At 43.0% G+C, this 144,179-nt stretch overlaps 1 protein-coding gene across 1 annotated transcript; it reads right to left on the bottom strand.

Annotated features, from left to right (window-relative positions):
• Nucleotides 1–29,397: 29,397 nt before the first annotated feature.
• On the bottom strand, nt 29,398–115,164 carry LOC124720322 (poly [ADP-ribose] polymerase tankyrase-1-like). Its single transcript, XM_047245633.1, has 6 exons — nt 115,048–115,164; nt 96,825–96,988; nt 96,660–96,707; nt 70,459–70,534; nt 54,442–54,591; nt 29,398–29,969 (listed from the first exon to the last, which is right to left on the bottom strand). The coding sequence occupies exons 2-6, from the start codon at nt 96,913–96,915 to the stop codon at nt 29,459–29,461; spliced, it is 876 nt and encodes a 291-aa protein (XP_047101589.1). The 5' UTR covers nt 96,916–96,988; nt 115,048–115,164; the 3' UTR covers nt 29,398–29,458.
• Nucleotides 115,165–144,179: the final 29,015 nt, after the last annotated feature.

The following is a 144,179-nucleotide window of genomic DNA, read 5'->3' as shown; positions in this document are numbered from 1 at the left end:
GTGACATTCAGCCGCAATAAACTACTTTACACTGATATCTGTATCCTACACCAATAAAATAACCCCTTTTACATCAGAAGAACCTCAGTGAATCGAATTCATTCTCAGAATTGATGCGAAAAGGCAGGCTTGCACAAACGCGCTACTGTTTCTCGTCCGAACCTGCCTGCTTGCTCGTGTTTCTACATCCATCTCCTGACTCTGGGATTACACGAATACAAGTATTTCCGCATCGTCTGCCATAATATTAAATCATTTTCGCGGTACTTCTCGATACCAAGCACACAGCAGTAGCCTCCCGATCGCTCACGCAACATAATTCCGAAGATGTAGACTGGAAATTATTTCTCTACACAGCCGAGAGTTTAGCTAGGTGGAGCATGCTCTAGACCACTGAGTAACTAGAATCGAACAGAAGAAAAATGATATTTCCACCCGTGAATACCGATCTCACTAATTTAACACATTTCAAATCATCCCTATAATCTACAAGCCAACTAAGGTCTTTCTCATGTCTAGAGAACAGGAAAACGTGTCTTCCACATGCCAGATGCACACACCACAATCCATCTTCCCTCATCTAAATTAAGGCTCGAAATGTGCAGAAGTCACTCGAACAATTTACATGGGAGGTAGTAACGGTCCAGCGCAAGCGCACCATCTTCTCAAATTTTCACTTGATCACGAAAGCCGTCCAACACATACTAAGTATTAGTTCGCCATTCGGTCGTCTAGACGAGGGTAACATTAACTAACATACATTCCTACACTCCAAAAGACATCTGCATTCGGACATCTGCTACTGTTAACAGCAAACGTGAATCTATACCACCACAGGCCATGCATACACGGAATCATTCTGAAAAACCGGTCACATATATTCTTTATCACTATACTTACAAATGAATCTTACGACCGCAAGCTGAATTGAATGGCATTCGACAATGAGCGAATTATACGGAGTACACACTGCTGAACGCTGTTCCTATGGAAATGGAAATATCTCTACCTTCCTTACGACTGGACATTCTAGATTTGCTATCACAGTACTACAAGTCAGATCCATAGCCCCCTTACTAGTGGACATAGTCATTTCCTTTCAACAAACCCATACTTTATAAACCTGATGCTCAAATGCGAACATATCACGCACACATCACCACTACTAAGTATAATTCTTCGTCAGTAACTGATTGGCTGTATTACGAAATAATACTGACCGAAAATTAGCTGTGGGTGCACATGCCTTATAAGTTTTACTCTTGCCAATCCTACCACCGTGTCCTTGAAAGAGAGATGTAATCGACCAGGTGTTAAAAAAACTCGATCGCAACAACTGCTGCATGTTACTGTCACAAACGGTCTTGGCCCTACGGGTGCACACAAGTATCCATGTTAAAAGTTAGGCCCGCTTTACAAATCGATGTACGACATTACCTCTGAATGATGTAATTTTTTTTCCCCGGACAAATACCGTGACGGTGATCGTAGGAATGTGTATTATCAGCCCCCATGCATCCTCGCTATAAAATCACTGAACTTTGAAAGTGATTCCTCTAAGGATGTCGTATGTAAGCGGTATTTGCGACTCCATCACTCCGCCCCAGCTAGATAATTCCTTAGTATTTGTAGTGCGTTATGTCTCGAGACCATACCAGAAGTTCTGCGATACATCCGCTGAGTTATAGGCGACGCCTGAGAAGGAGCACAAAAAGTAATAGTAGATGATGTGCTGATTGAGGTCGTAAGAAAATGTACACTAGTTTCTCAGAGCAGTGTTACGCTATCTGCTAGAAATGATGTCCATGATTTGGAATGAGCTCTTTCCATTCAAGCACATACATGTGATGGACCCTACTGACAGTTCGTTTAACGATTACAACCACTACTCAATAATATTTCTGGCACTCCCATATCTCTAAACGAGTCACCTTTCCCGAGCCTAGCTGCTAGAGTAAAATTTCAATGTGGTATTAGTCACTCCCTACGCATCTTGCAACTGCTCCCATTTCTACAGCTTTCCGCATGTGATTGTTCCAATATAAGTCGGAACTGAGCAGAAGTCCGAGAAAGACATATCCACCACCTTCTGCAACCAGAGTTAGTGCAACAGGGCTGTGTTTTGACCATTCGGCGGAAATGCACTCTATGTCGTACGTCCCCAAATTAGATACAAGTACTACAGACCCGAGTCCATTCAAATCAATCAGCTCAACATGCTATCATCGTTATTCTCTACCACAACATAGAAAAATTACGAACTATAAAAGCTCATCCGATTTAGAAGTCAGATAGGCACCGATGCGGGCGCAATGACACATAGCTGCTGCACAGTCCAGGGTGGAGGAAGAGATCTCACAATACTTCCCTGAATACCGCAGTGTGCAGCCACCCGAGCATTCCTAACGGAATACCAAGTCCCTCAGCCAATTTACACCTCAAACTGCTACTGCTATTGCCGCCTATTAAATATAAAGGAGCTGCAGAGACCACTTTAAAGTTTGACCAGCTGTACTCTAGGCAAATCATCTTTTGTCGCGTACTGAATACTTCTTGTCCTGCTTAGTTGTTCAGACACTGTTTTCTAACGCGCCTTTGTACAAAGCCAAAGATGTCGTTTTTCTGCAACGACTTCGAAGCCTGTTCCGGGTTCTAAACTGGCATTTAGAAGTTCTGATCCACACCCTTCCACAGGAAACTAGACGTCGCACTGTGTAAATCATATTCTTACGGCAGATAGCGTAACACTGGATGATTTTAAATAAAAGCAAAGTGAAACACTTTTATGGCGTTAGCATCGGTCTCAAATGTACAGTCCAAAGGTAATTCATGAGCTCTACATCTAGACTCGTCTCTCACAATGAAGGAATAGCTGATTACTCTGCGTTCCCTTTCGACTGATTCCTTATATTGTAGCAACCCCCATAAGTTGCTGTCCATCCACCAAACCTTTTTCTCCAACTCACACAAGCGATATCAGTCAATGATTATGTGGTAATCGATGCACAGATGCGATGGAAAGGACAGCATCCATATACTCTAACAATAAACATCACACTTGATAGCGCAAAGAATTTTACACTAGTTTCTACACCGGCCAAAGATGTAACAGCATATTTCCCCAATTTGAGTATCATAGCTACACTATCCCCTCTCCACTCTGCGAGTATCATTGCGAACATGGATACATGACTGTGCAGTACATAATTTAGTGTTAATTCTCGAACACATAGATCATCAATATATTCCAGACAGCGCTCCACACATTTCTATCACCTCGAGCATAGTGTATAATTTAAGATCTATCTCTCTGCGTATGGGAGTCACAGAGCATTCTCGCTGTCTTAGGATGAAATTAGAGAGTGAAAGACCCTCCTCACACTGTCATTGACCAGTCAGCCCTGCAGCACTGTTAGCGAGTTAATCTGCAACCGAGCTGAAGAAGACCACTACAGTCCACGTCTCGTGAATGAATTGAGCTATCCGATTCCTAACCTGTCCAAGTGCCCGAGATTGCTCGAGATGAGACCGTGCTGAGGTGCTTAGCACTCCTTATCGATGTATAGTAACAGATTTCAAGGTGCAGTTATGTAATAGCAGACAGTTAAGAAGAACGAGAAACGAATGATTTTTATAGGCGATGGAGCTCCATACGGACGGCGTTCCACGCATTTTTACGTAAAACAACAAGGCTGTCAACTCTAAAGTACTGTTCCACAATCTAGGGGCGGTACATGGAAGATATCGGTAAGAGAGAACATAAACACACGCACTCCTAAGGTTACGACGCTCTGCACTCAAAACGGGCCTATATTGTTAGATCAGCTGCGTTTCCAACCTATCAGACTTTTGCGAATGTAGCCTTGTTAATATTCCTTTGTCGGTAATATATTTCAAGTACATGACATACATCCTCCTTCGCACCTTCTCAACGAAAAACTATGTTAGACGTCCAAATAGCGAACTAATACTTTGTATGTGTTCGGCGGCTTTCATGATAAAGTGGAAATTTAAGAAGATGGTTCGATTGGGCTGGACCGTTATCGTTCCTATGTAAATTGTTCGGTTGACTGCTTCTGCACATTTCGAGCCATTACTCAGTTGAGGGAAGATGGATTGTGGCGTGTGCATCTGGCATGTGGAAGACACCTTAGCCTGTTCTCTAGACATGGGAAAGACCTTAGTTGGCTAATAAATTATAGGGATAATTTGGAATGTGTTAAATTAGCGAGATCGATATTCACGGGTAGAAATATTATTTTTCTTCTGTTTGTTTCTAGTTGCTCAGTGGTCTAGAGCACGCTCCAACTAGCTAAATTCTCGGCTGTGTAGAGAAATAATTTCCAGTCTATATCTTCGGAATTATGTTGCGTGAGCGATCGGGAGGCTACTACTGTGTGCTTGGTATCTAGAATTAGCGCGGAGGTGATATAATATTATGGCAGACGTTGCGGAAATACTTGTGTTCGTGTAATCCCACAGTCTGGAGATGGATGTAGAATCGCAAGCAAGCAGGCGGGTCCAGACCAGAAACAGTAGCAAGTTTGTACCGAGGGCGGAAAGTAGCCTGTCTCTCCACATCAGTTCTGAGAGTGACTTCGATTCAGTGAAGTTCTTCTGATGTAAAATGGGTGATTTCGTTGGCGTAGGATACAAATTGTATGTTTACCACATCGACACGGTACGCATTGTTATATTTCTAAGTTGGAGATGGGTTTCGTGCACTAATATTCAAGCTCGTGGCACCAGTAGGACGACAGTGTAAATTAGTAGGTGTCTTTACGTATTTGACAATACGTACGACACTTTGCAAGGTTTAGTTATCGGTGCAATGTGGCGATCAGTGTAAAATAGTTTACTGCGGCTCAATGTCTCGTCTGTAGAAAGAAAGAAAAGGTGGGCGGTGCTTTCCTAGGACTGGGGAGCATGGTGACTTATAGTCTGTGTGAGTGTAGGCATACGATAATTTTCTTGGGTGATGTACAGATATAAAAGATAACTGCACCGTTTGTATAAACTGTGTATATATTGCACTGTAAACTTGCTGTGGCTTACGTTGTGTAAAATGTTTATATATTGTATTGTGAAGTTCATGTGGTTTATGTTGTGGCATGAGCAGAGGGGATGATCGTGTGTCCTATCGTGAGTGTCGTATAGACGCAGCACATAGATAAAAGGGAGACATTTTTGATGTGGAAAATTACATGCATTACAAATAATGGGGTTGGATCAAGAAGGACAGCCGTCAAGAGGACATGGATCGCTGTCAGACTGTAGCAGCAATGGTAATATTTAATTGTAGCTAGACTGGTAGGTATGTTCCTGGCATCAATATTCTTGTGAGTCTGGAATGTATTTGATGATGTATGGACACGTTTACGGGTTTAACTGTCAATGCGCTTCAGCGATCTGTGCTAAATAATCTTACCGCTGAAAGTCCCTGAAAGAAGAGGTGGATGTGGCTCGGATACCGGCGGCATCAGTAACTCGGCGAGTAAATTGGATAAGAGCCAATCATAATGCTCGATTCATTCACATCCTTTGTGTTGGGGTATGGAAGCCTCTACATAGCTGTGAGAACATTCGTGTATATTGAAAGCAGGAAGGGTAGCACGTGATGGAGTGGGTATCACGTTAGGTCCGCAAGGAAGACTGCATTCGATGTTATTCTGCGCTATTTTCGTAAAGAGGTTCTGTTTAGAGCAACAATTTCCCTGCATACAAGCTGAGACAACAAGGAAACTGCTACAAAAGCGAACGTTAAGTATTTGTTGGGTACTATACAATCGACTTGGTTATTATTTGAGATAGCAATGTGACTTGAGTATAACATTGAGAACGGTTCTAGGTGCGCTTGCAATGGTAAGTAGCAATGTGCGGTGAAGCGCGAGTGAAACGTCACGCATGATCCGCTAGAATCGATAAGGTGAAAGCAGCATGTGCTATTCTGGAATGGATTTCTGCAATGTGTTCATCGGACGGCAGGTGTTAGCGACGAACCCACGCGCGCGGCCCTGCTTGGGGCGATCGCTATGTAAATAAGTCTTCGTTCCTGTCCGTTCCCATCATCAATGGCGTCTAGATGAAACTTCCACCTGCGTTCGGCGGCGGCTTGCTTGTGCGCTCCCACCCTATTACGTCAGCACGTGTGTCTACGTGAACACGTATTTAGATAGGAATTTCTCAGAAATCAAGTACGAATGAGATGTTGCCGCCTCATGCTTGCGGGACCCAGGCGGGGGTCTGTGCGTGATTTGACAGCTGACGGCTGCGCCACTTCGTTGGAGTTGCCTGTGTGCTCTATTGGACAGAGGGTGGCGGAGGGTGCTTGCACCTGTTGATTTCATTATATTTGCGAGCAGGTCTGTAGGCTGTGCTATGAGTTATTTGGACCGTTTATGAGTACTGAGCGTGTCTACATTTCCCTGTGCTGCATTACTTAGGAGTCTGCAAGTGTATAATAAATAATTTCGGTAAATAAGGAAATGTTTGCGTGTCTGGAGAGCGCTATTTAGAAGTAGTTTACAGGTCTGTGAGCTGTGTGAGTTGGCCCCAAGCATGTCAGAGCGTGTGTTTTGTGTCAGTGTGATAAACATACTCCATCCCTACATGAATTGTTTCAAAATAAATAAAGTGGAGTCCTTCCTTGCTCTACACAGCAACCCAGAGCAGGCTGATACATTTAGCTCCATTTTCCCCCTCCAAACCACCATCTTGTGTTATGTCACATGACGGAAGACAGCACCATCTGGTGGCAGTGTTGTGCACTATGTCAGATCGACTCTAGACCTAGTGGCGGAGAGGCTGCTTGCAAATTAAAAACTTGTGTCCAGAGTCGTTTTTCCGCCATTTCCCCCCCACCATCTTGGATTACGTCACGAAACGGACGACAGCGCCCTCTGCTGGTGGTACTGAGTACTAGGACTCGTGGTGAACACACTGTATGTAGCGATCTTGGATTACGGTACTTGCATCATCGCCTGACATCAGAGTAACGCCCCCTGGCGGTGACGATATGTACTATGAGAGTATAAGTCAGGAATTAAGGGTGAACACATTGGATGCAGCCGTGGTCTAGGGGTTGCGTCTTTGATTCGTAATCAAAAGGTTTTCGGTCCCGAGTTCGATCTCCGCCACTGCCTAAATTTTGATAAATAACACTGTTCGACATGGGTTCTATTTCTGATATTAAAGTATGTGCTTCTAGACCATTTTACCGTGGGAAATTCAAATATGTAAACAAAATACCGTTGTCAGGGATACTTTTTATGTAATATGTATATTCACAATTTATGGCAAACACAGAGACGTTATAGAGAAATACGGATATGTTGCCGCATCTAGTAGTGATACAACGTGATAATTTCTTGTGCAACAGCAGGTGGGAAGAATCAGACATCATTAGGCTATCCCCCGCCACACCTATGTCATTAAGACCACCTGAAACATCTCATTAACTCGAACGGCGACAGCCGGTCGCTGCCTCGGCAGTAAAACTTCGCGCCTCCTAGGGGCAGGTGAATCGAGTTTACAACAGAGGTGTTAGCCGCAATTTGTGTCAGTCTTAACGAGTGGGTGTTTTGGCTGACAAGTAACTGTCTGTCATATTTCCGGGTATGGTTGAAATTTTTAGTTCCTGTGTGTAAACTGATTGAGCCTGGTGCTAAAGGTAAATCGACTGCTTGTTTTTACACATCAGCGTTCCTCTAGTTCTCTACTATTAATTTAATACAGGTGTATTACCAAAGTGGTATTTTTAAATTTGCAGAAATACCACGTCGTCGTGGATGTCGATATAAGCCGGACAACTTCTGCTACATATGTGTGAAGTTCACTTTTGCCAGAAATAGGAAGAAAATTTCTTCAGTCATAAAGAAAGCATACAAACATTACTTTGGAGTAGAGGTAGGAGACCAAGATAAAGAATGGGCATCACATTTCTGTTGTGCTACATGTTACTGCAAACTAATTCGGTGGTGGAAAGGTAAAGAGAATGTGGCGTTGTTTGCTGTTCCCATGCTGTGGAGGGAGCCTACGGACCATGTTACTGATTGATATTTCTGTCTGACAAAAATTCTGGGTTTTACAAACAAAAAGTCAAAGAGGCACATTGTTTACCCAGATCTGCCTTCACCGAGAATACCAGTGCAGCATTCCGACAGCCTTCCAGTACCTTCAAGAGCTCGAGGTCAAATTCCGAGTGACAGTGGAATAAGTAGTACTGAAGAAATCACAGATGATGATTCTTTATATCACTGCACAAGTGAGTCATCGCCACATTTGTTAACACAGGCAGTTTTAAATGATTTAGTGCGTAATCTAGGACTTCTTGGTTCAAGATTACAAGAGTATAATCTGCTGCACCAAAGTACTAAAATCAGCGTGTTCAGGCACAGAGAACATGCCTTTATTTCTTATTTTTCAACTGACGAAGCACTGACATTTTGCAATGACGTTCTGAGAGTGAAAGTGCTGAACTTCAGTTATATTTCACAGGAGTGGAGACTTTTCATAGATGCATCGAAAACAAGTCTGAAGGGTGTTTTGACCCATAACGGAAATAAAATACCCTCTGTTCCAGTAGCTTACGCTAGTTTGACAAAAGAGAATTACGAATTCGTACAAAGGATGCTAAATTCATTAAAATACAATGAACACAAAGGGAAAATATGTGCAGATTTCAAGGTAATTGCTATGACACTGGGAATGCAACAAGGCTACACAAAGTATGCCTGTTTTCTCTGCGAGTGGGATAGTCGAGACCGAAATTCTCACTACGTGAAAATGAAATGGCCTAGGCGAAGATGGAAAGTTGGCGAAAAGAATGTACAACGTGAAAGTCTGGTAGCTCCTGAATATATACTACTTCCACCGCTTCACATCAAACTTGGCCTGATGAAACAATTCGTGAAGGCCATGGATCCAACAGGCTGTGGGTTTGCATATCTAGCTACCAAATTCCCCCGTCTTTCAGCTGCAAAAATAAAGGAAGGTGTATTTGTAGACCCACAAATCAGGGAGCTGCAGAAAGATGCAAATTTTGAAGCATGTTTAACTGATAAAGAAAAAACCGCATAGAACTGTTTCACGATGGTGTCGGAAAACTTCCTCGGACGAAGAAGAGCTACTAACCACAAAAAAATGGTGGAGGATATGATCAAAGCATATCAGGATTTGGGGTGCAATATGTCTTTGAGGGTACATATGATGGACTCTCATCTGGACTACTTCACAGAGAGTTGTAGTGACGTATCGGATGAACATGGGGAAAGATTCCATAAAGACATTTCTACCACAGAACGGCGCTATGAAGGGAAGTGGGTACCTTCTATGTTAGCAGATTATCGCTGGAATATCATTCGAGAGAAGAAAGATTCACAATACAACAGAAAAAAGTGATGTGCATTACAAGGCAGTGGCTCATTGTTTGTCAATTTTCTGTAATTTCTCATGTCAAATAAATGCTTCAAAGTGTATACTCAAAGGTTACTGTGTTATATGTTAGATCCCACCCTCCATTAATGTGATGAACTTATAACATCATAAAGATGTGCATTTGTTTGTCAAATTTCACCTCACCATTGCTGCACTATATCAGAAACTGAAAAGAGATATAAAATTGCGATTACTGATAAACTACCCCTGGCAGAAAAAAACAAAAAACAGTTTTCAATTCGGCGCTCAAAATACAACTAGGATCACAATATTTTTTATCAGAAATAGAAAAAAAGGTTTTTTTTTTTTTTGTAGAACAGTGTAATCAGCATTGGCGCCCGAAGACTTCCGGCATAAGAAGTCAGCCTCATTCTGCCAACGGCCTTGTCAAAGAGGACGAAGGAGCGGATAGAGGTTCAGGGCACTCTCTTGTCCTAGGGGTGGGAAATTGCCCCTAAAAGCGGAAGAATCAGCAATGATCAACGACATGAGGATGCAGAAGGCAATGGAAACCACTGTATTAAAGACATGTAACGTGTATCCACAGGACATGTAGCCTGTAATTGAAGAAGTGTCATGATGATCTCTCCATTGGCAAAAGATTCCGGAATAGTCCCCCATTCGGATCTCCGGGAGGGGACTGCCAAGGGGGAGGTTACCATGAGAAAAAGATTGAATAATCAACGAAAGGATAACATTCTACGAGTCGGGACGTGGAATGTCAGAAGCTTGAACGTGGTAGGGAAACTAGAAAATTTGAAAAGGGAAATGCAAAGGCTCCATCTAGATATCGTAGGGGTCAGTGAAGTGAAGTGGAAGGAAGACAAGGATTTCTGGTCAGATGAGTATCGGGTAATATCAACAGCAGCAGAAAATGGTATAACAGGTGTAGGATTCGTTATGAATACGAAGGTAGGGCAGAGGGTGTGTTACTGTGAACAGTTCAGTGACCGGGTTGTTCTAATCAGAATCGACAGCAGACCAACACCGACAACGATAGTTCAGGTATACATGCCGACGTCACAAGCTGAAGATGAACAGATAGAGAAAGTGTACGAGGATATTGAAAGGGTAATGCAGTATGTAAAGGGTGACGAAAATCTAATAGTCATGGGCGACTGGAATGTAGTTTTAGGGGAAGGAGTAGAAGAAAAGGTTACAGAAGAATATGGGCTTGGGACGAGGAATGAAAGAGGAGAAAGACTAATCGAGTTCTGTAACAGGTTTCAGTTAGTAATAGCGAATACCCTGTTCAAGAATCACAAGAGGAGGAGGTATACTTGGAAAAGGCCGGGAGATACGGGAACATTTCAATTAGATCACATCATGGTCAGACAGAGATTCCGAAATCAGAAACTGGATTGTAAGGCGTACCCAGGAGCAGATATAGACTCAGATAACAATATAGTAGTGATGAAGAGTAGGCTGAAGTTGAAGACATTAGTCAGGAACAATCAATATGCAAAGAAGAGGGATATGGAAGTACTAAGGAATGACGACATACGTTTGAAGTTCTCTAGCGCTATAGATACAGCAATAAGGAATAGCGCAATAGGCAGTACAGTTGAAGAAGTTGGGAAGGAAAACGTAGGTACAAAGAAGGTAGCTGCGAAGAAACCATGGGTAACAGAAGAAATACTTCAGTTGATTGATGAAAGGAGGAAGTACAAACATGTTCCAGGAAAATCAGGAATGCAGAAATACAAGTCGCTGAGGACTGAAATAAATAGGAAGTGCAGGGAAGCTAAGACGAAATGGCTGCAGGAAAAATGTGAAGACATCGAGAAACATATGATTGTCGGAAGGAAAGTCTCAGCATACAGGAAAGTCAAAACAACGGGAATTCCACTGTTAAATGCAGAGGAGAGAGCAGATAGGTGGAAAGAATACATTGAAAGCCTCTATGAGGGTGAAGATTTGTCTGATGTGATAGAAGAAGAAACAGGAGTCGATTTAGAAGAGATAGGGGATCCAGTATTAGAATCGGAATTTAAAAGAGCTTTGGAGGACTTACGGTCAAATAAGGCAGAAGGGATAGATAACATTCCATCAGAATTTCTAAAATCATTGGGGGAAGTGGCAACAAAACGACTATTCACGTTGGTGTGTAGAATATATGAGTCTGGCGGTATACCATCTGACTTTCGGAAAAGCATCATCCACACAATACCGAAGACGGGAAGAGCTGACAAGTGCGAGAATTATCGCACAATCAGCTTAACAGCTCATGCATCGAAGCTGCTTACAAGAATAATATACAGAAGAATGGAAAAGAAAATTGAGAATGCGCTAGGTGACGATCAGTTTGGCTTTAGGAAAAGTAAATGGACGAGAGAGGCAATTCCGACGTTACGGCTAATAATGGAAGCAAGGCTAAAGAAAAATCAAGACACTTTCAGAGGATTTGTCGACCTGGAAAAAGCGTTCGACAATATAAAATGGTGCAAACCGATCGAGATGCTTGAATTACAGGCTGACCCTCGAATATCTGAGCGCCCTTGGCTGTATTGCCCTATTTTTTTTTTAAATTTGTTCTTGTTGTTTGTACTTGTATGGCTTCTAGCCGATTTTTTTAAAAATTGGAATTGTTTCGCTATTAAGGCCTTCTGCCTAGTTGAAAGTACTGTTTCACGTAAATTTTAATGTTGAATTTTACGTTTTGTGCCTTCAGCCGATTTTGAGTTTGAGTTCTTTTGCTCTTAAGGCCTTTAGTCTAAATAAGGGCCTGTTTCACGTAAGACCTGTGGTATTTTAAAAAAAATTAATGTTATGGAGTTTTAAGTGTTGGATCTTCAGCCGATTTGAATTTAATTTGTTTACTTTAGCCTAACTAAAGAATTATTTTAAGATAAGGCTTGCCTGTAAAATTTCTGATTATGCTTGCATTTTAACTTATAGCTTTCAGCTGTTCCTAAATAAAGTGGCTTTCAGGCGGTAATTAAGTCCCAAGGATTAAAGCTGTGTGTTTTTTCAAAAAAAAAAAAAAAAAAAAAAAAAAAAAAAAGAAGGAAAGAAAATTGCGGTCTTGTAATGTTTGATCAAATTATAAAGTTGTATGTTCGAGTGTAACAGACAGTCCTTATTTTGTCTTCTTTCCACAATTTATATTATCTGTCACGTCCTGCGGTATTAGTAGGGCGTCTCACTGGTAGCAGAGTGTAGTTTGTGCATGTGCTTGCCATTCTAGTTGCTGTCAGTTTCTCTCTTGTTTTGTTTGTGTTACTTGTTCAGGTGCTTACCGTAATGGCAGTCAGACAGTGTCTGGAGATCGGCCTGCTCAGAAAAGACCATCTTGCATATGAGTTGGCATTAAGGGACCAAGCAATTGAGGGCAGTGGTCCGGAATTGGTAACCTGTTTGCGGACTGCCGTTCTTCAGCCGGTTGACGTTTCGCCAGCGGTGGTGGATGAGATAGGAGCGGCAACTGAGTTCTTGTTTGAGGCTATTAGAGGCCTTGAGGCCACCATTTGTCTTTTGGAAGGAACTCAACCTTGTGTTGGGCAGCTGGATAGGATGCAGGCACAGTTAATGCATTTAACTAATCGGGTAGTGGATTTATTTTGCAAAATCATCACAAAAAATTAACTGTTGAGTTGGTATCTTTGGTGGGCGCATTGCAGTTTATGTGTTAGGAGTTGGATGGGAGGAAGGTTGAAGATAGACACTTGCACTGTCAGGGAGAGAGTGAGAGCCAGCATGGGACTGGTACTGTGACAGCCTCTGTCAAGTTAGATACTGTGTTTGCTAATTTGCCGAATCCTCTGGCATGTTTCTTTCGAGATATTACTGAATCGGTTGTGGAGCAACTTGACCAGGTAGGGGAATTATTGTGGTTATTGGTTCGCTTAGGACAACACACGGCAGCTTTTCGAGTTCCGTACCAAGTATTTTTGTCTTTGTTGTACCTGTTAGCTAGAGGGGAGTTACAGAACCTTATCTCATGAGCCGTGGAGGTAGAGTTTTCCTTGCAGCAATTAAGAGAACTCGTAATTAGCCAAAGGTTGATCACCGAGGTTTGGAAACAGCTTGAGTGGCGTTACATTTGGAATGTGCAGTGAGTTGAGGAGCAGTTACATCAGTATGTCGATAGAGTTCAGACAGCCTCGTTAGACTTGCTGATTGATTTACCTGAACAAGAACTGGTCTCTATCATTCTCAGGGGAATGTGTGTGGCGGATAAGTAGCACTTTGTGTTACGTAAGCTGCCATCAACCCGGAAAGAGCTCCATGACGTGGTTGTAGCAGTAACTGCATTACCACTTGAGAACCGTGTACGTCACGAGGTTAAGAAGTGGGATGTCAGTGTTGATGCCAGGTTGACTACATCTGATGAAGTTATGAAAAAGGAACCCCGGTGGTGTTTCAGGTGCGGCAGTATGGCTCATTTGGTGCACTCATGTGTTCAGCCTCGTACACCCAGAGCCAATAGATGACGTTGGGTTGGGCCACGAAGTCGGGTTCGAGCTTCCAGACATTGGTGTACTCAGGTGGTCGCTCTGTCATCACCCTCCTTGGCTTACATATTTTCTCGGGTAGGTGGCGAGCCGGTTTGTGCTATTTTGGATTCTGGTAGTTCCTTTTCATTATTTTGGTTCAAGTGGTCTTCGGAATTTGGGCATGTCATGAAACTTTGGTTGGTCCCTTTGGCGGTGCAGAGATGTCGAGTGGCCAGTAGCCAGGTGTTGCCTCTGTATGGTTGGGTCTGAGAGAGTATATCGGCTGCTGGCCTATGTCTGCAGCCTTGCGTAAGGAACTGTCTGTTAATCTAATTTTGGGGTGTGATTTCATCAATAAAACTGGCTTTGTCTTGGATTATTCTGGACACGCCTTTTTCTTTAAATTCTCTCCTCGAGAGAAGTTTGGCCTTTGCGATTGTGCTAAGCCTGTTGTCCATCAAACTGTAGGGTATTGGTCATTGAGGCCATAGCTAACGAGTTTGATCTGGCCGACCTCTTGCCCCATCAGACTTCCCAGTTACGCAATTTGTTGCACAGTTTCCCCAGCCACTTATTGATAACCTGGGTGTTACTAATGGTCTTCATTGTCATATATGTCTGTCTGACAGTATTCCAGTTAGGCAGTCCCCATACCGCCTCTCACCCGCTAAGGTGAAGATACTTAAGGTAAGATATCTCAGATGCTTCAACAAGGAGTAATTGGGCCTCCTACATCTGCTTATGCCTCCCCAATATTTCTTTTACCTAAAGATCAGGGGAGTGATTTTAGACCTGTGGTTGACTACCGCTGTTTAAACGCTAAGGTTGTCCTTCAATCGGTACCCCTACCTGATCTGCATAATTCTTTTACTGGGTTTGCTGGAGCTAATTGGTTTACACTTCTTGACTTGAATCAGGCGTATTATCAGACTCCATTGGCTGAAGAGTGTAAACATGTTACTGCCTTTTGTACTGATTGGAACTTGTCCGAGTTCAACATAGTCCCTTTTGGTCTAGCAACAGGAGCGGCTGTGCTTACTCGTTTGTTGGATAATATCCTTGGCGACTTGAAGTTAGTCTGCGATAATAATTAAGCGGACGACTTGGTTATCTATAGTCGTTCGTTTGAGGATCATTCGGAGCATTTTCAGCAAGTTCTTTTGAGATTACAGGGAGCCGCACTGACCGTTAAGCCTAGTAAGATCACGCTTGCCAAACAACAGGTATCTCTCTTAGGTCATATAGTGTCGGGACAGAGTATTTGCATTGACCAAGAGTGAACTAAAGCCTTACAGGCCTTGCCTCCACCTAGTGATAAGCGGGGGATTGCTAAATTCATAGGTATTGCAAATTATTTCAGGCGGTTCGTTCCCAAATTCGCTCAGTTGGCTGCACCCTTAAACCAGTTACGCCGGAAAGGGGACTCGTTATGAATGAGGACCCGCACAGGAGGCTGCCTTTGAGGATATTGTAGCAGCGATAGCCAATCCTCTGGTCCTTAGGGTGATATTAATAAAAGGTTTATTGTTCAAACTTATGCTTCTAATGCTATGGTTTCAGCTGTTCTCCTCCAGGAGTTTGAGGGGCAGAGACAGCCATTAGACTATGCGTCTTATCAGTTAACTAATGCCGAACTCAAGTACTCCGTCTGCGAGTGGGAGGCTTTAGCCATTTTATTAGAATTAGAGAAGTACCATTTCTACCTTGAACATCGGGTTTTTCAATTAGAAGCGGACAATCAGGCTTTGAGCTGAGTGTTGGCTAGGCTGCGTAAAACTGGCTGTATTACCAGGTGGGCAGTATGCATTTCGGCATTTCAGTTTGAAGTTAAACATGTGAGGGGCTCTGAGTATCCTTGTGCATGTACTCAGCTGGATGTTCACCGGAACTACACCTAGTGAGAAAAACCAGCAGGTAAAATGAGACGATCTTAATTTATGGCGTTGGGTGAAATTATAGTCTTGTTAGAAGATATGGCTCAGCATCAGGACCCTGTTGGGGCCCCCATTAAGCCCAGGACGGCTCAAGGATGAGTATGTTGTTGTATTCTCTGTAAGAGAGTGGGCGAGGGTAAGCAGTGCAGGATATTTTTTTCTGTAACTTTAGTGCGCCCAGTTTTTTGTTATTTTCATGATTCGTTGGTCGGTGGCCATTTGGGTACTTACAAGACTCTCCAAAAATCAAGGAGCATTTAACTTGGCCCTCCATGGACCGGGATGTGAGAGAGGATATCCGAATGCCGCTTGTGTAATGTAGCCAAACCCAAGAATGCTCTTCAACAGGGTTTGTTGAGTCCTGAACGAGAGTCGTGTCCTATGCACAAAGTCATTATTGATTACTTACCTCGTACTAAGGAGGGTCATCGATATGTACAAGTTACTATCGACGCATTCTCCAGATTTACTTGGCTCCTCCCGACTTGTAACGTTACCATTGCCACCACTATTTTTCATTTTACTAATATTTTCAATATTTTTGGCCCACCCAAGCAGCGTGTTAGTAATAATGCTGCTTTTCTGTCAGCTCCTTTCAAGGCTTTTTCTTTTCATAATCAGGCATATCACTAACACCCCGTATTATCCCCAGGGGTCTTTTGTGGAGAAAGATAACTGAAATCATGTCCACATTGATTATCATCTGAAGACCCCTAGTAGATGGAGCTCCACTCTTCCCTGGCTTAGTTTTGCCTGTAAAACCGCCAATCATGAAGCCCTGGTAGCTACACCCACCTCCTTGTTCTTTTCCTATATGGTTAATTCTCCTCTTTGTAACTCATGGAGAATTCAAGATTTATTCAGCCGATATTAGTGCTCGTGTTATCAAGGAAAATTGGAACTGGGCCAGGTGCCATACACTCAGAGCCCACAATAAATTGCGGCTATGCTGTTACCTTCTCCTTCTGCGGGTGGTAGCAACATTGTGTATCAATATTCACACCTTGGACTATCTTTGAAGTGGCGCTTATAGTTTCCAGCTGGGCGGTGTGCGACCAGTCGGTCGGTTGGCGTGGAGCTGCGAGGAATTCTCGGCAGGGCGTATTTTGGCCGGGGCTGCTGGCGGTCTCTATGTAGTGTCGGAGTGTGTGGCGCTGTTCCCATTGCTACAAGGTCCATGGCTCACCGACCCTGGACAGGAAAGTTGAGTTTTGATTTGACCTACCAGCAAGTGAAGACTGTTCATGTTGTGTCATTTGGAGTTCGATGTCGGCTGTTGGGGTATTCCCGTAAGCAACAACATTGTTTTCAAGTCAGAAAATTCTAGCCACCCTCTGGTGGAGTTTGACTGTATTTGGTTATTTGAATTGAACTCTACCAGCGGAATCTTCTGCCATGTGGCCGTCACCGTTCCAGTTACCTGCCCTGGCAGTTGGCGTAAATTTCAAGCAGTACAGTTTCCTCATGGTGTCGTTGCAGTCCAGCACAGTGTGTAGATTGATTTGTCCATGTATGATAGGTTGTGGGCGCAAACATCTCCTACATTGCTCCGATGAACTCCCTGTTGTGCCCTGGTCGGGTGAAGTGGAAGTTATCTTGTTAGTTGGTTCAAATGGCTCAAATGGCTCTGAGCACTATGGGACTCAACTGCTGAGGTCATTAGTCCCCTAGAACTTAGAACTAACCTAACTAACCTAAGGACATCACAAACATCCATGCCCAAGGCAGGATTCGAACCTGCGACCGTAGCGGTCTTGCGGTTCCAGACTGCAGCGCCTTTAACCGCACAGCCACTTCGGCCGGCTGTCAGTTGGTCAGTTGACTGTCAGTCAGTTGGGTTGTCGTCGGATCGTGAATGGTTGGCCTGACTGCATGTCTAAGCGAGCGTTACTGCTTGAATTACAGGCTGACCCTCGAACATCTGAGCGCCTTTGGGTGTACTGCCCTATTTTATTTTAATTTGTTCTTGTTGTTTGTACTTGTATGGCTTCTAGCCGATTTTTTTAAAAAATTAGAGTCGTTTTGCTCTTAAAGCTTTCAGCTGAGTTTAGAGTACTGCTTCACATTAACTCTTTGGCATTTTAAAACTTTTAGTGTTGTTGAATTTTAAGTCTTGGGCCTTCAGCCGATTTTGAGGTTGAGTTCTTTTGCTCTTAAGGCCTTCAGTCTAGTTTAAGGTACTGTTTCATGTAAGCCCTTTTGCACATTAAAACTTTTAATGTTGTTGAATTTTAAGTCTTGGGCCTTTATCTGATTTTGAGTTTGTGTTCTTTCGCTGTTAAGGCTTTAATCCTAAATTAAAGAACTGTTTCACGTAAAGCCTTTGGTATTTTTTAAAAAAATTAATGTTATGGAGTTTTAAGTGTTAGGCCTTCAGCCAACTTTAATTTAATTTGTTTACTTCAGCCCAAATAAAGAACTGTTTTAAGATAAGGCTTGCCTGTTAAATTTCTGATTATACTTGCGTTTTAAGTTATAAGCCTTCAGTTTTTTTAAGTTAAAGTGGCTTTCAGCCAGTAATTAAGTTCCAAGGCTTAAGGCTGTGTGTTTTTTTTTATTGTTTTGGGATCTTGTAATGTTTGATCAAATAATAATGTTGTATGTTCGAGTGTAACTGACAGCCCTTATTTGGCCCCTTTCCACAATTCATACTGTTTGTCCTGTCCTGAGGAATTAGCAGGGCGTCTCACTATTGTATTTGGCCCTTTGTAAACGTGCCAGACGAAATGGACACCACGCCGTTCTAAATTGCCATGTAGCTCTTCATTGGACTGTAACAGGACGTTGCAATGAAAATTATTTCCCTGGACCATATTGAGGCTTGTGTGGGGAGTGACTGAAACAAGAATATCATCCAGTTTGTCACAGGTGAGTAACGTCTGGGACTGGGTTGTGGATGCTGTCTGAACAAAATCGACCCATTGTGCATTTTGGACACTGCTGGCACTTTCACAAACTTATCCTCTAGGTGCTCAATAAAAACAGAGGTTTCGTTTCCAGAAAGGAGTACCCATCAGTTTTGCTGTCTAAGTAACATGGTGAATAGGGATCCAGTCACTCTCAAGCCCTTTGTTCCTCCCAAGGTGTTGCTAGGGAGGGGAACGACTTAGGGTTATATTTGTCGGTGTTGTAATCAACCTTTCCTTGTTTAAAGACTGATGGAGTCATTCGGTCCCCAGCAAAAGATGACTTAGTCTGCCTCATTGCAGGTCATCCATCGTGATGACCACCACGCCAATCAGGGGCTCTCTCCACGGGCGCCACCCTGCCACAGCAAAGGCTGCCTGGCATGACGGCTGTTGGTGGGAGTCCTGATGCCCCAGAAAGACGGGCTTATACTCCGTGGGGAGTTTACAGCTCAGGCATCAGCAGTGCAATCCCTGTGTTGTTATGGGGCTACCACCAAATGGGTATATGATGGCCCCAACCCAATGGACTGGCTACTGTGCTTAATATTAGGCGCAGAGGAATCCATTAGTGTCATGGGAGCGAAAGAGGACTGGAGACGACGGAAATAGAATACGTACCCCACGAAATGCCTTCACCCAATTGCAGATAGAGATGCAATGCCATGATGACAAGAGATTCAAGAGATAGAATCCAAGGGCACTATAGATAACTCGTGCACCATGTAAGACGCCCTGCCCCATATGGTATGCACTTCTGTGGAATTTGGAAAGTGGCAGGTCAAACCATTCAATGGGACCTGAACATATGGCCGAAATGTGTGAGACTCCTTTTAGTCATCTCTTATGACAATCAGGAATATCTCGAGCCTATTCTAACACCTGCACCTGCTGGTTGAGGTGATTTGGTGTGTATCTCGAAACACAAGACAGGAAATGGGAAGTCTTACCTCCCAAACTGGTCGAGTGAGATATTCCAAAACGTGCAAAGAACAGATACCAGGACTTACATCTTAAAGGACAGCAGTAGCATTGAAATTGCAGGATGCTTTTACACAGAGGAACTGAGCTCAGAGCCACAAGTATTCCTCATAGTGCACATCACAAATAGTTGAGGAAATGAGCACTAGTTAAATACCTTAGGTTTACTGCAACAGAAAACAAATTGACTGACGATGACGATTTGCTGTATAATGGGGTGCACAGAGGACTACCAGCACAGCAGCTTAACATGCACAAAAGGATATTTATTATAGGAGGTGGTGGTGTTCTCGACAAATTACCTGCCTAATTACACATTCTGTGGTATAACTACAGCAGAGCTGATACAAAATCTCAAAAACGTTTTCCTCATGGTGATAAGGGGATTACCCACATTTCTGAGGCATGTTTAAAACATGACGCTGCATAAGCAGCAAATAAAGGTCTTCCAAGACGTCATGCTGCAGACCTTATTTTAGCTGATCAAGCCAAGGTAATATGTGTGAGAAAAGATATTGTTCTAGGACACCATAGTACAGAATTTTTAGTGGCTAAAACGATGCACACTAAAAGTAAGTTGGGCATCGATGTGAATTTCAAGCAAGTTATGAACGCTGCACATCATGCTCTGGACAATAAGAAGAAGAAGACTATGATGAAGAAGAAGAGGCTAGGACAAATGTGTTCAAGAACTGTATCCTGCCAGCAATGTGTGCAGTGAAAAGTACCCTGAATCATAAAGGGCTGGTTAGAGCACCAAGGGTTCTACTGTTACCTAAGACATTAGTAGGTGTTAGCCCCTTCCTCATTCCTGCATTTCTGTCCTCACAGGTCTCCCAGCGCTACGTTCACTGGCTGGTGGTGCTGCAGATATTGCCAGAGCGCACAGAACCCCCATGAGACGTAACTGCGTGATGGTAGTGGCAGCCATCAGAAATGGACTAGACCGGGAACCATATAAGGAAGCATTAGGTCTTTTCATAAATTGAGATAAGGCTCATTAGCTATCCAACCAGAAAGGGTGCTCACAAATTCAAATCTTCTGCCGTTTGTTAAGAGAAACTTCAGGATTCCTACATTCTGTGGTGAGTTTATGCGGTGTACTTTACCAAAGACTATGTGGAATTTAAGACAATGTGGAAATGTGAATGTAGATATTACCAGGGACCAGGAAGCAACTGGGTGGCGTATGCTAAGAAATTAGAAATAATGTCTACTTATACTACTTTGGAGAGGTGCAGCCCTCAGAAGAATTGCAACGATACTTCACAGGCAGAAGACGTTTGCTTTACAATATCCATCGATATCAAGACAATACTCACCTGTGTGGACATCTGTGAATCATGCCCCGCTACCGTTCACCTAGATGGATACATAAGGATCTGTGTTAAACATCCATTCGTCAGTTGAGGTTCAGTGAAAATATCATATAGTCTGACTTTAAAATAACGATCGCCTGTGTTACAGGAAGTGGAGTATTGCACTGACTGGACTGGAGACCCACTTGGAAATTAATGATAGAAAAGAAATTGCGGATATACGACACGCTGCAGTGGATGACCGCTACCTACGGATTATGGCTCGGAGAAACCCTGACAGCAACATTACCATGTTGAACAATGCTTTTCATGTAGCCACATGATGTGCGCAATAGGCTGCATGATGCGCAACTTCACTCCCGACATCGATGACAGGGTCCATCTCTGCAATCACAACACCATACAGCTCGGTAAAGATGGGCCCAACAACATGCCAAATGGACCACTCTGGATTGGCGTCAGGTATCGAAGGAAATTGACGGAGATCCGAAATGTGAAATAATTTGGGTGAAGGTCACGATTAAAGCATGCTCAAACATGGTAATTGGATTTCTTTATAGGTCCCCTGGCTCAGCAGCTGTTGTGGTAGAGCAGCTGAAGGAAAATTTGGAAAATATTTCGAGTAGATTTCCCGAACATGTTATAGTTCTGGGTGGAGATTTTAATTTACCAGATATAGACTGGGAGACTCAAACGTTTATAATGGGTGGTAGGACAAAGAATCCAGTGAAATTTTTTTAAGTGCGTTATCTGAAAACTACCTTGAACTGTTAAACAGAGAACCGACTCGTGGCGATAACGTATTACACCTTCTGGTGTCAAACAGATGAGAACTATTTGAAACAGTTAATGCAGAACAGGGAATCAGCGATCATAAAGCGGTTGCTGCATCGATTATTTCAGCGGTAAATAGAAATATTAGAAAAGCAAACTGGCGCTTTTCATTTATTAATATTGAAAAAGGTAGGAAAATTTTTGTGTTCAACAAAAGTGACAAAAAGTAGATTTATCTCAAGTACAGATAGTGTTGAGGGTCAGTGGAGAAAGTTCAAAACCATCGTACAATCTACATCTACATTTACACTCCGCAAGCCACCCAACGGTGTGTGGCGGAGGGCACTTTACGTGCCATTGTCATTACCTCCCTTTCCTGTTCCAGTCGCGTATGGTTCGCGGGAAGAACGACTGTCTGAAAGCCTCCGTGCGCGCTCGAATCTCTCTAATTTTACATTCGTGATCTCCTCGGGCGGTATAAGTAGGGAGAAGCAATATCGTCCAGAAACGCACCCTCTCGAAACCTGGCGAGCAAGCTACACTGCGATGCAGAGCGCCTCTCTTGCAGAGTCTGCCACTTGAGTTTATTAAACATCTCCGTAACGCTATCACGGTTACCTAATAACCCTGTGACGAAACGCGCCGCTCTTCTTTGGATCTTCTCTATCTCCTCTGTCAAACCGATCTGGTACGGATCCCACACTGATGAGCAATACTCAAGTATAGGTCGAACGAGTGTTTTGTAAGCCACCTCCTTTGTTGATGGACTACATTTTCTAAGCACTCTCCCAATCAATCTCAACCTGGTACCCGCCTTACCAACAATTAATTTTATATGATCATTCCACTTCAAATCGTTCCGCACGCATACTCCCAGATATTTTACAGAAGTAACTGCTACCAGTGTTTGTTCCGCTATCATATAATCATACAATAAAGGATCCTTCTTTCTATGTATTCGCAATACATTACATTTGTCTATGTTAAGGGACAGTTGCCACTCCCTGCACCAAGTGCCTATCCGCTGCAGATCTTCCTGCATTTCGCTACAATTTTCTAATGCTGCAACTTCTCTGTATACTACAGCATCATCCGCGAAAAGCCGCATGGAACTTCCGACACTATCTACTAGGTCATTTATATATATTGTGACAAGCAATGGTCCCATAACAATCCCCTGTGGCACGCCAGAGGTTACTTTAACGTCTGTAGACGTCTCTCCATTGATAACAACATGCTGTGTTCTGTTTAAAAACTCTTCAATCCAGCCACACAGCTGGTCTGATATTCCGTAGGCTCTTACTTTGTTTATCAGGCGACAGTGCGGAACTGTATCGAAAGCCCTCCGGAAGTCAGGAAAAATAGTATCTACCTGGGAGCCTGTATCTAATATTTTCTGGCTCTCATGAACAAATTAAGCGAGTTGGGTCTCACACGATCACTGTTTCCGGAATCCATGTTGATTCCTACATAGTAGATTCTGGGTTTCCAAAAACGACATGATACTCGAGCAAAAAACATGTTCTAACATTCTACAACAGATCGACGTCAGAGATATAGGTCTATAGTTTTGCGCATCTGCTCGACGACCCTTCTTGAAGACTGGGACTACCTGTGCTCTTTTCCAATCATTTGGAACCCTCCGTTCCTCTAGAGACTTGCGGTACACGGCTGTTAGAAGGGGGGCAAGTTCTTTCGCGTACTCTGTGTAGAATCGAATTGGTATCCCGTCAGGTTCAGTGGACTTTCCTCTGTTGAGTGATTCCAGTTGCTTTTCTATTCCTTGGACACTTATTTCGATGTCAGCTATTTTTTCGTTTGTGCGAGGATTTAGAGAAGGAACTGCAGTGCGGTCTTCCTCTGTGAAACAGCTTTGGAAAAAGGTGTTTAGTATTTCAGCTTTACGCGTGTCATCCTCTGTTTCAATGCCATCATCATCCCGGAGTGTCTGGATATGCTTTTCCGAGCCACTTGCTGATTTAACGTAAGACCAGAACTTCCTAGGATTTTCTGTCAAGTCGGTACATAGAATTTTACTTTCGAATTCACTGAACGCTTCACGCATAGCCCTCCTTACGCTAACTTTGACATCGTTTAGCTTCTGTTTGTCTGAGAGGTTTTGGCTGCGTTTAAACTTGGAGTGAAGCTCTCTTTGCTTTCGCAGTAGTTTCCTAACTTTGTTGTTGTACCACGGTGGGTTTTTCCCGTCCCTCACAGTTTTACTCGGCACGTACCTGTGTAAAACGCATTTTATGATTGCCTTGAACTTTTTCCATAACACTCAACATTGTCAGTGTCGGAACAGAAATTTTCGTTTTGATCTGTTAGGTAGTCCGAAATCTGCCTTCTATTACTCTTGCTAAACTGATAAACCTTCCTCCCTTTTTTTATATTCCTATTAACTTCCATATTCAGGGATGCTGCAACGGCCTTATGATCACTGATTCCCTGTTCTGCACTTAAAGAGTCGAAAAGTTCGGGTCTGTTTGTTATCAGTAGGTCCAAGATGTTATCTCCACGAGTCGGTTCTCTGTTTAATTGCTCGAGGTAATTTTCGGATAGTGCACTCAGTATAATGTCACTCGATTCTCTGTCCCTACCACCCGTCCTAAACATCTGAATGTCCCAGTCTATATCTGGTAAATTGAAATCTCCAACTAAGACTATAACATGCTGAGAAAATTTATGTGAAATGTATTCCAAATTTTCTCTTAGTTGTTCTGCCACTAATGCTGCTGAGTCGGGAGGTCGGTAAAAGGAGCCAATTATTAACCTAGCTCGGTTGTTGAGTGTAACCTCCACCCATAATAATTCACAGGAACTATCCACTTCTACTTCACTACAGGATAAACTACTACTAACAGCGACGAACACTCCACCACCGGTTGCATGCAATTTATCCTTTCTAAACACCGTTTGTACCTTTCGGCAGAATTTATTTCTGGCTTAAGCCAGCTTTCTGTACCTATAACGATTTCAGCTTCGGTGCTTTCTATCAGCGCTTGAAGTTCTGGTACTTTACCAACGCAGCTTCGACGGTTGACAATTACAATACCGATTGCTGCTTGGTCCCAGCATGTCCTGACTTTGCCCCACACCCGTTGAGGCTGTTGCCCTTTCTGTACTTGCGAAGGCCATCTATCCTAAAAAACCGCCCAGACCACGCCACACAACCCCTGCTACCCGTGTAGACGCTTGTTGCGTGTAGTGGACTCCTGACCTATGCAGCGGAACCCGAAACCCCACCACCCTATGGCGCAAGTCGTGGAATCTGCAGCCCACACGGTCGCAGAACCGTCTCAGCCTCTGATTCAGACCCTCCACTCGGCTCTGTACCAAAGGTCCACAGTCAGTCCTGACGACGATGCTGCAGATGGTGAGCTCTGCTTTCATCCCACTAGCGAGACTGGCAGTCTTCACCAAATCAGATAGCCGCCGGAAGCCAGAGAGGGTTTCTTCCGATCCATAGCGACACACATATTGGTGCCGACATGAGGGACCACCTGCAGATGGGTGCACCCTGTACCCTTCATGGCATCTGGAAGGACCCTTTCCACATCTGGAATGACTCCCCCCGGTATGCACACGGAGTGCACATTGGTTTTCTTCCCCTCTCTTGCTGCCATTTCCGTAAGGGGCCCCATTACGCGCCTGACGTTGGACCTCCCAACTACCAGTAAGACCACCCTCTGCGACCGTCTGGATCTTGCAGACTGAGGGGCAACCTCTGGAACAGGCCAAGCAGCCATGTCAGGCCGAAGATCAGTATCAGCCTGAGACAGAGCCTGAAACCGGTTCGTCAGACAAACTGGAGAGGCCTTCCGTTCAGCCCTCTGGAATGTCTTTCGTCCCCTGCCACACCTTGAGACGACCTCCCACTCTACCACAGGTGAGGGATCAGTCTCAATGCGGGCAGTATCCCGGGCAACCACCGTCGTAGTCCGATCGGGGGATGCGTGGGACGAGCTGGCCGTCCCCGACAAACCCCCATCCGGACCCCCACAGTGATGCCCATTGGCAACAGCCTCAAGCTGTGTGACTGAAGCCAACACTGCCTGAAGCTGGGAGCGAAGGGATGCCAACTCAGCCTGCATCCGAACACAGCAGTTGCAGTCCCTATCCACGCTAAAAACTGCTTTGCAAAGAACGTCTGAACTAATCTACAGAGAGCGCAAACAAATCGACAAAATTTAAACGGTTATTAAAATACAAGATTGCCTAGTAAATGCAGTAATGCTGCTACTTGCGCACTGCTGACACTGCTCGGCGGCGGAAGGAGACTACGCGAATTTACACTATTCAGGTATTAAAACGCGATGCTACAACTCTCAAATACTATAATACGCCCGAAATTTATGAATTAAACAATGCAAGTACCAAAAACACGCAAAGAAATTAAGAATTAAACTATGTAACAAATGAGTGAGCTAGGAGTATACGACTTGCTGCTGCAGCTGCTTATCCAACGGCGGCAGGGAGCATTAGATGAGTATGTGCCAAGAAAGATCGTAAGAGATGGAAAAAAGCCACTGTAGTACAACAACCAAGTTAGAAAACTGCTACGGAAGCAACGGGAACTTCACAGCAAACATAAACATTGCCAAAGCCATGCAGGTAAACAAAAATTACGCAAATCGAAATGTAGTGTGAGGAGGGCTGTGCGAGAGGCGTTCAATGAATTCGAAAGTAAAGTTCTATGTACTGACTTGGCAGAAAATCCTAAGAAATTTTGGCCTTATGTCAAAGCGGTAGGTGGATCAAAACAAAATGTACAAACACTCTGTGACCAAAATGGTACTGAAACGGAGGATGACAGACTAAATGCCAAGTATTAAATGTCTTTTTCCAAAGCTGCTTCACAGAGGAAGACTGCACTGTAGTTCCTTCTCTAGATTGTTGCACAGATGACAAAATGGTATATATCGAAATAGATGACAGAGGGATAGAAAAACAATTAAAACCGCTCAAAAGAGGAAAGGCCGCTGGGCGTGATGGAATACCAGTTCGATTTTACACAGAGTACGCGATGGAACTTGCCCCCCTTCTTACAGTGGTGTACCGGTGGCCTCTAGAAGAGCGTAGCATTCCAAAAGATTGGAAAAGGGCACAGGTCATCCCCATTTTCAAGAAGGGACGTCGAACAGATGTGCAGAACTATAGACATATATCTCTAACGTCGATAAGTTGTAGGATTTTGAAACACGTATTATGCTCGAGTATAATGACTTTTCTGGGGAATAGAAATCTACTCTGTAGGAATCAGCAAGGGTTTCGAAAAAGACGATCGTGTGAAACCCAGCTCGCGCTATTCGTCCACGAGACTCAGAGGGCCATAGAAACGGGTTCCCAGGTAGATGCCGTGTTTCTTGACTTCCGCAAGGCGTTTGATACAGTTCCCCACAGTCGTTTAATGAACGAAGTAAGAGCATATGGACTATCAGACCAATTGTGTGATTGTATCGAAGAGTTCCTAGATAACAGAATGTGTCATGTGATTCTCAATGGAGAGAAGTCTTCTGAAGTAAGAGTGATTTCAGGTGTGCCACGGGGGAGTGTCGTAGCACCATTGCTATTCACAATGTATATAAATGAACGTGAGGATAACATCGGAAGTTCACTGAGGCTTTTTGCGGATGGTGCTGTAGTATATCAAGAGGTTGTAACAATGGAAAATTGTACTGAAATGCAGGATGATCTGCAACGAATTGAGGCATGGTGCAGGGAATGGCAATTGAATCTCAATGTAGACAAGTGTAATGTGCTGTGAATACATAGAAAGGAAGATCCTTTATCATTTAGCTACAATATAGCAAGTCAGCAACTGGAAGCAATACCATAAATTATCTGGGAGTAGGCATTATGAGTGATTTAAAATGGAATAGCCATATAAAATTAGTCTTCGGTAAAGCAGATGCCACACTGAGATTCATTGGAAGAACCCTAAAGAAATGTAGTCCGAAAACAAAGGACGTAGGTAGCAGTACACTTGTTCGCCCACTGCTTGAATACTGCTTGATAGAAGAGATAGAGAAGATCCAACAGAGAGCAGTGTGCTTCGTTACAGGATCATCTTTCTTTCCACCAACAATACGAGAATGGAACAGAAGGGAGAACCGATAGAGGTACTCAAGGTACCCTCCGCCACACATCGTCAGGTGGCCTGCGGAGTATGGATGCAGATGTAGATGTAGATGTAGGATCTTTTCACTGAAGAGTGTCGCATATGCCATCAACCAGACAATCGTCAGAGACGTGTTTGGAAGCAACCTGGCCACGCTGAACGCTTTAGGCATTCTCTCCAGTAAAGTGTAGCAAGGTGGATGTTCCCTGCCGTTTTGGGGTGGCATTATGCGGGGCCGCAGTACAAGCCACAGGTGGCCATGGAAGGCGCTGTAACAGCTGTATGATATGTGAATGCCATCCCCAATCCGTAGTGCATTCATATTCCCAGGATGTTGGCGAGTCATTCGTCTTCATGGACGAAAATTTGCGCCCCCATCGTGCACATCTTGTGAACAACTTCCTTCAGAATAACGACATCGCTCTACTAGAGTGGCCAGCAATGGTCTTCAGTCATGAATCTTAGCGAACATGCCTGGGACAGGTTGGAAAGGGCTGTTTATGGACGACCAACCACTCTAAGGGATCTACAATGAATCGCCTTTGAGGAGTGGGACATCATGACCAACAGTGCCTTGATGAACTTGTAGATAGTTTGACACGACAAATACATCAATGGAAGAGGGGACTTGTGACTGGGTATTAGAGGTACTGAGAATTACAGCAGGGTGGACCACCGCTTCTGAAGGTCTCGCTCTATGGTGGTACAACATGCAATGTGTCGTTTTCATGAGCAATAAAATGGGCGGAAATGATGTTTATTTTGATCTCTATTCCAATTGTTTTACAAGTTCCAGAACTCTTGGAAATGAGGTGATGCATAAATTTTTTGATGTGTTTATTTGTACTGCAGACACACGAATAAATTCTGTCTGGCATCTGAAATAATGTAGTGTGAGTACTTCTAATAACATGACATTGTAACTATGGACACAAATTATTGGACTATCTGCCCAGTAGAGAAACAGGAAAATTCCTTTCTGAGCATACTGCTTAGATGGCAGTATTACGTATATTGTGAAATTTACAGCAGTTTCACATAGCACGTATGCTGCTCCTACCAAGTACTTTTCAGTAATTATGTATTGTAGAGACCTGGTGTATTTTTCGGATTCTCTTGTTTTTTCGAGAATGGACTCTTTCTTCTGACGACTTGCATTACTTTGTAAATATCTTACATTGTTAGTCTTGTCTGAGTTGGGTTGGGTTCATTTGGGGGAAGAGACCAACCAGCGAGGTCATTGGTCTTGTCAGATCTATGAGGAAGGCCATGCCCTGTCAAAGGAACCATCCCAGAATTTGCCTGAAGTGGTTTAGGGAAATCGCAGAAAATCTAAATCAGGATGGCCAGATGTGGGATTGAACCATCGTCCTCCTGAATGCGAGGCAAGTGTGCTAACCACTGCACCACCTCCCTCAGTCTCTTGTTCTGATGTTAGTGGAGTAGTTAGGTGTAGATCGAAAATACAGTTACAAAGAATGACTGCTGATGTAACATTTTGTATGGTTTATTTTAAAGAGAAGGAGAAATCGTGTATTAACGCTTGCTTTATTTAGTATACATCACAATCGTTTGTTGGAATGCTAGATAGGATTTCTACCATCCATTGTCGGTTGTTCACTCTTGCCAAGTCCAGCGCGGTATTCCCTGCGTCCTCTGTGGCGTCCCTATCGGCCCCTGCCTCCAGCAGTGCCTTCGCCGCCTCTGTGTGGCCGTAGGGTGCCGCCCAGTGCAGCGGCGTCCTACCCCACTGGTCCTTGGCATCGACGTCGGCGAAGGCCGCCGCCAGCAGCCGCACCACTGCTGCATGGCCTTTCCAGGCAGCCAAATGTAGAGGCGTGTGCCCCGCGTCGCTCCTGGCATCCACTTCTGCCCCATTCCCGATCAGACACCTCACCATACCCGTGTGCCCCTGCATCGCTGCATAGTGCAGAGCGGTCCACGTGGACCATGGTCTCTGCCCCACATTAGCACAAGCCCAAAGCGGCACCTGCACTTCCTCCACTGACCCCCGTGTAGCTGCCTGGAGCAGCACCTTGCTGTTCATCTCTGCAGAAAGGGTCCTGCAAGAAACGGAGAAGTTCTCGTATTTTTCTGCACATATACACTGTTTATGAAGTAAACTATAACGACCAGCTCTAAAAACATGTCAGAAAACTGAAAACTAATTAATCTTCAAATTTTCCCCCTCTATCATATATTACAGAATAGTGGAAAAGTGTCTCTCCATTGAAGTACAGATAGACAATTGCATCATCCTCATAAAGCTTCCTCACTCACCATAAGTAAGCCTTACATTCCATCACTCCACAAATTCAGACAATACATTTTGCCACATTGATTCCTGATTGTGAATTCCTATGAGCTCAGGATGCTATTGTTAATCAGTGATTGCACTTCACTGAAAGAGATGATTCATGCAGACTCTACTTTTCCTCTATACTGAGCATATCACCTTAATACTAGCAAATGCAATGAAAAAAATAACTTATTTCTGTATTTAAATAAAATTTTGAGTCTTTTTACTAGAAAATTTACTGGCACAGCCACTTCAGAGAAAGCTAAAATTTATCAGTAAACGTTTTAGACGATATTCCCCTGCCCCTACACACAAACACATTTGGTGGCACATGCACATGAGGGGGTGCACATACACAGATAAAGATGACTGCAGAGTTAACAAGCAAGCACACATGCAATCAGCACACACACAGTACACATGCACAAATGCAGTCACTCATACACACACACACACACACACACACACACACACACACACACACATACACACACACACACACACACACACACACACACACACACACACACGCACGCACACAGACACACACACACACACATTCTTAACTCATGTTCTTGTGGGTGCAATGCAAAGCAGCTGAGAAGCCTGCTGTTTATGAGACAAAATGAATGCTTCATCTACAGACCTGAAGTTATTCGAGAAGAAGGTATTACTGACCATAATGTCATTGTGGCTTGTGGAAGTTGCAAAAATACCAAAGATACAGAGTAGAGTTTTATTGTTTGGGAAAGCAAATAAAAGTGACATTAATGAATATCTTCATAGTCAGCTCCAAGCATTCACTGCAGGACACAAATATATTGATCATCTTTGGTCAGAATTTAAAGGTATTGTCCACCACGTGCCAGAGAAGTATGTTCCTAGCAAAAATATATGGGAAGGAAAGGATGCACCTTGGTACAACAAACAAATTAGGAAGCTGCTGAAAAAGCAGAGAATTTTGCATAGTCGTTTTTAACTTAGTCACTGCCCTGCTGACAAACAGAAATTATGTGAAATTAAAGTAGTTGTCAAAAGGTCAATGAGAGATTCTTTTAATGAATTTGAAAGCAATGTTTTATCTGCAGATTCTAGAAATAACACCAAAACATTTTGGTCGTACGTAAAATCTACGAACGCTACAAATAATTCAATATCTTCTCTTGCTGACAGTACAGGTTATGTAACGCATGATGGTTAACAGAAGGCCGAAATTCTAAACCTAGCTTCCAAATACTCGTTTATGGTAGACGACTGCAGCACCATTCCCCCTTTCAATTATCGAACAAACGCAAGGATGGCTGACATAGTGTTTAATGTAGATGGGACTGTAAAACAGTTAAGATCCTTAGACGCCAGGAAGGCACTGGACCAGAAGGTATCCCCTCAAGATTATATGTTGACTATGCTCCAAATATAGCACCATTCTTATCCATAATCTATCAGAGATAATCGAAATAGAGGAACATTCCACAAGTCTGGAAGAAGGCCCTGGTCATAGCGATCTATAAAAAGGGTAGAAAATTTGATGCACATAATTACCGGCCAATTTCACTGACGTCTATTTGTTGTAGAATCAAGGAACCTATTTTATGTTCAGACATAATGAACTTTCTAGACTCTGAGAAGCTCGTCTGCAGAAACCAGCACGGTTTTAGGAAACATCAGTCATGTGAGAAACAGCTGGACCTCTTTGTTCATTATATACAGCAGGCTCCCAGGTTGATGCCATATTTCTCGACTTTCGAAAGGTGTATGACTCACTTCCGCACTGTTGCTTGCTACAAAAAGTGTGCACTTACAGTCTATCCAGTGACATATGCGGTTGGATAGAAAGTTTTCTAACAGACAGGGAGCAGTATGACATCCTGAATGGGGTAACTTCAACAGAAACAAGAGTAATTTCAGGTGTGCCCAAAGGCAGCGTAATAGGTCCTCTGCTTTTTACGAGTTGCATAAACAATCTGTTTGATGGTATTGACAGTGGCCTTAGACTGTTTGCGGATGATGCTGTAGTCTATAGCAATGTAGTATCACACGAAACTTGTGAACAAATCAATGAGGATTTGCAGAAAATAAATGCTTGGTGTAATGACTGGCAGTTATCTCTCAATATTAGTAAGTGTAACCTACTGCGTATAACAAGGAGAAAATCCCCATTAATGTATGAGCACAAAATAAATGCCCAGTCTTTGGAAGTGGTAATATCCATCAAGTATCTCGGTGTGACTGTTCGAAATGATCTCAAATGGAATTATCAAATTACACAAGGTACGGTCAAGGCGGTCTCTAGATTGCAGTTTATTGGTAGAATCCTGCAACGGTGCAGCCCTTAAACAGGGGAAGTGGCTTACAATACGTTAGTTCGTCCAGTATTGTTCTTCTGTATGGGACCCTTACCAGTTGGGTCTGATTCAAGAGATTGAGAAGGTCCAAATAAGAGCGGCAAGATTCGTGACTGGTAGATTTAGCCACCGCTAGAGCGTTACTAATCTCATAGAATGTTTGGAGGGGAACACACGACGAGCTAAACGGAAGGGGCTGCTCACTAAATTCCGAAAACCGATCTCCGCCGAGGATGCAGAGGTTATATTATTACCACCCACTTTGAAATCTCTCAATGATCACCATTCAAAGATAAGGGAAATTAGGGGTCGTACAGAGGCGTTCAGACAATCGTTTTTCCCTCGCGCGATTGGCCTGTGGAATAGAGGGGGGAAATATGACTTTCCCGCGAATTGTGCACTCCGCACACACCGCTTGGTGGTTGGCGGAGTATGTATATAAATGTATATGTAGATGTACGTCACAGTCCGAAATATTGATCTAAATAAACCCGATTTTCTTGGACACACTGTCCACCTCACAACGCTGATGTATGCTTGCACACCATTTCATTTGCATGTGACAGCATCACTATAATGTGGCTAAGAGACAACGCCCATATTCTAATGTTGAAGACAGTGTGTTGCATGCACGCAGGAGTAAAATGCAACAAAATTCTTTATATGTTAAAGAAAATTAATAACAAGTAGATTCTCTCATTCTGTCAAGTAAGACGTTACGGCGGATAAAAACAGTTTCCAACAGTCGATCCAGCACTAACCCTCTTTTTCTACAAACGTAATCCAGTTAATACACTCAAAATAAACCTTAATACTGTGAAAAATGTGTGAGACCTTCGTTGATCTCTCCTATGGAATGAAGAAACATCAAATGAGAATTCTGAATTACCATAAAATCGCTAACAGCCAGCATATGATTTTGACCCACACAGTGCTACACTAGGCTTGCTCGAGGTGCTTCCCTTTGCCAGCTTTTGGTTTCTGCATCGGTTCACACATACCCACAGTTTAATGTGGAATTCTCGGAAGATGCCACTTAGTTTTAAAGCACATGGAGCTCTGACAGAGGTCAAAGTCATGTCTAGAGATTCAAACAATCCAACAAAAGGGAAGGGAGTGCACTTGTACACTTTACTACACAGCAACCAAGGTTATCCACATTCAATATTTGGCTGTCACTACTCCTATTGTAAGGAACCTGATGCAAGCTGATTAGGATTACTGACATTGTAAGAGCCACCTCATTCCCTATTCTTTCTATTAGTGCACATTTTATGGAACTATTGCTTTATTATCAGCTGGCTGCCTCCGGTGCAAGAACTTCCCTGCTGCAGCATAACGTATGTTGTGGATGGCAGAGCTACTGGAAGCCTGTATTCTCCTAGGGCAGTTATATATGCACATCTGTGCCTCAGTGGTTTCGGCCATATAAACGTGGAAAACACACGTCGTCTTCAGTGGGAGGAGATTCTGCGTTGTCTATGTGTGGTTGCTGGTTCCAACAGTGACGTCAACCTGTAAAGGTGTCCCTGAGGTACAAACTGAGGACAACATCCTTCTACATCCAAGTGATCTGCGACAGGACACGGTGTGCCAGTCAGTCTGGTGAATGGCGTTCCTGGCACTGACGTCAGTAGGTATAATGAACGACTTGTGGTCCTCACGAAATATTACGCTTTCCACATGGAAATCTATCAGTTTCTCAGAAACTACTCTTCAATTTTCCTCTAACATATACAGGTTGGTCCACTGATCGTGACCGGGCCAAATATCTCACGAAATAAGCGTCAAACGAAAAAACTACAAAGAACGAAACTTGTCTAGTTTGAAGGGGGAAACCAGATGGCGCCATTGCTGGCTCGCTAGATGGCGCTGCCATAGGTCGAACGGATATCAACTGCGTTTTTTGAGTAGGAACCCCCATTTTTATTACATATTCGTGTAGTGTGTAAATAAATATGAATGTTTTAGTTGGACTACTTTTATCGCTTTGTGACAGATGGCGCTGTAATAGTCACAAATTTATAAGTACGAGGTATCACGTAACATTCCGCCAGTGTGGACGGTATTTGCTTCGTGATACATCACCCGTATTCAAATGGACCGATTACCAATTGCGGAAAAGGTCGACAGCGTGTTGATGGATGGCTTTTGTGATCAAAATGCCCAACAGGTGTCTGCTATGTATGCTGCTCGGTATCCTGGACGACATGATCCAAGTGTCCGGACCGTTCGCCTGATAGTTAACGTTATTTAAGGAAACAGGATGCGTTCAGCCACATGTGAAACGTCAACCACGACCTGCAACAAATGATGATGCCCAAGTAGGTGTCTTAGTTGCTGTCGCGGTTAATCCGCACATCAGTTGCAGACAAATTGCGCGAGAATCGGGAATCTCAAAAACGTCGGTGTTGAGAATGCTACATCAACATAGGTTGCATCCGTACCATATTTCTATGCACCAGGAATTGCATAGCGACGACTCTGAACGTCGTGTACAGTGCTGCCACTGGGCTCAAGAGAAATTACGGGACGATGACAGATTTTTTGCACGCGTTCTATTTAGCGACGAAGCGTCACTCACCAACAGCGGTAACGTAAACCGGCAAAATATGCATTATTGGGCAACGGAAAATCCACTATGGCTGCGACAAGTGGAATGGCTCTGAGCACTATGGGACTCAACTGCTGAGGTCATTAGTCCCCTAGAACTTAGAACTAGTTAAACCTAACTAACCTAAGGACATCACAAACATCCATGCCCGAGGCAGGATTCGAACCTGCGACCGTAGCGGTCATGCGGTTCCAGACTGCAGCGCCTTTAACCGAACGGCCACTTCGGCCGGCGACAAGTGGAACATCAGCGACCTTGGCGGGTTAATGTATGATGCGGTATTATGGGAGGAAGGATAATTGGCCCCCATTTTATCGATGGCAATCTAAATGGTGCAATATACGCTGATTTCCTACGTATCGTCCTACCGATGTTACTACAAGATGTTTCACTGCATGACAGAATGGCGACGTACTTCCAACATAGCATGATGGCTGTCCAGCACATAGCTCACGTGTGGTTAAAGCGGTATTGAATAGCATATTTCATGACAGGTGGATTGGTCGTCGAAGCACCATACCGTGGCCCGCACGTTCACCGGATCTGACGTTCCCGGATCTCTTTCTGTGGTGAAGGATATTTGCTATCGCAATCCACTGACAACGCCTGACAACATGCGTCAGCGCATTGTCAATGCATATGCGAACATTATGGAAGGCGAACTACTCGCTGTTGAGAGGAATGTCGTTACACGTATTTCCAAATGTATTGAGGTTCACGGACATCATTTCGAGCATTTATTGCATTAATGTGATATTTACAGGTAATCATGCTGTAACAGCATGGGTTCTCAGAAATGATAAGTTCACAAAGGTACATGTATCACATTTGAACAACCGACATAAAGTGTTCAAACGTACCTACGTACTGTATTTTAATTTTAAAAAACCTACCTATTATCAACTGTACGTCTGAAATTGTGAGACATATGTTTGTGACTATTACAGAGTCATCTATCACAAAGTGAAAAAGTGGTCCAACTAAAATATTCATATTTCTTTACGTAGTACACGAATATGTAATAAAAATGGGGGTTCCTATTTAAAAAAACGCAGTTGATATCCGTTTGACCTATGGCAGCGCCATCTAGTGGGCCAACCCCTTCAAGCTAGAAAAGTTTCGTTCTTTGTAGTTTTTTCGTTTGACACTTATTTCGTGAGATATTTGGCTCAGTCACGATCAATGGACCACCCTGTATATGAACTTCATTAATGGCAGTGATACCCTCCAGAATACTATCTGCCTCTACATATTACTTGCTACTGTGCCACATATTGGATTGCTGTATGTACAATTATTAATAGGACACTGGTTAAACTTATGATTTAGTTAGAAAAATACCACCCACATCAGGTAAGGAAAGAAATTTGTTATACACGTTTTCTTTATGACATGTGGTGTGTGTGTAAAAAACACACCACATGTCATAAAGAAAGCGTGTAAACCGTGTGAGGATGAATCACTACGATTCGAAACCGGTAATGGTATCCTTTGAATAAAAGTACTGAAAGTAAATTTGTGGCTAGTTGCTGCCCTGAGAATGTTTTTTGACAAAGGAACGTCTACTAAATATCTAGGCATAATGTAGCAAACTGATACGATATGAAACGAGAACGTGAGGACAGTATTATAGGAAACTGTTCCTCACCTGTAAAGGTGACAGTGTTTAGAACACTAGCTCAACCAATTCTTGAATACTGCTCGAGTGTTTTGGATGCCCACCAGGTTATATTAAAGGAAGTCATCCAAGCAAGTAATGGGCGTGGTGCTAGATTTGTTAATAGTAGTTTCGATCAACACACAAGTATTGTGGAGATGCTCAAATGGCAATCCCTGAAGCGAAGAGGACACATTTTCCGCGAAACACTAAAGAGGAAATGTAGAGAACAATTTTTTTTCACCTAACTACAGTTCGGTTCTACTACTGCCAACGTACATATTCCGAAAGGATCACGAAGGAAAGCTAATAGAAAATATGGCTCTTGTGGATGGATGTGCACAATCGTTTATACCTCGCTCCATTTGTGAGCAGACCGGAAAGGAAATGACTAGTACAACTGGAACATGGTATCTTGCGCTTTGCGCCATATGGTTACCAGTGGAGTATGTGTATAGATGTAGACGGATGTAAATGTACACTATGTGATGAAAAGCATGCAGACACTCCCAAAAGCATACGTTTTTCATACTAGGAGCATTGTGCTGTCACCTGTTTCCAGGTACTCCATATCAGCGACCTCAGTAGTCGTTTGACATCATGAGAGAGCAGAGCGGGGCGCTCCGCAGAACTCACGGACTTCGAACGTGGTCAGGTGATTGTGTGTCATTTGAGTCATACGTCTGTATGCGAGATTTACACACTCCTAAACATCCCTAGGTCCACTGTTTCCGATGTGATAGTGAAGTGGAAACGTGAAGGTGACACGTACAGCATAAACGCATACAGGCCGACCTTGTCCAAGCTGTATCAGGATCCACAGCAAGTACTATGACAGTTAGGTGGGAGGTGAAAAAACTTGAATTTCCCTATCGAGCGGCTGCTCATAAGTCACACATCATGCCACTAAATGGCAAACGACACCTCGCTTGGTGTAAGGAGCGTAAACAAGGACAATTGAACAGTGTGAAAACATTGTATGGAGTGAAGAATCACGGTACAGAATGTGGCGATCCGACGGCAGGGTGTTGGTATGGCGAATGCAACGTGAAAGTCATGTGCCAGGGTGTGTAGTGCCAATAGAAAAATTCGGAGACAGTCGTGTTATGGTGTGGTCGTGTTTTTCATGGAGGGGGCTTGCACTTGTTGTCTGGCGTCGCACTATCACAGCACAAGGCAACATATTTTATGCAGCTTCTTGCTTCCCACTGTTGAAGAGCATTTCGGCGATGGCGATTGCACCTTTCAAGACGATCGAGCACCTGTTAATAGCGCTCGGCCTGTGGCGGAATGATTACACGATAGTAACATATCTGTAATGGGCTGGTGTGCACAGAATCCTGACCTGAATCCCTTAGAACACCTTTCGGACGTTTTGGAACGCCGACCTCGTGCCAGGCCTCGAAGACCGACATCGATATATCTCCTCAGTGTAGTACTCCGTGGAGAATGGGCTGCTATTCTGCAAGAAACCTTCCAGCACCTGACTGAACCTGTCTCTTTCGAGAATGGAAGCTGTCATCAAGGCTAAAGGTTGGCCAACACTATATTGAATTCCAACATTGTCAGTGGAGGGTGCCACGAACTTGTAAGTCGTTTTCAGCCAGGTACCCGGCTACTTTTGATCACATTTCTAGATATCACCTCATTAGAACTACAGTGGCTAATATGTCTGACATGATGGTGAAATATGGAGATGTATTTTGTATCTCGCGCCACTCTATGAAGTTGTTGAAAAGAAAAGTTTACTGAACAACATTATGAGTATAATGGAAGTCGTTATTCAAAAGTAATCACCAGAGACCAGAGCACAATTATCCCGCTGTCCCACTGTTTCACGAGCCGAATGATTTCCTGGTTCTGGACTTCCTGTGGCTGCGACAGGAGCCAGTCATACGCTTTGCCCTTCAACTCATCGTCAGAGTTGAAACGTTTTCTGATTTAGTTTTTCTTTTTTTAGTGGACCAAAGACTTGGAAGTCGCAGGGCGACAGTGACCGAGGTGTAGGGTAGGTGATCAAGCTGCTGCCACATGAACTTGGCCATTACATTTCGTGTGATCTTGTTGACGTGTGACTTGCGTTACCGTGGAGCAGAATCGCTCCCTCCTACAGTAGGCTGTCTGTTCTGGATGGACTTACGTAGGATACGTAGTGTCTCACAGTGCACGTCACTATTAATGGTTTGTCCGTATTCGACGGATTCGGTGAGTACCGGACCTCGAACATCCAAAACACTGTGAACTTCACCTTGCCTGTTGACGGCACAGTTTTGAATTTTTTAAGGGGAAGAGATGAGGTTACATTCGCACCCCTACAGGTATCATCACGTTTTCCCAAAGTGGCTGATGCATATTTCATCTGGTTTGGTTCTTACGACCCTTTGCATCTTTTCATTTGAATACTGCTTACACAAATGACAACTGGCCGTCATTTATGTGAATTTGTGTGATTGAGTTAAAGACAACTATCTACTAGAAAGAGACGACATGGTAGTGAATGTGTAGCTCAGAAGAATATCGTTGGCTGAAAAGTTTATGGAAGGGTCTTTCTCCACCTGCTGTACAGAGCATGATGAAGAAGTCTGTATCAGCTGGAGAACTGGGCGTCGCTCTGGGAAGAGGCCGACATCACCACAGGTGGTTGATGAAATCACTGTGGCTGTGGCAGACAACGCTGCACACAATTCTCAATCGTTAGGCAGTCTTTGTCTTGTGTCATGAAAGTTGAACATCCAGTGGTCCACTACATGGAACGTGCTTCGAACCATTCTTTGAGCATGAAGTTCCTCTGTACGGTGAACGCGCCACTGTTTGGTGTAGCTTCATCGCCATGTTCATCATTGGCCCGTTTCTTTTTTGAACAGGCTGGCGCTCAAGGACCCAAGACATGCCAGCATTCCTGCGATATGTCTCGCCAACACGTCATACCCGCCCTACAGGAGAGAGATGCTTTGAACTCAACAGTTTTCACCCAAGATGGGACCCTAGCGCACATCTCTCGTGAAGTTCACCTGCTTCTCCGAAACACCTTTGGAAACGGTCAAATTATCATGCGATCGTTTCCGAGTGCTTGGCTGCCACGATCACTTGATCTCACTCCCTATGATTTCTGGTTGCGGGGCTACCTGAAGGACAGAGTTTACCAGGGGAACGTTCAGACTTGTGCTGATCTGAAGCGAAGCCTTTCAAAGGTGATAGCCACCATATCTATGAACATACTTCGTTTTGCTGTGCTTTCAGACTCTTCTGGACACTGATGGGCACCTTATTGAGCACCTTTTGCGGATGTAATGGTATTGGTATGTAATGGTATGCTGTACCGTAGCAGCACATTAGAAGTGTTTGAATGATAGGTGATTTTGCGTTATTTCTCTGCTCCATGTCCAACCAAGTTTGGTCCTCATTCGTCAATTAGTTTCTGTATTATAACATGTTGAATAGGGAAAGTCTAATTATAACCACCCAGTACATAACGGGTGAGGGAGTGCAGGCTGTTGACACATGGTTGATGACAGGTGGACCTTTGGGTCATGCTTAGGTAGCATAATGGCAACCACTCGCGATAAGTGGGAAATCCGGGTTTGAGTCGCGGTCTGGTACGTATTTTCGTTGTCGTCATTCCATCATACAACTAATGGTTGTCCATATTCGCAACTGCAAATACATTTCATGCGTATCAGTTACTTGCTGACTGCCCCTAGTAGCTGAGTGGCAGTCAGCCTTCAGCGGCGCAGCGGTTCGGTCGGTGTTTACGTCCCTGCCGCTCGTTTGCGCGAGAGGTGTTTACGTTATGTGTGTAGCGGTGTGCCGCGGTATACATAGAACGAATCATGGCCTTGTCGTTCCGCAAATCGACACTGAAATTTAGTTTTGCTAACGAATATGCTCGACCGAAGGCTTACGAGATCGAACGTTATTTACGGGACGAGGTGAAAATCGAACCTGACGTTCTAGTTGGAATACACTTATCTATAGTCAGCAGCGTGGTCTATGTCAAGCTCATAAATGAAGGGGGATGTGACGAACTACTACTTCGACACCGACAAGGACTTCGTTTCCGTCATTCGGACGGGAATGTTGGAGCGGTCACAGTTGAACACGCCGGCATGGGACTCCGAACGATCCGCGTTTTTGAGCTTCCATTCGAAGTGCCAGAAGAATTAGTGACAGACGCCCTGCGTCCTTACGGAACGGTCCTATCCCACGTGGCTGTAAAATGGGCGAGTTCCAAGACGTATCCTGTCCTCAATGGCGTCAGACAAATACGGATCGAACTCCGAAAATACGTTCCGTCATACTTGTACATCGCCAGTTGTAGGGCGATTGTCATCTACGACGGACAACCAAGGACGTGCTCTGGGTGTGGGAAGGAGGGCCACGTACGTTCTGAGTGTGCTCAACGATGGTTATTACAGCTGCCACGGGATGATCCACCCCTGACGCCGCATCCGACTGTGCTCCCCATGACTTATGTCGCCGCATTACGCGATGACGCGGGCCGCGAGACAGACGCGTACCAGAACACACAGACAGAGGCAGATCGTGGCGAGCCACGGAAGGACGACGTTGCGCTGGACCGCCTGCAGCAGTCACAGGACGCCCTCTCTTCAGTGCCGCTTGCGGCCCCTTCAGATAGGGCACTTAGAGACGTGGATAATACGACGGCGCACGATTCCGACGTCCCCCACGAACAACTGGAGACCATGCTGACCTCTGATTCCGAGGCCCGGAAACGTAAACAGCGATCACCAAAACGCCGGAATAAGCTCCGCCTCACGGTGGAGAACGACGACTCTGTTCTAGCAGACAATTCTGAGACGTTTACGGGTACAGAGCAGACGACCATGGATATAGAAGAACTGCCTAGCGTGGATGCAATGGTGGCCAGCGGGACGGCGACACGACCTACCGCTGACGAAGCTCCAGACACAGCGAAGGAGTTCGACCGACGGCAACAGGCTACAGAGGAGGCTACGGCACCTGCACCGCACGATAACGATGGGACACTAGGGGACTGGTCAGAAGAGCCACCCCCGTGGGGAACACATGATGCCAGAGGAACTGCTTCCACGCACTCTCCCGGTGTAAGACCGGAAGACTGCACGGAATAACGGCAGACCATATGAGGGGACGGTTGGGGACGTAAGTACGACAGCAGCCTATGTATGGAAGAATTAGCGACTGTACGGTACCCTATCTACGTTGAAAGCCATGCAACAAGCTTATCGCATAGGGTCTGTTAACATCAATAGCATTGGGTCGCCGGTAAAAATCAAGATGCTCAGTGACATGATAAAGGCTGCGGATTTAGACATAGCACTATCACAGGAAGTTCGGGTACTTCCCCCCTCGGACTTTCACGGTTACGACATTTACTGTTCCCCGTGTGACGAGAAAGGCGTTGGCACAGCTATACTATTAAAGGAAGTGATACGTGCAGACGAAGTAGAGTATTTGCCTTTTGCCCATGGTACGGCCGTGACCATAGGTGGAATACGTTTGATCAACATATACGTACTTCTTGCTCGGATAAAAGAGACAGATTTTTACGCCCGTTGTTCCAGGGACGATACGATGGTTGCATACTCGGCGGAGATTTTAATTGTGTGCTCGACAGAAAGGACCAACAACCTAACTATACTACTAGCCAAGAACTTAGGGAGCTGGTCAACGGGATGGAATTAGTCGATACATGGGACCTAAAGTATCGCAACCAACCAGGATATACATTTTTTTACTAGCCACTCCGCGGGCCGTTTGGATCGGATCTACGTTTCAAAGGCGTTAGCAATGTCGACGATGTATGTAGGAATACGACCGACAGCGTTTACAGACCACGAGGCATTTATTTGTACGGTTCACCTTGATAGACAGCAGGTATGGAGACGGAGGGGTAATTGGAAGATGAACGTCTCCCACCTGCGAGATGCAGAATGCCGACGCATGGTGGAGGACGCGTGGCATGGCTGCCTCCGTCGACGAAATTCTTTCTGTTCTGTCCTGCAGTGGTGGATCGAGTGCACGAAGCCAGCTTACGAAGGACGTTAATAGGTTACGGGAAGGAGGTTTCTCAATGGCAGCGCACGACCACTGAGTTTTACTTTACGGCTCTCCGGGAAGTGTTAACTCAACAACCTACACCAGAACGCCAGACTGCCGTCCACCGAGTTAAGGCGAAGCTGGTACAACTTACGACGCTGAGGATGACAGGTACAATGATACGTGCGAGGTCGCAGGGTTTCCTGCTCAACGAGGTTCCCTCGATGCATTATGTGATAAAGGAAGGGCGAAGAAGACGAAGGAATTTAATAAATGAGATCGATCTCGGCGATGGCCGTCGTTTTACAACTCAAAGGGGCATAACTCAGGCGTTCACGTATCATTTTAGCAGATTCTGTGAGAGCAACGGGGAGGGCCAGAGGGAGCTGGAAGAGATCCCAGACGCGACGAGTGTGAACGGGAAAGCGGACGGGTTATCTGATATTACGTGTGAAGAGGTGGAGGAAGCGATTACAAGAGGTGGCGGCAACAAGTCCCCAGGTCCAGACGGATTCCCGTTGGAATTTTACCGTGCCTTTGTGACCATTGTGACGCCTATGTGGCTATGCGTGTTTAATGATCTTCTACGGCAAGAAGTACCGGTTTACATTCAATTCACGGAAGGGCTCATGATACCGATACCAAAGCCCCGTGGTGGTAAACTGCCTTGTGATTATCGTCCCTTGACCCTCCTTAATAGTGACTACAAGATCTTCATGCGCATCCTGGTTCAAATGGCTCTGAGTACTATGGGACTTAACATCTATGGTAATCACTCCCCTAGAACTTAGAACTACTTAAACCTAACTAACCTAAGGACATCACACAACACCAAGTCATCACGAGGCAGAGAAAATCCCTGACCCCGCCGGGAATTGAACCCGGGAACCCGGGCGCGGGAAGCGAGAACGCTACCACATGACCACGGGCAGTAGATTTCGAACATGCTTTTGATCGCGTGGATCATGTGTACCTCGCGGCGCTGATGAACAGGATGCGTGTCCCGCCATTATTGACCACTGCTGTGATGCGGCTGTTGCATGTTGCCAGATCAGCGATGGTGGTCAACAGAGGGAGAAGTGAGTATTTTAAGATCTTCAGATCAGTGAGACAGGGTTGCTCCTTGTCGATCCTCCTTTATGCGATCGCCTTACAACCGTACCTGCAGGTCTTCGCCGCCGTCTTACCGGGATCTCCCTACGGCATTTATCATTCAAATGCAGAGCATACGCGGATGACATTGTGTTCCTCGTACGGAATGAGGGGGAGACTCAAGCAGCACTGGATTGCCTACAGACGTATGGGATGGCAGCTGGAAGTGTGGTCAACTACCGAAAATCACAATTCATGCATGTGGGGCGTGGACTAGAACCAGGAACGGAAGGACCCTTACCTGCGGTGCAAACCCTCCGCTGTTTGGGTATCATCTTTCATAAAGAGACAGCGGGAACGGCTGCGGACAACTACCGAAGGCTATTACTCAGAGTCCGTACGGCAGTACGACTAAACGCCCTACGGTCGATGGATATGCTGCAGCGAGTGTTCCTCGTCAGCCTTTAACTCGCGCCCATGATGTGCCACCTGACACACCTTCTCCCCTTGACGCGCACGATGGCTATGCGAATTCAGGCGGCTTTTGGGTACTATGTATGCCTGGGACAACTTTTTAAGGTACAGGCTTACCTTCCCAGAGTGAGAGGGGGGCGTTGGTTTAGTGAACGTGCATCGCATCTTCCTCCAGTCAGTGTCGGCCATATATCGCCACCGTTAACGTATGTGCGCACGTTCATCGTGGAACACAGTTACGTTCGAGAGCGTTTACCGACGTCCCGGCACTCGACATCGAAGGACGTTTACCATCTGCTTCTTCGACAGATCGCCCGGAATAGGGTGGAACGAAAACATACAGCTGTTAACTGCCACGTGGTGTGGCGCACGGTCCACCACCCCCACCTACCTACAACAGCCAGATCAACATGGTACATTGTCGTGAACCGAAAATACCCTACGAATGATAGAAAGTACGCAATACATTTGGCGGATTCGCCCATGTGTCAGCAATGAAGCGTGCTGGATACGGACGACCATCGGCTGGTCTGCGGCGAGGCATTGGCTGTCTGGACTCTCGCAAGAAAGATAATAGCGTTCATGCGACGCACTATCTATACAGCAGTCCCTTCTGACATAGTATTTTTTCCAGAGTAAACGTATTTTCCGCGTCATAAGACGAACGCAGTGGCGTGTATCACAGGTACGACGGTCCATTACATCTATAGAGACGCACGTACGAACGTACTGAACGTCCTGGATTACTGGCAATACTGGCAAGAAGAACACACAAAACTATTAGGGCTACAAAGGTACAAGGATTGGTATGCCAATTTCCTAGTAACGGTTTTCACGGACCCGCCATATACTTGGGGTGTGCCGGGTGCGCAAAGATGAGCGGCAGTGCTGTCGTTGTGAAACCGACCAAGTAACGTGATCGGCTAAGAACACTAAGCGAGTATGCGACCTAGGAAAAGCTAACGCTTGCACGGTTAGCAAATGGATGTACTTCAAATTTTGTTTTCATATCTATAAATACTTTTCTTTAGGGTGCCGGAAGCGGCCCCACTTTGATTTTGTTGTTACTTCACGCTGCGTGGTAGAACGGCAGCGAGGTTCCTTCCAGGACAGTTATCATGTGTCAGGACGTACTTTGTTTATTTTGTGAATAATAAAGGTTTCTGTTCCTCCTACCTTCCTTAATAAAAAAATAATAATAAAACATCCTCACTCCTGACAAGAAAAGTGGTTCCCTAGGTTAAAAAAGAAAGATGGATGAAAAAAAGATGGATAGACTGTGAACCCTAAGGGCCCGGGTTCGATTCGCGGCTAGGTAGGAGATTTTTTTCTCCGTTCGGGGACTGGGTGTTGTGTTGTCCTAATCATCATCATTTCATCCCCATCGACTCGCAAGTCGCCGAAGTGGCGACAAATCGACAGACTTGCACCAGGCGAGCGGTCTACCCGACGGGGGGGCCCTCGCCACACGACGTCTAATTACCAGCTAGGTCTATGACCAAAATGGCATTTAACTAATGCACCACTAACATTACCAACATCGTTATAGCTTATGAGTCGTCCGGAGTCAGTGTTCACGGCAGAATTATCACCAAGAGTGTCACATCGACAGAGATGACTCCTCCCAGCAACGTTACACGCAACTGACGCGGAAGCACGTATTGCAACATTAAAAAGGACACCAGGTGTCTGCGTGAAAAGCGTTCATCACGAGAAATCTCACGAAATCAGCTTGCACGGTTAGCAAAGGATACGTCTAAGCACCAGAAACTAAAATTAACTACGGAATAATCCCATATCATGGAACTGGTCTAAACATTCTCCATCCCTACTAACGTCCGTATTTTCTCATTACAGTTCACACCACTTTGCCACATTTTCCCTTGATATTTAATCGATGTCCCTTTCTCAGCCAGCACCCCCATTGATACTGTGCTCTTGCATTAACACATACTTTTCTAGCTGCTATTCGTCAAATCAAATAAAATTCATTCTAAGCCATCTTGTATATTTCTGCAGGCATTATGCGATGACACTTTCCCATACACTACAGTCTCATCAACACACAGTCGCAGATTGCTGCTGTCAGATCACTTACGTATAAGGAATACAAAAGCGGTCCTATCACACTTCCCTGAGGCTCTCCTAACTGTAGCCTCGTCTCTGCTGAAAACTAGCAGTCGAGGTCAACACAACTGGTGGCTCTTTTTACCCTTCTTCTACACAAGACTCACCGGTGCTTTATTCCAGTCCCTCGTGACTTCGATGTGGAAGAGCGATTGGTGATAAATGCGAGTTAATTAAAGGGACAATAAAATGAAGTATCCGCTGTAAAATTCCATCCAGACCTGGCGAATTACTTGATTTCAACTCCTTCAGCTGATTCAGTACAGCGGAGGTGGCTACTACTACGTCCTCCATACGGGCATCTGAGTGCCTTCAAACGACAATATGTCAATGTAATCTTCCACTGTGGTTGATATCCTGTACGTGAAATTTAAAACTTCGGCTTTCATTTTCCTCTCATTTATTGGCACATCGTATCTGTCAATGAGTGACTCGATTGAAACTCTCGACCCATTTAACGATTAGTTCCAACATAAATCATGTACTGTGTTAGATTTTTCGCTAAGACTTGGCTGTCTAGTTTGTTGTGTGCATCGTACGTCAGTGATCTGATAGACGCATGAATTGCTACTAAATTTGGGTTGTGGACATTTCTGCGCTCTTTTTCGATCACTCTACCCTCCCTCGGCATTTTCCGAGTTGTATTATTCAACCATGGTTGGTGTTTTACATGCTTAATGCATTTATAGGCACTTTTACGATTTGTACAGAAACCAAATGGTAGTTATAAGAGTCGAGGGGCATGGAAGGGAAACAGTCGTTGGTAAGGGAGTGAGACAGGGTAGTAGCCTATCCCCGACGGTAATCAATCTGTGTATCGAGCAAGCAGTAAAGGAAACAAAAGAGCAATTTGAAACAGGAATTAAAATCCATGGAGAAAAAATAAAAACTTGGAACGTTCCCGATGACATTGTAATTCCGTCAGACACAGCAAAGGACCGTGTCTTGAAAGGAGGATATAAGAGGAACATGAACAAAAGCAAAACGAGAATAACGGAAAGTAGACGAATTAAATCAGGGGGTGGTGAGGAAATTAGACTAGGAAATGAGACACTTAAAGTAGTAGATGAGTTTTGCTATTTGGGGCGCAAAATTAATGATGGTCGAAGTAGAGAAGATATAAAATGTAGACCTGGCAATGGCAAGGAAAGGGATTCTGAAGAATAAAAATTCGTCGAGTAGAGATTTAAGTCTCAGGAAGTCTTTCGTGTGGAGTGTATGGAAGTGGAACATAGACGATAAATAGTTTGTACAAGAAGATAGTAGTAGCTTTTAAAATGAGGTGGTACAGAAGAATGCTGAAGATTAGATGTGTACATCATGTGACTAATGCTGAGAAGAGTAATTTGTGGCACAAACTGAGTAGAAGAAGGTTTCATTCTTAGGACATGTTCTGAGGCATCAAGGGATCAGCAATTTAATACTGGAGGGAAGCGTGGAGGGAAAAAATGGTAGAGGGAGACCAAGAGATAAATACACTAAGCATATTCAGAAGGATGTAGGTTGTAGTAGTTACATGGAGATGAAGAAGCTTGCACAGGATCGAGTAGCATGGAAAACTGCATCAAACCAGTCTTGGGACTGAAGACCACAACAAGAACAACACCTCCCTTGGACGATTTACAGTCAGTCTACACTTTACTCAAAATTCCTCTATGTCCATTCAATCGGCACTAAATAATGTATATTAATTATCTGAGTAGGATGCTAACAATTGTACTACTTAATGATCTGTCCAGGTTAAATACTCTCCATATCTTCTTGATGAACTTCAGTTATCATTGGCGCTGCAATGACCTAATGATCGCAAGTATCATATCCCTAATGATACTAACCATAAGATCACACCCAACTTTAGTTTCGACATCTAAAATATTTCCATTGCTTGTGGGTTGTTGAACTAGTCGCTGAAGACAGTTTTCAGAGATTTGCACTGAGCACCGAAAGCAGTGTAGGGGGACTAAAATATGCTGACAGTGACTTGGGTTGCGCTGGGCTTACAAACGCGGACCTGGAAGTTCCAGAGTGGTCGAGCGGGGGGTGAGGAGTATGGAGGCAATTCTTGACAACACTCTACTGGAGCCACCTGGTAGTTGAAGGTGAAGCCAGGAGTATGCAGAGCAGCATTCGCTCCCAACATGTGGACAAACATGATCTATTCGTCACACTGCAAGTTCGACTGGATGAGCAGACACAAGCGGCAAAATCACCTGTCCTTTAAACATTCATTTCTATGATCAGCAGTTCAGTCTCATTACGCTCAAAGCCCCTTTGATTTAAAAAATAAAATGGGCGAATATTTTTCATCAGACTTAAGGGTGGAGTGAGACAAAAAGTGCTGATGGCGACTTGGACTGCACCAGGCCTGCAAAAGTGGAAAGCGGACCTGGGCGTTTTGGAGGGGTTGAGGGGGGAATGGTGCGGAGAACAGAGGCAATTCTTGGCAACGCCGTACTCGAGCCACCTAATAGTCGAAGGTAAGGCTGGGAGTATGCAGAGCAGCATTGGCTCCCAACACGTGCACGAACATGACCTACTTGTCACACAGCAATTATGACTGGATGGAGCTGCAAAATCCCTTGTGCTTCAAACATTCATTGCTATGATCACCAGTTGAATCTCATTTCGCTTAGAGCCGCTCCATTCTTAAAAAAAGAAAATGTGCGTGTTGTGGTTGGCAGGAGAGCCAACACCATGTTACTAGAGGAGGCCGAAATGCACGCGTTTTAGCTCACGCAGGCTGGCGTGAGGTCTGGAACAGGACAACGAAATTAGAATTTAGAAAAACGGACGTAGCTGGTGGAATACTTAACTTTAATCCATTAATGATGAACGTCGCTCTTGACGGTACATGATTCACAATATCAATAATAACTGAATATGGCGCCTTGCTAGGTCGTAGCAAATTACGTAGCTGAAGGTTATGCTAAACTATCGTCTCGGCAAATGAGAGCGTATTTTGTCAGTGAACCATCACTAGCAAAGTCGGTTGTACAACTGGGGCGAGTGCTAGACCTGCCATGTGGTGGCGCTCGGTCTGCAATCACTGATAGTGGCGACACGTGGGTCCGACGTATACTAACGGACCGCGGCCGATTTAAAGGCTACCACGTAGCGAGTGTGGTGTCTGCCGGTGACACCACAGTGCGAATATTTTTCATCAGACTTAAGGGACTTCACAGCTCCTTTCCAGAACTTCGTCCAAGACGGCGCCCCTTCAGAATTTCGACAAAATCACCTTCACTATCATATCGGAAACAGTGGACCTAGGGATGTTCAGAAGTGTGGAAATCTTGCGTACAGACGTATGACACTAGTTACACCCAGTCACCTGAGCACTTTCGAAGTCTGTGAGTTCCATGGAGCGTCCCATTTTCCTCTCTCACGATTTCTAATTACTACTGAGGTCGCTGATATGGAGTACCTGGTTGTAGGTGGAAGTAAAAACGTATATTTTTGGTGGTGTCTGGATATGTTTGGCAACATAGTGTAACATATGTACTGAATGTAGCACTATTTTCATCAGATGATGGTTTTAGCTTGTGTGTCATCGATGGGTCTGTAGGACACACAGATGGTCAGATCTTAGTTGCTACATATCACTTTGTGTTATTCCATGCCTGGTATCTAAAGGAAACAAAAAAATAAATCTAAAGTACGTAGAAACTAAAAATAAAAACAGAAAAGGACATACTCTGCCAGACACCTTGAAAGACGACGTCGGTTTTGATCCAGTGATGTCATGTACTAAATGGTGGATAGTGGATGTACCGATAATGGTTTCAGTGTCATCGGGCAATATATAGCTTAGCGCCATAGCTAATAGGGTGCCATCTGACTGTATCCTATAACAATGAATACTCACAGCCAGAAGGTTCAGAGTGGTACAAACGTTTTAAGCAAGCAGACAATGATGTCACAGAGACACACTTGTTCTTCCTGCAGCCAACTGAGTGAATTTGGAAGGGGTCAAATTGTGGGCTTTTGAGTGGCGGGATTGTCCTTGTAGAGAACTGCCACATAAGTTGGACGTACGGCATCAGTTGCTTTCGATTCAGATATCGGTAGTCAGCTGAATATTCTCACACTCATAAATGAAGTCATGGATGGCTATGCAGCACAGACGCCCGTCTGGATCGTAGTATTTTAAGGGCAGCAGTGGTGGATCGTACAGCCACCACACTACAGATAAGAGGTCTTGTGAGCCCATATGTGTCAACACGTACTGTTGTGAACTGTTTATTAGCAGTGGGGCTGCAGCCATGCACACCTCTAGCCCATCTTCCATTTGTGAACACGATCGACATGCATATGCATGACCCGACGGGTGCTGTCAGAGGATCGTTTGGAGCAGGGAATGGCGCATTGTGGTCTCCAGCGATGAAAGTGGATTATGCCTGCGTGCAAGTGTTGGTTAGTTGTGCATACAATATAGATCTTGTGAGTGCTACATTGTAGAGTGAATTCCTCCAAGACACTCTGGTCCTACCCCAGATGTTATGGTCTAGGTTGTGACAAGCTGCAGTTCTCGTTCACCTTAGGCGTTTCTGAAAGGGACGCTACTCAGCACTCAGTATTACCAGAATGTTGTTAGACCTTTTCTTTTTCCATTCTTGCATCAGGAATATGATGTGTTATTCCAACAGGACAATGCACACCAGCATGCTGCCTGTAAATCTCAATATGCTCAGTTCTGTATTCTGCCCACTCATCTAACATAGGGTGCCTAGGAAAGCTGCTTCCTCGGATCGCTAGACAATAATTCAACCAAATCGTATTAATGGAGTTCATTATAAAACTTAACGAGATATTGACGTAGTGCAAGCAAGGGGCGACAGATGAACATAAGCAAGCTCTTCAGTACACACAATTCGTAATACAAGTGAACGAATACAGTTTTTAAGTCACTGCTCTAGCGTTTGTAGGTCGGCTCAAGTTCAACTCAGGCCACAGCCAGGCGGAGCAGCGCTTGTATTCTCCTCGTGTAGAGGGCACTCTTGTATCAGTGCCGTACGTCCGTCAGCGTGCCGTTGGCTGACGCCGCCTCACAGCCGTAACGTTGCTGGCCGATGTGCCGGCGCTTCATATTACTCCGAAACGCTCTGTAAGACACGGAGCAACTTCCCTTCCGGCATAATACCCAGGCAGATCTCCTAGGGAGCAAGTGTGGGACATGATGGGACACAAAGTGAATTATGAGACTCGTCAACTAACAACTCTTACAGAACTACACGAAAAGGTCGAGCTGATGTGGCATAACATACCCCAAGACAGTATTCGCCATCTGTTCAGTTGACTGGACGCAAGAGTCAACACCTACATTGGTGCTGTGGAGGCTGAACCATGTACAAATGTGGGTGTTTCACCGTGGTCGATACCTGATACCACAGAACTGCCTGTGCTATCAATCTTTAAGTGTAATCATTTCATGTACTCCATATGCACTGTTGCAACAGTAAAGCTTGAACGAAATGGAAACTTCTTAAGTGGTGCACTATTTTTTCCCGTAGTGTATTATAACAGTGATATATTATGAGAGGACGTTACCGTGTATGACGTCATTTCTTTGGGACTACAGGTTCCGTAGAAAGTGGTAAAGAACATCTGAGTGCTCTGAGAACACAAGGGGACTGGGGCTAACTGGGCCACTTTAAAATGACAACTGCATATCGCGTTACGTCTTTATCATAGTGCTTTAACATTGCATGAAAAAGTGAGTAGGCAGCAAATAAACAGGATCTCTTCAAATCATTATGCACAGATTTCGCATAATATAAAACAAACTAGGCAATAACTTGTCTTAAAGTAAGAATAAATGGCAGTTACTCAATTTTGAAGAAAAGTTATGGCACTGAGTGCCGAAACTGAACGCTGTTCACTCTATGAATCCAAAGAGGGAGGTAGAAACAAAAAAACTGGTAAGTAAATTGTTACCAGGCTCCTATTTCAAAATTCGTAATGCACTGCCAGACAAAAATTTGACTTACTTCCAGGACGAAATTCAGTCATCAGTTGCAAATATATTTTGTGGTGCTGTACAGGTTTCGATAAATTAATTTGTCATCTTTAGATGCATACAAAATTATGCATGCCATAGACCTCGGCTATATATTTATGTGAAGCATAAAATGTGTTTAAAATAATCACACATAATATGAACATTTCTAGGCATACCACGGCAGTATGCTTCTGTGAAGGAGATATTGACATCTGCTAAACACATATTAAGTACGTTTCTGTAATATTAAAGTTTTAAACATGGCTGCGTGGTCAGCGACCGTTTTCGAAGTAAAAGTAAAGCAATAAAACCCCTCGGTCGCAAATATTAAGTCTTTTGACCTAGTTTTGGCACTACTAAGAGTGCCTTCATCAGAAGTAAAACATTCAAACTGGCCTATAACGTAAGTACAAAAATTATGAGACTTTTTTTTGTATAAGTGTCAGTACTGACTAAAATTACAAGAAAGAAATAGTACTTACATGTTATGTATAAAATAAATATTAAGCGATAAAGCTGTAGTCACAAAATCTTTGAAGTTGTATTTTTCTGTAATATACTTTTTATGCTTCACATAAATGTAGTCAAGGTCTAACGATGTATAATATCACTAATTTTGTAGGCTTCTGAAGATGACAAATTGATTTGTCGAAGACGGTAAAGCGTAATAAAACTTATTAGCAACTGATGGCTGAATTTTATCCTGAAAAAATAATACTACATTGCTGAAAATTACAATCACAAATAAAATAGAAGAGAAAGTGATGCATCAAGAAGACTTGGTGCGATTTCAATATAACTTTATACACATACACATCATCAACAGGTATGTAATAAGTTGGAAGTGCAGTTCTCTGTGCGTGGCAGAATGGCTGGGGAGTGTGTAGTACTGTTGTTCAATTTCTAGCATTGTTTCCAGGCCTTATAAGGTAGAAAAGTGGAGTAAACAGCGTCCTCTGTTGAGCGAACTCTGAATGAGATGATGATGTCGAGTATTCATGTGAAACAGCATTATTGGCAACTGAGGGGTTTTAAAGAAGCTTTATTGCGAGTCTTCACTTGCCTGGCTGCTCGAATCCTACAATATCCAGCTTTTGGGCCATTAGAATACGATGGGGGCCCGTGTTGAACTGCATGGGGGCATCAGGGCAGGCATTCCCGTCATCATGGATCAAATCGACGATGTCAGACCACAAGGAGGTAGCATCGCTGAATGAACACAGTTTTAACCTGCCTGGACGTTTCATATCAGCCCGTAATCCACCCAGGCTGTGGCTAAGCCATGTCTCTGCAATATCCTTTCTTCCAGGAGTGCTAGCTGGTCTTGCAAGTTTTGCTGGAGAGCGTCTGTGAAGTTTGGAAGGCAGGAGACGAGGTACTGGCGGAAGTAAAGCTATGAAGACGGGTTGTGGGTTGTGCTCAGGTACCTGAGACCATAGAGCTCTTGTCAGCAAAAGACAAAGTTTTTTTTTAATGTGTGAAATCTTATGGGACTTAATTGCTAAGGACATCAGTCCCTAAGCTTACACACTACTTAACCTAAGTTATCCTAAGGACAAATACATACCCATGCCCGAGGGACGACTCGAACCTCCGCTGGGACCAGCCGCACAGTCCATGACTGCAGCGCCTTAGACCACACGGCTAATCCCGCGCGGCAGACAAAGTTTCTGAGTTCGAGTCTCGACCTGGCACACAGGTTTAATCTGACAGGAAATTTCAACACCGGCATTTCACTGAGTGTAATGAAATATCCATTTTCGTAACTGGTCATAACCTATATGCTGAATCACGAGAAAATGGAGAATCAAAGGTATGACACTCAAACTTAAAACTGAACAAGTTCCACTGTGAAGGTGTAAAACGTGCACGTATAGAGACAGAACTCACTGTAGGCGAGAGACCGTGGTGTCACCAGTTGTGGGGGTGGTGTGGGCGGTTGTCGTCGGCGCAGTTGCGACAGGAGTCCTGCTGTGGTCGCCGTGGTCGCTGTGCGGCAGAGTGCTGGCTGCCAGTGTGCTCTCTGGGGTGGCTGGAACACTGTACAGAGACAAGCAGTGAGTGGAGGTGTACTCACGTGGAGGGCAGGTAGCAGCCTCCCATACACAGTGCTACTGAGGGCTTGTCCAAACACAAAAAAATACAACATATGGTGTGAACGACAATAGTCGCTCCACTAAGATGTACCATTGAGGTACAAGAAATCATTATATGACATTTTTGGCTGGGAGGCCCCATCTGGGGAAGTTCAGCCGCCGAGTGCAAGTCTTATTTCAGTCGACGCCTCATTGGGCGACTTGTGTGCTGGTGATGAGGATGGTGATGAGGGCAACACAACATCCAGTCCACAAGTGGGGAAAATGTCCATCCCTGCCGGGAATTAAACCTGGGCCCACTGCATTGGAGGCATGCAAGGTACCACTGAGCTAAGCAGTTGAACACCATTGAGGTAACAATTCACACATATTTCCTCCTGAATTTCGCATATCACCAGCTTAGCGTATCAGACCACAGTATGTAGGAAATAAACCACAGATAAACGGTATACGCAAAGGCCTATACTTATGCTGCACTGATATAGCAACTACTGGGCAGCAAAGTTTGAATACATATCTACAACATGAGTAATATTACAATGGCTGTAGCCTTTAAATATACTTCATGTGATACTATCAAACAATGGAAAATGTAGGATGGAATGTAACACTTTCATGAGACGGGAAGTAGCTACTCACCATATAGCAGAGATGCTGAATCACAGATACGCACTACAAAAAGACTCTCACAATTAAAGCTTTCGGCCATTGACTTTTGTCAACAATAGACACACATATGCATACACACACAGTCATGCAAACGCAACTCACAAACACGACTGCAGCCTCAGGCAGTCTCCCTGCCCATGGCCTCCTCCTTTCCCCCACCCAGTCGCCACTCCCATCATGCACTGGTGCTGCCGCTGCCAGTGTGACCTCAGATGCGTGAGACTGCAGTCGTGTTTGTGAGTTGCGTTTGCGTGACTGTGTGTGTATGTGTATGTGTGTCTGTTCTTGACGAAAGCCAATGGCCAAAAGCCTTAATTGAGAGAGTGTTTTTGTAGTGCGTATCTATGACTCAGCATCGCTGCTATGTGGTGAGTAGCTACTTTCCTTCTCATGATATTGTTAATGTGATACTGTGATCAACCAATGGTCTATGTCGGTTCTGCGTTAGACACCTGGCTGTTAGAGACACGGATGTTAAACAAGGCAGAGAACTTCTTGTATGAAGCTATTCTTACGAAAAAGAAAGAAACAGAATTGATTTACGCTGCCCAACGAGAACTCTCACTAAGCAGGTGAACATTGAACATCAAATGACTGTTAAGTCGAATGAGTATTTGAGGAACTTCAGTAAGGTAAGCTGAAACTGCGCATGCCTGGTAACTGGCAAGAGGGTGTCACTCTGCTGAAATTAAAAATTCTGTTTCGTTATTGTATTCAGTGTACTCATTCTATCAGACTGTGATTGAGGGATTTCCTGGTGGAGGAAGGAGTCAATATGGTAGAAATTAATGAGAAACAGGTTACGCAATACAACTGTCAAAGCACATTTCAGTAAGGACACATGAAACAATAATTGCACATAAGAAATCCTTAAAGTAATCTGTGAACTTTGGCAGTGAAGAGGAGATAGACGCTAATGTCTGTGACGTGAAGTACAACCACTGAAGAAAGTGTGTATGGGTGTGTGTGTGATTTTTTTCCATTACTTAATGTAGTGAAATGTCGTGTGGCTAGGGTCTCTCATTGTGTGGACCAGTCGCCTGGTGTAAGTCTTCTTAGTTGACGCCACTTTGGCGACTTGAGCGTCCATGGGGATCAGGTGATGATATTGATGATGAAAACACAATACCCAATCCTTTAGCGGAGGAAATCTCCGACGAAGCCAGGAATCGAACCCAGGCCCTTAGCATGGCATTCTGACGCAATGACTCCTCAGCTATTGAGGCGGACAAATAATGTAGGAAAATTGGGCTATGAATTTACGAATGACACGAAGTCGAGGATATGATAATCGGACGTTCTACGAGACATTGATGTTATGATAACCGGATGGACTCCTACTGTGCATTAGTGTGTGATGCCTGAGGCTGTGGTGAAATTGATGGTTAGGAATACCAACACAGATTCTATTTAATTTATTAAGTGCTTCCCTGACCAACACTTCTGAATACTGCAAGTATAATAACGTCTACAGGTAATGTGTTTGTCTACCAACTCAGAGTCGTCACCTTTGAAAAGTGTCTGAACACACACATCTGCTGCATGTCGCATTGGGTGGCACTTTGGCCAGTACGACCGTTGCGCCTCTGAAACGAAGCTGCCTGCTGTTGAGTGACCACAGGAGGTACTCACTCCATCAGCTTTCAACCAATAGCTACCATCGACGGCGTCTACGCCGCCGGATTACATTGTTTCTATTCCTGGACTTGATGATTTTCCATGTCTGCATCGTCAACAGCAGCGTTCGGAGTTGTGAATCCTGGTTTATCTCTTTGCATGCACAGGAAATGCTTGGTGGCCCTGATCATCAGAAAGGATCTGGTTATGCTTCAGAAAACGTTTGGTGTGGCCTACCTATGACCAGTTAATCGCTTAAGGTGGAATCTATGTACCAAACGTTCAGCGAAAGAGTCGATAGTCCACCCCCTGAAAAAGTGAAGTCAAATAGTGTGTTCAAATTTGACCATATTGCAGTGAGGAATCAGTAGGAAATCAGAAAATATTTATTCTTTGCTCATAGACGCTAGTTGATGTACAGAATTTCAGCCAGATATACTCATGGGTCCAAAAACATTTGATCCGGGATACTGCAAACCTTTCAGGTAGGACAATCTGAATTTCAAGTACATTTACCAAACTCATGACGGAACCGACATGCCATTTGCTGAAATGTTGGGATTGATGAGATAACTCGCAATATGATTTTCTGATTATTGATAAAACGAAGAAACTGAATGAGTGGCGATATAGACAAAACTTGGACGAGATTCTGTATAAAAGCTAGTGTACCAAACTGTAATCGTGTCGGTATACTGTAGGCTATGTTCAAGTTTGCATGGCTGCAGTGTGCTCATCAACAGAAAAATCGAGACCTTCAGTGTCAGATTAGGATAACTGAATCAAGGCAGCAGCTCTGAAAGGGGAATCCCAGCCGAATGACAGGCTCCACTCAACTGAGCAAACACTCAGCAAAAGGTTAGAGGTATTGGCGGACATTATCAGCTACAACAGTTGAATTCAATGGCAGAACCCCACAGTAAGTAAGTTGCATTCTGTCTCGAAGTTTGATCAGTAGGCAGCAGGATACCAACAAAACACATGGTCCTACAGGTGTTGAAAGATACTCGCGAGAAATTGCGTCTCCCGGTATAGCTGGATAGTGAAAAGCGTCTCTCTGAAACGTTTAGACCCGTAACCGGAAATATTTAACAGTGCTTAGTGGTGGTGGCGAATGGTGGTACTGGTAGTAGTAGAAGAAGAAAGAGAAGTAGAAGAAGAAGAAGAAGAGGAAGAGGAAGAGGAAGAGGAAGAGGAAGAGGAAGAGGAAGAAGGCGTGGACAGTCGAAATCATCCCTGTATTTAGGGAAAGCTACATATAAGCTTAACGAAGAACACCTTAAAGACAAGGGTGTGTGAATGGACATCTGGTTTAGTGGACCTAAAACCATCAAACCTTTAAAAGTATTTTCTGAAAGAAAAATATTGCTGACATATTACGTATGACTACTGTACAAAAGTGAACACCCAAAGAAGATTATTAAAAATCAGAAACATTAGGATATACATTAACATTATTAGACCAATGTTAAGCAGCGAATTTCGCGTAGGCCATGCCTTTGACATTCAGCATAAAATGCTGAACACATTACCTCTGAAGGCAGAGACAGGGAGTGACGTGGTGCAGGCGTTTGAACAATTACTTCAGAACTATAGGAATTGGTGTCCAGACAAACTGCAGAATGATCACACAGGTGAATATTACTATAAGGACATCAAGCTGGTAATGGAGCGATAAGGGATAAACCACTATTCAACATTCCCCCACATGAAAGCGAGTGTTGCAGAGCGTATGAGCAGAACCAAGGGCCTTGCCTCAGTGGCAACCCCAGATCCCGTAAGACCAACGAAGTTTACAGAAGCTCTCCTGCGAACCTTGCAGAGTCTCGGTCGGGCACACAGTTTTAATCTGCCAGGAAGTTTCATAGCAGCACACACTCCGCTGCAGAGTGAAAATCTCATTCTGGAAACATCCCCCAGGCTGTGGCTACGCCATGTCTCCGCTATATCCTTTCTTTCAGGAGTGCTAGTTCTGCAAGGTTCGCAGGAGAGCTTCTGTAAAGTTTGGAAGGTAGGAGGCGAGGTACTGGCAGAAGTAAAGCTGTGAGTACCGGGCGTGAGTCGTGCTTCGGTAGCTCAGATGGTAGAGCGCTTGCCCGCGAAAGGCAAAGGTCCCGAGTTCGAGACTCGGTCGGGCACACAGTTTTAATCTGCCAGGAAGTTTCATATCAGCGCACACTCCGCTGCAGAGTGGAAGTCTCATTCTGGAATGTTATGTGTTCTATTCTCTGTTTGCTGGTGCACTCATCTCACGTGTCCAGGTTGACCAACTTTTGTTGGAGGTAGCGACTAATAAATTCCTTTTGACTGATTCAGAGGCAGTTAACTCTGAACGTTATTAGAAACACTGTAGACGTCCACATATATCTTCATTTTATAAAAGTTATGCATGATCCTTTATATTTTTCCTCCTCCTCTTTGTGCAGATTATATGGAGTAGATTCTGGGTGGTAGACTCGCACATGTAGCAGCAGCAGGCCCACTGACGATGGTGCAGCTGTATCTGGCTGTGCAGCAGCCCTGCCTACCATATGTGTTCCAGCAGTTCTCCCGCCACCCATGATGCAGCCTGGCCTGATGAGAGACACTGCTAATTTTGAATGTACGTAGAAACAATATAGACCCCTACATACTCTGTTTTTTGAAATTATGTATGATAATTAATATTGGTTCCTCCTTCTGTCTTTGTATGTGCTATGTAGGAGAGGTAGTGTGGTGGACATGTGCGTCAAACAGGTGCTGGTCGACCCATGCTGATCGAGCATGCTCCACAGCCGCCCATGACGTACCCATAGCACCAGCAAGAGCAGCAGCATCAGTAGTAGCTGGTCACTGCAGCAGCAGCCTGCCCCATTGATGACTGTGGTGATGTACTTATGGCTGACCACGAGGCAGAGGCATTCCAGACATTGTGTCATCTGTGGTACAGCACTGGCTGTCAAAGTTCCAGACCTGCCTGTGGCACTGCTATTCAGTTCTGGCCTGTTTGCCATGATCTGTAAACTGCTCTCCACGACCTTGCCCATATCGCAAGAGAGGTGAACTGTTGTGGTATCATGGGGTGAGTTGGTCGCAGACTAATTCAGAACTTTTATTAAGAGTTTTATGTTCGGCCTTTTTCCTGAGATGCAGGGAAGAGGGTTTGGTGAGGCACACTGCCATATACTCCACCTTAATTTTTACTCACATGTTTTTGATCCAGGTATTGGAGGTCCAGTTACATCTCTCTTCCAAAAGATGTCACTGCAAAACATGCTCATACAATAGCAACAACTATGACGTGGGAGCCGTGACTTGGCGGAATCGGAGTGGCATCCATAACGAAGAGGCTACAAGTGTGAGCAGGCTGAGCCACTGTCACTAGCCATCCCGTATTGCAGCCGCATAGAGCGCTCGACGTACACCTGCTGAACACATAGCTCAGTGGCCATGATGGCTGGGTCCACCAGATTCCATGGGACCACTATTGGAGTCAGACAGAAACATGCAATTCAACTGCTATGATACCCATGATGTAGTACTGATTTAAACTAATATGCCAGATGATGTGGAACAGTGACATACACATGCTCACAGAATTATTCAAGACGTTCTGGAATGTACACATGAGCATATGCTTTTTGGATACCGCCTTCCACTTGATGGCACCTGGGCTTCTGTGGGATGCAATGTTAAGGAAGATGTTTGTCAACATTGTTCTGCTGACCTGATATGTTGCTCTTCTTAAAATGTGGGATTCACTGGGGATTTGCCAATTCATGGCAAGATACACTAGGGTGAATAACCCATAAATAAGTAAGGAGGAGTACAGGCCATCTGGCAATTTAAATTACAACCTTTACCTGGTTGTCAAGCATCCATATGAACAGTCCATGTAATGAAGTATACCTTTTGAAGGGTTCTAGTCGCTGTCCAAGAAGAAAATCGACAGTTTGAAGCATGAGATCCATGAAGCTGAGGATTGTGGTGAGGGGTATGGTCTAAGGGTAGAGCTGGAATATCCCACCAATATTCATGAAGAGCACAATGTCTTGTTTCGATGTTTCTTCACCAGCTGGTGTTTGTCCATGTTTCCCCTGTATACAGCGTAAACAGAACAGAAACCATTAACGAAATACCAAATATATCGAAAGAACTGTATGTATTGTACACAGAAAGAGCTGATTCATTGAAATGTAAAAATACTAAAAGAAATGCTGGATATATTGAATGTAGTGATTATATGGGAAGTTTAGTAACCAGGTTGCATCATTAATGCAGGTGACAGTCAAAAGTCTTCAAAAAAGCCAATATATATATATATATATATATATATATATATATATATATATATATATATATATATATATGGAAAATATTGTTGATAAACTAGAAGAAATAATAAAAGAAGAATCATGCAGAAGGCCTAATATCCGAGTCCTTGGATATGAAAGAAGAGCCTGCTTATGGCTCTCTTGATATTGAAAGCTCTGTTTCTTTTATCAGCGCAGTTTGGGCTTCCACTTCTTGTGAACGGTGTAAACTCCCCACATTTTACAGGATTTTCGAATATGGTGGAGTCCTGTAAGCTGGCCAATTCTATGGAGATGCGGGTTTTGGGAACTATTAATGTTAAGATCTGTATTGGTGTTTTTATGGTGAAATTCACAGTTAAGATAGAATATAATTTCTCTGTGTCAGCTATCAAAGGTTGTCAATCCGTAAATCTGGATTAGTTCCTCAGTGGAGTCAAGGAAAGTTTTATTTTGAGTTTGCAGACCAGAAATTCTTTAGTTTTGTAAGCATATGGTGAATCGAAGAGCAGTTCAGTCAACACCGATTTTCCAGATTATGACTTTTAACACTCCAGCTGAATAAACAGATAGTGGGTTTATGTGTAGGATTTAGGGGGATGTGCTTATTGACAGACTAGATGAGGTTAGAGGAGCATTATTGAGTTTACAGGCAATATTCTCGCAAAGCATTGCCAAACAGACTGCCCCCACCTAAGGCGCGTTCAGATGAGATGCTATGGAAGCGTGTTAGAAAGCAATCCAATTCCCCATACTGCCCCCCCCCCCCAACCTGTATGTTTATGGTGCCTAAGCCACATGGCAGGGTGATACCAGATATTTACTATCAGGCCCTGAATGAGAAAGTAGTTCTTCAATCTTTAACCATTCCTTATTTTCAGTCGTGCTTCTCATAGATACAAGGGGCAAAGGTCGTCACTACCTTTGACCTACACGAAGCCTCTTATTAAATTCCGCTGGCTGAGGAATCTAAGCATGCCACAGCCTGTGCAACGGTTTACTCACTGTTAGATTTGAATACAGTCCGATTTGGGTTGTCTACAGTACCTGGCGCTGACTGGTATACTAGATAAGATTTTTCTGACCTTAAATCTCGCTCTGTCTATCATTATTTTGATTATTTGGTGATCTTCAGTGAGAAGTTTCAGAACAAGTAGGCCACATCATGCAGATGCTTCAGCTGCTGCCTAGGACAGTGTTTTTGGTTAAAATTTCCAAAGCTACTTTGCCCAACCAGAAATCTCATTCATAGTTCGTATTGTTTGTGATCAAGATATTACAGTCAATCAGAGTTGGAGAAAGGCTACTTATTCTTATCCCAGAGCTTCAGATTTACAAGCAGTGGCCCGTTTTGTTGGGATGATAAATTACTTCCATAAATTTGTTCCTCTAAATTTTCTCAACCAGTTGAGTTCCCCAAGCATCTCCCTACCATTTGCATGTTGCCTGAAACTACCAGTAACAAACCTAGCAACCCACCTCTGAACTGCTTCGATGTCTTTCTTTAATCCGACCTGGTTCGGATCACAATCACTCGAGCAGTACTCCAGAATAGATGGCACCAGTGTCCTACATGTGGTCTCCTTTACAGACGTACCACACTTTCCTAGAATTTTGTTCAAACTGACTCCACCACGTCAGGAGTTGTGGCCGTCGTTTTGTAGGAAGGGGTAGTCAAGAGACAATCTGTAGCATATGCTTCATGTAGATTTCTCCAGTGGTAAGCCATCTATTCTGTAAATGAGCTGTATCCACTGCCAGTTCTATTCACGCTCTCGAGAAATGTGATCAAAAGTATCCGGACAACCCAAAAAACTTACGTTTTTCATATTAAGTGGATTGTGCTGCCATATCAGTGAAATCAGGAGTCATTAGACGCCATGAGAGAGCAGAATGGGGCGCTCCACGGACCTCACGGACTTCGAATGTAGTCAGGTGATTTGGTGTCACTTGTGCCATACGTCTGTAGGCGAGGTTTAAACACTCCTAAACATATCTAAGTGCACTGTTTCGAAGTGATAGTAAAGTGGAAACGTGAAGGGACACGTACTGCACAAAACTGTACAGGCCGACCTCGTCTTTTCACTGACGGAGACTTCCGATAGCTGAAGAGGGTCATGATGTGTAATAGGCAGATCAGACCATCACACAGAAATTGCAAATTGCATGAGGATCCACTGGAAATACTATGACAGTTAGGAGAGAGTTGACAGAACTTGGATATCACAGTCTAGCGACTGCTCACGAGCCTCACATCACGCCTGTAAATGCCAAATGACGCCTCGCTTGGTGTAAGCAGCGTAAAAATTGGACGACTGTACAGCGGAAAAACGTGTGGAGTGACGAGTCACGATACACAATGTGGCAATCCGATGGCAGGGTGTGGGTCCGTCAAATGACAGGCGAACGTGATCTGCCAACGTGTGTAGTAGCAACAGTTAAATTCGGAGGCAGTTCTGTTATGTTCTGGTCATGTTTTTCATGGAGGGGCTTGCACCCCTTGTTGCTTCACCTGGGAATAACTCAGCACAGGTCTACACTGATGCTTTGAGCACCCGCTTGCTTCCCACTGTTTAAGACTAATGCAGGGATGGCGTCTGCATCTTTCAACACGATCGAGCACCTGTTCATAATGCACGGCCTGTGGCTGAGTGGTTACACAACAATAACATCCCTGTAATGGAGTGGCCTGCACAGAATCCTTTAAAAACACCTTTGCGATGTTTTGGAACGCCGGATTGGTGCCAGGCTTCGCCGAACGAGATCGATACCTCTCCTCAGTGCAGCACTCAGTGAAGAATGGGCTGCCATTACTCAAGAAACCTTCCAGCTCCTGATTGAACGTATGCCTCCGAGAGTGGAAACTGTGATCAAGGCTAAGGGTGGTACAACACATTGAATTCCAGCATTATCGATGGAGGGTGCCCCGAACTTGAAGTCATTTTCAGCAAGGTGTCTGGATACTTTTGATCACATACCGTAAGCGTAAAAGAACGGACCCTGAAAATTACAGACGATTAACTCTAACATCAGTTGGCTGTTACAGATTTCGGTGAAGCGTCTGACACAGTGTCACACTAGCGACTGTTAAAGAAAGTACAAGTATGAGGGATGGGTTCCTAGGTATTTGAGTCACTTGAAGACTTCTTAAGAAAGAACCCAGTACGTTGTCCCCGACGGCGAGTTTGAGGCTGTGATATTGTTAGGAGTGTCACAGAGAAGCGTAATAAGGCCGCTGTTATTTTCTATGTACATAAAAGACCTGTCAGACAGGGTAAGCTGCAGTCCACGGCTGTTTGCTGATGATGCTGTGGCGTAAAGGAAGGCGCCGACGTTGAGTGACTGTAGGAGGAGACAGGAAGACTTAGACAAAATTTCTAGTTGGTGTGATGAATAGCAGCTGGCTCTAAATGTAGAAACACGTAAGTTAATGTAGATGAGTAGGAAAACCAAACCCATAAAGTTCGAATATAGTACTAGCAGTGTTCTGCTTGGCATGGTTACGTCGATTAAATATCTAGGGGTAACGTTGCAAAGCAATATGAAGTCGAATGAGCATGTAAAGAGTGTAGTATGGAAGGTGGATGGTCGACTTTAGTTTATTTAGCGAATTCTAGGAGAATGTGGTTCATGTGTAAAGGAGGAGTCTAGTGCGACCCATAGTTGAATACTGTTCCAGTTTTTGGGGTCCAAACCAGGTCAGATTAAAAGAGGACGTCGAAGCAATTCAAAAACGGTCTGCTAGATCTGGTAGGCTCAAACAACATGCAAGTGTTACAGTGTTGCAAATGGGAGTCACTGTGAGGTAACGCGACGTTCTTTCCGAGGAGCACTAGCGTGAAAAATTAAGAGAACCGATATTTGATGCTGACTGCAGAGTTATTCTATAGCTGACAACGTACATTTCACGAAGAACCGTGAAGACAAGAACAGAGAAAGCAGGGCTCATACGGAGTCACATACACAGTCGTTTCTCCCTCGCTTTGTTTGCGAGTGGAACAGAAGAGAACCCGACTGGTAGTGGTACAGTGTACCCTCCGCCACGTACCATTCGGTGGCTTGCGCAGTATGTGAATAGGTGTAGATAATTATTTGATGTCATTCCTTCCACGCCTTTAGTAGCTGGGGAGTATATGGTCAAGCCAAAATAGTGACTGCATGATTATTCTAAAATTTTGGTATACCTTATTTTACAGCCTCTGCCGTAAAATATCTAGTAGTAACTATCCCCAGCGACCATAAGTGGAATGACCACATAAAACAGGTGGTGGGAAAAGCAAATACCAGATACATAGGGGAATCTTAAGAAAATGTAACCCTTCCACGAAAGAAGTGGCTTATAAGGCGCTTGTTCGCCCTGTTCTTGAGTATTGTTCATATATCTGGGATCCCTGTCAGGTAGACTGGATAGAGGAGGTAGGTACGATCCAACTAAGAGCGCCGCGTTTCGTTACGGGATGGTTTAGAGGGCGAGAGAGCGTTACGGAGATGCTAAACAAACTCCACTGTGAGACGTTACAAGAGAGGCGTTGTGCATCACAGAGAGATTTACTATTGCAATTTCGGGACAGCACATTTCAGGAGGAGTTGGGCAATGTATTACTTCCTCCCACATACATATCACATACTGACTATGAGGAGGAAATTCGAGGAATTAGAGCCATACAGATGCTGGCCGACAAACATTCTTCGCACGCTCTATTTGCGAGTGGACCAGGGTTGGAGAGATGTGATAGTGGTACCAAAAGTACCCTTCACCACACACCATTAGGTGGATTGCCGGGTATGATGTAGATGTAGAAGTATGGGGTTTATTGGTCTTTTTATGATTCCAATTGTGATAGCAGCAGCTGGCATAGCGTACTAATGCAAAAGTCAGAGTCCTTTCAGCTGCATCAACACCCCACTAGCTGTCAGTTTCGGCGGGGGAGACTATGCTGACTCAGGTTCATCAACGTTGCAATGCTTTTAACACCAGAGCGCCCCTCCACCGGTCGTTATGCTGAGCAGTGCTGCAGCGCCTGCTGGACGAAGCTGCCTCCCCTCCAAAACTGGGGTCTCCCCCCCCCCCCCCGCCACTGGCGTCACCACTTTTCAACCTGTGCTGACCATTGTAGGAGCACACCCAGCCACAGCACGCTGTCCCCACGCTCTGGACATGCTTGTTTTCCTGCCTTTGTATTGTCAGTGGCAGTGGCTGCCATTGAGTGATCTTACAGCGTTAAGGCAGCCTGCTGTAGGTTGTGGCCCTTGCATACCTCTTGGCACATGCAGAAAGTGATGGTTAGCCTTGACTATCTGGAGAGGCTCTAGTTATGATCTAGAAACCGGTTGGGTGTCGCTAGCCTTAGGGCAGTTGGTTCTCTTAAGTGTTTGATGATGATGGTGATATTTGGTTTGTGGGGCACTCAACTGCGAGGTCATGAGCGCCCGTACAAAGTCCCAATTTTGACACAGTCCAATTTTTACACAGTGCAATCTAGCTTCTGTCAACAATGGTAATGATGAGGATGAAATGGTGAGGACAACACAGACTCACAGTCAACAGGCAGATAAACTCCCCAACCCAGCTGCGAATCGGACCTGGAAACCTTGTGATCCAGAGGCAGACCACGAGATGCAGACTCTTAAGAGTTTATGAGCACAGTGGCTCTACGCTTGCTGGTTTGCTATATTTAATCAGAGACAAGCCATAAATAATACTGTACAACTTAAGTCTTTGTAAATGTGGGAGTTTGGTTGTCAGTGTTAAAATTTGTTTCATTATAGTGCCTTTTCCCAAATTATTGCAGTTGCATTTTCTCTTAGCTGACAAAGTTGTGGCGGTACATCCATTTCATTTTTTTAAATTATGTGTTTTCCTAAATCTTGATTGGATGCGAGTTTGTGAACCTGATAGTTTTTGTAATGAGAGTTTTTGCTGTTACTTGGCTCCAATGCATCTTGAAGGAAAGTATCACACTCACCTCGATCTGTCCTTTCCACTCACTTATTATGTTCTAATTTGTAGTAGGGTATTTTGAAGGGCCAGCTGTGGTAGTATATGTTTTATTTCCAACATTGATTTTCACATACAATTACGGAAATGCATTTCTGCCTAGATACAACAAAATGAGAAACAGATGATGCTGTGCAGGCACTACTGTTTCAAACACAAGCATTGGAATTGTTATGTAGTTCATTAATCATTGCATAAATACTTAAACTTATTTGAAAAATAAGGGAAATTTTTGAAAATTACTAGACACTGGACTTGCAGGGACTATTGTACTCTGATACAGTGTATATTAAAGGATAGCTGGATCTACATGTGTCATCAATACTGCAGTCATAGAAATAATCAGCAACCAGTTGCATAAAGGATGTTTGACTTTTTTTGAGACACTTAGTGCCCTTCATCAGAACTTTATACCCTTCGCAGTATTTACGAGTGTCAGCAATGAAATTCATACAGCGTACTGCTTCACACAAGCGTATTGTTGATACCGTTTGCGTACAGGCACTACAAACCACCAGACTACAGCAATATACTGCGTCTCTCTCATTGTTGATACCTGCAAATTACTCCATGTTATAACCTTCTGAATAAGGGCACTAAGTGTCTGAAAGCAGTTAAGGAAATTAAATTTCTTTTATGCAAGTGACACATGATCATTTCGATATATACAGTCGCACTTGCTGAAAATTAATAAAATACTCAATACTGACGCTCTTAAGAGCTGGTCAGCAACTACAGTACATCAGAGAGTGAGTCCGCTTGCTTAGCTGGGTGGTAATGTTCTCGCCTCCCATGCAAGTGGGCCCCGGTCCCTTTCCTGGCTGGGTTGGACATTTTTCTCCGATTGGGAACTGGCTGTTGTTTTGTCCTCATCATCATTTTATCCTTGTCACCGGCGCGCTGGTCGCCCAATATGGGGCGAATGAAATAGGAATTGCACTTGGAAGCCGAACTTCCCTGCATAGGGAATACCACGGAATTCAGTGGATGGCCTTCAGTAACTCGATAAAGAGCTGCTCGCAACTGGATGGACACAGATTTGAAGTGGGGTCCTCCAAGAAGAAAGTACAGTGTCTTGAAAGCCTCTCCCTGTGTGTGTTATTGACAGTAGTATAGTAAGATTCGGCATATATCCTGAGGAACAGCTGAATAGAAAGTGGAAGAACACGAGAAGGAAAGGGGCATCATCTTGTGGAAGAGCTCGTGGCTGATGTGTTATTCGTGGGGTCTCATCTATTGTTTTTGGTCGAGGTCACAGAGTATATCAGCAGAATGCAGCTACTCCTCCAGGACATGTGCAGGAGGAATCTCCATTAATGCAGTTCCTCCATGCATCCTCTAATTGTGAACCATATCCTTCACCTTGGAGCCTAGTAGTTGTTGGCATGGTCTTTAGTCCAGAGATTGGTTTGATGCAGCTCCCTCCGTGCTACTCTATCGTGTACAAGCTTCTTCATCACCAACTAACTGCTGCAACTGACATCCTTCTGAATCTGCTTATTGTATTCATCTCTTGGTCTCCTTATACGATTTTTACCCTCCACACGTCCGTCCAGTAGGAAATTGGTGATACCTTAATACTTCATGACATGTCCTACCAACCGATCCCTTCTTCTAGTCAAGCTGTGCCACACATCCCACTTCTCCCTAATTCAATTTAGTACCTCCTCATTAGTTACGTGATACACCTATCTAATCTTTAGCAGTCTTCTGTAGCACTACATTTCGAAAGCTTCTATTTCCTGCTTGTCTAAATTATTTATCGTCCATGTTTCACTTTCATACACTGCTACACTCCCCACAAATACTCTCAGAAGAGACTTCCTGACACTTAAATCTACACTCAATATTAGTAAATTTCTCTTCTTTAGAATCGCTTTCCTTGCTATTGCCAGTCTACATTCTATATACTCTCTACTTCGACCATCATCTGTTATTTTGCTCCCCACTCATCTACCACTTAGTGTCTCATTTCTATTCTACTTTGCTCAGCATCATCTAATGTAAGTAAACTACACTCCATTATCATCGTTTCGCTTTTGTTGATGTTTATATTACATTCTCCTTTCAAGACACTGTCCATTCCATTCAACTGTCTTTCAGGTCCTGTGCTGTCTCTGAAAGAATTACAATGTAATCGGGAAATCTCAAAGATTTATTTCTTCTCCATGGATTTTAATTCCTACTCCAAATTTTTCTTTTATTTCCTTCACTGATTGCTAAATATACATACTGAATAACATTGGGGATAGGCTACAACCCTGTCTCGCTCCCTTCCCAACCACTGCTTCCCACTGGAGCCTAGTATACTTCTAAAAAGCTATACCTAAATTCCCAACACTGGTATGAGAATACCACCGAATTTTGCTGTGGAAATTGCACAAATGCACTTACTGAGTGAAAGAGAAATAAGTAACACACCAGAAATGTAGTTATGCTGTGGTAATAGTGATTATTCTGACTGCCCAGTTTACCAGACAATAAGACTTCCGTACATGAGGGTTTACAGCATGGCAGGATATTTTAAGTACGTTACTGGCCTCCATGCAGCGTGACAGAGCACACTGCTGAGTTGCTGGCACTGATACTGGTTGAGGGACCTGTCCTCACCTTCATCCTCTCTCTGCACAGCATGATGCCATTGATAGGCATCTATCTGTCACCGGTATCAGAGACAGCAAACAACAATAAACGCCAGTCTTCATACAAATGGTCTACAGTGCCCTACGCGGGTCGCAGAGAGTGGAGCCTACACATTCGTGAGCCCTGGCTGCTAACTGTACACGTTACTGTGTCTGCTCTGTTTCTGTTTTGAGTGGCAAGTCTTTGGTTCCACTTCTGGAATGGCTCCTCGTGTCACCACGGCCAGTGCACCTTCCCTCACAGGCTTCCTGTGAGAACCAAAATAACACCTTGTTGCATCTACGTAATTTAACAGAAATCATGACAGCAAGTAGGGTCGAAACAATTTATGAAACTACGAGAAACTCGGCTCTTATATGACGTTCCTTAGCTAACTTATTTGATAATGTACAAACTTCAATTTTGAGATTCGATGAGCCTATTATGAGAAGTTACTGAAAGCACTATGAGCTATCAAAAAATGGCAATGAGTGATAATATATTTTACAGCACAGACGGATCTAAGGAAACTGGGTGTCATACACTGCAGGCTTCAGAATAACACACACGCCTAGAACTGGGAAACATGGCGAGTGCCTTCTCACGTGCCTACCTTGTTTCTGTTGCTGGCTCCAGGTCCACAGCCGCGGTGCCCGTAACCTCCTGAGCTGGCGCCGTCGGGGGTGATTCTGGAAAACGGCGTCACTGGGCAGTTCTTTGTCCGTACACAGATCTGTCTACACTTGTGTGAGCTACAGGTAGACCAATAGCAAGCAACAGTTGGTAAATGTTGTCCAAAAAAATCCAATTATAGCAATATCCTTGTGGCATCAGATTAATTACATATATAAACAGCTGCAAATCTTTGATGTTGTTGTTGTTGTGGTCTTCAGTCCTGAGACTGGTTTGATGCAGCTCTCCATGCTACTCTATCCTGTGCAAGCTTCTTCATCTCCCAGTACCTACTGCAACCTACATCCTTCTGAATCTGCTTAGTGTATTCATCTCTTGGTCTCCCTCTACGATTTTTAACCTCCACGCTGCCCTCCAATGCTAAATTTGTGATCTCTTGATGCCTCAAAACATGTCCTACCAACCGATCCCTTCTTCTAGTCAAGTTGTGCCACAAACTTCTCTTCTCCCCAATCTTATTCAATACCTCCTCATTAGTTACGTGATCTACCCACCTTATCTTCAGCATTCTTCTGTAGCACCACATTTCGAAACCTTCTATTCTCTTCTTGCCCAAACTGGTTATCGTCCATGTTTCACTTCCATACATGGCTACACTCCATACAAATACTTTCAGAAACGACTTCCTGACACTTAAATCTATACTCGATGTTAACAAATTTCCCTTCTTCAGAAACGCTTTCCTTGCCATTGCCAGTCTGCATTTTATATCCTCTCTACTTCGACCATCATCAGTTATTTTACTCCCTAAATAGCAAAACTCCTTTACTACTTTAAGTGTCTCATTTCCTAATCTAATCGCCTCAGCATCACCCAATTTAATTTGACTACATTCCATTATCCTCGTTTTGCTTTTGTTGATGTTCATCTTATATCCTCCTTTCAAGACACTGTCCATTCCGTTCAACTGCTCTTCCAAGTCCTTTGCTGTCTCTGACAGAATTACAATGTCATCGGCGAACCTCAAAGTTTTTATTTCTTCTCCATGGATATTAATACCTACTCCGAATTTTTCTTTTGTTTCCTTTACTGCTTGCTCAATATACAGATTGAATAACATCGGGGAGAGGCTACAACCCTGTCTCACTCCTTTCCCAACCACTGCTTCCCTTTCATGCCCCTCGACTCTTATAACTGCCATCTGCTTTCTGTACAAATTGTAAATAGCCTTTCGCTCCCTGTATTTTACCCCTGCCACCTTCAGAATTTGAAAGAGAGTATTCCAGTTAACGTTGTCAAAAGCTTTCTCTAAGTCTACAAATGCTAGAAACGTAGGTTTGCCTTTTCTTAATCTTTCTTCTAAGATAAGTCGTAAGGTTAGTATTGCCTCACGTGTTCCAACATTTCTACGGAATCCAAACTGATCTTCTCCGAGGTCCGCTTCTACCAGTTTTTCCATTCGTCTGTAAAGAATTCGCGTTAGTATTTTGCAGCTGTGACTTATTAAACTGATAGTTCGGTAATTTTCACATCTGTCAACACCTGCTTTCTTTGGGATTGGAATTATTATATTCTTCTTGAAGTCTGTGGGTATTTCGCCTGTCTCATACATCTTGCTCACCAGATGGTAGAGTTTTATCGGGACTGGCTCTCCCAAGGCTGTCAGTAGTTCTAATGGAATGTTGTCTACTCCCGGGGTCTTGTTTCGAGTTAGGTCTTTCAGTGCTCTGTCAAACTCTTCACTCAGTATCGTATCCCCCATTTCATCTTCATCTACATCCTCTTCCACTTCCATAATGTCCTCAAGAACATCGCCCTTGTATAGGCCCTCTGTATACTCCTTCCACCTTTCTGCTTTCCCTTCTTTGCTTAGAACTGGGTTTCCATCTGAGCTCTTGATATTCATGCAAGTGGTTCCCTTTTCTCCAAAGGTCTCTTTAATTTTCGTGTAGGCAGTATCTATCTTACCCCTAGTGAGACAAGCCTCTACATCCTTACATTTGTCCTCTAGCCATCCCTGCTTAGCCATTTTGCACTTCCTGTCGATCTCATTTTTGAGACGTTTTTATTCCTTTTTGCCTGCTTCATTTACTGCATTTTTATATTTTCTCCTTTCATCAATTAAATTCAATATTTCTTCTGTTACCCAAGGATTTCTATTACCCCTCGTCTTTTTACCTACTTGATCCTCTGCTGCCTTCACTACTTCATCCCTCAGAGCTACCCATTCTTCTTCTACTGTATTTCTTTCCCCCATTCCTGTCAATTGTTCCCTTATGCTCTCCCTGAAACTCTCTACAACATCTGGTTCTTTCAGTTTATCCAGGTCCCATCTCCTTAAATTCCCGCCTTTTTGCAGTTTCTTCAGTTTCAATGTGCAGTTCATAACCAATAGGTTGTGGTCAGAATCCACATCTGCCCCTGGAAACGTCTTACAATTTAAAACCTGGTTCCTAAATCTCTGTCTTACCATTATGTAATCTATCTGATACCTTTTAGTATCTCCAGGATTCTTCCAGGTATACAACCTTCTTTCATAATTCTTGAACCAAGTGTTAAGTTATGCTCTGTGCAAAATTCTACAAGGCGGCTTCCTCTTTCATTTCTTCCCCCCAATCCATATTCACCTACTATGTTTCCTTCTCTCCCTTTTCCTATTCTCGAATTCCAGTCACCCATGACTATTAAATATTCGTCTCCCTCCACTACCTGAATAATTTCTTTTATCTCGTCATACATTTCATCAATTTCTTCATCATCTGCAGAGCTAGTTGGCATATAAACTTGTACTACTGTAGTAGGCATGGGCTTTGTGCCTATCTTGGCCACAATAATGCGTTCACTATGCTGTTTGTAGTAGCTAACCCGCACTCCTATTTTTTTATTCATTATTAAACCTACTCCTGCATTACCCCTATTTGATTTTGTATTTATAACCCTGTAATCACCTGACCAAAAGTCTTGTTCCTCCTGCCACCGAACTTCACTAATTCCCAGTACATCTAACTTTAACCTATCCATTTCCCTTTTTAAATTTTCTAACCTACCTGCCCGATTAAGGGATCTGACATTCCACGCTCCGATCCGTAGAATACCAGTTTTCTTTCTCCTGATAACAACATCCTCTTGAGTAGTCCCCACCCGGAGATCCGAATGGGGGACTATTTTACCTCCGGAATATTTTACCCAAGAGGATGCCATCATCATTTAATCATACAGTAAAGCTGCATGTCCTCGGGAAAAATTACGGCTGTAGTTTCCCCTTGCTTTCAGCCGTTCACAGTACCAGCACAGCAAGGCCGTTTTGGTTAATGTTACAAGGCCAGATCAGTCAATCATCCAGACTGTTGCCCCTGCAACTACTGAAAAGGCTGCTGCCCCTCTTCAGGAACCACATGTTTGTCTGGCCTCTCAACAGATACCCCTCCGTTGTGGTTGCACCTACGGTTCGGCCATCTGTATCGCTTAGGCACGCAATCCTCCCCACCAACGGCTAGGTCCATGGTTCATGGGGGGGAAATCTTTGATAATATCACTTAAAAAATTTTTTATTTGATTACACAAAAAGCCCGAGAATTGGCGGATACCTCATTCAATGGCTTTCTTTCTACTGTTGCTTGCTCAGGAAGTCTTTCTGAATATAGGTCTAACATAACTAAAAAATCACCAGATCTACCTATTATAGTATTTTATTCAGGTATCCCTCTGAAGTCAGTAGTTACTTAAGAAAACAACAAAATTTTGTGATTCGAGTCGGTATTATTCTGCCTTAATTGCTAATACTGAATGTTTTCATGAAGGGAATGGTTCACATAGGGTACTAATCATCTGTTACTAAAATCTGGAATACCTTTCCAGAAAACATTATCTCCAGGTAACAGATATTTTTAGGCTGCAACTCATTCTATACACATCTGAGGTAGTCCAAAATAACAACGCTCAAACAGGAACAGGGCGGCATGTCAAAGCTAGTAATAGTGAATACGTCTTCCTTTCAAATAACATATTTGCTACCGTTTGGTCCCCCCATCCCCCCCATGAACCATGGACCTTGCCATTGGTGAGGAGGCTTGCATGCCTTAGCAATACGGACAGCCGTACCATAGGTGCAACCACAATGGAGGGGTATCTGCTGAGAGGCCCGACAAATGTGTGGTTCCTGAACTGTATGGTTAAATGATGATGGCATCCTCTTGGGTAAAATATTCCGGTGGTAAAATATTCTCCCATTCGGATCTGTGGGTGGGGACTACTCAGGAGGACATCGTTATCAGGAGAAAGAAAACTGGCGTTCTATGGATCGGAGCGTGGGATGTCAGATCCCTTAATCGAGCAGGTAGGTTAGAAAATTTTAAAAGGCAAATGGATAGGTCAAAGTTAAATATAGTTGGAATTAGTGAAGTTCGGTAACAGGAGGAACAAGACTTCTGGTCAGGTGAATACAGGGCTATAAATAAAAAAAATGGCTCTGAGCACTATGTGACTTAACTTCTGAGGTCATCAGTCGCCTAGAACTTAGAACTAATTAAACCTAACTAACCTAAGGACATCACACACATCCATGCCCGAGGCAGGATTCGAACCTGCGACCGGAGCGGTCGTTCAGCTCCAGACTGTAGCGCCTAGAACCGCACGGCCACTCCGGTAGGCAATAAAAAATCAAATAGGGGTAAGGCAGTAGTAGGTATAATAATGAATAAAATATAGGAGTGTGGGTAAGCTACTACAAACAGCATAGTCAACGCATTATTGTTGCCAAGATAGGCATGAAGCCCATGCCTACCATAGTAGTACAAGTTTATATGCCAACTAGCTCCGCAGATGACGAAGAGATTGATGAAATGTATGATGAGATAAAAGAAATTATTCAGATAGTGAAGGGGAGACGAAAATTTAATAGTCATGGGTGACTAGAATTCGATAGTAGGAAAAGCTGTTGAAACTACAGACAGACTGGGAAGGTACACTTGGCATGGTCAAATAAACAACTGAAAGATAACACATAAAACTATTTGAAGAATAACAAATGACAAGCTATTTCAGATCTAAATTTCCCAGCTGCCCAGCTTTTCTACAAAAACGTATCACAGTAAAAGAACATATTACTAATTCTATTTGACATCCGTCAGAGTACTACCTAAGGTATGCAGTGAGACCCTGCACAATAATTTTGTAGCAAAGGAAAACATGCCCTCCACGATATACGTGAAAATTAACAGTAAAGTACTCAAATCCAATATGTAAGATAAGTTTAACAAGCAAGGAATCAACAAAAGAAATTATGTAGCATGAGCTGCATAAAACGCAGGACACTGGGTAATATGGGTGATTGCCAAGTATAAGTGAACTTAAAAGTAGGTGCCAAAAGCACTGTTTGAACAAACCGTAAATGCCTCCATACACTACCAACATGAGGAAGAAAACAGAACCAGTCATGCACTAAAGCATGTAACAGGAAATTACCCTTTGCACTCAACACAAGGCTTCCACGGTGCCCAATTGATCACAGGTTTACAGTCTTAGTGCATGACTGCGCACTCTGCAAGTACATGCTTAGTTGTGAAGACATCTCTGGCCTATATTGTTGGCCAGAGTTGTGTGCAGTTCGTGTTAATGCTGTTTATTGCTTGGCATCTTGTCATTGTGGCTATGGCATTTCGTTTCTTATTCGGTTTACTGGCGTCACTAAGTTGCTGGTTTGCTTGCCCGTGAGTGGCAGCAGCAGTGCTTATCAATATGAGTACTGTGGTATAATGTCTGGTGCGACCGCTAGTATTTTCAGGTCGCGTTGTGTAGAATGGGGAGTTGCAGTGCGAGGGAAAGTGGCGGCGTGCTGCCACTGCTGGATCGTGGAGGGGTAGCTGCAAGAGCGAAGACTTCGTTGCACACCGAACCCTGGACGTTCAAGTTGAGTGAAGCGTTAACTACTTATGCAACCTCAACTATTCTGAGATCTCGCCTGTGGTCGGCGGGTTGTTCCTGACTTCTAATTCAGGCCTTCAGCCATTTGTTATTTGAAATTGTTTGTGGTCTTCAACCGAGTAATATCTTCACTTCTTTTATAATAAGCACTTCAGCCATGTTACAGTTTGTTTTAAAACGAAGTATTTATGTTAATATGTGCTATTTGGAATTGTTCTTCGGACATCAGATTCAGGCCTTCAACTGTTTGTTGTTTGAGGTTATTGTTGGTGCCCTTCTGCCCTAAAATTGTGGAATTTTTTTCCTGTGATGAGGCCTTCAGCCGCCATGCAGTCAATTGTGTTTTTTTAAGTGATTGTTTTAAAATTTTAATTTCTTTAAATAAATTTTACATATTTGTTGTGCAACTGAGAGTAACTGATTACGTCCCCATCCACAATAGTAACCCTATTCAGGACCATGCTGAGAAACCAGCTCTCAACAATATCAGACAGTAGTTTAAAATCACAACTGTCAAGAATGGGCACAAGAAACCGGGATTAATGACTTTAAAGCTGGTAATGAAGCGCCTGGCCATAGTATGTACAGGCAACTACCATTGTTATGCTGCCAATAATTTTTACAAGGGAGAAAGCCACTTTGCTTCAATGTTGCACCAATGTAGACTGGTTGAACATGCTTCAGAAGAGTTAATCACTGACTCCTTTTACTGTTGCCACAGTGGGGGTCCAGTCCCCAGCCCCCAGTGCTCAATCCCCAGTGCCCAATCTCATCCCCAGTCTCCAGTCCCCAGACCGCAGTTGCCAGAACCCAGTCCCCAGTCCCCAGTGCCCACTGCCCAGTCCCCAGTCCCCAGCCCCTGTCCCCATCCCCCCGTCCCCAGTATCCAATCCCCAATTCCCAGTGTGTAAGCCCAGTCCCCAGTCCCCAGTCCCCAGCCTCCAAACCCCAGTGCCCAACAACCATGTGCCCAGTCCCGTGCCCAGTGCCCAGCCCCCAGTGCCCACTTCCCAGTCACAGTCCCCAGTCCCCAGTCCTCAGTCCCAGTGCCCAATCCCATCTCCAGTCTCCAGTCCTCTGAGCCCAGCCTCCACTCCTGTCCCAGAACCCATTCCACAGTCCCCAGTACCCAGTACCCAGCCCCCAGTGTCCAGTGTAAAGTGCCTAGTGCCTTGACTTTAAGATGATTTAAATTTTGGCAAGCTCCACAATAAGTGACACATACTTGACAGTTCACTGTCTCATGTCCCCACCTCTTACAAAGATATCCATACATATACGCTATTTAACAATAATTGCAATTAACAACATTCTTAGAGACGACCTAATGCGTCGATTCAGTGCAAATTGGGGTGTCCTGCAACTGCATTACCTAATTGGCGACTTTGTAACTTGTTCACTGATGCATTCAAAGGGCATTATGTTGGCAATTCAGAGAAAAGTAGCGTCTTACGAAACATACCGGCTCTGCATAACGAGAAAAATGCAGTTAACATGTATTTTCTGTTGGTGAAGTACTTGTGGTCTTCGTTTTCAAGGTCCGCTTCCAATTGAACAACTGTTTGATGTCGTTCATGGATTTTAAATAATAAAATACGCCATTCTGTATCATTGCTACTGACGCATGTCCCAGCTGATACTGGCCAATTTCGCTGATGGATACTGTTGCATTTCCCATCCCAAATATTGCTATATCGCCACCTTTCTTGATTCGTCTGCACATGCGCTGCAGCCACTTCACTGAATAGCATTATTCAATATTGAAGTGTATTTTGTATGTATCACAAAGACGCACAAAATACACATGATGAATGGCAAATACGATACATCTCTGTTATAATGAAATTCAACATCATTGTTTCCTAGTTTTAGAGTAATGGCTTTTCCGCCATCTTTAGCTGATCGTCGACGTCAGAGTTGATACGACATTGCTTCTGATAGTTCAGCAGTTAAGTGTATTGGGTTTCATTTTGTGCATTTCTCATCAGACATGCTCGGTGAATTATTTTCTGAGTGAGTCACATGGAACACGTATCATGGCTTGGTGAAGACCTAGATTAACCTATATTCTGTATGTCTGTCCTTTTGATTGGAGGCTTTACAGACTTAGGCCATCCACTTATATAATAAAATGGAACACCTAGAGCTGTCCTTGCGATGTTATTTATTATATGGCTACCACTTTCGGTGCTTCAGTATATCGTCTCCGGGTCTTAACTGACGCTGAGCGAGTTAACTCCAATGGCACATACAATTCATCAGTGGGCAACATCTATCAACTACCTGTAACAACAATGTTTTGTCTACAATCGTCATGTTCGTAGTTGATAGCTGGAGACACAGCATCGTTGTTACAGGTAGTTTGTGGAGACCAGTTCGTAGATGTTGCCCATTGATGACACTGGTATACGAATGGTGTTAAACCCCTCAGCGTCAGTTAAGGCCTGAAGATTATGTATTGAAGCACCGAAACTGGTAGCCACATAATAAATGACATCATAAGGACGGCCACAGGTCTCCCATTCTATTACATAAAAAAACCTAATTCTGGATAAGTGTCGACAAGTGGTACTTCTGCTGAGACGATTTGACCAATATTATCTGGTGTGTGGATTTTTCGATCAACTAAATCGAAATGTATGCTAAGGGCAACTCTCTCTTACGCCACTCAATAGAATGCATCGAACAGCGTCTTTCAAAAACACGATCCTTTGTAATGAGATCCATTAAAGGTTTCAATGTTACTTTGAACACACATGCTGATATATCATGACGATTAAATGATGACTGCCCATTTAGCGAAAGTTCTTTCACTTGATTAAAAGTAGGATTGAATGTGATTATAATGAAAAAACTGGAATGCTATATGCACGAACACATATCATTGCATGTTGTCTGTTCTCATTCACTTGCAGTTGATTCCACGTAGATGCCCGCCCGCCTAGTTGAGTGGTAACGAGCTTGCCTCCCATGCAGCTGGCCCAGGTTCGATTCCTGGCTGGTATGGGCATTTTCTCGGATCGTGGACTGGGTGTTGTGTTATCCTCACCACCGGCACGTGAGTCGTCCCGTGTAGCGTCGACTGAACAGAGACTCGCACTCGGCGGCCGAACTTCCCCGGATGTGGCCTCCCGGCCAGCAGTGCCGTGTAGACGTGGCCGGTAGTGTGGCCATTTTTCTCGATTTTTGAGTTTCACATTGAAATAATGATTTCGTGGGATTCATATTGATGTCGTTAACAACATTGAAAGACCTAACACTTTGATATGACATGTCAGAAGATAAGGTCGAAATCTGAGTGATGCAAATAAATAATTTTGGTAGAACAAAAACAGCGTACTTGTTGTTCAACCTTAAATAACTTTTACACCCAAAGACGACTATGATATCTTTTAAAAAATTCTACACGACTGTGAACTCAAATCGCAGGAAGTAGAAAATATAGATGTTAGGAATTCTTTTCAGGGAGAAGAAAGGAAGATTATGGTTCCAAATTTCGTCGACAGTGAGGTCATTACGGATGGAGGACAAGCTCGGATTGTTTGAAGGACAGGGAAGAAAACTGGCTGTGCTCTTCCATGGAACCATACTGGCACTTGTATAGAGAGATTTCGGTAAATCATAGAAAACCTAAATCTGAATGGCTGGACGTAGATGTGAACGGTCGTCCTCCTTAATGCGTATTCTATTCAGAATGTATTTTCAGTAGAGTGAAAGTCAGATATGGATGGTAAACAGTACACGCGTGAAGAGAACAGAAACTTTTCAAATTAATGGTACAGAAGGACGCTGAAGATTAAACAGGAAGACAGAATAATTAAGCAAGCAGCGCAGGATGGAATCAAATAGGATCTTTTGGATAGAACTGAAAGAAGGGACATGTTGATAGGACACAGTCTGAAGGATGGGGCCGTAGTAGTTAAACTGTCAGATGAATGACCGCGCGGTTTGAGGCGCCATGTCATGGATCGCGCGGCCTCTGCCACCGGAGGTTCGAGTCCTCCATTGGGCATGGGTGTGAGTGTTGTTCTTACATAAGTTAGTTTAGTTTGGTTTACGTAGTGGGTAAGTCTAGGGACGGATGACCTCAGCAGTTTGGTCGCTTGGGAATTCACACCCATTTGTACATTTGATGAGATATACTGATACTTGGGTTTGTAGCAAACACACCACATGGAGAAGTAAGTTTTATCTCACAATGCTATTCGGCAGCTAATACACGTAGCAGTTCAGTTGCAGGGGAATTAAGAGAGGAAAGGAGTGAACGGTTATCCTAGACACTAACATCGCTGCATCGGTCACTTCGTTTTTCGGAAAATCCTTGGAAGATGTCTTTGTATTTTTCGATAGTTCAGCCGCTAAAGTGGGAATTGGAATAATGAGCAACTGCTGAGTGCAGCCATGCTAAAACTAGCTATGGGTGCCAGATTGTACGATGTATAGCAGGAAACTTTGAGGAGAATGCAATCGTTAGTATCGCAGTCTTTTATGCTGATAAATCACAGTAGCTTGGAAACATAGACCATCTCTCAATTTTAAAATCCAGCATACAGCTAAGTTAACAGAACTGTGGCACATAGAACAATGTTAGCATTTATTTACGTCTTTCGTAATTCACTTCTCGTGCAATGATTTGAATGGGACCTCAAATATCATTATACACATTGATCTTAGATATCGACATTTGGCCTCATTATCTAGGATGTTTCTGTAGGAGCGTGCAAAGGTTTAACAGGACGAACAGGATGCTCCATTGAGCGATTTCAGGTAGCGAACCGGGGGTTGGAGAAGCCAGCTTATTGAGGTAACAGGAATAAAATCACATTACTGTCTTCTTTTTTATTCACCCTTGTTACAGTTAACAGCAAATACCATCACACAATGAACGTACCATTTGTACTGTAGCTTACTGAATGGGCTGATACTGATGGCCATCAACCTCAGTGCAAGCATGACATCGACGAGCAAGATTCTGTTGCACACTCACAAATATCTCTGGTGTGTCTCAAATCAGATCACAGGCAGCTACAATTTTGGCAATAATCCATCTCCGTGTCCGCTGAGGCCTTATATGCAAGTGACTTTAGATATCCCAATTGGAAATAACCAGGGGGATTCAGGTCAGGTGACCTCAAAGGCCATGAAATAAGACCTCACCTTCCAGTCCAGTGACCAACTGAGAGGGCTGCAGACATCCACACTGAAGTGAAGCAGTGCACCATCATGTTGTACCCACATGCCCTCTAGAACAGCCAAGGGGGCAATGTAAATACGATACAACAAAGCCACCTTACGGATAAGTAAAGTAAATAAAAGGTGCATCATGACATCCTAGTAATCAGGATCATCCTTGTTTTCTTGGAGGAAATAATAAACGTACATGTAAATAAACAATGCAGTACGTGTAAATCTGTATTCATGTTAGTTGTGAATAATGTCGAAAACAGGAATGCTAGACAAAGCGATAGACATGTTTACTCCATATCTCCTTCAGCTGGCTTATCCACGTTCCCTACCTCAAATTGTTCAATGAAGAATTCTCTATGTACTGTTACATTTTGGCGCGCTCTTACGGAAACACCTTGTATTTTGTCCCTCTGAATGCTATTGTTGTGATTAAAAGAACTTTCCACTTCAGGGCGAGCAATAGTGGTAATAAACAAACCAGCCAATAGGTGATGAGGTAATCAGCGACGAAATTTTGACGCTGAAATAGACTTCAGAAACAGAAGCGTGCCCACTGCTGCTAGAATCCAATGTAAATTAGCTTTCTTTCAATGTGGGAATGTTTACTAATGCAGATAAAGTATAGCAGAATAACTTAAATTATTTATAAAAAGGACAGGGACTTTTTTGCGGTAACTATGTATGTGATCCTCAGGTGACTGTTGGTATTGCAACAATGAGAAGTCACTGATAAGAATCGAGTGAAAGAATAGTCACAAAACAAAACAAAGAAACAAAAAAGAGCTACGTTCTGTCATTTCCATTTCATTAACCACTACCGCCGCCAGTGCGCACCATCCCTTTGCATCGTGGACAGCCTGCTTCCTTTGGGAGTAGCAGGACTGAGGTCACCGTGTAACGAGAGGCTCGTACGTGCCCGGTTGTGCAGGATAAGCTACATGAAGGACATGCTGTGCTACGACATTAGACGTTGCACGCACTAGTCTATCTTCACTGTGTAGCTGGCGAAACTAAGTAAATCATCAATGTATCGTGTGCTGTCCCAGCTGCCTAAATCTCTTCAGAAATTTTTCAACATGTATTCACCAATTCCTTTAGTTTAAACATTGAAGTTTAGATTGATAAAAGCATTCTAAACCTTTTTTAATGGTATTGTAATGCCATGTTAAGAATAAATCCTTTCTGCACTCTTAACTTTGGTGAGAAATTGTTTGTTGAACTTAATTACATTTCTCTTGATTGCTGCTTGCAAACAACATAACTGGCTTAAATTGATCTGAAATTTGATTAGCTAGAATTCATAGACAAATCAGACCTGCCGCTTCGGAAAGCTTCATTTACTCTTATTTACTAGCAAGTCATAGTAGCTGAGTTTTAAGCAAATGAAAGATTTTTTTTTTTCTTTTTCTTTCGTCACTAGTCTTATGATTGATTAAATGTGACAGACCACGAATTCCTTTCCGGTGCCAACCTTTTTATCTCAGATTGCTAGCTGCAACCTACAACCTCAATTATCTGTTGGATGGATTCCAACCTCTATCTTCCTCTACAATTTTTACCATCTACAGCTTTCTCTAGTAACATGGAAATTATTCCCTGATGTCTTAAAACATTTCCCGTCGTCCTGTCACTTCTTCTCGTCATTGTTTTCCATGTATCCGGGCCGATTCGGCAGGGAGCCTCCCCATTCCTTACCTCATCAGTCCTCCTAATATTCGACATTCTTCTGTAGCACCACACCTCAAATGCTTCGATTCTCCTCTGTTCCGGTTTCCTCGCAGTCCACCTTCCACTATCATAACATGCTGTTCTCATAACATACATTCTTAGAAATTTCTCCTCAAATTTAGGCCTCTTTTACCTAGAAATATCACGTTTATCTTCCTTATGTTGTTGCCCAGTAGCATAATTCCTCAAGTTCGTGATCCCAAATGCTGATGTTAGGTTTCTCGGTATTCTCATTTCTGCTACTTTTCATTACTTTCCCCTTTCTTCGATTTTGTCTCAACCCATATTTTGTTCTTCATTTTGTACTCGCTAGACTATTCTCTCCATTCAACCACTCCTGTAATGCCTCTACACTTTCACGGAGGATAGAAGTGTTATCAGCGAATATTGTCACTGATACCCATTCGCCCTGTAGTTTAATCCCGTTCTTGAAATTTTATGATATTTCCCTCACTGTTTCTTCGATGAAAATATTGAACAGTAGTAGGAACGAAAGTGTAAGTCCCTGTGTTGCACCCTTTTTAATAAGATTGCTTCGTTCTTCGTATTCTGTTCTTATTCCTCACTCTTGGCTTATGTACGTATTGAATATTCCCCACCTCTCCCTATAATTTTATCCCTTCTTTTCTTAGAATTTCGAACATTTATACCATTGTACACTGTCGAACGCTCTTGTTAGGTCGATAAATCCTATCGACGTATCATGATCTTTCTTCACAGTTACTTCCTTTATCAACCACAATGTCAGACATGCCTCTCTGGTGTCTTTAACTTTCCTAAGCCCAAACTGACCGTCATGAAACAGATTAGTTCCTCTGTATATTGTTCTTGTCAGGAACTTGCATGCATGAGATACTACGCTGGCTACCCAATATTTTTCGCACCTGCCATTTCTTGGTATCTTCAGAATTGTGTTAATGGTGTCTTCTAGAAGTCTGACGGCATATCGCCAGTCTTATACAGTCAACAAACCAACGTGAATAGTCTTTTTGTTGTCACCTCTCCCAAGGATTTTAGAAATTCCGATGGAATGTTATCTATCATTTCCGCCTTATGTGACCTTAAGTCGTCCAGAGCTCTGTGATTGATACCCCACCTCTTCCCTATCGCCTCAGGTTTCTTCTTGTGTCACGTCATAAGAAAACTCCTCCCCCTCATAGAGGCCTTTAATGTACTCTTTCCACCTATTCGCTTTCTCCTCTGCACTTAACAGGAAAGTTCCTATTGCAGTCTTAATGTTTTTAATTTAACCAAAGATTGTGTTGATTTTTGTATAATCTGAGTCAGTCTTTCCGGTAATCATTTCTTTCTCGATTTTTTCACATTTTTCGTGGAGCCATTTCGCCCTAGCTTGCTAACACTTCCTATTTATTTCATTCCTAAGTGATTCGTATTTCTGTACTTCTAAATTTCTCTTATCAATTTTACAGTTCCTTCTTTGGTCGATAAACTGAATTATTTCTTCTGTTACCCATAGTTTCATCACAGTTCCCTTCCTGGTTAAATTTTTCTTTCCAACTTTTATGATTGCCCTTCTTAAGAATGTCCATTCCTCTTCGACTGAAATGCCTGCTGACCTAGTCAATGTCGCAGTGTCTATAGCCTCAGAGAATGCCAAGCTTATGTCATCATTCCTTATTACTTTCGTATCCCACTTCTTCGCGCATTTATTCTTCCTGAGTAGTATTATAAACTTCATCCTATTCTTCATGGCAGCTAAATTGCGACCTGGCTATGCTTTACAAGCCGATATCTAATTTCGGACATGTCTACCTGACCATGATGTAATCAAACTGGCATCTTCCTCTGTTTCCCAACCTTCTCCAAATACATCTCTTCCTCTTGTGATTCTTGAAAAGAGTATTCACATTTACCAGCTGAAATTAGTCCTTCTTCTCTCTCATTTTTACTATCAAGCCCACATTCTACCGTAATCACTTCTTCTATTATCCCCCCCACAACCGCAGTCCAATCCCCCATTAACTATAACACTTTATTTCCCTTTATGAATTTAATTACTATTATATGCTTTCTCCGTCTTTTCTTCTTCTGCTTGCGACGTCGGCATGTGTACCTGAATTATTGGTGCTGGTTTGTTGTCGATTCTAATGGCGACAACTGCATCACTTAACTGTTCACAATGACTCGCTCGCTGATTTACCATCCTATTCATAACTAATCCTACTCCCGTTATTGCTTTTACTGCTGCTGTTGATATTACGGTACTCTCGTAACACCAGATATCCCTGTTGTCTTTCCATTTCACTTCACTGACCCACACAATATGTAAACTGAACCTTTGAATTTTCTTTTTCAGATATTCTAGCTTACCTACAAGCTTCAGACATATGACACTCCACGCCTCGAATCGTGGAGCGTTAACCTTTAGTGGGCAGTTCAACCTTTTTCTCACAGTCACTCCCTATTGGCAGTCCTCTCATTTAGATTCGAATAGAGGGAAAAGTCTGGAATCTTTTGCCAGAGGAGAGATCATCATGACACTTTTACAGTTACACTTGTCATGTGGGTATAAACTATGTCTCTTTAGTGTGGTGGTTTCCGCTCTCTTTTGCATCCTCATCTTCTTCTTCACGCGATCAGGCCCAGAGGACTGCGCGCCACCACATTTAGAGCTCTCCATCCGTCTCTGTCTTCTGCTATCTGTCTCCAGTTTTCTGTGACTCCCAGCTGCAACAGGTCTTCTCTCACTCCATCGATCCACCTCTTTCTAGGTCTTCCCACTGGTCTGCTGCCTGACGGGATCCAGTTCATTGTGATTTTGGGCCATCTTGTTGCCTCCATTCTAACAACATGTCCAGCCCATTGCAGTCTTTTGCTTCTCATCACTCCCAAGATGTTAGGCTCCTTGTACAGCTCTTATAATTCAGTGTTATGGCGTCTTCTCCATTCTCCAGTAGTCTGATCTCTGACTGGTCCAAATATTTTCCTGAGGACTTTCCTTTCAAATGTTAGCAGTCGCTTAAGATCTTGTTTTTGAGTGCTACAGGTTTGAGAACCATAAAGTACTACTGGCATTATTAATGTCTTATACAACCGTAGCTTTAGTTGTTGCGAGACACTTCTACATTTTAATATAGGGTCTAGAGAGTGATAGTATCTGTTTCCCGCCTGCAGTCGTGCTTTTATCTCTGCTTCTATTGATGTTACTTCTGTAAAAAATGATCCTAGGTATTTGAACTCTTTCACATGTTTATACCTGGTGTTGTTCACAATTAAATCTTGAGAGTTCTGGATCTTTCTACCTATGGTCATATACTCTGTCTTTTCAGAGCTAATTTGTAGACCGATCCTAGCTGCCTTTGCATCCTCATACCGTTGATAATTCCTGATTCCTCCGCCTTTTAGGAGTAGTTTCCCACCCCAGGGGCAGAGGGCTCTCTGAACCACTTTTGTGCGTCCCTCCACCTACTTTGACAATGCTGGTGGCAGGCAGAGTGACTTCTCATACCAGAAGTCTTCAGCTCTCAGTTGAGTTCATTCATAATTTTAGCAGTGGCGGCGCTCGAACCCAGGTTCAAGGACATTTTAACTACTAGTCAAAGATGCAACCCTACCTTTTTCCCAGTGGCACCTATGTAGCGCCTAAAAGGAGGGGTGGGGGCAAACTGGTCAGTGGTTGCAACACATGGCCTGGACACCATGTCCTGTTCCCTCATCCAGGGACCAATGAGGTGTAGAGAACGAGGTATAGGGGCACGTGACACGTCAAGCAGACACGCTTTTCGTTGTTACAGGACCAACTGCAGCAGGAAACAAAGAACGCGAGGAGGAGGGAGCATCAATTCGTCAGATTCGTTGGGACGATCTATGTGCACTAGCTCCGAGGAAAACATTACTACACTCCTGGAAATTGAAATAAGAACACCGTGAATTCATTGTCCCAGGAAGGGGAAACTTTATTGACACATTCCTGGGGTCAGATACATCACATCATCACACTGACAGAACCACAGGTACATAGACACAGGCAACAGAGCATGCACAATGTCGGCACTAGTACAGTGTATATCCACCTTTCGCAGCAATGCAGGCTGCTATTCTCCCATGGAGACGATCGTAGAGATGCTGGATGTAGTCCTGTGGAACGGCTTGCCATGCCATTTCCACCTGGCGCCTCAGTTGGACCAGCGTTCATGCTGGACGTGCAGACCGCGTGAGACGACGCTTCATCCAGTCCCAAACATGCTCAATGGGGGACAGATCCGGAGATCTTGCTGGCCAGGGTAGTTGACGTACACCTTCTAGAGCACGTTGGGTGGCGCGGGATACATGCGGACGTGCATTGTCCTGTTGGAACAGCAAGTTCCCTTGCCGGTCTAGGAATGGTAGAACGATGGGTTCGACGACGGTTTGGATGTACCGTGCACTATTCAGTGTCCCCTCGACGATCACCAGTGGTGTACAGCCAGTGTAGGAGATCGCTCCCCACACCATGATGCCGGGTGTTGTCCCTGTGTGCCTCGGTCGTATGCAGTCCTGATTGTGGCGCTCACCTGCACGGCGCCAAACACGCATACGACCATCATTGGCACCAAGGCAGAAGCGACTCTCATCGCTGAAGACGACACGTCTCCATTCGTCCCTCCATTCACGCCTGTCGCGACACCACTGGAGGCGGGCTGCACGATGTTGGGGCGTGAGCGGAAGACGGCCTAACGGTGTGCGGGACCGTAGCCCAGCTTCATGGAGACGGTTGCGAATGGTCCTCGCCGATACCCCAGGAGCAACAGTGACCCTAATTTGCTGGGAAGTGGCGGTGCGGTCCCCTACGGCACTGCGTAGGATCCTACGGTTTTGGCGTGCATCCGTGCGTCGCTGCGGTACGGTCCCAGGTCGACGGGCACGTGCACCTTCCGCCGACCACTGGCGACAACATCGATGTACTGTGGAGACCTCACGCCCCACGTGTTGAGCAATTCGGCGGTACGTCCACCCGGCCTCCCGCATGCCCACTATACGCCCTCGCTCAAAGTCCGTCAACTGCACATACGGTTCACGTCCACGCTGTCGCGGCATGCTACCAGTGTTAAAGACTGCGATGGAGCTCCGTATGCCACGGCAAACTGGCTCACACTGACGGCGGCGGTGCACAAATGCTGCGCAGCTAGCGCCATTCGACGGCCAACACCGCGGTTCCTGGTGTGTCCGCTGTGCCGTGCGTGTGATCATTGCTTGTACAGCCCTCTCGCAGTGTCCAGAGCAAGTATGGTGGGTCTGACACACCGGTGTCAATGTGTTCTTTTTTCCATTTCCAGGAGTGTATAATCAAACAGGTATTTGAGTGGAGAGCATATGGATGAACTTCTCATTGCACTAACACGCCAACTCCGTGGTGCGTTAGGAGAAACACTACAAACAATAATAAGAAAAAAAGTCGTCTGTATTTGGGATTGCGGAAAATTGCACATGGAAATTCCAAAAATCGAGGACCTATTTCCAGCAATCAGCAAACAAGTAGTAATCTGCAGGTCCACAAATCCACGTCACGAAATTCGTCTTCGTTTGTGGGAAGTATCGAAAGTCCTGAGAGAGGAGGGGTTTTAGGGGCGTATGATTAGGAATCATACGGGCAACAAGGGACAACACCTCTCGCACCAAGAACCAGAAACCTATCACTGATATGGACACCAGAATCACAGGCGACAAACAAGGTGAATCGTTCGAAGGCCTCATTGGCATACTTGTGCGTAAGGTTCCAGGATGATTTTACATCAGTGGCTAGATGAGGTGCGCATACCGATCGCCATACGGCACGCCAGTCGACGAGGGGATGCTTCACCTCAGCCACATCCGGTGCCCTGTTCTGCTGGAGATGTATGAATGCATAGCACGTCTCTCATACAGTGTGTGTGATGGTGATGTTTGGTTTGGGGGGCGCTCAACTGCACAACAATCAGCGCCTGTACAAAGTCCCAATATTTACACAGTGGAATTTTCACACAATCCAATCTAGCCACTGTTACGATTGGCGGTGATGATGAATAAATGGTAAGGAAAACACAAATACTCAGTCTCCAGGCAGAGAAAATCCCCAATCCGGCCGGGAATCAAACCCGGGACCAAATGATCCAGAGGCAACAATGCTAGTCACTAGACAACGAGCTGTGGATTGATCCAGTTTGCATTTGTGTGTGTGTTCGTGTGTGTGTGTGTGTGTGTGTGTGTGTGTGTGTGTGTGTGTGTACACAGTCTGTAACACTGAAATCACGCTATGGAAATTTCGATAATGTACAGTCACCACAATCGTGAAGGAATCAAGAGCAGATAAATACGAGAACTGTTGGGTAATCCTTTTAACATTTCACGCATCCAACCTTCTGATAAGGATAGCATACATAAAAATGGAAAAGATTATTGAGGCTGTGCAAGATGACGATCAGTTTGGCCAGGAAACATTAAGGGACAAACGAGGCAGGTGTGATATCGCAGATGGAATTGGAAGCCAGAGTTATGAAAAGTCAGTGCGTTTTTATAGGATTCTACGACGTGGAAAAAGCATACGACATTGTGAAGTATTAATAGATATTTCAAATACTCGTAATACTAAGCTGAGCTATAGTTAAAGCTGTATAACATACAGTATTTACAAGAACCAAGCAGGGGTTACACGAACAGAAGACTAAGGAAAAAGTGCTCTTGTCAACGAGGGTGTATGGCTAGGATGTAGTATTTATTGCTACTGTTGGATCTTTACATCGAAGAGGCAATCATGGAAAGAAAAAGAAAAGTCGAGAGGCAGGATTAAAATTCACGTTCTTGTCAGTGAAAGTGAGGAAGAATTGCAGTGCTTGTTGAATAGAATGAAGAGTCGAATGAGTACACAATACGTACTGAGCTTGAACAAAAGAAGAATGTACTGAGGCGTAGCACCTTTGCACCGCGGCCACAGTAGTCAGACGAGAGCAGACAGGTTCATACAGACGGAGAGTCACGGTTCTACCGTGACAGGTGTACGCTTACGATAGAGCAAATCTGTTTTTACAAGTAGAAACGGCTATAGACGAATGGTGTCAGCATCATACAGTCTGTGAAATATAATGTAGTATTTTGGAAATGAAACTTTATCTTCTGTGAATGTTGTATCTTTCATTAAGTACTGCTCATCTAATGTGTTTAGCTATACGTCTGAACGAAGATGTGAATGGGAAATAATTTAATAGATGAATGTCTTTTAATTTATTGACTAAGTAAAAGCTAGCGTGGGAATTGTAACTGTTCAGATAGAATGAATGATACTCTCAGGGGAATTTGTAAACTGTAACTCGCCAGCATTGAAGGCCAAAAACTTCCGGCATACGAAGTCACCCTCATTCTGCTGACGGCCTTGTTAAAGAGGGCGAAGGAGCAGACAGAGGATCAAGGTACTCCCTTGTCCTTGCCTTGGGGAACTACCCCTAAAGGCGGAAGAATCCGCAATGAACAACGGCATGAAATTGCAGGAAGAAATGGAAGCCACAGCATTAAAGACACATATCATGTGTCCACACGACACGTGGCCTGTAACTGAAAAAGTGTCACGATGGTCTCCCCATTGTCAAAATATTCCGGAATAGTTCCCTACTCGGATCTCCAGGAGGATACTGCCAAGCGGGAGGTGACCACGACGTAAAGACTAAACAACCAACTAAAGGATGATGATCTACGAGTCGGGGCATGGAATGTCAAAAGCTTGACGTGGTAGGGAGGCAAGAAAATCTGAAAATGGAAATATCACGGCTGAATATGGATGTAGTAGGGATCAGTGAATTGAAATCGAAAGAAGACAAGGATTTCTGATCAGATGGGCATAGGATAATATCAACAGCAGCAGAAGATGGTATAACGGGAGTAGAATGCGTTATGAATAGGAATGTAGAGCCGAGAGTGTGTTACTGTTGACATTTCAGTGAAGGAGTTCCTCTCATAAGAAACGACAGCAGACCAGCACTTGCGACGATAGTTCAGGCATACACGCCGACGTCGTAAGCTGTAGATAAAGAAGTATATGAGGATATTGAAAGAGTAATACAGTACGTAAATGGTGATGAAAGTCTAATAGTCATGGGGAATTGGAATGCAGTTGTAGGTGAAGGAACACAAGGAAAGGTTCGAGGGAAATATGAGCTTGGGACCAGGAATATGAGAGAAGAAAGACTAATTGAGTTCTGTGATAAATTTCAGCTAGCAATAATGAATACTCTGTTCAAGAATCGCAAGAGAAGGATCTTTACTTGGAAAACGTCGGGTGATACGGGAAGATTTCAGTTAGATTACATCATGGTCGGACACAGACTCCGAAAACGCATGCTGGCGTACCCAGGAGCAGATATCAAAATGTAGTAGTGATGTAGAATAATCTGAAGCCACGAAGAATCAATACTGAAAGAAGTGCGATACAGAAGTACTAAGAAATGAAGAGAGACACTTGAAGTTCTCTAAGGCTATAGGTACAGCAATAAGGAATAGTTAAGTAAGCAGTAAAGTTGAACAGCAATGGCCTCCTCCAAAAAAATGCAATCACAGAAGCTGGAAAGAACAAAATAGTCACAAAGAACTTGACTGTAAGCAAACCCTGGCTAACAGAAGAAATACTTTAGCTAATCGATGAAAGAAGAAAGTACAAAAATATTCATGACTTCGGAAATGCAAGTCGCTGACGAATGAATTAAATAGGAAGTTCAGAGAAGGTAAGATGAAACGCTTGCATGTAAAATGTGAAGAAATCGAAAAAGAAATGGTTGTCGGAAGGAAAGTCAAAACAACATTCGGTGAAATTAAAAGCAAGGATGGTAACATTAAGAGTGCAACGGGAATTCCACTGTTAAATGCAGAGAAGAGAGCTGATAGGGTGAAACGGTCCATCGAAGGCCTCTGTGAGGGGAACGATTTGTCTGATGTAATAGAAGAAGAAGCAGGAATCGATTTAGAAGAGATAGAGGATCCAGAATTAGAATCCAAATTTGAAAGTGCTTTGGAGGACTTAAAATCATATAAGGCAGGAGGATAGATAACATTCCATCAGAATTTCTAAAATCACTCTGGAAAGTGGCAGCAAAATGGCTATTCACGTTGGTATGTAGAATGTATGAATTTGGCGACAGACCATCTGCCTTCCGGAAAAATATCGACATTATTCAGAAGACTACAATAGCTGAAAAGTGGGAGAATTATCGTACAATCAGCTTAACAGCTCATACCTAATTGACATAGTATTTGCAGTAGATCCTAATGAAGTTAGGAATTGCTGTGTGAGGGTCTGATTAGATGTCTGCCTACTACACATTACGACCCACTTCAACTGTAGGCGGTCTCTGTCAGGCAACAGACGACGTCGGCCTGTACGCTTTCGTGCCGTGTGTGTCCCTTCACGTTTCTGCTTCACTATCACATCGGAAACAGTGGACCAAGGGATGTTTAGGAATTTGGAAATCTCACGCACAGACGTATGACACAAGTAACACTCGATCACCTGACCACGTTCGAAGTCCGCGAGTGCTGCGGAGCGCCCCATTCTGCACTCTGACGTTGTCTAATGACTACTGAGGTCGCTGACACGGCAGCTGACATGGCAGCTGATATGGAGTACCTGGCAGTAGGTGCCAGCACAATCCACCTAATACGAAAAACGTCTGTTTTTGGTGGTATCCGGTTCCTTTTGATCAGATAGTGTATTTGTCCGCAAGAACGATCTGATATTGCAGTAATACCACTCTGTCGGTTCCAATCCTTTGTCAGCAAACGCCCAGCACTGTACCATTAATGTATTATTAGCCAGTGACCTGAAAACTCCTCTCACTGAGTGTCTGTGCTGTCATATTAGGTTCTTACATATTTGTGGGTTGCGTTGTGTGTCACCTTTTGTTACCGATTTATGACAACAACCTGCTGACAGGTGCTAAGTGTAAATTACGCTAATGCTTACAGGTGACACCAATAGGGTGAACGAAAATTGATCAGTTACGGTCCCCAGTAACTTTCTTTCCTGTTTGCTAACTTCTTTACCATTAGCGTCCTTTCGGTAGACACACGTAAGTTCAAACTACTTTCAGTTTCTCTGTAGCGATAAAAACGTAGACGAAACCAAAGTTATGTGTAGTAATGAACTGTTACAGGAGGTAAAACGCACGAATATTATAATACTCAGATTACAAAGTAATCTTCACACTATAACAAAGAAACTTGATAGCTTTTGTGTTTTTTGATTCCTATCGTTACTGAACAGACATTCATAAAGCTTCTTGTTTTGCTTCTGCAGTTGCCGTATGTGTTATGTAAGTAATTTTAATCAAACTCTTCTGTTTCTAGAGTAATCATTGTTCTCAAGAAAAAGTGATTTGTAAAATATCGCCATGGAGCTCATGCTGCAAGTAGGTTATTGCAAAGTTGGGCATACTTACCGCTGATTCACAGTTCATAGCATTTCCTATGAGGATTATTCAAAGGAAAACTACTGACTTGACAACGAGGCTAACTGCTTTGGTTACACAGTGACACTAGGTGGTTAATGCGTCACGCAATCGGTCAACAGCATTGAGCAGCAAATGAGTTTCTTAAAACAAATGTTAGAAGAGATCCATTATTCTCGCTCCCTCTTTCATTATTTTTATCTTCCCCTGACTTACTACTGCTATTCAACGTTTCTGTTAGGTAGAATTTGGTCTGGCGCATGTCGATGATTATTGCTGCTACACATTTACTTTTATTCTAACTTTCCTATTTTGCTTTGGGAATCAGCAGCTTCAGTCCATTCCAGACACTATGTTCCAGTGTAATTACCTACAACAGTTGAGGACGTAGCAACATAGTGTAAAGTTAGAGGAGGTCCCTTTTTTCCTCTGGGAGCCGGGAGAAAGTTCGTAAGTCTTCTGTATGAATAGCTGGCGTGAACAAGTCTCAGCGCCAGAAGCCAGCCTTCCCGCAGTACTTAAAACCGAGTGCTCTGACTGGTCCTACAGAACCCCCTGCAGAGCTTTGCACAACTGTGTGGGACTTCTCGTTGTTCAGAGGGAGCCCAGGGGCAACGGCTGTTCGAGTGTCAGGCCAACCTCGTTGGCTTTGCGCGCCTCGCTCTCTGAAGAGGCGGCCAGGGCTACTGTGATGTCGGCCCTCCACAGAGAACTGACGCTGGACACTGCGTTCGGGGAGGGTCTGTGAAATTTCTGGCCGGAGACACTCAGACACGGGCAGCCGAAAGGTACGCTCATTTCCACTGGAGTGTGGTGTGAGACACGAAGTCAGGTTAAGATTTTGTAAGTTAGGTCGTATTTGCACCTGGTAGGATGAGGACTCTTAGGTGTAGGAAGTGATTAATTTTACTTGTTTTCTCTGTTGCGTGTGAAGTTTAATTCTTTTGTGTTGAGCTTAGAATTATGAACTCGCTTTGTTGGGTAATCTTGTAATAAGTGGTGTGGACGCTCTGAAACTTATTAATTACGCGCTAGTTCTCTTTCAACTGCAGCTGGCCAGCTCTAGTACCTGTTTATTTTCTGCAAAATTCAGTGTCGATCGAATTTTATGGATTTTTTTTCCTTGCGTGGTTTCGGGTGCCACGCCGTCACTGACCATTCCAACTCTGACGGTAATTGTCCTTACTGGAAGGACCTCAGGCCCACATGTCTATCGAGTCCCAATAGGCATCATACCAAAGCAATAATCCCTGGCATTTACTCGAGATTCAGAAGAGCTGTTCTTAATTTCCGTCTCTCTGTGATCTCCATGTGAGTGGATAATCGTAGGTTCATTCTAAAGTAGACCTTAATCCCAAACGAACAAAGAGGCTATCTGTCCAGAACTCCCGTGGTAAATTATGATCGTCCATCCCTGCTTTGGCGTATGTAAGGAAATAAAGTGGAATATGGTTTTCTATATCTTTGTGTATGGTGAATCCGTTACGAAGCTTGCTAATAGATAAATAGTTTGATAAACACAGTCGCCTTCTCGTTTAACATTGTCTCTTTCCCTTTGCCTCAGAGAGTTTTTGTGATTATCGTGGAAGCTTTCGAAGGTAATGCCCAGTGAATCTGAGTAATAATACGTTACTGCAAGGTCGGCCGTATCTTCGCGTATCTCTTGCGTATGCTATACATCGTAATGACACTCCCTTTTCTAACATAACCTTTTTTTATAGAAATAGTCGATACCAAGAAACCTGCATAGGTGGACATTATCCAGCTGTTAAACTAAATGAATTTCATATGATTGTGTATACGATGTATTATATTTCAGGCTAAAATGTATAAAAAGAAATTAATTTGTTACACTCTGTATGTATGGTTAAAACTATCCTGTCTTTTAGAATTATTTGAAATTACGAAATATGTGGGATGCCTGAAATTCATATTATTAATTGTACAATCTAACGCTAATTATTAAATTTATTTCTGGATTCGGCCGGCCGCGGTAGCCGAGCGGCTCTAGGCGCTTCATGTGTGTGTGTGTTGGGGCTTATGGGCGCCCAACATCGAGGTCATCAGCTCCCTGACACACATTACAAGTCCGGAACCACGCGACTGCTACGGTCGCAGGTTCGAATCCTTCCTCGGGCATGGATGTGTGAGATGTCATTAGGTTACTTATGTTTAAGTAGTTCTAAGTTCTAAGGGACTGATGACCTCAGATGTTAAGTCCCATAGTGGTCTGAGCCATTTGAACCATATTTCTGGATTCATTTATAAAATAATGTTATAACTTAGTGATGATTCTTCCTTTGACAAGAAAGTTTGTTCACTCTTTTGCTTAGTAAACACTTTGGAATATGGTGAGTGCTGCGGAAAGTGAGGAGTAGTGGGTATGTCTGTGATGGAGGCGTACGTATTATTTTTTATGATCGACACTAATAATGTAATTTGGATTATTAAGTGGAAATTGTAAAGACGGTGTAATACTAAAAAATGCGACAAAGAATAAAATTCAAGAAATATACAGCAAATCTTCATCTGTAACTTAGCCATCAGGAACCAACGAAGTTAAATCAAAATTTCAGCCTCAAGAATGTACCCTGACGCAAAAACTGGAGCCAACAACAAGAGAAAATGAAGATCAGTAAAAAGGTTTTCTTTTGTATGTCTTACGCCTCTCGAAGCTTTTGAAACTAATGAGAACACTAAGAAAAATTTAATAGTGATGCGTGAGAGGGTAAGATTACAACATGCAGTAAACAATTTATCCACCCACGAGGCGAAAGAGGACCAATGGAACCCCACTCTGTGTAGTAAACTACAACCCCATTTCCCTCTGCGGCTCCGTAAGCGTTTGTAATGAAAACAGAGCGGAGTTCGCCGTCAAATTAATATGTCCCCCTTTCGACGAATCTACGAATAATGGAAAAGTAGTACCGGTACTTACGTGGAACGTCAGTTCTCAAACGTTCGACTGTGACCTCAAGATCGTATTCTGAAAAAGAAATCGATAAAATCTCAGTGTAAAAATAGAACATATATTTAATCAACTACTATAAAATTATTGCTCATTGCTATACCGAGACTTCCACCAACTGAAATAAAATGTTACCTGTTGTGTTGGAATCTGGGTCACTGAAGTCGGTAGCTGTGACTACCGTCATTAAAATGCAGATGATCCAAATACTATTTCTGCAGAACATAATGCAGGGATAAAGTTGCTACGTCTCAGTCTCTCAAAAATATCTTCATAAGATTTTCAGACTGCCGAAGAACCTGTAATTTTATTTATAAATGAGATAATTTTCTTTCTACATGGTATAATACACTTTAACTAGTGTAAGTTAAAATTTCAGTCCGACTAGGATCCTTGTCACTTTACAAGACTGATATCACCTAATGCAAAGAGATGGGGCGGGGGGGTGTCTTGAGTATAGCAGCGGCTTTAGGCATCTAAACGAACCTTAGACGGGCAAGGGCATACCAGCACGCACTTCTGTGCATGGTGTTGGGTGAAACTACGTACTTAGGGAACTTAATAGCGGTAACTGAGTGCTGACTGGAATTGTTATTTAAACTTACATAGTTTGTGTCTCGAGAGGCCACAAAATGATCGCAATGGATGTAAGATTATTTTAAACCATTGTACGGTATGTAATCAAAAGTATCCGGACACTTGCCTGAAAATAACTTACAAGTTCGTGGCGCCCTCCATCGGTAATGCTGGAATTCAATATGTTGTTGGCCCACCCTTAGCCTTGATGACAGCTTCCACTCCAGCAAGCGTACGTTCAGTCAGGTCCTGGAAGGTTTCTTGGGGAATGGCAGCCCATTCTTCACGGACTGCTACACTGAGGAGAGGTATCGATGTCGGTCGGTGAGGCCTGGCACGAAGTTAGCGTTGCAAAACATCCCAAAAGTATTCTATAGGTTACAGGTCAGGGCTCTGTGCAGGCCAGTCCCTTACAGGGTTATTATTGTTGTGCAACCAATCCACCACAGACCGTCCATTGTGAACAGATGCTCCATCATGTTGAAAAATTCAAACGCTATGCCCAAACTGCTCTTCAACAGTCAGATGCAAGAAGGTGCTTAAAACATGAATGTAGACCTGTCTGTGCTGTGATAGTGCCGCGCATAACAACAAGGGGAGCAAGCTCCCTCCATGAAAAACACGACTACACAACAACATCACCGCCTCCGAATTTTACTGTTGGCACTACACATGCTGGCAGATGTCATTCACTGGCCATTCGCCATACACGCACCCTGCCATCGGATCGCCATATCATGTACCGTGATTTGTCACCCAACACAACGTTTTTGCACTGTTCAATCGTCCAATGTGAACGCTTCTTACACCGAGCGAGGCGTCGTTTGACATTTACTGGCGTGATGTGTGGTTTACGAGCAGCCGCTACGAAATATAAGTTTTCTCATCTCCAGCCTAACTGTCACAGTACTTGCAGTGGATCCTGATGCAGTTTGGAATTCCTGTGTGATGCTCTGGATAGATGTCTGCCTATTAGACATTACGACCCTCTTCAACTGTCGTCGGTCTCTGTCAGTCAGCAGACGAGGTCGGCCTGTACTCTTTTGTGCTGTACGTGTCCCTTCACAAAAAAAATGGTTCAAATGGCTCTGAGAACTATGGGACTTAACATCTGAGGTCATCAGTCCCCTAGAACTTAGAACTACTTAAACCTAACTAACCTAAGGAAATCACACACATCCACGCCCGAGGCAGGATTCGAACCTGCGACCGTAGCGGTCGCGCGGTTCCAGACTGACGCGCCTAGAACCACTCGGCCACACCGGCCGGCTGTCCCTTCACATTCCCACTTCACTATCACATCGGAAACATTGAATCTATGGATGTTCAGATGTGTGGAAGTCTCACATATAGACGTATGATACAAGTGACAGCCAATCACCTGACCATGTTCGATGTCTGTGAGTTCTGCGGAGTGCGCCATTCTGCTCTCTCCGGATGTCTAATGTCTACTGAGGTCGCTGATATAGAATACCTGGAAACAGGTGGCAGCACAATGCACCTAATATGAAAAAGGTATGTTTCTCCGCATGTCCGGATACTTTTGATCACATGGTATATATGTGTGTTTGTGAGAGAGAGAGAATAGCCTTGTATTTAAATGTAAGTCAGTACGAAAGTTGGATTCAGTAGTGTGGGACGTCACAGATGGTATTTCAGCGCGAAAATCGGTGCGCATACTGTACGCTCTTTGTGCCACTGGCCTCTTTCGGTTTTTTGGAGTTTCGTCGTTCCAGTTTCGGCAACAGCCGTTCTCGGTAAATCGTTGCAGTGATGTCACGAGAGGTATTTCTGAAATTAGCATCTAGGCGGATAGATAAACGCGAGAGTCAACACGAACACTCTCTGGGCGCAGAACGTGGGGCTTGGCGTAATGGTATTGAGCTCAGACTCACGCTTTAACTTTGTGTAGGAGTATTCTGAAGGCAGTTGCTGTAATGGAGTTTGGAGCACTGCTACTTCCTGCTTAGGAGATTCAAGACAACATCGTTTACTGGTGGTCATGGTGGCATGTGATCGGGGTGCGACAATGGTTGGTTCCAGTATGTTCCAAAAAGCGGTAAGAGAAACGGCGATTCTGGAGGAGGTCGTATCTAAGAGTTCTGTTAATTACAAAGGTTCCAATGTTTTAGATAGCCCTTGGCATATCTACAGTTTGCATACCTGTCCGAAGAACGCGCTTACTGTAGCTATATTACAGTATAAACAAACTCCGTCCGAAGAGGCCATGAAGGCCCAACGGTACCGATCGGCCGCCATGTCACCGTCAGCCCACACGCGTCACTGGATGCGGATATGGAAGCGCACGTAGCCAGCACACTGATCTGCCGGTCGTATGACAGTTTACGAGACGGGTTCCGCTACTTGTCGATCAAGCAGCTTCTCAGTTTCCCTGTCCGACAACGCTTAACATAGCCTATGGTGATGGGAACCGGTGTTACCACCGCGTCAAGGTACAGTACAGGGTCAAAATATAAACACTACGCACATCCTTCAGTCCAGGCAAACTGAGCCAATCGGTTTGTTCTTTTGCACCAGTCGTGCACTATGGTGTACCTTAGGCAGCTTTTAAGAAGACTATTTTTTCAAGGGCGGTTCCTGAGCAAACTCTGCAAAGCTATGATTTTTTGAGCACGGTAAGTATCAATTGGGGGATTGCCACTTCTATTATTTCAATTCATGGTAGATATGCCGAAATTTTCACCACATGTTCCTAAGACGGTATTCTCGGAGCACTTTTTTCGATATCGTCCAGAGGTTCAAGGTTACCATAGTTAAGATAAATTAAAGGTCTGAGGCGAAAATGTAGTTTTAACTGACGTAGCGAACAAATGGCAGAGGTACTACAGTCATCGCAATGGTTCTGAGGTCACGAAATTATATTTTATTCAGCATTTCTTCACTAATAAGACTTTATGACGCTCTGTCCATAGTAATAATGAGCGTATGGCATTGGTGGCCGGGAGACCCCTCGCGGGGCGGTTCGTCCGCCGCTCCACAAGTTCTTTAACGCCACTACAGCGACTTGCGAGTGAATGACGACGAAATGATGATGAAAGACACACAACACCCAGTCATCTCAAGGGAATCGAACCCGGGACCCCGTGCGCGGGAAGCGAGAACGCTAATGCAAGACCACGAGCCGCGGATGCCCTGTCCATGAACAGTGGGCACCTCATGCCCTAGGTGGTACTTCAGCGACAAAAGAATGGGCTAAAAAGAGTCTTAACAAGCCCGAAAAGAGCATGTATATTTTGAAAGTTAACAAATCCGATAAAATAATTCTAGTAACATTTTTACTTTTTTATCACATCATAAGCTGGGCATTTTCGATGAACAGTGGTTATCGAGAAAAGCACCCAAAAAATGTAAAACAAGCGACTGTGTTTAAACCTTATATTAAGAGTACTTATTTTTGATTACATGAGTCAAAGTATATAAATGAGGGGAAGTACATAATTAACCTTTCCAGATTGTACTGACCTGCAGAATTCCCTTTTACGTAAGCAGGACACCGTGTTACAAACCAGCAGAAGAAAGTTCCTGTAGGAGCACATAAAAAGGCGAATATGTTCCCATTTAAAAGACTTTGACAGGTAGTGGAGAGCCAGCTGCATCAGCCCATGCTCCTCACCAAACCCTTTGCCATGAGAACACGCTCGCGGTTTTTTGCGCTGAAACAGAGTAGCAGAGAGGCATTGCGCACGGAAGGGAGAGGAGACAGTGCCAGGTGAGGGACAATGAGCAAGGAGATAATGATGGTGGAAGACAGAACATGGCAGTGAAAGAGAAAGACAGAGGTTATGATGGCAGTAACAGTGGGAACTAAAGAGAGAGAGATATTGATGGTCAGTGAGAGAGTGAGAGACTGCAACAATAACACAGATAGAGAGATGGATGGAGATAGAAACAGTGGAAGCAAAACAGAGAGGAGACAGTGGAAAGGAGAAATACAGACGAGTGGATACCATACACAGCGTTGAAAGGGGGCAGGGGTGGGGGGTGGGGGATTATGTATAGGGAAGGGCACATTTTGAATTGAAATTTGAAACACATGAGTATAAGGAAAAAGATAGGTTCAAACTTCCAGAATATTTGAACTGAATTAAGTGGTTCATACATTCACTCACGAATAAAAGCTCTTCTGGTTTTGATGGTGTTTCCAATAGAATACTAAAGATTTGTTCCCATTTAATAAGTCTGGCATTGTCTGAAATATGTAATGCATCACTGACTCAATGCATTTTCCCAGAGAGACTAAAATATGCCATCGTTAAACCCCTCTTTAAGAAAGGTGATAAGAGAAACGTCAGTAAATCCCGATCTATTTCGCTGCTGACATCATTTTCCAAAATTTTTGAGATGGTGATGTATTCTAAAAAAGTATCTCACCTTGGCAACAGTAATATCCGCCAACAAATCATAGTTTGGGTTCCAGAGGGGTTGCTCTGCTGAAAATACAATTTACATGTTCTGACACCAGATCTTACAAGCACTAAATAACAAAATAGCACAGATAGGTATTTTCAGGGAACTATCCAGGCCACTTGATTGTGTGAATCATAATATATTCCTAAATAAATTGAAGTTTCATGGAAGTGATGGTATAGCCAACCAATGGATTATGTCATATCTAACCAAACGAATGCAGAAATTCAATCAACAGAATCAAGGGACATAATTCTGACTGGGGAGAAATCATATATGGGATTCCCCAAGGCTCAATCTTAGGTCCACTACTGTTTCTCATGTATGTAAATGATCTCCCATCTAATGTAAAACAAGCGGAATTAGCTCTTTTTGCAGATGACACCAGTATTGTAATCACTCCCAGTATCCATATAGAAATGGAAGAAATGGTGAACAAAGTTCTCAAAAGTATTATTGACCCGTTTTCAGCGAATGGTGTCACCCTGAATTTCTCAAAGACTCATCATATTCAGTTCTCCACCTCTAGGGCAACAGCATCAGTGATAAGTGTAACACATGGTGAAGAAATAATACGTAGGGTGGAAACTTCAAAATTCTTAGATGTCCGTATTGATAAGAATTTAAATTTAAAAGAACACATTTTGGAACTCCTAAAACAACGTAGTTTGACCACATTTGCACTTACAATCATAGCAAATTTTGCGGAGAGAGGAATCAGTAAGTTGACACACTTTGGTTATTTTCATTCAGTAATGTCATATGGAGTACTGTTCTGGGGTAACTCATCTTTAAGAAAGAAGATGTTCATGGCCCAGAAATGTGGTGCAAGAGTAATACAAGGTGCTATCCAAAATTTTCGGGACTGGTGCTGCCATCTGTTGAAAATCTTCTCTTTGGACTAATGGCCACCATCACCCTCAAAGTAGTTTCCATCCGCACATACACACTGGTCCCAGCGCTTCTGCCAATGGTCCAACGTTTTCTGGAAGTCCTGTTCTTTGAGGGTGTTTATCACCGACACCGATGCTTCTTGAAACCTCTCTAGAATGTCGAACCGATGGTCTTTTAACTTGAGTTTCAGCGAAGCTACAAGTTACCAAATCTGGCGCATACGGTGGGTGGAATATAACCCCCATGTCGTTTTTTGTCAAAAAGGTCCTGGTGAGCAAGGACGTGTGACAGGGCGTGTTATCGCGATGCAGCAGCCAGTTCCCTTGACGCCAAAGTTCGGGCCGTCGTCGCTGCACGTTTTCACGGAACCGTCGCAAAACGTCACAGTAGTACTCGGAATTCACTGTTTGGTTGGGTGGGTCGAATTCTTTGTGCACAATTCCCTTGTTATCAGAGAAAACGATGATCATGCTCTTCACTTTGCACTTGACCTGTCTCGCCCTTTTGGGTCTTGGAGAGCCCGGGCTCTTCCACGGGAACGGTTGTTGCTTTGTCTATGTGTCATAACCGTAAATCCAGCTCTCGTCGCCTGTGACAACCCGTGAAAGGAGGGTTGGATCATCAGATGCGGTCTGACGAAGGTGCACACTTCAACACGCTGTGCCTTCGTAGAATCGCCACACACCAAACAGAGAGTATTGTGGAAATCAGTGTGGACACCCAACACGTCCTCCCGGCTAAATGACACTCTGCACACTGACTCATCAGATATGCAGCTCTCGCCACCTACTTGTGCAAAGATATACTACTGCTACTTTCCAGATGGCAGCACCAGTCCCGAAAATTTTGGATTCCACCTCGTACGTGGGGCTCACCTGTGATTTTCTTCTAGACATCTGTTTACGAAGTTGGGCATTCTGACTACTGCTTCACAGTATATTTATTCCCTGATGAAGTTTGTTGTAAATAATCCTCTACAATTCAAAAGGAACAATGAGATACATAAGGGGTGAAACGGGGGCACCACGCTGCAACAAAAATTTTTGACGACTTACCGCGTGATATAAAATGTCTAACAGACAGCAAGATAAAATTTGAAAATAAATTGAAAAAGTTTCTCCTTGACGACTCCTTCCATTCCGTAGAAGAATTCTACATCTACATCTACATCTACATCCATACTCCGCAAGCCACCTGACGGTGTGTGGCGGAGGGTACCTAGAGTATCTCTATCGGTTTTCCCTTCTATTCCAATCTCGTATTGTTCGTGGAAAGAAAAATTGTCGGTATGCCTCTGTATGGGCTCTAATCTCTCTGATTTATCCTCATGGTCTCTACGCAAGATATACGTAGGAGGGAGCAATATACTACTTGACTCTTCAGTGAAGGTATGTTCTCGAAACTTCAACAAAAACCTGTACCGAGCTACTGAGCGTCTTTCCTGCAGAGTCTTCCACTGGAGTTTATCTATCATCTGCGTAACGCTTTCGCGATTACTAAATGATCCTGTAAAGAAGTGGGCTGCTCTCCATTGGATCTTCTCCATCTCTTCTATCAACCCTATCTGGTACGGGTCCCACACTGCTGAGCAATATTCAAGCAGTGGGCGAACAAGCGTACTGTAACCTACTTCCTTTGTTTTCGGATTGCATTTTACTCCTAATGCCTACTACGAGATAATTTATGGAATTAACTGCTTCCAGTTGCTGACCTGCTATTTTGAAGCTAAATAATAAGGGATCTTTCTTTCTATGTATTCGCAGCACATTACACTTGTCTACATTGAGATTGAATTGCCATTCCCTGCACCATGCGTCAATTCGCTGCAGATCCTCCTGCATTTCAGTACAATTTTCCATTGTTGCAACCTCTCGATATACTGCAGCATCATCCACAAAAAGCCTCAGTAAACTTACTATGTTATCCACAAGGTCACTTATATATATATATTGTGAATAGCAACAGTCCTACGACACTCCCCTGCGGCACACCTGAAATCACTCTTACTTTGGAAGACTTCTCTCCATTGAGAATGACATGCTCCGTTCTGTTATCTAGGAACTCTTCACTCCAATCACACAATTAGCCTGATAGTCCATATTCTCTTAAACGACTTTGGGAAACTCTATCAAACGCCTTGCGGAAGTCAAGAAACACGGCATCTACCTGGGAACCCATGTCTATCGCTCTCTGAGTCTCGTGGACGAATAGCGCGAGCTGGGTTTCACACGATCGTCTTGTTCGAAGCCTATGCTGATTCCTACAGAGTAGTCTCCAGAAAAGTTATTATCCTCGAACATGATACGTGTTCCAAAATTCTACAACTGATCGACGTTAGAGATATAGGTCAATAGTTCTGCACATCTGTTCGACGTCCCTTCTTGAAAACGGGGATGACGTGTGCCTTTTTCCAATGTTTTGGAACGCTACGCTCTTCTACAGTACACCGCTGCAAGAAGGGGGTCAAGTTCATTCGCGTACTCTGTGTAAAATCGAACTGGTATCCCATCAGGTCCAGCGGCCATTCATCTTTTGAGCAATTATAATTGTTTTTTAATCCCTCTGTTATCTATTCCGATATCTACCATTTTGTTATCTGTGCGACAATCTAGAGAAGGAACTACAGTGCAGTCTTCCTCTGTGAAACAGCTTTGGAAAAAGATATTTACGATTTCGGCCTTTAGTCCGTCATCCTCTGTTTCAGTACAATTTTTGTCCAAGAGTGTCTGGACATTTTCTTTTGATCCACCAACCACTTTGACATAAGACCAAAATTTCTTAGGATTTTCGACCAAGTCAGTACATAGAACTTTACTTTCGAAGTCGTTGAACGCCTCTCCCATAGCCTTCCTCACACTACATTTCGCTTCGTGTAATTCTTTTTTGTCTGCAAAGCTTTGGCTATGTTTATCTTTGCTGTCAAGTTCCCTTTGCTTCGCAGTAGTTTTCTAACTCGGTTGTTGTACCTCGGTGGCTCTTTCCCTTCTCTTACGATCTTGCTTGGCACATACTCATCTAATGCACATTGTACGATGGTTTTGAAATTTGTCCACTGATCCTCAACACTGTCTGTACTTGAGACAAAACTTTTGTGTTGAGCCTTCAGGTACTCTGAAATCTTCTTTTTGTCACTTTTTCTAAACAGAAAAATCTTCCTACCTTTTTAATATTTCTATTTTCGGTTGAAATCATCGATGCCGTAACCGCTTTATCATCGATGATTCCCTGTTCTGTCTAACTGTTTCAAATAGTTCGAGTATGTTTGTCACCAGAAGGTCGCCACGAGTCGGTTCTCTGTTTAACTGCTCAAGGTAGTTTTCAGATAATGCACTTAAAAGAAATTTCACTGGATTCTTTGTCCCTGCCACCCGTTATAAACGTTTGAGTCTCCCAGTAAATTAAAATCTCCACCCAAAACTATAACATGGTCGGCAAGTCTACTCGAAATATTTTCCAAATTTTCCTTCAGGTTTTCTGCCACAACGGGCTGCTGAGCCAGGATGCCTATAGATACGTACAATTACCAGGTTTGAGCCTGCTTTAACCGTGACCTTCACCCAAATTATTTAACATTACCCATCTCCATCAATTTCCTTCGATGCTATTGCACTTTTTATCGCTATAAACACGCCTCCCCCTTAAATGTCCAGGCTGTCTAAGTTTGCAATGTGTAAAAGGTGAATGGTAGGTATTGCTAACTCAATCTGTATTTCCTTGTTTTCATTTTAGTGGAAAAAAAGAATTATATGGTGATGTTTTGAGTACGAAGAGATGTACAAATTGATTTGCAGAATGAATGTAAAAGGAGTCGTACCACATCATCACGATTTATCGTGTAAAATGATCCATGGAACATGAAAGTAACTAACTATCTAACTGCTGAGGTGTGATGAAGACTGTGGCAGTGGGAACGAAAGACAATTGTGTCTCCTAAGTGATGTAGGAGACACTGGCTGTGGGAAGCAGTTTAAATCAATGGGAGGATAGAGGAGCCATTGGGTGACATACGTAGACAGTGCTAGTCAGAGGAAGACGCTGAGTATGTAGGTTTAGCTACAAAGAAGGACTGACTAGGAGGACTTAGAATCTGCGTTAAAAACGTGGAAATGAGTTCGTGCGCTAAAATTTTTCAAGAGGAAGGCGGGATGAGGATTGACTCAGGTGCTTCAACACTTTTCTGACAGGATCTTGTAAAGACGAAGATAATACCTTAGTTATGCTCCGACAGGACTATTTTATCGCTAGCAAACAATAATGATTAATATTTGCACCATTTATGGTAAAGGAAGACCTTAGATGGAAAACTAGTTCTAAACAAAGCAGAAAGGTGGAAGTAATATATAGGAGATTTATACAACGGCGATGTACTGGAGGGCAATATTATGGAAATGGAAGAGGACGTAGATGAAAATTAAATGGGAGATATGATACTGGGTGAAGAATTTGACAGAGGAGTGAAAGACCTAAGTAGAAACAGGACCCCAGGAGGAGACAACATTCCATTAGAACTACTAATAGCTTAGGGAGTAGCAGCCATGACAAAAGTCTTCCGTCTGGTGAGCAAGATCTATGAGAGAAACATTTATGACACAAGCGAAATACCCTCAGACTTCAAGAAGAAAATAATAATATCAGAGAAAGCAGGTGTTGATAGGTGTGAAAATTACCGAACTGTTAGTTTAATAAGTCACCTCCAAAATACTAACACGAATTCTTTACAGAGGAATGGAGAAACTGGTAGAAGCTGACCTCAGGGAAGGTCAGTTTGTATTCTGTAGAAATGTTGGAACACGTGAGGCAATGCTGACCCTACGACTTTATCTTAGAAAATATATTAAGGAAAGGACAATATACGTTTCTAGCATTTGTAGATTTAGAGAAAGCTTTTGACAATGTTGACTTTCCAATTCTGAAGGTGGCAGGAGTCAAATACAGGGAGCGAAAGGCTATTTAAAATTTCTACAGAAACCAGATGACAGTTGGAAGAGTCGAGGGGCATGAAAGGGAAGTAATAGTGGAGAAGGGAGTGAGAAAGGGTTGTAGCCTATCCCCGATGTTATTCGATCTGTGTACTGAGCGAGCAGTATAAGAAACAAAAGAAACATTTGGAGAAGAAATTGAAGTTCAGGAAAAGAATAAAAACTTTGAGGTTTTCCCATGACATTGTTATTCTGCCAGAGACAGCAAACAACCTGGAAGAGCAGTTGAACCATATGGACAGTGTCTTGGAAGGAGGATATAAGATGAACATCAACAAAAGCAAAACGAGGATAATGGAAAGTAGTTGAATTTAATCAGGTGATGCTGAGGGAATTAGATTAGGAAATGAAACACTTAAAGTAGTAGATGAGTTTCGCTATTTTGGGAGCAAAATGACGACAGTTGAAGTAGAGAGGATATAAAACGTAGACTGACAATCGCAGGGAAAGCGTTAATGGAAAAGAGTAATATACTAATATTGAGTACAGATTTGTTGGGTTGTCCTTTCTGAAAGTATTTGTGTGGAGTGTAGCAGTATATGGAAGTAAGACATGGACGATAAGTAGTTTAGACAAGCACAGAATGGAAGCTTTCGAAATGTAGTGGTACAGAATAATGCTGAAGATTAGATAGGTATATCACGTAACTAATGAGGAGGTTGTAAACAGAATTAGGGAAGAGAGTAATTTGTGGCAGAACTTGACTAGAAGAAGGGATCGGTTGGTAGGACATGTTCTGAGGTATCAAGGGATCAAAAATTTCGTACTGGATGGCAGCTTGGACGGTAAAAATCGTATAGGGAGACCAAGAGATGAATACACTAAGTAGATCCAGAAGAATGTACGTTCCAGCAACTACTTGGAGATGAAGAAGCTTGGACAGGATAGAGTGGCGTGGAGACTTGCATCAAACCAGTCTCTGGACTGAGGGCAACAACAACAGCAACATAGTAAAGGAAATATACTTCAGGACTTTTGAAAGAGTGCACATGGGTTTTCGTAGTTTGAGAAAGAAAGTCTGCATATACATGCTCCACTTTTAAGCTGTATCCTTGCATTTTCTTCATGACTAAATATCAATAACTTTCATTTGTATTCTTGCTAATGTGAGGCATCTTTCGCTGGTATTTGCATAATGTCAGTAAACATTTATCAGATTTGCTCTGTAATCCTTTAGTGTTAGACAACATTGTTAGCCACACGGGAATTTATCTGTTCTGTCCACTGCCTTAAACTTCGTATACTTGCCCGTGAGTACAGAGGCGAGCCAGCCAGTAGTGGCCGCCGTGCGTTTGCCCACGGCGCCTCTGTTATTCGGCACGCGCTACGTTTAGGCGCTGCACCCAGGCAGAGAAGAAGTACACAGGGTGATTCACGAAGATATGCAAATACTTAAATATGTTATTTTCAAGTAAAACCAAACAAAAAAGTTGATATAAACATAGGTCCGCAAGTGTTTAGTTATGGAGTTACGGCTAATAAAAGATTTTGCCTGAAATTTAGCAACTTCACTAATATGCAGCCATCGCAAAACTGTACGAGGTTAAAATAAAGCACGATTTCCGTGTATTTTGTTGTTATTGGTCTGGTGAACCTAATGAAACATGTCCCAGACGTGTGCCTGCAGTGGTTTTCCAGAACATTCAGAGAAGCAAAGACTATTACACAAGTAAATTTGTTCACTTCCCTGAAACGAGCAACAAAATCCGTTCATACACGTGCAGCTAAATGCATTGAACTCGGTGTAGACATTTTTGAACATTTATTGTGGATTTATTGTGAAATTGTATGTTCACTGTACAACTTCGTTAACAATGAGCTTTGGTTTTTTTCCGGTTTAACATGAATTCACGTATGCTACGGTATTAATACAAGCAGATTATCTGATACATTCATACAGTTTCACTCAACGTTATTACCTCCATTTTTCCAAATTTATATTTTCTACAACTTCTGTTGAAAACTTTGTGCAATTATATGGAATTTAAGAAAAAAACAAATTGGGCCAAGTAGTTAATAAACTAAAAGTTTTACGAAATTGCGTCTTCTCCGGATGTTCTGGAAAACCACTGCAGGCTCACGTCTGGGACATGTTTTATTAGATTCACCAGACCAATAACAACAAAATAAATGGAAATCGTGCTCTATTTTAACCTCGGACAGTTATGCGATGGCTCCATGTTAACTAAGTTGATAAATTTCATGCAAAATCTTGTATTAGCCGTAACTCCGTAACTAAACATTTCCGGACCTATGTTCATGTGAAATTTTGTCTTTAGTTTTACTTGTAGAATAATATATTAAAATATTTGCCTATATATGTCAGCATGGCAGTGTGGTTACATATTCCATCTACAGCGCCAAATATTCGTGTAGCCAGTCCCTCATTTTATAAAGATTCAGAGGCTCGGTTTTCAATTTTGTCTATAAAGTTAATTAACCAATTTTCGTCGTCTGTATGTATCATACTATAGCGCTACGCTTATAACTTCTGTTGTGAAGAGCGTATCCGTTGTCTGTGATAGATGACAGAATGGGGGGGGGGGGATTCCCATTCATTTTGTGGATGGAGATTATGAAGAATGGTTTATGTACTATCAATATACCACTTCCAACTATTTATGATAAGATCCCTACTAAAATAAATAGCTCTAGAATAAGGACCAGATTACCGTCAGATGCCGACCTGCTACCGTGTCATCCTCTCCCATATTCCGACACTGATTACTTCCTCACAGTGGCAGCGAGCCCCGTACAGACGCATTGGATTTATTTGTGCAGACACTGCTATTCCGCCAACGGACTGTAGTTTCAAATGTGGAGAAACTAAGGAGATAACAAAGTCATCAGACCACTAAAAACAGAAATTCTGTTGGCCACGACCGAGTGTTTATAGACTTAAGATTAATAAAAATGATAGCCTGATCGAGTTTCTGCTGATTTGGTAGGATCACCCCTTAGCTATTTATGTAATCAACGACTTGGTGCATACTTCCTGACAGAGTTAAATGCACTACAGGAATAGCGATCTATAAAATTACACATAGCCAGACCATCTTTAATTATTTGCCTGTTTCACTCCTTCCACTCTTTTCAGAATTCTATGAAAAAGTGGCTACGAAAGAGTAGCTTTTAATTGAGCAGGACTCTCTAACTGATTCACAGTTTCACCTTGAGGACTTCTCCACATAAAATGGGATGTAAAGTGATTCATTAGCTAATATGGTAATTTATCTTGTTGGTGTATTTCGTGACCGGGCGAAAATCTCCGATCGTGAGGAACACAAAGCTCTACTTGGTATCTACATCTACGTAATTAATCTGATATTCACAATAAAGTGACTGGCAAAGGGTTCAATGAACCACCTTCAAGCTGTCACTCTATCGTTGCACCCTCAAACGGTGAGTGGGAAAAACGAGCTCTTAAATTTCTCTTATTTTATCGTGATTATCATTTCTCCCTATGTAGGTGAGTTACAACAGAATGTTTTTGCAATTGGAGGAGAAAACTGGTGATTGAAATTTCATGAGAACATCCCGTCGCAACGAAAAACGCCTTTCTTTTAATGACTGCCACTCCAATTCACGTATCATGTCTGCGGCACTATCTCCCCTGTTTCGCGATAGTACAAAACGAGCTGCCCTTCTTTGAAATTTATCGATGTCATACGTCAGTCCCACCTGATGCGGATCCCACACCGCACAGCAGTACTCCAAAATAGGGCGGATAAGCTTGGCGTAAGTAGTCTCTTTAGTAGACCTGTTACAGCCTTTGAAGTGTTCTGCCATTGAATCTCAGTCTTTGGTTTGCTCTACCCATAATATTTTCTATGTGATCGTAACAATTTAGGTTATTTGTATTTGTAATCCCTAAGTATTTAGTTCAATTTACACCCTTGAGATTTGTGTGACTTATCATGTAATCCAAATTTGGTGGATTCCTTTTAGTACTCATGTGAAATTTCACACTTTTCATTATTAATGAGTTGTGTTGTAAGTCTAATTCCTCTCCCATATGTCGAGTTTGACATTCGTATCGTAAGTCATAGGGTGTTATAGGCATGAAACTAACCTCTGACTGAGGGGGAACACGACATGAGACTTTCGACAAAGGCCGGTGCTGGGCACATTCTCGCTGTTAATCTCCATGAATAACCTTGTAGAGACTAGCGTGCGGTTAAAAAACTGTAGATCGTGACCCAAGCACACTAATCAAGAATCCAAACTCAGCCCCATAAAAAAAGGATGACAGCCGAAGATGCGGTTCACAGTTGGCAGTTTATGAGTCTTAATACCACAATGAGTCTCATTATGCGTTTCCAAACAAGCAACAGTGACCTACTTGCAGCAGTATCAGTCGTTAATGGTCACAAACTAAATGAAACAGTTCGTGTAAAATTCCTTGGTGTCCGAATGGGTAACAAATTAAAAAGTCGTCAACGAACAGAGACAAACTCAACAAGAACATCTTCCACTCTCAGAAGTACCTCGCACGGTACTGACCTACAGGCAGTGAGCTTTACTTATTCTGCCTCTTGTCACATTGATTTGCGGTAACGTCTCCTGGTGCACTGTACCGAAAGCAGATAAAGTGTTTATTCCGCGGAAGTGGACGGTAAGAATACTGCGGCAGGTAGATAATCTTGCTTAACTCTTACAGTTGTTTCACTACTTCCAAATACGTTTATTGTAGCCGACAATTACAATCGGTTTTACCAGAGCACAGGGCGATTCAAAAGACTGCTGCATAAACTGAAACAGGTGCCACAGTTTTTTCGTCGGTAATTGGTGATACGTACACGAGGCTTTTGATACGCCCCCACAAAATTAAAAATAATTTTTGTAGGTCGTCAGATGTGGAGAGCGAAGTGACCATGCACCTGGACCACCTCTACCTGTCCAGCGTCTGAGTTACGTGGAGCTGAGTGCGTCACGTACATCAAAGGAAAATGTGCTAATGCTCTTCCTATTGTCCATTTCTGCAATGCACAGCATTGTCGACTAAGCAGTACACTGCTGAAGTTCAGAGGCATTTTCATTGACTGTCTTGTTGTTCCTGAAATTCCATAGCCTGAGAATTAGTTCCAACTGGTTAGGTTGTTTCATTTTGGCTAACCGGTCAGCTCCTTCGGGTTGTGTGCAGTCTTTCAAATAACTGTACATAACGTAATGAATTCTACGTGCAACTGTCCACAATATTCTTTCTTGTTTTAGCAAAAACATTGATCAGTCCTCAGTGCCTGAAGGTCGGTCAACTGGGAAATAGGGCTTACATATACTGCCACTTTGTGGAAGAAGCTTGCTGCAAGTATCCATTGCTCATACTGCTCCGACATGCTTAAATCTAGGGTAAAATTAGTTCAGACAACAGCTTTGAAAACATACAAGATGCGACGACAGTAAATATTGGTAGTAATGGCACTGTTAAAATTATGCTGTAAGAGTAATCTGCTATTGTGCATAGCTCGTGTGAACCAATACAGGAAGGATTCAGACGAGCTCTTGCGTTCCAGGTCATGGAACATCGCAATAACCAATCAAGAAGAAGTTCCTTCTAAATGGTTGAAATGGCTTTCGCCACTATGGGACTTAACTTCTGAGGTCATCAGTCCCCTGGAACTTAGAACTACTTAAACCTAACCTAACCTAAGGACATCACACACATCCATGCCCGAGGCAGGATTCTAACCCGCGACCGTAGAGATAACTCAGTTCCACACTGAAGCGCCTAGAACAGTTCGGCCACAGTGGCGGGCAAAGTTCCTTCTCCTTCTTCCTTAAGTGACCAATTAAACGACCTATCTTTTTAAAATTATAACGTAATGGCATGTGCAGTGAACAGTAACAACAAAATATAAGGGACGCGGCATAGCTAGAGCGCTGCTAGTGGCCGAAACGTTGACTTCCCTCCAGTAGCAGTAGTTTCATCCATGATGCCGCGGTACCACACCCAGAAAACGTTTATGTCGACAGACTCTGGCCTCGGAAGCCTATCCAATTATAACAGTATAATGAGTCACTGTCCTCTAACATTACCTTTTTTTTATATAGAGATAACGGACACCGTGCGTACTATCGATTCTTGCATAGGTTAAAATTATCTCAGCTCTTTCATTAAAAGAATTCATATGATTTTGTATACGATGTAGTCTATGTCAGGCTACAATATATAAGAAAGAAATTAATGTGTTACAATTTATATGTAGTAACAGTTAAAATTAGTATTATTTCAAAAATAACTGAAATTGCGAAATTTGTGGTATGCTTAAAATATTATTAAATGTACAATCTAATACTAAATATTAAATTTATTTCTAGAGTGATTTAAAGAATAATGATATATTTTAGCGAGGATTATTCTTTGGTACAACACTCCGTCGTCAGGCCACGAGTGGCCTACCGGGACCATCAGACCGCCGTGTCATCCTCAGTGGAGCATACGGATATGAGGGGCGTAGGGTCAGCACACTGCTCTCCCGGTCGTTATGATGGTATTCCTGACCGAAGCCGCTACTGTTCGGTCGAGCAGCTCCTCAGTTGGCACCACGAGGCTGAGTGCACCCCGAAAAATGGCAACAGCGCATGGCGGTCTGGATGGTCACCCATCCGACAGCGCTTAACTTCGGTGATCTCACGGGAACCGGTGTATCCACTGCGGCAAGGCCGTTGTCATTCCTTGGTAAAGAAAGTTTGTAAATTCTTTTGCTTTTTTAAACTGTTTGGAATAATGTGAGTACTGCAGAATGTAAGGTTCAAATGGCTCTGAGCACTGTGCGACTTAACTTCTGAGGTCATCAGTCGCCTAGAACTTAGAACTAATTAAACCTAGCTAACCTAAGGACATCACACACATCCATGCCCGAGGCAGGATTCGAACCCGCGACTGTAGCGTCCGCTCGACCCCAGACTGTAGCGCCTAGAACCGCACGGCCCAGAATGTAAGTAATGGTGGGCATGCCTCTGATGGAAGTAGATGTTTTCTAAGTTTGTCACCAACTATTTAATTATTGTTTTTTGGTTATCTGAAAAATGTGAAAACGGTGTGATGTTGAGAGATGTGACAAAGAATAAAATGCAAGAATAATACAGGCAAATCTTCATCGGTTATTTAGTTGTCAAGAACGTAAGAAAATCGAATTGCCAGCTGCAAGAATGTACCCCAAGATAAAACTTTGAGCCATCGACAACAACAACGAGATAACGAAGATAAGTAAAAAGTTATTCTTCTGTATATCTTACGCATCTCTAAGCTTTCGAAATTCGCGCAAAGACAGAGGATTTCAATAGAGATGAGTGGGAGAATAAGATTACGAAGTTAAGAAAGACAGAATAAAGGACTCGGTCCTTCCTTTACTTCCCCGCATTTTCGTTGTGGCGGCTTTTAAGAATGAGGACCACTGATGACAGGAGACTAGGAAGGTGAGTTAAGTGAGGGGCGCGACACGCCGCACGGCTGCGGCAGAAGTGCGGCGGAGACTCACCGGAGGCGTGCAGCGGTGCAGCAGGCGCAGCAGTGGCGGGCGGCAGCGGAGGCGGCTCCCGCCTTCTTTTCTGGCCTCGCTCCCTGGCCGCGGCTGGGCTGGGCCCGGCTGCCGCCCCCACCCACCCCCACCCACTGTGCTCGCCGCCTCCCCTCTCTGCTCCGCCCCCATCCCCACTTGCCCCCCCCACCCCCCCACACACACACGCCCGACCCCAACAACGAAACATTTGCAGCTGTCTGTCGTCTGAAGTACTCCTGCGCAGCCTCTCACACCGAGGACGTGGAGGGCACCTTCGTAATAAGGACAACTGCGCTGCTGCTCTTTCTCAGCTCGCGGCCTCTCTTGACTTGACTCCAGGACGGTCGCGTACCTGCACACGGTGAGCTCTTCATCCCAGTGGTCATTCTCTCCTCCCCCTCTGAAATACGCACTCCGGACAAAAAACTTGTAACCTCAGGCGTCGTCACTCTCATACCGCGCCTCTAGTCTCCACAGTGGCCTCATTTCCGTGAAGAATAGAGTCCTCGTCGTTTCTGAGGTGTGCCGTATAAATGATAATTGGATCTGTAGAGCTACAAAACTGTGAGGAGAGTCAAATCAGGAACGTATGTGTTCAGCCCTATGAACTCAGCAGTTGTCATCTTGAAAGGCGGCAGCGTATACAGAATACTCACCATCAAACCTGAAGAGAAAGGGCAACACTTTGACAACGAAAATGTTTAAATAAACACTGTGGTTAATGTTCACTCCAACCTCAATAAGTAAGCTAAAAAGAACACTCAAACTTCACAGAACCACTTCCAGCCTGAACTGCATCCTCTGTAGGTTTTGTTGTTGTGGTTCTCAGTCCAGAGACTGGTTTGATGCAGCTCAGAGATTAGAGACACGTCCAAACATGTCAGCAACTTTGTTTTCTTGTGCGAACTGCTCATCACCCGCGATATACTTCCATACAAAGCTACACTCCAGAAAAGCACCTTTCAGATACCGCTTAACAAATTTCTCTTTTCCAGAAGTACTTTTAACGCTATTCTAATTACGAATTTGCATCTTCTCTACTTCGGCTGTCATCACTTATTTTGCAGCTCAAATAGAAAATCATCTACAACCTTTAGTGTTTCATTCTCTAATCTTATACCATAAGCACTCTTTGATTTAAATAGACCATATTCCATTACCCTTATTGTACTTTTGTTCATGCTCATCTTGCAATCTCTCTTCAAGACTGCATCCATTCCATTCAACTACATTTCTCTGGAAGCCAAACTGATCTCCCTTTCTTTTATAAATAATTCATGTCAGTATCTTACATCCATGACGGCACTCTGATGCTTTGGTAATACCCGGACCTTTGCCTTCCTTGTTTGGTACTCGAATTATTACATTGTCATAGATTTTATAGATCTTGTACACCATGTGGAATAATTTGGTCGTGTCTGCTCTTACAAGGATCCCAAAAGCTCTGAGGGAGTCGTGTCTACTTCAGGGGCCTTATTTTCATTCAAATGTTTCAGTGCTTAATCAAATACTTCTCGGAGTATCGTATGACCCTTCCTATTTTCGCAACTTCCTGTACTATTTTTCCCTTGTATTCGTTTGATTACGTGCCAACTATACACCTAGCTGCGCCTTCATACTACCTCCATTACACAGTCAGTAATATAATTCCGGTTTCCACTCTCGGCCGCTCTCGGATACTTTTGTTTATTTTCCTGTCTGTCTATATTTCCCGGCCTACATCTGTCCACTGTTTCATTACACTGTTTTCTTTTCGATATTGTGATTGTACATTATTTATACCCCACTATAATCGATTCTAAAACCAAGTCTCTGCTCGAAAGGTGATTTCATTCGTTGTTGACGTTTAGTTCGCCTAGAAGGAAGCAGTACCAAGTCTTCAGTTCAAATGGTTCAAATGGTTCTGAGCACTATGGGACTCAACTGCTGAGGTCATTAGTCCCCTAGAACTTAGAACTAGTTAAACCTAACTAACCTAAGGACATCACGTACATCCATGCCCGAGGCAGGATTCGAACCTGCGACCGTAGCGGTCTCGCGGTTCCAGACTGCAGCGCCTAGAACCGCACGGCCACTTCGGCCGGCAAGTCTTCAGTAATATGAAAGTCGTTTTGGTATATTTCATTCCATGCATTACTTATTTGTCTATCTTGCCGTTTTAAGGACACGACAGCTTCCTCTAGGGTTTCTGAGGGCAGTCCTGGTGGTGGTGTGAAGACATCCCTGCCTGGCTGCTCTCGCCCTCTGCATTTCAAGGTTTTCCCTGTCCTGATGAATTGAAATGCTAACTGTGGCACTGGCATGTTCCTATCTACATCTACATGTATGTGGATACTCTGCAAATCACATTTATGTGCCTGCCAGAGGATTCATCGAACCACATTCACAATTCTCTGTTGTTCCAGTCTCGTATAGCGCGCGGAAAGAACGAACACTTTTATCCTCCCGTACGAGCTCTGATTTCCTCTATTGTATCATGGTGATCGTTTGTCGACATGTAGATCGGTGTCAACAAAATATTTTCGCATTCTCAGGAGAAAGTTGGTGATTGGAATTTCGTGACAAGATTCCGTCGCTACGAAAAACGCCTATGTTTTAATGATGTCCACCCCAAATTCTGTATCATTTCGATGACACCTTCTCCCCTATTTCGCCATAATACAAACCGTACTGCCCCTCTTTGAACTTTTTCGATGTACTCCGTCCCTCCTATCTGGTAAGGGTCCCACACCACGCAGCAGTATTCTAAAAGAGGGCGGACAAGTGTACTGTAGGAGTCTCCTTAGATCTACTAAGCAGATCTACTATAGTTTCTAAGTGTCCTTCCAATAAAACGCCGTCTTTGGTCAGCCTTCCCCACAATATTTTCTGTGTGTTCCTTCAAATTTAAGTTGTTCGTAATTGTAATTTCTAGGTAATTAGCTGAATTTACGGCCTTTGGATTTGACAGATTTATCGTATAACCGAAGCTCAGCGGTTTCCTTTTAGTACTCATGTGGATGACCTCATACTTTTAGTTATTTAGGGTCAATTACCAATTTTCGCACCATACAGATATCTTTTCTTTAAATTCCTCACCATACGAACACTGACTGAATCCTCTCCTTCGTTCTCAAGGGTACTCAGTACAGGTTTTGTTGAAACCGAGTCTGATGCTTTCGTAAAATGTGTGAACGCCAAGAAGTGTTAGCCCATAGTCATTAGTTTAGTCCTGGTTTAAATCTACGACTTGTAAGTGCTCCACTGCCCTCCATTCACTTCTACAGTCAGCTTGTTATTTGACTTATTTGTCAATTACACCGTTGCTGCAGTATTTAGGGAGTGATCTACACCACAGACATTGTGTGCTTACGTTCTTTAGCATAAATTACTTGCTGTTTCTGTTGAACTATCGTCATTTCCTGGTGCTTTTTGTTTCTTAACACCACGAATATCCTTATCTAAACCATCTGAGGCTATATGGGCACTGCAACAATATTTGATTAGTGATTTAATGTTGTCATTTTACATAACCAACAACGATTTTTCATTTTTGGGTGACTTAGCTTTAAGAATACGAAGATTTGTTGATTGTGACACACTGAACTACATTTTAGACTGATCTGAAGACGGCTCGTCAGTGAGTCGAAATGGGTAACCAATATGGAAAATTTGGGACATTAACGTAGCATTTTTATCCACACACGTGTAAATCAATAGATCGTGTATCTTCCCCTTGACAACGTCAAAGAATAACAGTATTTTTGATTCGAAAATATTGTTTGGAAACTTCCATTTGTTACGAGGCTAATATTAAACTCTCAAAGAAAACAACTGACCCCTAGTCCCCTTACCCTGTGCATTTCAAAATGTCATTTGTTTTCAAACAAAAATAAAATCAACTCAAAGACCAGCTATTTACAGAACTGCAGGTCATTACCATAAACATAACCCTACATCATCCCTTCACAATATGTCAGTCAATTACTTGAACTTTTACTGGAATTGCACATTGGACCAATTCGGCTATCTTTCTTTGGTGAGACTCTTTGGAAGTGCGGGTAACGCATTCACAGGTGACGTGCTGCACAAGTTATCCTGTTGACCACTGGCGTTTGACTTCACAAAAACGTAGCCACGTTTCAGTCTGTTAGGTGTCATGTTACTTTTCATATCCTTAGTTTTTAAAACGAAGACTTTTGTTTTCATTCCAAGACTGCGTAGGGTCCTTCGTAGGGAGGCATTAATTTGTCATTAACTTTGTCATTCCTCACAGATACATTATTTGTTTTCTGTAGATGTTTACCAACGCATGTTGCTTGCTTTACCCCGTATGAACATTCTGAAAGGCGTTGTTTATCGATATTTCGGCGTAACTGAGAAGAGTATGCTGGTAGGTCTACTTCTTGTTTGTTTCCCCACCTTACAACGAAAATGAACTGGCAATTGTTAGAGTTGTGTCACGTAGCATCCCATCAGTTGTTATTTTCTTCTGTCAAACAGCAACTCAGCCCTAGAAGAATTGTGGGAATGGTGTCACTCCATTTATTTTTACCATCTTCTCTGATAGCTGCCTTCAGCATTCGATGAGTTTTCTGTATTTCCCCATCTGATTGTGCATGACACACCGTAGTTTGCGTAAATGTAGGAGCACTGATTTTAGTAATTGCAGAGAATAGCTTTGACTGAAAAAAATGGCTCTAAGCACTATTGGACTTAACTGTTGAGGTCATCAGTCCCCTAGAACTTAGAACTACTTAAACCTAATTAACCTAATGACATCACACACATCCATATCCGAGGCAGGATTCGAACCTGCGACCGTAGTGGTCGCGCGGTTCCTTCGACTGAAATTGTGCTGCTCGGTCAGTCACTGTTTAGTTATGTGCTGATCCAGAAGTTATAAAACGCTCGTGCTACTGTTTCTGGTAGGACATCACACAGTAGAATGAGTGCTGTCAAGTTCACTGAACCTTTCGGTGCACGTTAAGCAGTCTATGAATTCTTCTGAGGGATACAGTGTGCCAAACATATTGATGTGTTCCACTTGCAGTCCTACATCTGTGCTTCGAAGTTGGCCAATAGCAGATGTAGTGTGTGCCAGTCTTTTCATTTCTTTGGCTTGCTAGTATGAGTTCGCCCATTTATTGATATCTTGTCGGATGTTTGACAACTAAACTAGCACTTGAGTAATTTAAAAGGAAACTTAATACTAGGATGTGTCACCCAGTGGTAATTATGAAAAACTTTATATGTAAATTGCTGGGAATTACACTACGTGATCAAAAGTATCCGGACACCTACAAAAACATACGTTTTTCATATTAGGTGCATTTTGCTGCCACCTACTGCCAGGTACTCCATATCAGCGACCTCAGTAGTCATTAGACGTCGTGAGGGAGCAGAATGGGGCGGACCATGGAGTTCACGGACTATGAACGTGGTCAGATGATTAGGTGTCGCTTTTATCATATGTCACTTGTATCATACGTCGGCACGTGAGATTTCCACACTTCTAAAACACCCCTAGGAACACTGTTTCCTATGTGATATTGAAGCTGAAACGTCAAAGGACACGTACAGCACAAAAGCGTACAGGTCGACCTTTTCTGTTGGCTGACAGAGACAGCCGACGGTTGAAAAGGGTTGTAATGTGTAATACGGAGACATCTATCAAGACCATCACACAGGAATTCCGTACTGCATCAGAATCCACTGCAAGTACAATGACAGGCGGGAGGTGAGAAAATTTGGATATCATGGTCCAGTGGCTGCTCATAAGCCATACACCAGTAAATGCCAAACGACGCCAGTGGAAGAACGTTGCCTGGAGTGACGAATCACGGTACACAATGTGGCTATCCGATATCAGGATGTGGAAGTGACGTATGCCCGATGAACGTCATCTGCCAGCATGTGTAGTGCCAGTAGTAAAGTCGGAGGCGGTGATGTTATGGTGAGGTCGTATTTTTCATGGAGGGGTCCTGCACCCCTTGCTGTTTTGCTTGGCACTATCACAGCACAGGCCTACATTGATGTTTTATGCACCTTCTTGCTTCCCGGTGTTGAATAGCAATACGGGGATGGTGATTGTATCTTTCAACACGATGGAGCACCTGCTCATAATGCACGGTCTGTGGCGGAGTGGTTACACGACAGTAACATCCCTGTAATGGATTGGCCTGCACAGACTACTGACCTGAATCTTATATAACACAACGCTGATTTCGTGCCAGGTCTCATCGACCGTCAGTTCAACACTCCGTGAAGAATGGGCTGCCATTCCCCAAGAAACCTTCCAGTACCTGACTGAAGGTTTGCCAGCCAGAGCGGAATCTGTCATTGAGGCTAAGGGTGGGCCAACACCACACTAAATTCCAGCATTACTATTGGAGGGCGCTCGAACTTGTAAGTCACGTTCAGCCAGGGGTCCGGATACTTTTGATCACATAGTGTATAACGACGAATGTTACTTGTTGATTCATTACACTGTAATAATCTTTCACCAGCGTTTCCTGCTGTTTAAGCTTCAGTGAGTTATGAGGACTAGAGGGAAGTTTCTCGAGATCTTCACAACTCATTTGACCATCTGCTATCTTTTCGTAGTCAGTTGGTACTGTTTTTCACAGTCCGAAAAGATTCTCAGTCACAATACATTCTTTTCCTGAAATGTGTCTGTTTTCTTCAGTAAAATGTCATATGAATTGTAGGAGGCGCAACTAGATAACGGTTGTCTTATCGTTTCGTTGTCCAAAAGCGTGCATCAAAGAAGTTTGGTCGATATACACTGCAAGTTGATGTCCTTCACGGAGGCATTTAATGTATCTTATTACCATTTACATGCTGAGTAGTTCCCTACCGTATGTTGAATATTTCATCCGGGATAGCGAGAACGTTTTGGAGTAGAAGCCAATAGTTTTCCACATACCTTCTGTGTGTCGCAGCACTGCACCACATACAAAATCTCGAGCATCTGTAAATGATTCGTTCTCCATACTAGGGTATGATGAAACGACCGCGTTTGCAGAGACGATTTTGCTCTTCTCGAACTGCCTTATTGGATCCTCTGCCGATTGAATGCTTATTTTGTCGTATTTACTGGTATTCTTCAAGTGATCATTTACCAGATGTAAACGTATGAAACCGGAATATCCCTTTAGATGGTGCTAGCCGTCAGTGTAGGGCCCTTGAGACCGCGTTGCAGCGCCATCTGCTTCCTGTAAAGGCTGACGACGAATGTCAACACACAGTAACCCAAGTTCCGTACATCGGTATCTGTTTCAAACCCGTAAACATGTTGAGCTTTTGCCTACGAACTACTATTTGTCGACAGCGTTGGTTTTTTGCTATCATTTGACGAAAACTGCTGCAGAATAGCGTCGGACGCTTGTCGAAGCTTTCGGCGAACATGCTCTTGTGGAAACACAGGGTTTCGAGTGGTTAAAACAATTCAAAAGTGGTGCTGTTGATGTGAGAAACGACGAGCCCAGGAAACCACCGAAAACGTTAGACAACGAATTGCAGGCCTTATTGATTGAAGGCGATACTCAGACTCAACAGGAACTCGCGGAAAAATTGAATGTGACGCAGAAGGCGCTCCCTCTTCGGTTGAAAGCTATGGGAAAAGTGCAGAAAGTGGGAAAAGGCGTTCCGCATGAGCTGAATGAAACACAGCAAGCAACTCGAAAGTCGACTTGTGAAATGCTGCTCTCCAGATACAAAAGAAAGTCGTTTTCGAATAGCGACACGTGATGCAAAATGGATCCAAAGAGTCGTAAATCCTGCGTGAATCCAGGCAAACCGTCAATATCCACTGCGAGACCAAATCGCTTTGGAAAGAAGAGAATGTTCTGTGTTTGGTGGGATCAGGAGGGTATCATAACAGATTACCTGCTAAAACCTCGCGAAACCGTTAATACTATCGCCACCAACAGAAAATGGTCGATTTCAATGGATCATTCCGTGAAAAACGAGCGGAAAGTGAAAAAAGGCGGCACAAAGTCACATTCCTCCACGATAACGCCCCACCAGGGTCAGGGAAACGATCGGGGCGTTCAGTCGGGAAACACTGGGGCATGCGGCTCATTCTCCAGACTTGGATCCGTCCGATTATCATCTGTTTGCATCAGTGGGACGCGCTCTCGCTGAACAACGCTTCAGTTCGTATGAAAATGTACGAGAATGGCACGCTGACTGGTTCGCTTGAAAAGAAGAACTGTTCTTTTGGGGTGCCGTTTATAACCTGCCGGACAGGCGGGAGAAATGTATAAACACCAATGGAGATTATTTTGAATAAAATATTGTTTATCAGTTTCGAGCGACACACGTGTAATTATTGGAACCAAATTCCGGTTTCATACTTGTACACCTGATACAGCAGCTACATTTTTTGTGGCATGTTCCAAATGCCTCCGTTAAAAACTGAATATGCCAAGGAAAGACGTATTTCTGACACAGTTGCTGGAAGTCTGAAATTAGTTACCACTTGTACCCGTTTTGTGTCTGGTTTGGTCCTAAAAGAAAATGGCATGAATCTTGCAGGGCTGTCCATAAACCCGTTAGAGTACGAGGAGGTGCAGATCTCTTCTGAACAGCACGTTGCAAGGCATCCCTAATATGCTCAATAATGTTCATGTTTGGACAGCGGAAACGTTTAAACTCAGAATAGTGTTACTGGAGCCGCTCTGTAGCAAATCTGGACGTGTGGGGTGTTGCACTGTTCAGCTGGAATTGCCCAAGCCCGTAGGAATTCACAATGGACATGAATGGATGCAGGTGATCAGACAGGATGCTTACGTTCGTGTCACCTGTCAGAGTTTATCCAGATGTATCAGGGGTCGCATATCACTCCAACTCCACAGAGCCTCCACCAGCCTGAACAGTCCCCTGCTGACAAACACGGTCCATGGATTCATGAGGTTGTTTCCATACTCGTACACGTCCATCCACTCGATACAATTTCAAACGAGACTCGTCCGACCAGGCAACATGTATCCAGTCATCAACAGTCCAATATAGGTGTTGACGGCACAGGAGAGGCGTAAAGCTTTGTGTCGTGCAGTCATCAAGGGTACACGAGTGGGCCTTTGGCTGCGAAAGCCCATATCGATGACGTTTCGTCGAATGGTTCGCAATATGACACTTGTTCATGGCCCAGCACTGAAATCTGCATGAATTAGAGGAAGGATTGCTCTTCTGTCACGCTGAGCGATTTTCTTCTTGCAGGATCTATTCCGGCAGCAGCGATGTCGGAGATTAAATGTTTTACTGAATTCTTGATATTCACGGTACACTCGTCAAATGGTCGTACTGGAAAATCCCCACCTCATCGCTACCTCGGAGAGGCTGTGTCCGATCGCTCATGCGCCGACTATAACAGCACGTTGAAACCCGCTTCAATCTTGATAAACTGCAATTGTAGCAGCAGTAACCAATCTAACAACTGCACCAGACGCTTGTTGCTTTATATAGGGGTTGCCGAACACATCACCGTATTATGCCTGTTTACGTATCACTGTATTTGAATATGCGTGCCTATACCACATTTTTTTGTCCTTCAGTGTATTATGATTCATTAGGAACTGGAATTCTAGTTCATGAAAATTTAGTTTATGTGGATCTAACCTACCGGCTTTTGAACACACTGGCGGGCCAGTGCTGGTTTTAATATGATGATTAATATCATTGTTAATTTTCTTCCCGCCCCCCCCTCCTCCCGGCGTAAAGCTGAGTTTCGTCAGATCAGGAAATTCTTAAGTACTTCAGAGTAGTCAGACAAACCAACTGCATACTGTTGTTAAGCCACATGCAACTGCTTAGTGCTACCAGCTAATAGATTTCCCTCCAGGTAAAAGCCAAAATCATAAAAAATGTCTGCAGTGATTATACATTTTGTTGTGTTGGCTACAATAAAAGGTTACTTAAAACTGCATTTTAAACCTTAATCAAGATTTGATCAATCATACATTAGCAGCATACAGTTTGTAGCCCGACTTTTTAATCCCATCCTGGTACACGCTGGTATAACTTAAACGCCAGCACCGCTGTCAAGCAGAAAACGCAACCATGTCGTTTTATCTCTAACAATCGATTTAGGCGGCTGGTAAAACCGCTACGGCAGAACACTCGGCCGCCGACTGGAGTTTCCCTCACTTTTCCACTGGAGAGGATGACCACACTCCTCAGGTCTGCAGTTCGAGCTACTGCGAAAATTGAAACAGCAATACTTTCCTGAACTGTTGTATCTCGGCTTCTTGTGGCCTCTGCTACGAGAATGTCGTCCCTATAGACACTGTCGATTCCTAGATCAGCATTTTCCAACTTCACTTTCAAGCTCATCGATCCTTACCAGAAAATCTTTCACTGATACACAGGAATCACACGGCGCAGGGAACACTTCGTTGGAGATGACTCAAGTTCCTGGGTGCTTCGCATTTCCATCATCAGACCAGCCATTTGCGCTAGTTTGTCCACATTTTCTTCGGAAACTATTAAAATACAGGGTGTATCAAAAAGAATTATCCGATCTGGCACGTCTATATTTCTGAAACTAATAAACATATACAATGAATTCTGTTTTACGATGAACAGGTAACACAAAAGTTTTTTCGTATCTTTTCATGCGTGTTCAATATGATGCCCTTGAGATGCTCGGCATATGTCAATGCAGTATTCAAATTACTCCCATATTCAAATTACTCCCATACTGCAGCGAGCATGTCTTCAGTTACAGCTTCCAAAGCTGCTGTTATGCGATGTCTCATTTCATTCATTGTTGTTGGTAACGGAGGCACATAAAAAGGGTCATTTATAAACCCCCACAGAAATAATCACATACAGTCAGATCTGGCGACCTTGGAGGCCAGTACATCTACATCTATATACATACTGCGCAATCCACCATACGGTGCGTGGCGGAGGGTACCTCGTACCACAACTAGCATCTTCTCTCCCTGTTCCAAACAGGACGAGGGAGAAATGACTGCCTAAATGCCTCTGTACGAGCCCTAATCTCTCTTATCTTTTCTTTGTGGTCTTTCCGCGAAATATAAGTTGGTGGCAGTAAAATTGTACTGCAGTCAGCCTCAAATGCTGGTTCTCTAAATTTCCTCAGTAGCGATTCACGAAAAGAACGCCTCCTTTCTTCCAGAGACTCCCACCCGAGTTCCTGAAGCATTTCCGTAACACTCGCGTGATGATCAAACCTACCAGCAACAAATCTAGCAGCCCGCCTCTGAATTGCTTCTACGTCCTCCCTGAATCCGACCTGATAGGGATCCCAAACGCTCGAGCAGTACTCGAAAATAGGTCGTATTAGTGTTTTATAAGCGGTCTCCTTTACAGATGAATCACATTTTCCCAAAATTGTACCAATGAACCGAAGACGACTATCCGCCTTCCGCACATGCTTGTCCCATTTCATATCGCTCTGCAATGTTACGCCCAAATATTTGATCGACGTGACTGTGTCAAGCGCTACAATACTAATGGAGTATTCAAACATAACGGGATTCTTTTTCCTATTCATTTGCATTAATTTACATTTACCTGTATTTAGAGTTAGCTACCATTCTTTACATCAATCACAAATCCTGTCCAAGTCATCTTGTATCCTCCTACAGTTAATCAACGACGACACCTTCCCGTACACCACAGAATCATCAGCAAACAGCCGCACATTGCTATCCAACCTATCCAAAAGAGCATTTATGTGGGTAGAAAACAACAGCGGACCTACCACACTTCGGGCACTCCAGATGATACCCTCTCCTCTGATGAACACTCACCATCGAGGACAACGTACTGGGTTCTATTACTTAAGAAATCAAGTAATGTAAGGCTGAATCATTTGGTCCAGTGCGACCGATCCATCGTTTAGTAATCCTTTGATTTAAAAATTCCTTCACTTCCAGATGCCAGTGTGGCGGTGCACCATCCTGTCGGTAAATGAATTTTGAATGAGTCTGCAATTTTGGAAAAAGAAAGTTCTCAATCATATAGAGATATGTTCCTCCTGTAATAATGTTCTCGACAAAGAAAAACGGACCATAGACCTTTTCCCATGTAACTGCACAAAACGCATTAAATTTTTGAGAGTCCCTCGCACGTTGTACAAGTTCATGTGGTTGTTTCGTACCCCATATTCTCACATTATGACATTTCACATTTCCATTTAAATAGAATGCTGCATCGTCACTAAACACTAAGCGTGGAAGAAACTTGTCATCCTCCATCTTGCCAAAACCGAGATTATAGAACTCCACACGTGTTTGTTTGTCACCTTCATGGATAGGTTGCAGAAGCTGAATTATGTTTGGTTTGATGTGTAAGCGTGGATGCAACACGCGCCAAACAGACATCGGAGGTATTTCGAGCAGCGCAGCGAACGGGTTTCTGCGGACTCCTTGTGAAACGATGGCGGATGCGTTCGACGTCCGTGTCAGACACTCGGCGACGGCCCGGCGATTTGCTTTCACGCAAACAACCTGTTTCTCGGAACTGTTCACGCCATCGTCTAATGCTCTGTGCTGTAGGAGGAGCCGCATCATAACTAGTGCGAAGGTCACGCTGAACAGTTACTACTGACCTGCACTGCGCAAAACGTAGGACACGAAACGCTTTCTCTTGTCCCAACACCATTTTTACTAGGACTGAAGTGGGCGCACACACCTGCCACGTTGCGGGAACCATGTAAAACTCGAGAGCTTGATTTTTCCTGCAGTATGTTGTTCATGCACATCGTACATATCTCAAATAACATAATAGTTATGATTTTTTAAAATCTGATGATTCTTTTCTGATACACCCTGTATTTCGTACACAATCACCAAGTTTGCCTAGCCACAGAGTCTTAAAAAATTTTAGCTGGAACATTCGCTCCTTAATAACCTTTCTTTCTTCGAATAAATTTGCACGGTTTCATGTCACCAACAACAAATTCGGTAGCTAGTTCCTTAATCTGAATGTCTTCACTTTCCGGAAAAATCACCAACAGTCCTTCTTTAGCTAATGAATATTTGTTGCTTTCGTGAGTTGTCATGAGAGCCCGTATGGTTTCAAGATTTTGGGATTCACTCTGTGCCAACAAGTAATTGAATTAAGTTGCTTTAGTCTGGATTCCCGAAATTGTGAATTGTGCCTCAGACTGACAAAACTATATATCAGACTTTTCAGCCCAGAACGGAGGAAGTTCCACAGCCTCTTTTCCCACTTCTATCTTTGTATCACTGTTTGGGATATTATTGTTTCATTCATCATCCTTCGCATTGTTTCCGGCTTAGAGGAACGCAAATCACCACACCTAGGCAAACGCCATGGCTTGTTTAATCACGTACATTTCGTACCACATTGTATAGGGACACAATGTAATCCTTTTACCGCGTGGAGTGGCTGTTTGGTCAGAGGCGCCCTGTCACGGATTGCGTGGTCCCTCTTGCTAGAGGTTCGAGTCCTCCCTCGGGCATGGGTGTGTGTGGTCCTTAACATGATTTAGATTAGGTTAGTTTAAGTCGTGTGTAAGTCTAGGGACCGATGACCTCAGCAGTTTGGTCCCTTAGGAATTCACATCCATTTGAACATTTTCATTTTGCAATACTTTGTTAATTGCTGTTGATTCTTACCGATATTTTTATTTTAAAGTGCAGCAGTATATTTCCTGAAGCAGATGTTTTGTGGGGTACAACGATGTTGCTAGGTAAGACTACTGCTGTACATCGAGTCAAATTTTTCCGTGATTTCCCTAAATCGTTTCACGCAAATGCCGGGATGGTTCCTTTGAAAGGGCACGGCCGATTTCTTTCCCAATCCTTCCCTAACCCGAGCTTGGGCTCCGTCTCTAATGACCTCGTTGTCGACGGGACGTTAAACACTAACCACCACCATCGAGTCAAATTTTCGTCTAAAAGAAGTTAGGCTAAGATTAATCTGAAGCACTTTTTATGAAATACTGTATAATTTTGTCAACAGTGAACCTGATTCTTGTAGTGGTTGTAAAGCAGTTTCAGCTAGGTGCATCAGTTACATAACCGGTGGCTTATATCGTAAATGACTATTGTATCAGTGGTTAGGAAAATCGACAGAAGAAAAGTTTCCCAGTGTTATTAAACATTTTCATTTGAATAACTGGGCTGCTGAAAAGGTGAAAACTGAGTCGGAACAAATCCGAGGGACTGCACAACGTCTGCTTCTTGGAATGAAGCTGCAGGCGTACGGCGTCCTGGACACCTAGTGACGTCAACACGGAAGACGGCGAAGGATCCGTTAGTGTCGTAGCTGCCCCTTATCAGTTAGGAGACCGGCACTACAGACAAGCAAGGTGGGCTGCTGACCTCCCTTCAACAGCTCATATCAAAACAAAGCCAGTGAATGTAAACGTCAACACTTTCCTCATAAACACGGCACTACTTTGTGAAAAGCTATGTGACAGAGTTCCACCCATTGGAAGCAATGTGACTAAGTGTAACACTCCGCAGACTCGGAGTTACAAGCACGCCAGCATAGTCGGACCGGCCGTGTGGACCTACAGCTAGGACAGCCCTGGCCATTACCTATGCTGCCTCTAGTCCAGTAGACACTTTCCGTAGTCTTCTGTAGAAATTTATATCTTATTTGGCGTAACGCCACTTGGGAATTGTGTGGTGTAGTATTTTGGTTCCAGAATGAGATTTTCACTCTGCAGTGGAGTGTGCGCTGATATGAAACTTCCTGAGAGATGAAACCTGTGTGCCGGACTGAGACTCGAAGTTGGCATCTTCGCCTTTAGCGGGCAAATACTCCACCATCTGAGCTACCCAAGTACCACCCAGGCCACGTCCTCACAGCCTTAGTAGCTTTAGTAGAGCATTTGCCTGCGAAAGGCAAAGGTCCTGAGTTCGAGTCTCAGTCCGGCACACAGTTTTAATCTGCCAGGAAGTTTCAGTATTGTGCTTGTTATTATTTCTTATCATTGTATTGTAACTTTTTTCTGGCTTTGCCATCAGAAGAATTATTGTGTTTCTTTGTTTTTTTTCGAGTTTGGAAATTAGTGTACGCCAAGAAGGCATTTTAGTTTAATGAAGTGTGTTCAATGTTGATTGTGTAAGTAGGCTGTTTATGTTTTCTTATTGGCAACGTTACGTAGAACTCTGTATGAAAATCACTGGCTGTGCTGTGAGCAGTCTGTGGCTAGTTTGCATTGTTGTCTGCCATTGTAGTGTTGGGCAGCTGGATGCGAACAGCGCGTAGCGTTGCGCAGTTGGAGGTGAGCCGCCAGCAGTGGTGGATGTGGGGAGAGAGATGGCGGAGTTTTGAAATTTGTGAGACTGGATGTCATGAACTGCTATATGTATTATGACTGTTAAGGTAAATACATTGTTTGTTCTCTATTAAAATCTTTCATTTGCTAACTATGCTTATCAGTAGTTAGTGCCTTCCGTAGTTTGAATCTTTTATTTAGCTGACAGCAGTAGCGCTCGCTGAATTGCAGTAGTTCGAGTAACGAAGATTTTTGTGAGGTAAGTGTTTTGTGAAACGTATAAGTTAATGTTAGTCAGGGCCATTCTTTTGTAGGGATTTTTGAAAGTCAGATTCCGTTGCGCTAAAAAATATTGTGTGTCAATTTAAGCACAGTCATGTATAATTATTCAAAGGGGGACGTTTCATATGTCGACCTTAGCCGAGGTTACCTCACTGGAATCCTGATTTTTTTCCTTGTAGTTTGTGTAATTAGTGTAGCTATTGTTTATTGCTAGCACGTAATTGTAGAGAGATTCTCCTTTGTAGTTGCAGTCTTTCATTGTTGTTGTGGCATGCATGTAGATTTGCACCAAGTATTTTGCAGCTGCGCTTGCAATTAACTAGATATTATTTTCAATGCTATGTTAATGTGTTTTGTTATTTTGCTCTTCAAATTGTGCTCTTCTGTGTTGTCGTGTTAAATATTCTGACAATAATGGCGTGCGAAAAACGTAATACTAGGCTTCAAAGTAAACTGAGAAATGACAGTGAAGACGAAAGCAGTGTGTTAGCGCCACCGAGTAATGAATTAACTAATGTTCAAAGTGGTAATTTGGTAATTGTGCACAGGGAAATGGAGCGGGCGGCAAATAATGGTGTAGACAGTGAAACAATTAGTGAACAGGGAAGCATTATCGATCGATCGGTCAGCAACAGTTCACCTCAGGAATCCGAAATGACAGGACACAATCTTGCAAATACTGTAGATTCAGGTTTTGGGTCCTCACCATTTTCTCAAATAGGTCAAGATACATTTTCTGCTTGTCAAAATGTGAATGTTTCCGGTGCAACTTCACTGCCGAAAAGCACTGAGGAACATGTTTCAGACACCAGTGCATTGTTATTACAGTTAATGCAACAAATGGGACAAAGGCTACAAAAGTTAGACACAATGCTTGAACAAAATCAGAAACAAATGGGACCAAATCTTCAAAAGTTAGACACAATGGAACAAAATCTTCAAAAGTTAGACACAATGGAACAAAATCAGAGACAAACACAGCAACAGCTTCAAAAGTTAGACTCATTGGAACAAACTCTTGAACAAACACGTGAAGATTTAACTACTGAGTTACATAACATTGAATCGAAATGTCAAAAAGCCTGCAATGGCGTAAAAACACAAATTTGTGAGCATTTTAACCTATTTTTTCGCGGCATGAAAATGCATTACAGAATCACGAAGCAGCCATAAAAGAACTGAAAATTATTGTTCATGAAAATCACGACACCTTGCAAGCTAAAATTGATTCAGTTGCATCTACCGATATGGTTACGCAACTTGCAAAAACTCAGGAAAACTTAAAGGACACAGTAGATACGATTTTAACACAAATGGACACTCTGAAACTTGGTTCAGAAAAACACACAGAGGAATTTATTTCACTATCGGATAAAGTAGCCGAACTTTCAGATCAGTTCACTAACTTATATACGAAGGTAGATGATAATGTGAATGACACAAAACCGGTAGTCTTTAATGACACAGAAGAGTGCAAACAAATTAGGAAATTCAAACAAAATCAGAATCAAATTAATACGCAACACCAAAGAGAAATCAGGGAAGTACAAGATCAGCTGACACAGGTAATACAAGAATTACGTATTTCAGAGGACACTCGCGCCCCAATACGGGAAGAGGGACATAGAAATACGGAACAGCCACAAAATAATGACACAGCGCGTTTCGGAAATTATGAAAGAAATTGGCAAGGTGCACCGTATTTTGAAATGGGACCGCCGAAACGACGTAACAATGACCGATATGCGACTCGCCGACATGATGATTTTGACTATAAGCTGTTCATTACTACACGTAAATTTAAAACATTTAAGAATTCTGGCAACGACATTCATCCACAAGCGTGGCTCCATCAATTCTCTCATTTTTTTCCTCCCAACTAGTCATTAGAGCACAGATTAGAATTTATGTGTGGCTGTTTAAGGAATGAACCAGCTGTAAGAATGCGATCGGTCATTCACGATTGACACAGTGAAGGGGAATTTTACCACGCCTTCCTCTCAGCATATTGGTCTCAAGCTACACAAGACCGAGTAAAACATAGCATCATAATGATGAAACATTTCGAACAATCTGAATTTTCCAGTCTTGTGAAATATTTTGAAGACATGTTGCACAAGAATCAGTACCTGTCAAACCCATACAGCCCCTCAGAACTCATCCGCATTTGCTTAATCAAATTACCTGAACATTTACGACATATTATCTTGGCAGGACGTTGCAAAGATGACAGTGAAGCTTTTCAGGGACTCTTTCAAGAATTAGAAATTGACACTGATAATCGTGGAACGTGAAAACAGGGACACAACAATTACAGGTCACATCCGTCGCAATTCCGCGGTGAAAGAAATAATAACTGGACACGACAAGGCTATTCTCAGAACACAAATCATGACCAAAACAGACACTACCCGTATGACAACCGTTGGCAGAGTGGTAATAATTACAGGGAAAGATCACCTCTCCGTGGTAGTGACTATCACAGAGACAATCAGGGAAACAGACAAATTGGGAACCAAAGTAATTATTATCAAGGGCGACACAATAACCTTAGATGCAACGGTCCAGCACGCAGTTACGATTCAGGGAGAAATTCTCCACCACATGACCGACAAGAAAGAAACTTTGGAATCTACCGACATGACGACAGACGATATGATCATAACGACAGACCTGAATTGTATCAGAACTGGCGGGATTCAAACAGAGCAGGGCCCTCTCGACAAGGTGAATTTGTAGAAGTTAGGTCTCCAAAGCCCAATAACGACGCGCGCCAACAAAGACACAATAGGCAATGACTCACACCGCTGGCAGCCACAAAACGTACTTATGAAACTGACGACGCAGCTGCCGTAGCTAGTAATTACGTAAAAATGGAAGACATTAGGGACATCTTACTCCAGGAGCACGACGTAAAACATAACAACATTGCATATCCTGTGATTCACATTACAGTAAACGACGTAAAATTTACGGCAATACTTGACTCTGGCAGTCCCATTTCAGTAATTAGTGAAACAGCCTTTAGCAAATGCAACAAATCGAACGATTGTCCCACACTTCCGTTACGTAAGATTAAATTACAAGGTGCAGTCTTTGGAAATAGTGTAGATGTACGCAAACAAACCAACTTAGAATTCTTTTGTCAAAGCCACAGCTTCTCTATGAACTTTCTTATTGTTCCATTATTGTCGACGGAACTTATATAGGGAGTAGACTTTTTCAATGAATACAAAGTAAACTTTCACGATGCTGAAATAAGTTTAGAGAATGAAGGTAAGTCAATTGGTTTGAAATTTGAAGAATGGCTCTCAAACCATGACGAGGAAATTAATCGGCTTTACCTTCTGCTTGACAACAGTTCGGAATTTTCGACGAAACTTGACACTAACAATCACTCTGCAAGTACTGACAGGGATGATATCGACGGCGTATTTGATACTGATGAGTTAATTCAGAATAAAATTCAAACAATTGAGAACTGTAATGAAATTGATAGGCAGGACCTTTTTGAGATTTTACAAGCACATTCCACAGTTTTTACTCACAAAACAGGAACAATCAAGGTATTTCAATACCAATTTCGTGTTCGTGAGCATACTAAATTTTGTGTCAGACCATACGTAATTCCAGCACATTATAGAGACTGTGTTAGAACAGAAATACAATTATGCTTGACGAAGGCATTATTGAGCCTGCTGTAAGCTCATACAATAATCCATTACATGTTGTTGAGAAGAAAAATGGATCGATCAGACTTGTCTTAGATTCGAGACAAATCAATACTATCATCATTCCTGAGACAGACAGGCCGCAAACGATGGAAGAACTTCTTCAAAATTTCAATGGCGTAAAAGTGATGTCTTCTATTGATCTCAGATCCAGCTTTTATCAGATCGAACTTCATCCAGAATGTAGAAAATACACAGCATTCCTTTGTTTCGGCGTTTGTCATCTGTTTCGGAAACTTCCTTTTGGTTTGAACATTTCTTCGGCAGCATTCATTCGCAGGCTAAATTCCATATTACCTGAGTTCTTAAAACGTCACATCACCTTATATGTGGACGATATTCTGATAGCAGAAGCCTCATGGGAACAACATAATTGCATCCTCAACAGTGTGTTACATATTTTTGCAGAATCTGGAATTACAGTTAACTTGGAAAAATCTGAGTTCAGTAGGACAAAGGTGAAGTTTTTGGGACATATTATTTCTTCTGAAGGCATTCAGCCGGATCCTGAAAAGTTAGAAGCAATCAGAGCCATTCCAGTTCCATCCACAAAAAAACAAGTCCACGGTTTTCTGGGTCTCGTAAATTTTTACCGTCGTTTTCTGAATATGCAAATTCTTGTTACACCAAAACCTTGTTCTCTCACTGGAAAAAATACTATTTGGAACTGGGAGGAACAAGCACAGTTGGAATTCAATTCTTTGAAATAATCGCTACTTAAAGCGCCAATACTAGCTCATCCAGATCTGTCACAAGATTTCTGCCTTAGTACGGATTCTTCTGAAGGTGGTCTTGGTGCCCATTTATTTCAAGAAGCCATAGAAAATGACACTACTGTTCAGAAAACCATTGCTTTTGCTAGCCGAGTCCTAACAAAATTTGAAAAAAATTATTCCGTTTCTGAATTAGAAGCTTTAGCTATCGTGTGGGCATTTAACAAAGTCCGTTTCTTTCTTTCTGGTAAGCACGCAAAAGTATACAGTCATCATCGTGCATTACAATTCCTTATGTCTTCGAAATTAAATCATGACAGGTTAAAACGTTGGGCATTGTTTCTGCGAGAATTCCGCTTCACAATAGCCTACATTCCCGGCAAGGAGAACATTGTTGCAGACGCACTGTTACGCGCACCGGCTGAGCTTGAGAAAAGTAACACAGAAGGCAACCTCGAGAAAAATTTCAGTATTCTTTACATTCAGAAAGTCGCCTTTGAAAACTTCATCACCACGTTTTTAAAGGACATTGCTCATGAACAAGATAAAGATCCGATTTGTAAAGACATCAAAAGTAAATGGCATGAAAAGCTGCACACTCAGATTTGGCATTATTATATGGTTAGAAACAACATACTCTTCTAACGCTGCACTGTTGTTGACAAGCTATGGGTACTTTGCATTCCAGACGATTTTGTTAATAAGCTCGTTTGGTACATTCATTTCAGCTACGCACATTTTGGTCCACGAAAATGTTATCATATCCTTCGAACGACTTGTTATTTTAACAATATGGAAAAGAGAATTCAAAGAGTCTTGCCTATTTGTAAACTTTGTCAAAAGACGAAACCATCTACTATCTCACATCGTGCTCCGTTGTTTCCTATTATTCCTTCTAAAAGAAAAGAATTTGCTGCTGTTGATCTCTTGGGACCGCTTGTCAGAACATCTAATGGGTTTTGGATGTTCTAGTCGCTGTTGAACTTACTTCAAAATTTGTTTCTTTCACACCGTTACGTAAAGCCACTGGACGGTTTGTATCCAACACCTTTGTTAAAAATTACTTACGTGAAGTAGGACACGTTAGCAAAGTCATTTCAGATAACGGACCGCAATTCAGATCTGCTGTTTGGTCACGCATGCTTCGGAATCATAAAATCAAATCGGTTTTTATTTCATTGTATTCACCACATTGTAACCTGTCTGAACGGATTACGAAAGAAATCAATAAGCTTTGCAGACTTTATTGTCACAGAAAGCATCAGCATTGGGACAGATATTTACACTTATTTCAAAATGTGCTGAATGAAATGCCTCATGACCCCACTGCTTTACCACCTACTCTTGTACTGAAGAATGAAGAACCACTGAACAGAATCAGAGAGCTTGTACCTTTCCCGAATACACGTAAACTTCGACACAAAGACATAATTGATTTGGCTCTTAAAAATATAAATTCTGCTGAAGACAAAAGGAGAAAACTACACGGTAAAGCAAATGCAAAGAAATTATATATTGGTCAGAAAGTTCTCATTAAAGCTCATTCATTGTCACATAAGAAGAAACACTTGAGTCACAAATTCTTTCTAGTTTACAATGGACCTTACAGAATCCGACGTATACCACATGATAATTGCGTTGAAGTTGAAACTCTGCGTACTAGAAAGAGTAAAGGTTTACACCACATTTCACATGTAAAACCGTTTATTGAAAGATAATCTACTTTTTAACTTTGTCTTTGCCATAAAACTTTTCACTTCACATTTCTAGTATGCATTGTCACACTTAGAAACTGTTACCATGCAACAATGTTTGAAGTTAAATATCCAATCAAGAACCAAGAGAACTTATTTAAACAGAAATTACGAATGCATTGTTATAGTGAACAGACGTCACAGTGTTATTGTGTGTGTACATTCTTACTTGTTAGTTGCACGATCACGTAACGACTATAAGGCTCACATACTTAAAACATGTACCGGCACTGCTAATGAGATTTTCATGCAACATTTTGGTTTACTTGAAAATACATTCTGGATTTAAAGTACTTTCTGTGAGGTACCAGATGACACAGTGGTTAGTTTATGTGACAGCTACACGATTTTATCATGACGCTACTAATGAGTGACAATTTACAATGTTGGTTTTGCGGTGTTTCTGTTTTATATCTGCACAGTTTTTCTGTATTATTCTGGAAAGTAAAACATGTTTTAGTAGTAACTTTTGTGGTATAGCTACAATGAGACACCCTTTTTCGTAGCACAACAATACGTTACATTATAGTACTTTCTTGATCACGGTAAGGTACGTAATAACTACGATATCTATACGCAAAGCATTTCACTTTCGTTTATGATGAGGTAAGTACATCCACTTCAGCAGAACTTTGCTTACAAAGGACGATAACTACGACAGTTACACAGAATTATCTTACAGCACAACGCACATTTAGTGCTACAGGACACGCATTTGAGTGATTAATTTTGTACTTAAACCATTTATTTTTCAAGATTTTTGAATTACAAAGAAAGTTTTCCGTGATACATTTCATTCCATTGCTGTTATCTGTAACACCTGAGGGTATAATCATATCCTCAGAGGGGTACACGCCTACTTTGTGTATCATGTGTTTGGCAAGCACAAGGAGTCCTAGCTAATATGGTATTTGCTTATACAACATTACACATTGGTACCATATTTCTCTACCACATAAATTACACAGCTATCTGATCATTTAACTGAGAGAGACAAACATTTTTTTTACTACATCAGTGACACATGTTGACACAATTACACAGTTGGGTAACTTCACACTTATGAAATTGTATTTTGTCTGTACTTTGTGAACTGTTCATATTTTTTCGGAACCATTGTGATACTATGAGAGCTTTGAATGATGTATTTGGTAAGGGAGCATGATTTTAAAGTACGTTTGAGGTAGATGACACTATTGAAATGAGCTGAGAATTTTTTTAGGTTTTGACATTATTGCAGAGAGCTATGACGTTTTTGAGATTTGACTGAGGTGTTATGATGTTATTTTTACGACGACGATTTGTATTATGCTCTTGAGGTATGTTTATGATCAATAAGATGATGCTACTGTATATGAGGAATCTGATTATGCCATGTATTTATTATGATGAAATATTGAAGAAGTGTCGACGAATATGTATATATGTAATAAGGTAAGGAATAATGAGTAGTGGTTATGGACTCTGACTTGTGAAAAAGGACGTTGGAAACCAAGAATCGTACTTTAAAGAGTTATGAAATGTGTGTAAATGCGCGAATGTATCACAATGCTGACGAAAACTTTTTGAACACTGTTATATTCATAGGATTTTGTTTCTACACATTTGTAACGCAAATTCTCAGCCTGAGAATTTTTTTTTAATGAGACTGCCACTGTAGCGGAAACTGCTGTCGTAAATATTTCGGTAAGAAAGTTAAGTGACCACCTGCACGTAATGCGTTGTGGGCGCCCAAATGCGCGACAGTCGCCTGGAAAAAAGCCATTAGTGTGTGCCTTTCAGAGGCACAGGTGGAAAAAAGAGGGCCATTATCCTCGCTATTGATATTTCTTTGCAGAAAGCATCGCAAATACGACACGCACATTACTTGGAAAAATGATTACTCGTACTTTGTGCTACTTACTGAAATGCTTATGAATTGATGGGAAATATTCGTACATCTGCACACCTCATTATGACAAGTGTCTTTCTACAAGAATTTCTACTGCCTTATGAAATGCCACATAGCTGTTGATGGTTTTATGCTTTGGTTTGCGTAATTGCTTATTTCCTTTGATATCTGGTTTCCAGCTGTGTTGCACCATTGGTTTTATAAAATAAAATTAAATGCATTTGCTAATGTGAACACTTTCTGTCAACAGATATATTAAATAATCATTTTATGATACACATTCTTCGAAAAAGGAGGTCTTGGAATGGAAAGAACAATAAGAAGGGACTAATAACAGTAACTGCATATATAATTTTCTTTCCAAGTACTTGGTAATTTTTTGTAGAATTAGTTTTTGTGGTGCACCACTTTAACTACATCGACATTACGATGTAAATATATATTTCCTTGTCTGCATTGTTGTCTTTAGTGTAATATTTTTTTCTGCTTGAGCTATGTCATATTTAGATATAAGTTATTACATTTGCTGCTGCTGTTTGCCAGGCATAGTGCTACTAAATTTCACTTTACATTACTCTGTTAAGCCAGTTTTACTACGAATTTATTCACATTGCCTTATATTAGATGTAATATTGCATTTGCTTTGCTAATTTATGCTGCTTGCTTTGCCATTTGTATTTTTCATCATTGCTGTTTATGTTGTTTTGCGCTACTGCATTACCTCATCCCTTAGTTTAGAATCTGAGCTCAGTAGATTTAAGTTAGCTTAACATGGGGTAGGCTATATAAGTGAACGAGTTGTTATGAATGGAAAGAAATGGATTGAGAAGCTATAAGAAAATGGTTGGCCAAAAAAGTATTTAAAAGAGGATGTTGTTGTTGTTGTTGTTGTGGTCTTCAGTCCTGAGACTGGTTTGATGCAGCTCTCGATGCTACTCTATCCTGTGCAAGCTTCTTCATCTCCCAGTACCTACTGCAACCTACATCCTTCTGAATCTGCTTAGTGTATTCATCTCTTGGTCTCCCTCTACGATTTTTACCCTCCATGCTAAATTTGTGATCCCTTGTTGCCTCAAAACATGTCCTACCAACCGATCCACCGAGCGAGGTGGCGCAGTGGTTTGACTCTGGACTCGCATTCGGGAGGACGACGGTTCAATCCCGCGTCCGGCCATCCTGATTTAGGTTTTCCGTGATTTCCCTAAATCACTCCAGGCAAATGCCGGGATGGTTCCTCAGAAAGGGCACGGCCGACTTCCTTCTCCATCCTTCCCTAATCCGATGAGACCGATGACCACGCTGTCTGGTCTCCTTCCCCCAAAACCAACCAACCAACCAATCGATCCCTTCTTCTAGTCAAGTTGTGCCTCAAACTTCTCTTCTCCCCAATCCTATTCAATACCTCCTCATTAGTTACGTGATCTACCCACCTTACCTTCAGCATTCTTCTGTAGCACCACATTTCGAAAGCTTCTATTCTCTTCTTGTCCAAACTGGTTACCGTCCATGTTTCACTTCCATACATGGCTACACTCCATACAAATACTTTCAGAAACGACTTCCTGACACTTAAATCTATACTCGATGTTAACAAATTTTCTTCTTCAGAAACGATTTCCTTGCAATTGCCAGTCTACATTTTATATCCTCTCTGCTTCGACCATCATCAGTTATTTTACTCCCTAAATAGCAAAACTCCTTTACTACTTTAAGTGTCTCATTTCCTAATCTAATCCCCTCAGCATCACCCGATTTAATTTGACTACATTCCATTATCCTCGTTTTGCTTTTGTTGATGTTCATCTTATATCCTCCTTTCAAGACACTGTCCATTCCGTTCAACTGCTCTTCCAAGTCCTTTGCTGTCTCTGACGGGAATTACAATGTCATCGGCGAACCTCAAAGTTTTTACTTCTTCTCCATGAATTTTAATACCTACTCCGAATTTTTCTTTTGTTTCCTTTACTGCTTGCTCAATATACAGATTGAATAACATCGGGGAGAGGCTACAACCCTGTCTCACTCCTTTCCCAACCACTGCTTCCCTTTCATGCCCGTCGACTCTTATAACTGCCATCTGGTTTCTGTACAAATTGTAAATAGCCTTTCGCTCCCTGTATTTTACCCCTGCCACCTTCAGAATTTGAAAGAGAGTATTCCAGTTAACGTTGGCAAAAGCTTTCTCTAAGTCTACAAATGCTAGAAACGTAGGTTTGCCTTTTCTTAATCTTTCTTCTAAGATAAGTCGTAAGGTTAGTATTGCCTCACGTGTTCCAACATTTCTACGGAATCCAAACTGATCTTCCCCAAGGTCCGCTTCTACCAGTTTTTCCATTCGTCTATAAAGAATTCGCGTTAGTATTTTGCAGCTGTGACTTATTAAACTGATAGTTCGGTAATTTTCACATCTGTCCACACCTGCTTTCTTTGGGATTGGAATTATTATATTCTTCTTGAAGTCTGTGGGTATTTCGCCTGTCTCATACATCTTGCTCACCAGATGGTAGAGTTTTGTCAGGACTGGCTCTCCTAAGGTCGTCAGTAGTTCTAATGGAATGTTGTCTACTCCCGGGGCCTTGTTTTCACTGAGGTCTTTCAGTGTTCTGTCAAACTCTTCACGCAGTATCTTATCTCCCATTTCATCTTCATCTACATCCTCTTCCGTTTCCATAATATTGTCCTCAAGTACATCGCCCTTGTATAAACCCTCTATATACTCCTTCCACCTTTCTGCCTTCCCTTCTTTGCTTAGAACTGGGTTGCCATCTGAGCTCTTGATATTCATACAAGTGGTTCTCTTCTCTCCAAAGGTCTCTTTAATTTTCCTGTAGGCAGTATCTATCTTACCCCTAGTGAGACAAGCCTCTACATCCTTACATTTGTCCTCTAGCCATCCCTGCTTAGCCATTTTGCACTTTCTGTCGATCTCATTTTTGAGACGTTTGTATTCCATTTTGCCTGCTTCATTTACTGCATTTTTATATTTTCTCCTTTCATCAATTAAATTCAATATTTCTTCTGTTACCCAAGGATTTCTATTAGCCCTCGTCTTTTTACCTACTTGATCCTCTGCTGCCTTCACTACTTCATCCCTCAGAGCTACCCATTCTTCTTCTACTGTATTTCTTTCCCCCATTCCTGTCAATTGTTCCCTTATGCTCTCCCTGAAACTCTCTACAACCTCTGGTTCTTTCAGTTTATCCAGGTCCCATATCCTTAAATTCCCACCTTTTTGCAGTTTCTTCAGTTTCAATCTGCAGTTCATAACCAATAGATTGTGGTCAGAATCCACATCTGCCCCTGGAAATGTCTTACAATTTAAAACCTGGTTCCTAAATCTCTGTCTTACCATTATATAATCTATCTGATACCTATTAGTATCTCCAGGATTCTTCCAGGTATACAACCTTCTTTTATGATTCTTGAACCAAGTGTTAGCTATGATTAAGTTATGCTCTGTGCAAAATTCTACAAGGCGGCTTCCTCTTTCATTTCTTCCCCCCAATCCATATTCACCTACTATGTTTCCTTCTCTCCCTTTTCCTACTGACGAATTCCAGTCACCCATGACTATTAAATTTTCGTCTCCCTTCACTACCTGAATAATTTCTTTTATCTCGTCATATATTTCATCAATTTCTTCATCATCTGCAGAGCTAGTTGGCATATAAACTTGTACTACTGTAGTACGCATGGGCTTTGTGTCTATCTTGGCCACAATAATGCGTTCACTATGCTGTTTGTAGTAGCTAACCCACACTCCTATTTTTTTATTCATTATTAAACCTACTCCTGCATTACCCCTATTTGATTTTGTATTTATAACCCTGTAATCACCTGACCAAAAGTCTTGTTCCTCCTGCCACCGAACTTCACTAATTCCCACTATATCTAACTTTAACCTATCCATTTCCCTTTTTAAATTTTCTAACCGACCTGCCCGATTAAGGGATCTGACATTCCACGCTCCGATCCGTAGAATGCCAGTTTTCTTTCTCCTGATAACGACGTCCTCTTGAGTAGTCCCCGCCCGGAGATCCAAATGGGGGACTATTTTACCTCCGGAATATTTTACCCAAGAGGACGCCATCATCATTTAATCATACAGTTAAGCTGCATGTCCTCAGGAAAAATTACGGCTGTAGTTTCCCCTTGCTTTCAGCCGTTCGCAGTATCAGCACAGAAAAGCCGTTTTGGTTAATGTTACAAGGCCAGATCAGTCAATCATCCAGACTGTTGCCCCTGCAACTACTGAAAAGGCTGCTGCCCCTCTTCAGGAACCACATGTTTGTCTGACCTCTCAACAGATACCCCTCCGTTGTGGTCGCACCTACGGTACGGCCATCTGTATCGCTGAGGCACGCAAGCCTCCTCACCAACGCCAAGGTCCATGGTTCATGGGGGGTTAAAAGAGGATATGAACAAAAAGTAGCGTTTAGGGACAAAAGGTTTAGGTAGGATTTTCTTGGAAATAAATTATGAGGTAAGATAATGGAAAATAAATAATGAAGTAAGAAATATGTGAACATATAAATACAGAAAGCATGCTTGGATAGGATTTTTTTGGTAGAAACAAATGTTGAAATAAGATGTAAGATCTATGGAATGAAGTTTTGGGTTGGACTGCAGTACCAAATGTTACACTGAAAACAAACCCTGTCCTTTCCTCCTGTGTTATTCTGCTATGTGTTTGTGTATTCTTGTGTATTTGTGTTTTTCCTGTCTTAATGTGTTTAGCTAATAAGAGTTATGTTGTAGAATTTTTCTGATAATATGTTATTTACTTTGTAAAGACGTTTAGACATTATTTATTCGGTTTTGTTTTAAAGCTCACGTGTGTAGTTGATGTTTCACAAGTTATTCTGATATTTATGTATGTACTTACGTCATAATTTTTGTAACACTGTTGTATATGTTATTTCGATTCTTTTGTAAATCCTGTGCTACTACAAATGTTACCTGTACTGTTATGTTCTTTGATGATGTATTTTGTACCTTTGTAATTGTATTCTTATGTTGTCAATTTATAATTGTATGGACACCAGTTCTTCAAATCAAGTATCATTTCATTGCACATGTTTCTGTTGGTCATAGTATATGCACAATATGTGAAAAAAAAGAGGACTGTTAGTGCTCCCACGTGTGTTGGTAATTCAGCAAGGGACTGGTTAACAGCATTGCTGGTTCTAAGGACAATTCCAAAAACTTTGTGAGTTCACAAGTGGTGGTTTATGGGCTTGCTATATTCTCCGCAAGACCCTTCGATGGTGATTGTGCACCTGCACAGTCGCAACAGATGGCTGCTGGCCGTCTCTACAAGGACTACAGTGGGTCTGCATCTTTGATGGCCCACCAATACCATTATTTTTACAAGGACCGCTGTGGGTCTGCACCTCTGGTGGCCCACGAATACCATACTCTCTACCAGGACTACAGTGGGTCTGTTCTGTGATGACCTACCTACCAATATTCTTCAAAACTTCGAATGACACTGCTGTGGGTTTGCTCTGTTGTGGCCCATTACCTGTC

Source organism: Schistocerca piceifrons, chromosome 11, assembly GCF_021461385.2.
Source record: "Schistocerca piceifrons isolate TAMUIC-IGC-003096 chromosome 11, iqSchPice1.1, whole genome shotgun sequence".
NCBI classification, from domain to species: domain Eukaryota; kingdom Metazoa; phylum Arthropoda; class Insecta; order Orthoptera; family Acrididae; genus Schistocerca; species Schistocerca piceifrons.
Note: the sequence above shows the minus strand (reverse complement) of the source record. Positions and strands in the feature narration are given on the sequence as shown.

Coding starts and splice junctions, on each gene's coding strand:
- LOC124720322 (XM_047245633.1), bottom strand. CDS start 96,915: ATGTTCTGCAGAAATAGTATTTGGATCATCTGCATTTTAATGACGGTA. Junction 96,708..96,824: donor CCCAGATTCCAACACAACAG/GTAACATTTTAT, acceptor TTTCTTTTTCAG/AATACGATCTTGAGGTCACA. Junction 70,535..96,659: donor TTTGAGAACTGACGTTCCAC/GTAAGTACCGGT, acceptor GCCGTTTTCCAG/AATCACCCCCGACGGCGCCA.